Source organism: Salvia splendens, chromosome 18 (assembly GCF_004379255.2).
Source record: "Salvia splendens isolate huo1 chromosome 18, SspV2, whole genome shotgun sequence".
NCBI lineage: Eukaryota > Viridiplantae > Streptophyta > Magnoliopsida > Lamiales > Lamiaceae > Salvia > Salvia splendens.
The window spans coordinates 4945425-5078074 of NC_056049.1; the positions used below are offsets into that span (position 1 = coordinate 4945425).

General features: G+C 38.1%; 12 protein-coding genes across 17 annotated transcripts; 7 read left to right on the forward strand and 5 right to left on the reverse strand.

Moving 5' to 3' along the window:
• Positions 1-3527: 3527 nt before the first annotated feature.
• Positions 3528-22022, forward strand: LOC121777384 (helicase protein MOM1-like). 5 transcript variants are annotated; one of them, XM_042174630.1, is made up of 23 exons: positions 3529-3642; positions 3918-3957; positions 4111-4627; positions 5004-5280; positions 6429-6510; positions 7525-7670; positions 7949-8142; positions 8286-8413; positions 8487-8744; positions 11124-11261; positions 12402-12653; positions 12876-13016; positions 13094-13405; positions 13721-13897; positions 14054-14975; positions 15111-15298; positions 17444-17548; positions 17821-19122; positions 19564-19908; positions 19984-20280; positions 20364-20586; positions 20930-21478; positions 21548-22022. In XM_042174630.1, exons 3-23 carry the CDS (start codon positions 4141-4143, stop codon positions 21616-21618), a joined length of 6594 nt encoding a protein of 2197 aa, XP_042030564.1. In that variant the 5' UTR covers positions 3529-3642; positions 3918-3957; positions 4111-4140; the 3' UTR covers positions 21619-22022. The 5 variants fall into 5 exon arrangements, with proteins under 5 accessions (XP_042030562.1, XP_042030564.1, XP_042030561.1 ...); XM_042174627.1 differs by having other exon boundaries at positions 19564-20280; XM_042174628.1 differs by lacking the exon at positions 3918-3957 and having other exon boundaries at positions 3528-3642; positions 19564-20280.
• A 1859-nt stretch (positions 22023-23881) lies between these two features.
• Positions 23882-26600, forward strand: LOC121777303 (peptidyl-prolyl cis-trans isomerase CYP38, chloroplastic-like). Its single transcript, XM_042174506.1, has 7 exons — positions 23882-24219; positions 24298-24594; positions 24684-24883; positions 25332-25567; positions 25708-25850; positions 25936-26007; positions 26104-26600. Exons 1-7 carry the CDS (start codon positions 24049-24051, stop codon positions 26329-26331), a joined length of 1347 nt encoding a protein of 448 aa, XP_042030440.1. The 5' UTR covers positions 23882-24048; the 3' UTR covers positions 26332-26600.
• Positions 26601-26658: 58 nt separating this feature from the next.
• LOC121777304 (serine/threonine-protein kinase STY13-like) lies at positions 26659-29240 on the reverse strand. Its single transcript, XM_042174507.1, has 6 exons — positions 28798-29240; positions 28048-28169; positions 27617-27813; positions 27343-27517; positions 27111-27245; positions 26659-27032 (listed from the first exon to the last, which is right to left on the reverse strand). The coding sequence occupies exons 1-6, from the start codon at positions 29084-29086 to the stop codon at positions 26826-26828; spliced, it is 1125 nt and encodes a 374-aa protein (XP_042030441.1). The 5' UTR covers positions 29087-29240; the 3' UTR covers positions 26659-26825.
• Positions 29241-37597: 8357 nt separating this feature from the next.
• LOC121776198 (protein NUCLEAR FUSION DEFECTIVE 6, mitochondrial-like) lies at positions 37598-39237 on the reverse strand. The gene is made up of 3 exons (XM_042173355.1): positions 39042-39237; positions 38844-38962; positions 37598-37916 (listed from the first exon to the last, which is right to left on the reverse strand). Exons 1-3 carry the CDS (start codon positions 39218-39220, stop codon positions 37897-37899), a joined length of 318 nt encoding a protein of 105 aa, XP_042029289.1. The 5' UTR covers positions 39221-39237; the 3' UTR covers positions 37598-37896.
• A 1712-nt stretch (positions 39238-40949) lies between these two features.
• LOC121776036 (formate dehydrogenase, mitochondrial-like) lies at positions 40950-44150 on the reverse strand. The gene is made up of 6 exons (XM_042173151.1): positions 43927-44150; positions 42441-42612; positions 41773-42313; positions 41580-41704; positions 41379-41491; positions 40950-41299 (listed from the first exon to the last, which is right to left on the reverse strand). The coding sequence occupies exons 1-6, from the start codon at positions 43996-43998 to the stop codon at positions 41186-41188; spliced, it is 1137 nt and encodes a 378-aa protein (XP_042029085.1). The 5' UTR covers positions 43999-44150; the 3' UTR covers positions 40950-41185.
• A 4592-nt stretch (positions 44151-48742) lies between these two features.
• LOC121776290 (protein farnesyltransferase subunit beta-like) lies at positions 48743-55329 on the forward strand. The gene is made up of 14 exons (XM_042173458.1): positions 48743-48901; positions 49035-49121; positions 49478-49583; positions 50169-50204; positions 50368-50450; positions 50532-50585; positions 50869-50920; positions 52464-52528; positions 53398-53454; positions 53575-53647; positions 53996-54082; positions 54197-54377; positions 54545-54669; positions 54978-55329. The coding sequence occupies exons 1-14, from the start codon at positions 48780-48782 to the stop codon at positions 55209-55211; spliced, it is 1362 nt and encodes a 453-aa protein (XP_042029392.1). The 5' UTR covers positions 48743-48779; the 3' UTR covers positions 55212-55329.
• Positions 55330-55577: 248 nt separating this feature from the next.
• On the reverse strand, positions 55578-57449 carry LOC121776319 (RNA exonuclease 4-like). Its single transcript, XM_042173494.1, has 7 exons — positions 57333-57449; positions 57082-57233; positions 56876-57006; positions 56572-56798; positions 56325-56531; positions 56158-56238; positions 55578-56084 (listed from the first exon to the last, which is right to left on the reverse strand). The coding sequence occupies exons 1-7, from the start codon at positions 57341-57343 to the stop codon at positions 55847-55849; spliced, it is 1047 nt and encodes a 348-aa protein (XP_042029428.1). The 5' UTR covers positions 57344-57449; the 3' UTR covers positions 55578-55846.
• Positions 57450-60380: 2931 nt separating this feature from the next.
• LOC121776627 lies at positions 60381-61104 on the forward strand. Its single transcript, XM_042173818.1, has 2 exons — positions 60381-60723; positions 60923-61104. The coding sequence occupies exons 1-2, from the start codon at positions 60381-60383 to the stop codon at positions 61102-61104; spliced, it is 525 nt and encodes a 174-aa protein (XP_042029752.1).
• A 7690-nt stretch (positions 61105-68794) lies between these two features.
• Positions 68795-72026, forward strand: LOC121777455 (protein KINESIN LIGHT CHAIN-RELATED 2-like). The gene is made up of 3 exons (XM_042174721.1): positions 68795-69078; positions 69370-71383; positions 71525-72026. The coding sequence occupies exons 2-3, from the start codon at positions 69417-69419 to the stop codon at positions 71736-71738; spliced, it is 2181 nt and encodes a 726-aa protein (XP_042030655.1). The 5' UTR covers positions 68795-69078; positions 69370-69416; the 3' UTR covers positions 71739-72026.
• A 1387-nt stretch (positions 72027-73413) lies between these two features.
• On the forward strand, positions 73414-75697 carry LOC121776459 (transcription termination factor MTERF4, chloroplastic-like). Of its 2 annotated transcripts, none has more exons than XM_042173631.1 (2): positions 73414-73567; positions 73954-75697. In XM_042173631.1, exon 2 carries the CDS (start codon positions 73981-73983, stop codon positions 75529-75531), a length of 1551 nt encoding a protein of 516 aa, XP_042029565.1. In that variant the 5' UTR covers positions 73414-73567; positions 73954-73980; the 3' UTR covers positions 75532-75697. The 2 variants fall into 2 exon arrangements, with proteins under 2 accessions (XP_042029565.1, XP_042029566.1); XM_042173632.1 differs by lacking the exon at positions 73414-73567 and adding an exon at positions 73622-73772.
• Positions 75698-76667: 970 nt separating this feature from the next.
• Positions 76668-80943, forward strand: LOC121776628. Its single transcript, XM_042173819.1, has 14 exons — positions 76668-76722; positions 76766-76851; positions 77319-77386; positions 77477-77530; positions 77622-77705; positions 77800-77885; positions 77969-78052; positions 78682-78812; positions 79540-79566; positions 79790-79866; positions 79981-80071; positions 80155-80236; positions 80567-80639; positions 80739-80943. Exons 1-14 carry the CDS (start codon positions 76668-76670, stop codon positions 80905-80907), a joined length of 1167 nt encoding a protein of 388 aa, XP_042029753.1. The 3' UTR covers positions 80908-80943.
• Positions 80944-81086: 143 nt separating this feature from the next.
• Positions 81087-84534, reverse strand: LOC121776460 (carbonic anhydrase 2-like). Its single transcript, XM_042173633.1, has 10 exons — positions 84053-84534; positions 82846-82907; positions 82587-82736; positions 82450-82498; positions 82246-82362; positions 82096-82149; positions 81926-82011; positions 81718-81826; positions 81451-81609; positions 81087-81227 (listed from the first exon to the last, which is right to left on the reverse strand). The coding sequence occupies exons 1-10, from the start codon at positions 84233-84235 to the stop codon at positions 81186-81188; spliced, it is 1011 nt and encodes a 336-aa protein (XP_042029567.1). The 5' UTR covers positions 84236-84534; the 3' UTR covers positions 81087-81185.
• Between the last annotated feature and the right edge of the window lie 48116 nt (positions 84535-132650).

Below are 132650 nucleotides of genomic sequence, written 5' to 3' on the forward strand. Positions count from 1 at the left end.
TAATTTTTTTAAATCAATGTAGTATTTGCCGTTTTTGGTTAATCGTTGTATTTTTTAATTAGTTTGCATTTATATATTTGAAAACATTTAAACTAATTAACAAAACAATAGTAAAACCTATAGGGCGTCCCACTGCAGGTGAAAGGGTAGGAGCATAAAATGCTGACGTGGTGGTGCATAGGGCGGGCTTTAGGGCGCGCCTTAGGGCGCGCCACTACTGATGCCCTTACAATAAGATAATAAAAATTAAGCTTAGATGCTAGCAAAATTTTATGATGTTTCCCGCACAAATGTGGGGGCCCAGTGACACTTCTTTAAAATTTCCAAACAAGTCTCCATTTATATGATGATAGATTTAGTTTGAAAGTATTTGGAATATAATTATATTATTGTTTAGTATTACTTTCATTTCTGGTTAACTGTTGCATTTTTTTCGGCATGGATATTAGAAATAGTATATTAAGTGGATGGTGTATAAAGTAATAGAGAATAAAATAAGATATATGACGAGATAATTAAGTAATAGAGATGGTTACTTTTTGCCAAAATAAGAATAATTTAATAAACTTGGAACTTCTCAGAATAATAAAATAACTTTATTAATATGAAAAGGAAGAAGTATTAATTTATGAGGCAATGATCTCCTGTAATAAAATGCCATCTATTTTTACTTTATATCAAGTCGTAATCGACAAGTTTAATGATTTGATGTCAAATTATTCCTTTCGTCCAAAAAAATAGTTTATCTTTTTATATACCTTTTCTTTTTTGAATGTGTTACTTTTTGGAAGCGTATATTTTACTTTTTAAGAAAATAAATAGATAATATATCTTTTATTTATTTTTTCTTATTGGAGATGTTTTAATTGTGGGACAGATGTGGTATTACTTAATGAGAGAAATGATATGCTAGATACCTTATGTGAGCACTATTCTTGTTTGACGTACGTTTAACATTGTTCGTTTCGATTTATATATTTAGTTTGATTCTAATACATTAAAAAATGTTATTGAAGTTTTTAATTTCACAAAATTTATAAAAATCAAATCTCGATTTGTTCATTTATTAATTTATTTGAAGTAATAGAGAAAACAAGCTAATCGAACTTTGATTTTTATGAACTTTGTGAAATTAAAAAATTCAATAACATTTTTTAATGTAGTAGAATCAAACTAAATATATAAATCGAAACGAACAACGTTAAACGTACTTCACACACGAGAGTGGTGCTCACATAAGGAGCTCATATAAGATATGTAGCATATCATTCATCTACTTAATAAAGAGGAAATTTTTCAAAATATAAAAATGACTCAATTATAAAGAAACAAGGGAATATATTTAATTAATTTTGTAATTAGAGCATCCACAACGGCGAGCAGGACGGTGTCCGTCCGTGCCAGCGGCATGGAGACCTAGTCCGCCTCTGCGCTCGCGCCGCTGGCACGGCGCTGCTCGATGCATCGAGTACGTCCGTGCCAGCGAGCAGGTGACGTGGCAGACGCTGATTGGCCCACGGCATAGCCGTTGGCAATTTGTTTTTTTAAATGGGGTTTTAATTAAAAAAACGATTAAAAAAAATATTTTCCCACTTCCCAAAAAAATTATATCCCTTTACTACCCACTTTTAATTTTTTTTCATTTTTTCTCCAAAAAATACACATTTTCATCTATAAATACCCCCACTTTCACACCTAAAAATTCACACCACACTACACAATTCTCATCTACATTCTCTCATTTCCATTCTCATCTACATTCTTTCATTTCCATTCTCATCTACATTCTTTCATTTCCATTCTCATCTACATTCTCTCATTTCCATTCTCAATCTTTATTCCACTCCTACAAGATAACAATGTCCGGCAACGGCGATCACCCCCCGGGCCCCACAGTTGGAACCCCGATTGGTTCGGTTCACAACCGTTTCCTAGTCCGGAAACGGAATATTCAGCCCCTCCTCAAACCCAAAGTTCGGGAGTTCCAGGTGGCTATCGGCCTTACCCGATCGACGACCAAGATGCCCCCGAAGGGCTATATGGGTGGACACCCGAGCCTAGAGCGAGGTCGAGCGGCCCCTCCCAAACTCCGACTTCTCCTACTCGCTGTGTCCGCACACCGTACACTCCGGCAGAGATGAAGCAATTGTTGAAGGCGTTCTTGTCAATCTCCGAAGATCCGGAGGTTGGCACGAACCAATCCGACGATCATTATTGGTGGCGCATATGTCGCCGGTATAATGAAAACCGGCCGCCGGGAACAATCGAACGCAACGAGAGTATGGTGCGCAACGCCATATACAGAGCTAACAAAGAAATCCAAAAATTCCAGGGGTATTACCTCCAGGAAGAGCGGTCGGCGGGGAGACGCGGTCGACATCATCAGTTCCGCCTTGTCGACCTACCAATCCATGAACTACAAGCCGTTCAAGTACCTCAACATTTGGCAGGAGACGCGGTCGCATCCGAAGTATAGGGGATGCGTAACATCCTCCTCTAGGGGCTCCTCCAAACGGTCAAGGTCGGTATCCCTATCTGACGCCGACTCCGAAGACGTGGCTAGCCAACTTGCTGGAGCTAACTTGGGTAGCCCCGACGCCGGCCTGAGCGGTTCCCAACGCCGACCGCAAGGAAGGAAGAAGGCGGCGGCCAACCGTCGTCGCGCCGCGACTCCATCCGGCGATGCTCCCGTTCCCGTTCCCTATGCGCCACCTCCACCGCCCACCAACTCGTTGTGGGCGATTTTGACCCAACTCAATATGGCCGATAGGTCAACTATGACCCCCGTGCAACTTCGATCGCATGAGGCCATGATATTGGGTCTCCAAAAACAATTGGGGGTAATGCCGCCGGATGAATAGCATTCCACGGGGGTATTTTTAGCCTTTAATTATGTAATTTTTAATTTTTAGGAGTTTAATTATGTAATTTTTAATTTGTAGGAGTTTAATTATGTAATTTTTAATTTTTAGTATTTTAATTATGTAAATTTTATTTTTTAGGATTTTAATTATGTAATTTTTATTTTATTTGTAATTTGTAATATTATTTTGATTTTTTTAATGAATTTTAATATTATGGAAATGTTTTTATTTAAATTGAATAATAGAATGGTGGGACCCTTGTGCTCGTCCTTGCGGAAGAGCACGACTGTGGGTGTTGTGCTCTTGCCTAAGAGCAGGCAGAAAAAGTGGGACAAGACCCACAACCGTGTTCGTTGACAAGAGCACGGTTGTGAATGCTCTTAGGCTCTTGCTTTGATTTGAGCTCCCAACGGAAACAAATCTCTAGCCTAAAGTAAAGACTCAACCAAGTTTTTTCGAGAAAATTACTCCATAAATACAAATAGTTTGACCAATCTTATAGTAGTTTAGCATAAAGAATTTTAACTTAACAAAAAATTTAATAAATATCTTATATTAATACTATATCCCATCTAAATTCTTTTAACTTTTCTTATTTTTTTCATCCTATTCACCGTTTCAATTTATATTTCAGAGAGAATAAAAAAATCAAACACGGTCAATTTTTAAGTATAGTTTGAATACACCAACTAAAAGTTGGTCGGAGCTCTCTCCCAAATTTCGAAATAAAACCCTTCCCCTCTCCAAGTCCGTCGCTGTGATGATATCTTCTTCGAAGGTCTGTGGAATTTTCACGAATTAACAATTTTCATGGCTACAAAGAGCTATTTAATTCTGTATTACTGGTGTGCCTGATTATATAAAGTCATGTCTGGATAGAGACGATCTCAGTTATCTCTCTTTCCCCGATGTCTCTATTTCAATCACACATTTGACTAGAATACATATTAACTGTATATGATTTTATTGGGGGTTCTTTCGTTGTTTTATTGAATAATTTGAGAAGTTGAGTGTATATGATGATAATGTTAAATTAGGTTTATTTCCTGGCAGGATGATTGCAATGCAGTTGCTGTGTTTTTTTAAGAGAAAGGTTATCACTTGCTTTGGTGCTTAATAACATGGATTGCTCAGATCATTAAGCTAAATCTATCCCAAAATAATTGCTGTTGTTGGATTTAGTTCATTATCCTTTTTAGCTAGTTCTCATTTTCTCATGCGTGTTGTTTGAATATTTAATTCGCAGGAACTGCAACAATAGTTGTTTCCGAGGGCAATGGTAAGTGATAGAAGTAGGGACGAGTTGGATGGACATGGTTCAAGGCAAAAAGTGAATATGGTCAAAGATACATCAGTGCAAAGCCCAGGAAAACTAGGCAGAGCATCAAATGCCCGACAGACAGCAGAAAGCCCTTCTGGTATTCGAAAATCCAAGCGTCTTGAGAAGGAGATGACACCGTCTCCTCCTATGAAGAGGACATCAGAAAGACTAGTGAAAAGTAATACACCAAATTCTCTGAGGAGGTCTGATAGGGGTAAGAAAGAACCGTCACCCGGTTCTGTTTCCAAAGAATCTGCTGAAGAACCTTTATCAAAGTTGAAGAGAAAGAAAGAGAAACCCGTGATTCAGGTGACTATGGAATCTGAAAAGGCTGAGCAGCCTGAGCTTGACCTGGAAGTAGTTGGCATGAAGAGAAAGAAAATGAATGCCCGGAAATTCAGGTCTCTTTTCAAAAGACAACAAATTCAAGAAATCATGCCAGGTGAAATAATCAGTCTCCACACCACAACACTCTCGCTCTTTTGTTGGATACGGAACAAGAAAATTGCTAGATATGAATCTTACACAAAAGGGATGACAATCCAAAAAGGGATAACATACTAGCTATAAACACCACTAAAATCTCTATGCAACTGCATATTCTTATTTATTCTTAGTGATCACATAACTAGATAAATTTGAATAAACATTTTCTTCTTGCCTTTTTTTTGTTCCGGTTTATGTTTTTGGGTTGATGAAGTTCTTGTGGTTTTAACTTTGAGAAATGGCTAAAAGGTATTTAGTTTGATGATAAAAACACTATTCTCAATATTTTGAATCATGCCCCTATTTGATCATTTTCATCTAAATATTTGTAGATTGTGGCGATGATCTGGAAATATCAGAGAAGTCAGTTGACGTTTGCAGTGATAATAGCAGCAAAAGTATTAGCTTTCAGCCAATGGAAGGTACCGAGGATGTTGGAGATGATGGAAGTACTAATGAAGTTTCTGAAGGAGCTCTTCCAGATTCAGCTTTAAGAGACTATGAAACAGATATTGAAAATGGCATCCTTGTGGATGCTGCATCAGCATCTCGAGTGTGTGGAAATTGCAATCTAGACGGAACCTGTCTTCTATGCTCTAAAAGCAAAAGGTGCAACTCAACTTCTTACTCATGTTTATGCCCGACAACCTAATTTTCTTTAAGATTTTACTGCTCACGGGTGGCACATTATGACCGTAGTAAAATATTTTCTGTTAACATTCTATAGAATGTTGCTGTAAATGGTCACCAGTTAAAGTGGTTGTCTTTCCAATCATTCATTATTACCATTGTTTATGTGATTTTCATAGGTTCATCATAGATGGATGGGAATGAGGTGTGAGGAAATGTTATTTAAAAAAAAATGACAATCTCATGATTGTAAATTAGGACTTATGATGTTCTACACAAGATTATGTGCTGGTGAGGGATGTGTGCCTATGTGAAAGAGGCTTTTACGCATAGTCTGGTAAAGAAGTATTCGCTTGGGTTTCTTCTAAATTCTAATATCCATGAGTTGTGAGAATCCATTATCATTGCACAATTACTGTATCCCTATCCTTCTATTGTTTGCCCTAGATTTGTGGTTGATGGCTTACTGGAATATTCCACCTAGATTTTCTGGAAAGTCTTAAGTTCAAACATAGCATGCAGTTTCTTCTCATATAGGAAATAATTTGGAACAATAATGCTAAAAATAATTATAAAACTAATTATTTCTTAAGTTAAAACATAGCATGCTGCTCATCATCTAGGTTGCATTTCCAATTTTGTGCGGACCTATTTGTGAAAGGTAAATGTCTTTTTAGCTAGTGCGAATGTGCTGGATTGGAAGCTCAAGGAGCACCAGTAATTGGCTCATCACACTCTATGCCTCATCAGTCACGTTATGTTTGACTTGGATTCTATAATTCTACCATTTTCAAGGTTAATGGTGTGGTCCTATGTTGGTTATAAAGGTCCATTGGTTTATAAATTGATGGTAGGAAAGACAAAAAAGGAAATGAAAATGTAAAGAAGAATGCTTATTAGAAGGTTGGTTTGACCATAGTTTCCAAGTCTTGTATAAGGAGTTATGCCTTTTAACTGAATTCAGGATTGTTATAGACTGGCACAACTTATGTACAAGTCTACCAGATGGATGAGAGGTGGTCTTTTTTGTGCAATTACCCTCTCCTCCAAACACAAAATGAGTGAAGATAAGAAGTTGACGTAAGATGTCCTTTACTGAGATAAAATATTCATGACTTCTTGTGTAGGGTGCGCTATGATTCTCCAGAACAGGAACTTTGCTCGTGCGGCCCCGGGGTTGATGATCTGGTGGGCATTTCTACTTGCAAGGTTAGTCCTTTGTGTAAAATGTGGGATACCACCCACCAAAAATTATAAGATCTTCTTGGGTTCACTAGTTGTTTTCTATCATGAGATTTCTTTAAATGTACTGTAACATTTTAACTGCATAGCCAGATCAAGAGTCTGCATACATTCTGGTTGTGCTAAAATAGCGTTCCTTTCATAGATCTTTACCGTTTGATGCAAGTGTACCAAGGCATGGAAATGTACTACACCACAATTACTGTATGCCACTGAAGTGTGTGATTGCGCTGAACTCAGTCGAGGTGTACTTGAAATATTGTATAACAGCTCTTAGAGTTTTTGAATGAATATTGACTCCGGTCATAGGAAAAGCTTTTCTTCAGTTCATGTAAACTAATGTCCTGTTGTAATTCCCAAATAATTTTGTTTGGTAAATTGAATATACATCAATGTTAGGAAGTCTTTATAACATATGTAATCTTGATGTTAAATGTCATCTGAGGAGTCTTAAATCTTTTGGGTACACTTTTTAATCAGGGGAATGTTAATTTAATTGTAGAAACTAGTCTGAATTATTGCCTTTTTGTTTTATGAGTAGGAATAAACTTGTTTCTTGATGTTGTTCTCTATGGATTCTATGCATGACGGTCAGGCTGTTGGCATTTTGTGAATGAGCTTTTGCATCCCATAAAAAAATAAATCCTACATCGATGAAGTAGATAAATAGCCTCTTTTAGTTGATAATTTACTAGAATTGGGGGTTTCTTGTCATGTTGAATTGTCTAATGCATCAAAAGGAAGTTTAATTTTCTTCACACTGGAACTAGCAACTATATATCTTTTGAATTTGTAAACGAAAAAAATTCGTAAAGAAGTCTGACTTGACTTCTGTAATTCGCCATGTTAGTTTCTCCATTTCTCAGCAGCTCAGTGGCTGCATTGTGCATTGAGAAAAGAAGGCATTGAGTTATCTCAGTTATGCATTGCTGATGTTAGTCATTCTGATATGGTATTTTCTTGAAATGCTATGGACATTAGGCCAGAAGTGATCGTGGAGCTGCTGCGAGCTTGGAATCTACAGTGGAATTTGCTTGTGGACATCCATTGACCAAGAGGCATGCAGATTCTCATACAGATGGTGCCGGAAAACTGTGTAGTTTGTGCAGCAAAGATGGAGATCTCCTGTGGGTAAAACATTGTTGTCTGGCTCTCTCATAATAGTATGCTTCTGATATTGAAATTGCATCCTTATACACTTAAGACTTCAGTTGTTTTCACTTTCCAAGGCACTAATTAGTTTGCAATTGACAGTAGCTTTCTGTCAACAGGACTTCTATTTGTATGGACATGAACTCATGGACCTTTTTGTTTGTTTTTGTGTTCTTTTTGTTTTGTTCATTTTTTAAAACCTTTTGTTAACATCCACCTGCTAATGTGGTTTGATAAATATGCATTTTTGCAGGTGTTGTGAGGGGAAAAGTTGCATGAATTGCTACCATCTTTATTGCCTAGATCCCCCTCTTACTGATGTTCCGCCTGGTGTTTGGCACTGTCCCCAGTGTGTAAAGAAAAAGCTTTTATTTGGTGTGCACTCCGTGTCGGATGGAATTGAGTCAGTTTGGGACGTCAGAGAACTGGAGGTTCCAAATGTTAAAGGTTTGGCATGTTCATCAATATATAACATTGAGAATATAACTATTAGACTCAATTAATATATGATATCACATGTTGTCAAGTCATCTAGTTACATTTCTAGCTATTTTATGGTTTTGACTTGTAATGCTTGATGCTGGATTTAGGAGTTCAGCAGAAACAGTTTCTTGTTAAATATCGCGGGCTTGCTCATGTTCACAACCACTGGGTTCCAGAGAAACAACTGCTTCTTGAAAACCCCTGTCTTGTATCCAACTTTCTTGAAAAGGATCAGGTAATTCACTTTTTGCTTAAAAGTCTAAGCAGAATGATAACATCTAATTCCATCTTTTGTATCATACCTGCAGGTTGTCCAATGGAATGCAGACTGGATGGTGCCACATCGTTTATTGGGGAAAAGACCTATACAAGATAATGTTTATGTAGCATCTACTTCTGATATTTGGGCGTGCGAATATGAGTGGCTTGTGAAATGGCGTGGCCTTAATTATGACCATGCTACATGGGAGTTGGATAATGCCAACTTCCTAGTCTCAACCCTAGGTCAGGACCTTCGGAGGAACTATGAGATTCGTCGAGGGAGGGCTAAGAAAGAAGCTAATAAGGTGTGAGAACAATCTCCGAATAATTTACAAGCATATACTGGGTCTTCTTTTAGGATACTATATATATATATATATATATATATATATATCTTGGTTTATAGTTTGGTTCATCATATTGGCTATTGATTAGTTCTTTCGAAATATATTAATGGAGTAATTGTTTGTAGAATGATAAAATGCGTCGCCCTAATTTATATGCAGTGTGTATCCCAAACACTGTAACTTACTCAGCCTTTAATTGCAAGGTAATTGATGAGCTGGCTGTCTTAGTATTGCTGAAGGTGTGGCAGTTTTTAAAAGTTGTGATTGTAGTTTGAGACACTTCCAGAGAATCTCAACTACTGGAACTTTTTGTGAACATCACGCACTCTTGCTGGGTGCATTGATGTGGTGACATTGTGAAGATGTAACATAACTAGTTGGATTGCTACTCAGTTGATAATTAACAGCTGAATTCCAGACCAGTGTTGTTAGGGTCGCGGGTCGCACCGGGGCGATTGAGTGAAATTTTGGGTCGCGGGGCGATGAGTCGACCGGGTCGTGCGCCCCACCAATCAAACGTGGTAATAGTGCAAAAATTGCATAACACGCTGAACTTTTATTTTTATTGACCTACCATTTCACCCTATTAATATAACTAAGTTGTAGATAGGTTTGTGCTCTTATTATAATATAGGTAATGTATTTATATAACAACAGCTTATAAAGAAAGAGAGATGCATAATTGCCTATGAAATATTAATTAAACATTTGTTAGAAATGGAGAGCCGAGTAAGACAGAGATGGAGAATGTGTTAAATATTACTCTGTCTATGAGTAATGAGAGAGAAAGAGAGACTGCCTATTAATTACTATAGGAAAACGTGCCAGCAACCCGCACCACTAAATCATTTATGTAATCTAGGAGAGTAAAAGTTGTATTTCATTTAGTATAGGAGTATTTAAATATTATAGGGACTGTTCATCTTCTATTTTCTTTCTTCTCCACTTGACTGCGACCCACAGTATTAGGGATGTCAATGTAGCCCGCAACTCGTGGGCTGGCCTGAATAGCCCGCCAAATTTATAGGGTTAGGGCTGGAAATTTCTAGCCCGATAAAATTAAAACCCGATTAGCCCGCACCCGATTAACCCGAGTCCCGTTAGGGCTAGACCCGAAAACCCGATGGGCTGGCCCGAAAACCCGATAAAATTTCTATTATTCTATTTTTTACTCCTAATTCGACACTTCATTGATTAATTTTTTAATATAGATAACTACAAAAATAACTTCCAATTTTATATTAAATATACAAATTATATATTGAATTTTTATTAATATAATAATTGATAAATAAATTAAAAACTTCAAATTCACTTAAAAAATATTTAAATTTCTAAAACATGCATTAAAATTTCACGAAATATCTCAAATATTAGTATTTGATCATGTTTATGATTGAGTTTGACCATATATCTCAAATTTATCTTAATTAAAAATTTTACATTTTATGAATATAACTAATTTTCATCATTATTTATTGGATTGATCGCATGTTAATCTTATCGGTAGCAAACCGATTAACCCGCTGGGCTAGCCCGAAACCCGAGCTTTTAGGGTTAGAGTTGAGCGTTTACAACCCGAAAGAATTCACAACCGATTAGCCCGCACCCGATTGACCCGCAACCCGAGTAGGACCGGCCCGCAACCCGATGGGCCGGCCCGATTGACATCCCTACACAGTATCGACTCCGGCTCGACCCAATCGCCCCCGTCGTCCCAGCCGCGACCCCGTATCTCGATCAACCCACCCAAGTTGGGGCGGTGCTGGCTGCGACCCTGGCTACCCGAGCGACCCAAACGACATTTTGACAACACTGTTCCAGACCCTATTGCAGTGCTTCAGAGCTAGGTGGCTAATCTTCTGATTTCAGGAGGCATTTTCTTTTCATGATTGATAAGATGCATGATTGGGATATGAATTGAACAAAATTAGCTCAAAGATAAAAATTATCTTGGGCTCGCAATATCTCAAAGTTCCAATACATCATAGAAACAATGGATTAGCCTATACTATTTTATGATCTATCTATGCCAATTCTGAAAAGTAAACGTCCCTTAGTCTTTTGTTGCGATCCTTCTTTATTTCTCTGACCTGACTTGAAACATGGGAATGTGATTTTCATTATGCACAGAAATTCGCATAACATAGTTATAGCTGAAAATAACATACATGAACCACAATTTGGTAAATGAGTTAGATATGAAATCTACAGTAATTTCTGGTTGGTGATCATTTATAACATATTGTGCAATGATAATATATGTGGTTTCTAGTCTGCTTATAGTGCATGATAAGTGATAAATGCCTAATGTTGTTTTCTTTGGTTCAAATGCAGCCTTACCCAGAATCAATTGTCAGATATTCTGAGTTTCCGGGTCACTTAAAAGAAACACACATATTGAAAAATGTGAATAAACTGCGTGAATACTTGTTCAAATGCCCAAATGCTGTTGTTTTTGATGATCAGATTCAGGTGAGTTTTTTCAGTGTCAACAATCAAGCCATTTCAATAATAGGCTTTTTCATTGACTAATTTATGTATGTTTGGTTGCCTCCATGTTATTACATTTGAGTGCTGTGCTGTTGGCCTTTTATGCCACAGATGGAAGCGTTATGCCTTTTTACCTTGTTTTATGATTTCAGACATAATAACTTGTATTCGGTCAGTTTCCTGTAATACTTAAAAATGTTCAAAACATACTCCCTCCGTCCCATAAAAATATGGTCAATTGATATGGCACGGGAATTAAGACAAAATTGGTAAAGTAAGAGAGAGGAGGAGAAGGTAGTTAAAGTAGTGTCAGTTGATAGTGGGACCCACATTATTATTAGTGTTTAATGGTGGTATAAGTTGTAAATAAGTTGATGTATAGGGGTAATAAATTGGGATAACTTTCCAAAAATGGAGTGTACATATTTTTGTGGGACGGACGGAAATGGAAAGTGCACATATTTTTATGGGACGGAGGGAGTATATGTTTATCAATTGTTGGTTTGCATGCATCTCTTCCTAATGAATTAGGACACTTGAAGCATAAAGTAGTAAGTGGAAATTCCATTGTTCTCCGTCTACATTGATTTCGATTTTGTTTTCTATATTTTTAAAAACGCTCAACACAGAGTATTTTTTTGTGAGACGTTCTCCGTAGAAAGTTAAACCTCAAAAATGCATCTTTATGCTCACACCACCAATCAGGTAAAAATCTTTTAGCAACAAACAGTTTGTCCAATTCTATGGTGCTTGTCAATTTGTTCCATCTTCTAGAAAAAAACACAGTGCCAAGTGAAAAATTGTGTCTATGATTTAAAGTTTTAAAGCTTTCATTGAGGGTTACACACCCAATTAGGCTATTGAGGGTTACACACCCAATTAGGCTATCTTTATGTGTTTGCATGTCAACCATTTCATTATCTACCTATAACGTTCAATTCTGACTGATGGTTACCTCCTTCCTTTCTATGGTTTATGTGAAATTTATTTTACCTTTTGCGCATCAATACCGTCCTTGCTGCCTGCTGTCGATGGCAGTGATACACTTATCCTCTTGCTGTTGGGAGGTGAAGCTTCAGTAATCAAGTGCAAAAGTTTACTTATTAAATTTATTGAATGCAGGAACAAACAACGACTGCTATTCTTTTAGTTCATTCAATGATCGGAACGTTTTGGCCAGTCCTCATTGTCACGTCCTGTGACTCACAGTCTCGATGGGAAGCTAATTTTGAACAACTGGTACCATCTGTTGACGTAGTTGTATACAGTGGAAGCAGTGATACAAGGAACAGGATTAGAGCATCAGAATTTTATGATGAAGGAGGTCAAACGATAGTCCAAGTACTCCTGTCATCTGTAGAAGCTCTTTTAGAGGTATGGATATCATTTCGCCAAAGTTCCCTTCTAGTTTTGAGTGTCTCTCCATCTGATTGGTAACCAGGTCTCCTAAAGAAAACAAAATAAAAATAATTCTGTAATCAGTAGAAGTCTAACTGTCCTTATTTGGTCAGTAGCATTTTTATCTGGTTTTCAATGTACTGGAAATGTATTAATTAAACATGCTGTAATTCAGTACATGTTTTGGCTATCATGCAGGATTTAGAGATTTTGAAAATCATAAAATGGAAAGCAATTATATTTGATGAGTACCAGCACTCACGGATTGCAGATGAACATGAACGAATTAAGATACTCTCAACAGACATGAGAATTCTCCTTGTTAGTGGTCCGCTAAAGGTATGTTCTTCTTTGTGGTCTTGATATTTTGGTTTATTGTACAACAATATTGTGTCTAATGTACTTCTACGCCTCAGGATGTAACATCTGACTACATTAAAATCCTATCCTTGGTTGAACCGGATAGTGATTTTGACAAACTGAGGACCCTGAAGCCTGAAACAAATGATAACCTTAGTAAATTGAAAGACAGATTGTCCCGTTTTATTGCGTATGGACGACCTTCTCAAGTATCTAAGTTCATTGAGTACTGGGTCCCGGTTCAGATGTCAAATCTCCAGCTTGAACATTATTGTGATACACTTCTTTCCCACTCTAATGTTCTTTGCTCTTATTTAAGAAAGGACCCTTTTGGCGTCCTCCCAAAAATTCTTCTAACGGTTCGAAAGGTTTGTTCTGTTGTATTTATCTGGTTTGATTACTACATATGTTCACCTTGTTCCTTTAAGAGACTCTTTACACACACGATGGAGAAAGTGTTCTGACATATCATGTGCTTTTCCTTATGCATGTTTTTGTGACCATTATTATTTTTCTCCCACAAAGGAAAATAGTTGTTTTCATTATTTTATGGTTGACAAAATCCTCTCATTGGGACTGCTAATAGTTCATACTGGACTTGTCTAGATGACTGCAATCAGCCAACCTATTTACGTCTTACCTTGCAAAAATTGTTTAGTCTGATATGTTTTAATTGCTTGTAGTGCTGCCACCACCCTTATCTTGTGGACACTTCTGTACAAGCGCGCTTGATTGCTGACAAGCTTCCTGCTAATGAGATTTTGGATATTGGGATAAAAGCAAGTGGCAAATTGCAACTTGTTGATGTGATGCTCAATGAGATTAAGAGGCGAGGTTTACGAGTACTAATACTTTTTCAGGTAATGTGCAGTAGTTTCCTTTCAGTGCTAGCTTCTTCTTCACCTATTTATACTTTTGGATATTTGTGCATTTTACAATACTGGTAGCAATAGGACTTCCCATTTGCTTTGTTATGAATCTTATGATAATAATTTATTTGTACTGTTATACTGCAGCCGATTGTCTTAGAACCGCTAACTTCTGGAAATATATTGAGTGATTCTGTAAACCGAAGATTCGGTTTAAATGCATATGAACGGGTTGATGCTGCAATGGCCCATTTTGATAAGCAAGCTGCCGTGAACCGGTTTAATAAGAAGGAAGCTGGACAGTTTGTTTTTCTGTTAGAAAACCGTGCTTGTTCTTCAACCATTAAACTTTCATCATTGGATGTCGTTGTCATATATGATAGTGACTGGAATCCGGCAAACGACTTGAAGGCGCTGAGAAAGATATCAATTGATTCAAAAGCTGAGCAGGTCAAAGTTTTTAGGTTATATTCTTCTTTCACTATTGAAGAAAGAGCCCTAGTGCTTGCAAAGCAGAACATAAATCTTGATCACAATCCACAAAATTTCAGCCGAAGCACTAGTAATAATCTGCTATCCTGGGGTGCTGAAAATCTGTTCAGAAAGTTAGACGAATATCATGCCAATAGCAACTCTAGTCTGGCATTAAACTTTTCGTCTGGGCAGTCACTTTTGGATGAAGTTACCAAGGAGTTTCATGTCATACTTTCTGAAAAATTTGAAAATATTGATTCAAATTTTGTCATCTCAGAAGCTAAATTAGATGGTGGAAGCTATAGCACAAATAATCTAATGTTTGGCGAGTCAAAAGTTCAGTTGGAAGATAGAGAAGTGCCTCATGTGTTTTGGAAAAACTTGTTTGATGGAAAAAATCCACTGTGGAAACATTTAAAAAGCCCTAGTCCACGGAATCGTAAGAGGGTCCATTACTGGGAAGGATCTCCTAGCAATCCAGAAGCTGAGAAAGATAACATGGCAAACAAACGTAGAAAGATGGTGAATGAAAGTTTGGGTCCAGCCTCTTCTCAAGTTGAATCAGTGACAGCTCAAGCCACCATATCTGACAATGGTAATGGTTAAGCCTGGACATCTTCACTTCACTAGTGAATGGCATTTGTGCCATTAAGAAGTTTGTAGTCCTTTGGACAAGCATTTTGTAGTTCAGACTCCCCCTAAGCACTAAGAATTTCTTGTGGTGATTCAGGGTCTTCTGCAACCAAATCCTGTAATCAATCTGAAAATTTCCATAGAGATGGTCAGAGCTCATTGGGTGCTGAGGTTGCTGTAAGTGCTGCTTCGAAGGAAGGAACCGAATCATGCGATGACCAGCAAAGCATCCATGGTGTTCTGCTGAGAGAGATGAAGACACTGTGCCAAAATCTTAAACTTCCGGTGCAACTCTTAACTTTAATCTTCAGTCTTTCAGGTGCACTATTTAACTATGGTTTTCTGCACGGCTGCAAGCCCCGGAAAGTGGGTACTAATTCCATTTCAATTTGCATATAATAGAGTCAAGGGCATATTACGACCTACTAGCCAGGAGAGAAACAACTGTGAGAAAGAAAATTATAAGCCTAACATTTCTGCTTGATGAAGCAAGAGTAAAAGCTGATCTGTTTCCTCAATCCTCAGGAATATCTCCTGTCCAGTCTTGGTCCAGAAACAACTTTCCTATCCCTCCTATTCGTAGTTAAGAAAATAAAACCTTAGGTCCTAAGCACCCACCCTGATGAAGTCTGATTCTATCTAGGCAACTAGAATCATTGAATAACTAACCAACCTATTAACTTACTGATTCATCCTCAATTCTCATCCCAATATCCATCTGCACCCAATGAACTTGAATTGGCTGATCTGTATCATATCACTGCTCACTTGGTGAATGCAGAATTATCTTTTGCAAGGCGAACAGTGTTGTTAGAGTCTGTATCGATTCCAATGCATTAGTTAGTGCAGTTATTTTATTACTCAATAATTCTTTTTTTACCCACTCTACAAGTTAGAAAAGTAAAAATTTTAGTTTTTTTTAATTAAAATATTCATTATATTGATTAAATAACTTTAAATATTACTACATAATTGATAAATAATCTAGAAAATGGTACTTTCACACCAAGAAGTCATTTTCACACAATGTATTTCATTAACCTGTATTAAAAGTATAGATATAGCTTAATTAGGCTAATAGTACGCCTTGATTCGTGGGTCCATATTCAGATGTGATATGGAGTAATGATGTATGTAGATTTATTTGATGTGATAAACATTCAAGCAACAAACTTATAAAAGAGACACAAATATAATCATCATTCGGCTATTCTGGCGCCCCGATTCGTGGGTCTCTCGCCCCGTCGCCCCTTCGCCCCGCGACCCTAACAGCACTGAAGGCGAAGCAAGAAGATGCAAGTTTTTTACTGCCATATACTTGAATGAACGAAACAAATCACCTTCTTATGAGTTCAAAGGATACAGAAGCAATCAACTAGACTCGTTTACATCGCTCCCTATAGCAGAGTCATAAACTTTCTATTTATACTCCCTTGCGAATGAGAAAAACTGTGTGATTCTAGATCCATGAGAAAAACTGTTTTTGTGGTAGAGTTGTCAACTGGCATGACAGATCTTGTTTCTTGCGAGTGGGAGCGAGAGTTGGTGCAGTAATAATGTATCATGCGAATGTTTGATTATTAGCTCTGCCATTTCTAGGGTAGTACTGGGACCTTCACGAACCAACTTGAAATCTATCCTCACTTATTACTACATAATTTATTACTCCCTCTGTTCCAACTAAGTTCAGTCGTGTTCCTTTTTGGGATGTCCCAACTAAGTTGAGTCATTTCCTTTTTTGACAAAAAAACAAAACATCCAATCATTCTTACTTTATCTCATCACCTACTTTACTCTTTCTTTATCTTTCCTACTTTCTCCTCTCTCCTCTCTCCTACTTTTCAACACAATTTCTTAATCTTCGTGCCCAAAAGTTTTGACTGAACTAAGTTGGGACGGAGGGAGTACCATTATAACATGGGATTGTGTTGGGGATTCTTAACAATTTTTCTTTATTGGTTTATTACACAATCCAAATAGTACTGTATCTTTACACCTTCAGAAGTGAATTGCTTCTTGCTACCTAAATCTGTACATTTTCTGTTGATCTCTACATTAAAGAATTTACCTCAGTAAGTGCGTATGCTCTTTTCTGTTATAAATTGAAGTCATTAGACCAGCAATGCATGCAGTCACTGGTTTGAGAGGCCTAATGCATTGGGATGAACGGATGCCTATATTATTAATGATAAAATGAAATAATATTAATAATGTAGAGAACAGCTGGCCAGAACTAGATATGTGAAGTTTCACATGTGATGTATCGAAGAACGTTAATAGACTGAAGTGTGAAAATGGAAACATAGATTCCATTATTTCGTTATCAAGTTTCATGATAATTGTTCTAGCTAGATCAAATAGTATATTTCAGATATATATCACCTTAGTTTATTTACTCCCTGTTATTTGTGCACATGCATGGAAATGCAGGACAATGTCAGTCAGGTGGCTGAATTATTTTTGGAATATGTGATCAAGAATCATCATGTCAGTAGCAGCCCAACATCAATCGTGCAGGCTTTTCAAATTTCTTTGGTAAGTTCCTTTCCTGGATATATTATTAACTATCGTGTAAAACAATCTAATACCATCCATCTTATGGCTAAACTGTTAGATTATGCAGCTGAAAATAATCTGGTTTTGCCAGTGATTGATACTTGAGGGAATAAGACTATAGCAGTACCTGGATTTTCATACCTAGTATAAAGTAAATAACATTTTGCAATAGTAAACGAATAAGAAAACTAGACTGTATTAGTTTATGACTTTGCTTACTCAATAGATTTGATTATATGTTGTTCTGTCAGTGTTGGGTTGCAGCATCTATCACAAAACAAAAGGTTGATAAGAAGGAAACACTCATGTTGGCAAAACAACTTCTGGACTATCAATGCACTGAAGAAGAAGCCAGCTCAGTTTATTCAAAGATGCGGTCTCTCAAGAGGTTGTATTTGCAGTGCTCAGACAACATTACACGCTTGAACAGATATTGCTTATTATCTGAAGAAGACTTCAGCAGGGGGGCATCAAATGCTAATGAGAGGGAGTTACACTGTTCATCATATCTAGAGGAAAGTGCGGAACAGGAGATGGGAGAAAAATCTGCCAATTCACAGCTGAAAGTGGGGCTGAAAAATAAAGCTGGTGCTAGTGAAACAGATAATGATGAGATCAAGAAAATAAAGAAAAAATGTGATAAGCGGATGAAGAAACTTATACAGGAACACCAACAGAAAATCCAGGAGTTGAAACAAACCTGGGAGGATAAAAGGGTAAAACTGGAGACAGACCACAAATTGGAGTGCGCCTTTATTCGGTCTATACATGGTCAAGCCTCTGCGGGAATGGATAAACTAAAGCTTTTGAATGATAAATTTAAGGATAAAATCAAAGAAAATAATATCCTAAAAGATTTACAGCTGAAAAATCTAGAGGCAAAGAATTTAGCTGCTATCAATGAGGAGAGACAAAAAGCAGCTTATTGGCTAGCCAAAGTAAAAGCTTGCTCTAGTGAACTAAGGGTTATTAATGGTCATCAGTCACTTGGTTCTCAATCAGATGATGATGCTGGTAACCCTAAGCCAAGTACATGCATCAAGGTTGGTGGTGATGGGGATAAGTCTGGGCAGCATCTGGAGAACAACAACCCAAATAAGAGTTTTTCAAGACAATGCAGTGATTTGATTCCTTCCATTTCATCCACAGGCGCACCAGTTGAAGCAATGTGCAGCGAAACTCCTGTTAAAGAATTGGTAACCATTGATCCAGAAGCAGAGCTTCTCGACCAGTCAAAGAATTCTGTAAATAATAGGCAGGCTAATCCCATGAAGCAACCTGCCCCTGTGGAGCAGGTTGCTGACGAGCATCCACTAGTGTCTGAGACTGTTCCTAATGAAACTGTGGGGCACAACCAGCCTGGTGAACTAAGTTGTCCATTAGAGGAGGCGTCCGATGAAGTAAGGAAAACTTCGTTGTCTGATAATTTGATGAGACAGAGAAGTGAACCAGGGGTGGTAGCCAGCCGGTGTCTGGAAAGTTCAGGACAGCCATCATTGTGCACGGAGCAAACCACAGTTTCACAAGAATGTCGTGACATGTTGCCACAGAATGTATGTGGTGTTTCTCTACCTATCTATCTAGTTATTCATATCTGCCTATGTCTATTTTTTCTTCCGTTCAGGTGAAATTTAAAGGTGATCAAATTTAGTCAGTTACAGCTACTTTAATGCATGTAGGTTTATAAATTGACCCCATGTAATCAGATAAAGGTTCCTTCAGTGTGAGATCTATTAGAAAATATTTAATTTTTAATCTAATTTCGCTTTCCATGACATGGTGAAAGATTCTAGAATGTACTGTACCCATATGCCTGATTCGTTAACTACCAAGTTCATATGGAAGTGGTTTATTCCCCAGTTCCCATTTCCCTTAATTTTCTATGTACTATATAACTCTATGTTTTTAAGGATGTGTTTAATACTACTGCAAGTAAATTGGTATTAATCCAACAAAATAAATCTGACTAATACTTGGTACCTGCTGAACTTCAGGACCCAGATACACTAGGTGAAGAAAATCGAAGTTCTCTGGAGACTGAAATAGCCGTTTCAGAACCCACCGACTCTGTAGCGCCTGTGCCGCCTTTCATGGAATCACCTATAACTGGCAATATTTTAACAACCAAGTCATCCAACAAAGCTCCAGTAGATGTGGTTTTTGGGCATTCTTTATCAGTTGATATCTCTCTTAGCCGTAACCAATCGCTTGCTACTGGACACAATGATCGAGAAAGTAGCTCATCGCAAACTGCAAGGCCTGAGGGAACTGAAGTTCTTTTGTCTGGATCTATTCCTCAGACTGAAGAGATTTTGGAATTGCATTCTGATCGCCTGAATGTAGGTCCTTCTAGTGTAGTTGCTAATGAACAAAATACCGAATTACCAGGAAGGCCTAATCACGCTGTTCCGCAGAATGATATGGCCGGTACTCAGGAGATGTTGAGTACATCACAACAGCAAAATCAGATTCTAAGGCAGAATGATGTGGCTATTCCACAAGAAGTTGTGAGCACATCAGGACGGCCAAATCAGGCTATTCCACAAGTGGACATAGATTCAGGCACTCTTCATGGACCTGGGTTCCTTCTGAATCCAACTCATTATCCTTCTTGGAACTCATCTCCATCTTCATTACCCGACCCACTTCAAATTGAGATAGAGAGGATCCATAGAGAAGCTGAACAATTGGAAAAACATCATGTGGAGACGGTCAGTCTGGAATTTCTTGTTGATCATTGTTTGTGTTTCACTATTTTCTCTTTTTTATTATTGGGTTGTTCAACTTTAAACAGATTGCACAGCTGAAATTTGACTGCGAGAAGGAGATAGAGGAGATGATTTCTCAAATACGTAATAAATATGAGGTGATATGTAAGGAGAACGAAGCTGAATTTAGATTGAAAAAGGATGAAATTGACAAGAATGAGAAGAAAGTTGCTCTCAGTAAAATGTTGGCCGCTGCTTTCAGATTGAAGTGTTCGGAAAAGCCTTCTGGGATGCCAAATATGCAGCAAGGTATAAAACCAGAAGTCCAGTTCTTTTCTTTTGTTAAGAGTACTATCACACTTATTTGTGTACACTGTGTCACCTGAGATGAAATTCATGTACTCAGAACTGCCTTTTGAATCAATTCTGGATGTTTATGAATGTTATTCATTGTGGGGTTTTATTTGTTGATATCTGGGTTTGTTGACTCGGGAACAAAACTTGGAATTCCCCAGTCAGTTCTGGAATTTGCTCTAGCCTGTCTGATCTGGATTTGGTTTAGTTAACTGTCCATTTTTAGTCATCTATCAATCTCTTATATGTAGTGGCATGTGTTTGTCAATGTTAGTAATGATCTTAGCTCTTGATGCAGGTACACCCAGCTCCATGCTGCCGCCTTCCATTAGACCTTCCCTTGGAATTTCAGCTTCCCAACCTGCCCGTACTCTACCGACCACAACTCCAGCTGTCCCACAGCTAGCACGGTCACATCCTGTGAGACCTTCCCCTGTGGGCATTCGTAATGTTACAACCCATCCAATACAACATGCAACAGCACGTGTTTCAGGCCATTCGCCCAGACCACCCCCAGTCATCAGTGCCATCACTCCTGCAAGCCTCCGTGCAGCAGGTGGGGTCCGTTCTGCAGCTCCTCATCTTCAACCATGCAGACCACCGACTGTAGGTGCACCCACTTCGGCTGACACCTGTTCACCAGCCCCTCAACTGCGGCTACCTCAATTATCACCCAAGCCTGTGCAGCTACCTTCACAACCAGGGCCACTACAAAATGTTTGGCGGATGCCTTCCCCAGGTTTGGTTGCTCAAAACAGTGATGAGTTCCGAGGCCTGCCTCATCCACCCCCCGGGTTTACACAACAAGTGTTAGTTGCAGATCGTCAACCTTATATACCTCAGAATGGTAACTACCCTGTACCTGATATCCCTTCTACTTTTCATCCCTTGGAGCAATCTGACTTGGAAATGTTAGGTAATAATGTACTCGGCAGCCAAACATCTGCTGCAGAACCAGATGTCGTTTGCTTATCTGACGACGAGTAACATATGAAATTGGAGGTTCAAATTCTGCCATCACTTGCTTTGATTGTGAAAGTTGTGGCTCAGTGACTTATTCTCAGTAAGCTGTAGTACATGCTCCTTGATCCTAATCACTTTTGCTTCACTGAAAATCATATTACTAGTATTAGATTTTTGTGAGAAATTACTAACCAGGTTAAAGAGTACAGAAATTGATTGAAGAATTGGTATGTAAGGATCCAAATTATGACTGGTTGCTGGAACTACACCACCTGCATGTGAGAAGAAGGGAAGGGTTTTGCAACTCTTTATTAGTAGTACAAGATTAGATCCTCATCTCTCTGTAATTACTAGTACATTTCATATTAGTTTGTTCACTAAATAGTAAGTTTTAAATCTAAATAATAACTAAAATCAGTTTTTTGACATGGCTCTTCCAATTAAATTTGTCAATATTTCCTAGTCCTAATATTGAATTCTTTATATATTCATATTAACTTTTGATTATTAGTTTTAACTGCACACACAAATATCTTATATGTATTGCGAATTGATTTTTGTTGCCTTCATAAATTCTTTAATGCTATCAAACAAGCTATACGTATTTGTTCAATTTAATTGACAAGTAACTTGTGAGAACTGACAATGTATAACCTTGCAATTTAAGTGCCATTTTTGTAATAGAGTAACGAGAGAATATTTTTTTTGCTCTGCGATTGTTAATGTATTAATTTTGGACTATAACGTTTGAAAATATTTTTTGAGATTTATTAACTTCAATATAATATCATTTGAGTTACTATTTCAATGTTTCAAAAAAAAATTGGACAAAAATACCCTCAAAACTTTAAATGGAATTTTAGTAGGAGGTCCTCAGATTAACATGAATTTGGATATTCACAAATCATGGGCCAAAAATTGAATTCACTTATATAATATTTTAGTCATCTACCTCAATTTGGGTTTAGGCTTTAGATTATTCTTGATATGTCTTTTATTTATTCGATTAATGTAACATAGTTGAGCATATGATAACCTCATTTTTTAATTTTATCAGTTCTTGTTGGAATCTAAAGTATTTTGATTATATCGTATAAGTGATATACCATTTTTAATTGCGAAATTCAATGATAATTGATCTGCGTTCCGAATAGATATTCTGTGTTATATTTATGTTTTTTAATTGGATTCCAAAATCAGTAGATTAAAGTTGGTGACAATAATAAAGAAGATTAATTAATGTACATGAATTACTTTCATATTGGTTTTAGCATCTTCATTAAACTTGTATTTGAGGCTAAATTATGTAATAGCTATTGTGCACAAAAATAGGTTGTAAAACCCACATGCGCACGTCGACTCCGAGGCCCCCTGTCAGGACCTTGGACTTGGATCTTGTCAATGGTCTTTTAGCTGTTTTTTGGGCCTGGTCGTTGGACTTGTACTTTATATAAGATTAGCTTAATCTCTTTGGACCACTAAAATAGACCAAATAAACAGGCTACTTCTGCTATGAACACATAACCACCAATATAACGTGGCGAATCATGCAAACATGGCCAGACACGAGGATGCCCACATGCGTGCACTACGTTCGGGTCATCCAGATACGTCCAGTCCAGGTTTAGCTTCAGCTTCAACAAGCGTCCCTAAATGACACTTGTAACGTTTGTAACCCCCGACGATTATACTCTAGCATTGATGACAAGCTTAACGTCTTTGTTTACTTCAGCAGCTTCGAATGCAGTGGATTGCGCCTATAAATAGGGTAGTCACTCAATGCATTCCACACACCAACAAACTCTCTGCATTCATAAGCATACAAGTTCTCTCTTTCTCCCTCTGTACATTATTCTTATGTCGATGTTATGCCCTCGCAGTCATCTAGTTTGTCGGAGCTCTTTTGATAGCAGTGTTGTTATCAGAGACGAAACCATTTTATCTACGTGGACAATATGCCAAATTTGAGAGCATAGTATCCCGTCTCGAAGAAAATGCACTATTTAAGTCGGCTAGTTTTCAATTCTATATCAATTTATTTTCATATAATCTTCCTCTTCTTGATTATTTGCCATTTCTTTTGAATTGTATCTAGTTATTATCTTGACCAACTTTTAACAGTTATAAAAGAAAGTCAGAAACGTAAACTCTTGTAATCGCATCGTTTTGATAAAAGAATATAGATTGCTTATTCTAATTAGATTTCGGGCCCCAAACCCGAAACCCACAATTCTAGTTAAAAACGGGTCGGGTCAGCAAAGCTAGAGTTGAAGATGAGCTTATCTCCCACATCATCACTCTCTCTGTGGATCGCATTTTCTCTCTCCTCTTCCAGATTTTCTTCCGCCACATAACCTTATCCTCTCTCTCCCAATCAATTTCCCTTTCCTACTCACCTAGCAATCCGCCAATGCTGCAATCGCTGTGCTGAAAATTTCGCGACCTTTCAATCCTATGGCGGCCATTGTTTCGTGCCACACTCATTCCTTTTCACGCTTCGAAGCACCTCACAAGCTTGCCAGCCCTACCTCTCGATCTAATTGCATCAAATCGTCCCCTTCCACTCATCAATTCAAGCCTCTGTGCTCACAAAAACCAAATGCATTTGAATCAATCTCTGAACAGGTGAGCTCCACGATTTTGCTACTACTTATTTTGTAATATGATTCTGTTTCTAATCGGTAGTATTCATGCTTTGAACAGAGGGATTGGTTTTCTTCAATTAAAAATGGCGCGATTTCGGTTGCGCTGGCAGTAGGTTTATTGGGTGGGTTTAGCGATTTGGGGAGCTTGGAATCGGCCAATGCTGCAGCGATTGCTCCGGCATTTCCGGATGTTTCAGTTCTGATTTCTGGGCCGCCAATTAAGGACCCTGGAGCTTTACTGAGATACGCATTGCCTATTGATAACAAAGCGATGAGGGAGGTGCAGAAGCCTCTGGAAGATATTACGGATAGTTTGAAGATTGCTGGTGTGAAAGCTCTTGATTCTGTGGAAAGAGTGAGGACTTTTGTGTGATTTGTTGTGTTTTGTCAAAATTGTTGTTTTTGCTCTGCTTTGGATAAATGTTTGTATTGCTTGAGGTGTAGAATGTGAGGCAAGCGTCGAGGGCGCTGAAGGAAGGTAGGACTATGATAGTTAAAGGTCTGGCAAAGTCGAAGGTTGATGATGGGATTGCACAGCTTAACAAACTGGAGGCGGGATTTGATGAGATGATGAAGATTGTGGAGGACAGGAACCGGGACGGTGTCGCACCTAAGCAGAAGGAGCTGCTCAATTATGTTGGAGGGTGAGTTGAGATGGTTGTTAAGTAATCTCAGTGTTTTAAGATATGATTTGCTGAGAGCCTGAGATTCTGGCATGTTTTCATATCTTGGTTTTTAGCAAGAGAGAAACACACTAGGATGAAAATGGTTTTAGCTATATTATATACGACTGCTTCAAATTCACTTAGTATGATGCGTGAATTTGAGTATTTTTTACGGAGTTTGAATACTTTTGATACTTTCCACGAGTTTATCATTAAGGAGATGTTACCAGCTAGATATTTTCAAACCTCAATAGCGGATTAGAACCACTCCAGGCCTTAGTCTTCGTAAATTTTGTAGTGGGATCCGATTTAGGTCTAGAGATTGGAGAAAAAAACGAAGAATTAGCCCTTCCCAAAATATGTTTATCTCATTTAGACCCTTGTCATTGACTGCAGCTGAGATTCCTGGGGCATTGGATTTCTGCAGAGTTGAAGAGGATATGGTCGATGGCTTTCCATATGAAGTACCAGAAGAGTACAAAAACATGCCATTGCTGAAGGGAAGAGCAACCGTGGATATGAAGGTCAAAGTCAAGGACAATCCTAACCTGGAGGAATGTGTATTTCGTATAGTTTTGGATGGTTACAATGCTCCTGTAACTTCTGGAAATTTTGTGGATTTGGTGGAACGACATTTCTACGACGGAATGGAGATCCAAAGAGGCAAGTATACTTAAGAAGGCTTATTTACTATACTTGAAAAAATATCCGAACTTGTCGGTTGTTAACACATTACCTAATTTTTATCTGGTGTTATCTATTTCAGTAACACTTATAGAACTGTAATTTTGTTTCTCTTCTAGCGGATGGCTTTGTAGTCCAAACAGGAGATCCTGATGGTCCTGCCGAGGGCTTTATCGACCCTAGTACAGAAAAAGTACGCACTATTCCTCTTGAAATTATGGTAGTTGGAGAAAAGGCACCCTTTTATGGAGAAACTCTAGAAGTAAGTATTCACAATACCTTGTGGAATCACTTACTGACATTTAAGTTTTCGTTTGTGAATTTATATAATGCACGTTGTTGTACAGGAGCTTGGCCTATACAAGGCTCAAACAAAGCTTCCATTCAATGCATTTGGAACCATGGCCATGGCTCGAGAGGTAAAAATTCTAAGCTTTCCTCAGCTCTACAATCTATTTGATATCAGTTCCTTCGAAGAGCAGAATTCTTGAAAGCCGTTGGTTTGTAATCCTCAGGAATTCGAGGACAATTCTGCCTCAAGTCAGGTCTTTTGGCTGTTGAAAGAAAGTGAACTGACTCCTAGCAATGCCAACATATTGGACGGTCGATATGCAGTGTTTGGCTATGTAACGCAAAATGAGGAGCTTTTAGCAGACCTCAAGGTTGGTGATGTTATAGAGTCGATCCAAGTGGTGGCAGGCTTAGATAATCTTGTTAACCCGAGCTACAAGATTGCTAGTTAGGTAAAGCTAGTTTCTGCTATCGGTTTTATCTATCGAATTTTCTGCCCGAGCGAACGAGAGAGGGAGATGTTCTCATTCTTTGTATCAGTTATGTTGTTATTATATCCTTTTGTTGAAAATCAAATAAGTTGTGGGATGCTCTCCATGTAACACAGCATATATGTTTTCTCGTATTTTAGCAAATAATTGTCTGTAAATTAACTTTCAAGAGTGCTTTCATTGTAATAATTTACGTTTCTGTAATTCCATAAATTTGTTTCCTCGTTGTACACTACATGTCTAAGCGATTCAATAAAACCACAGATTCATTTGGTCGTTACAAGTAACTGGCACATCAATTATTCCATGATATTATCTGCATCACACTGATACATTATTAATCTTCAAATTGCAGAGGTGGTTGTTGAATAACAATTAGTACATGATTACATCAACAATGTACAAACTTCAAATGGATGGGCAACATCGTCATCATCATAAATGGTTGAAATTTCTCAAGGCCCTCGACTCGTGCGAAAGCAGAAACAACCTTGAGATTTGTTGGGAGGAATCATGCCTCCTCCCTTTGATGTATCAATTGCTTCCACCATGGCACACACTTCATCCATCTCAGGCCTCTTGTCCGAGTTGGTGTCCCAGCATCTTTTCATCACATTCGCTATAGAACTCGGGCAACACCTAGGTATCTCGGGCCTCAAATTCTGTATATGATGACGATTTACAGTTGATTTAGGTCAAAACTGAAGAATTTGAAGAACACATAGATTAGGTTTATGTACCTGATGCACAACAGCTGAAGTCAATTCGGAGAAGCTGAGATTTGGAAATGGCATGTCACAGCAATATATCTCCCATAAGCAAATACCAAAACTATATACATCACATTTCCTATTGTAAGGGTGGCCATTGAGGACCTGCGATAGTGAAGAAAATAAGCCTCTCCGTATAATATAATCCTTAACGGCGTGTTTAGTAAGCTGTAAGCATCAGGGTGATAACATAGATATATACCTCTGGTGCCATGTAACCGAGGGTACCAGTCTCCCCAGTCATCTCGTTAGGATTTGAAGCCTCTACACGCGCAACACCAAAATCAGCGATTTTGATCGTTCTGTTCTTGTCAAGAAGCATGTTCTCTGTTTTCACATCCCTGTGCACAATCTTCTTAGAGTGAAGATAGCTTAACCTGTGAAAATTTGGCATGGATAGTTAAGTGATTTTAATAATCCCAGAATAAATAAAATCAATATATATATATCACATTTAGATGAAGGCGAAGCCTTACCCTCGTGCAAGATCCAAAGCTAGTTGAATAACAACTTTGAAAGCAAGTTTCGCCCTTGAATTTCTAATGAGGAAATTTTTAAGGGTACCTCCAGGTAGATATTCGACCACGACACAGCAGACATTACGTGGCATTCCCAGATGGCCACCGTCTTTTTGTATGTTCCACTCTGATGCACCCAACGAAGCTCCAACAAACTACAAATGTGCTTCAGCACCAAGGCATGAAGAAATCTTGGTATACTCGAAAAAGCATGATAAAGTGGATAGTTCTAAGTTGATGCTTAAGGTGCGAATCCCAAACAGCAAAAGGCATCTTGAGTTTGTTCTTACACAGAGGCCAACACCTCATCTTAATAGAGATACGAGCAATTTGTAATAGAAGATAAAAGGACAAGCAATGATCAAACATTTTAAGCTGCAAATAGTTACCTTTGTTACATTCGGATGATCAAGCTTGTGCCATACAGCAACTTCTTGCGCAAAAGCTGCTCGAAGAGAAGATACTTCAGCCTGTGTTCTGTGGCCTTCTTCACCCCAGTCAAGAAGTTTTACTGGAGATAGAAGAAATCAATTGTTACTGGTGCAAAGAAAATGAATCCAATGCTCTCACCCTCAAGCCTTAGAACTTCAAATGAGACGAGAAATTGGGGTACAGACTTGGAGTCAGTCAGGTCAACACTCAACAACTAAGATCAGTAATGGGACACGGGATAAAAACTCAGTAGCAGCTCGAAATTATTCTGAACTACGCAGTTCAACTATTGCATGATAAGTTATATCTTTACATTGATATCAAGTTTTTTCTATAAATGGTGGTGGATGAATAGCTGAGGGCCATAATTTATTTTTTTTCATAATTCTACTATTCATCAAAAGTTTTGACATGAACAGCACTGTAACTGTCTATGAAAAAAAACCAGAATTGCCACAAGATTTATGCCTACTGATATTGGGACAAATTAACAAACACATGGAATGCACAGTTAGCTAGATTTGTTGAACTCCAAGCAGTAGCTATCCAAAAATTATTTTCATCAACTTCAAAAAAAAGGGGGAAACTGAAATTGAAAACAACAACACAGAAATCAGCCTCAATTCTCATACAAAATCACGAACATCCAGCAGATTGAGATCTCATTCGCTTGAGTTCATAAAATTAAAAGTAATCAATGCATATACCTGCAACATCCTGTCCGTCGTAAACGCCGCGGTGAACGGTGCCGAAAGTGCCGCGCGCCAGCACCGATTTGATGACGAGCTTGGAGGCGTCGATCTCCCAGCCGTGCTTCACCGGAATCTCCCTCAATTCAGCCTGCTGATGATGCTGATTCCCTCCATTCTCCTGATTCTTCTTCTCCATGGTGAGAGCTTTGCTGAGATGGCGGTGGAGCTGCTCGTCGAGGCTCTTCAGATCTATCTGATCCGCCCTCACGAATCCGCCGCCACCGTGGACGTCTTCCTCCGCCATTTCTCCGGCAAGGGCAAATGCGACGTCGTTTGGCTATTTGTGTTGGATTAGTTAGTGAAAGCAACTGTTACTCTGTTAGCATTGTGTGGAAGTTTTATCAGTTGGGATTTGGGAAAATATTAATCTTACAGAGACTGTCAGTCTGATTAATTTTGTTGTGATTTGTGCTGCATTTTTTCGAATTATTGGATTTATATTAATTTTTTGTCCATTGTAAATGTGAAAAGATTGTAGAGAATATTTAAAGGTTAACTTAAACCCAAATTTTTTAGCCTAAATATTAATCACTTTATCATTGAATCAACACACGCATATTATGATAATACTCCTTTATTTCGTTTAATTTAAGTTGTGGAGACATGATATATAATTCAAACATCTGTTGTGGCCACTCTTTAATCTCACTTTACTGATTGAAAATTAAAAGCTGTGTAATTTAGATTTTTTAAAAAAAAGGATAAATCTAATTAGATTTTGTACGATACGGACTTTCAAAGTCCAAAGATATGGGCCAATTTTTTATAGTTAAATTGTGGTGGTGTTATTATTATAGAGAATTTATAATATCACATTCTAAACAATCTGCAAAAAGTTGGAATATCAAGTGGAGTAGTATATGATGGCAATGCAATCTCATTGCATTATCATTTATCATACTTATTTCCCAAAGCAAGATAGATTCTTCATTGATATCTCAAAATCTTTGATGTGTCCACTTAGAATCGGGATGTCTTGTTAAATACAAACCATCTTCACTAATATATCATAAAATCTGTAATTTGTCCACTTAGAATAGGGGAAGCCATTGAATACAAGAAATCATCAATTTAGGCCGAAACTAGCCCTATAGTTTTAATTTTAACTTAGGGCTCGTTTGATTAGATGAGTAGAGTAGGAAAAGGATGGAAAATGCTGACGTGGACCTTTCTAACCATCGTTTGTTTGCATTTGTTGTTTTTTATCAAGCCCGTTTGAAATTAATGTTAGCTACCCATATTCAATAGGTAACTTTAACCCCCAAAAAAAGAAGGTTTAGTGAGACAGAGTTTCATTGTTTGAAAAAGACTCCCCCTCTTCTTCCCCTTTTACCCTCTCTCTCCATCCTCATTGTTGCTCGAAGGCCACTGCAAAAACGCAGCAAATACGCCATAGCTGAAAAGAAAACTCCATACAGGTCAGTAAATCCAACCATTTTTGTTGTTGCGTAGACATTCGAGCTCGACGCTCTCCGTCGTGGGTAGATGGTTGTTATCTGCAACATCTATGAATGACCCCCAATTTGATTAGACATGCAAATGAGATTAGATTTGAATTATATGGTGTTTTATTTGGTGCAGGTTCTACAGTTCAATTGTAATTAGGATTGTTACTAAATTCTGTTATGTTATTCCCGTTTTTTATGTCTATTTGTGATTTGTACATAAAATGAATAATTTTTCCGTTTTCATTAGCAATTTTTTCCGATCTGGTTTGTATCTTGGTTGAATGGGAAAATTTGACTAGTAGGAAGATGTTTTGAAGGTTGATACTTTTGCCCGATAGAATGATACTTTTAGCCTATAGAATGATACTTTCAGCCGATAGAATGATAGGTATTTTTGGTGTATAAAATGACATTTTTGTTTAATAAAATGATACTTTTACCTTATAAAATGATAATCTAAGCGGATAAAATGACAGTTAGCTTATAAAAATGATAGTTTAGCTGAAGAAATTGCATATAAGCTGAAAAATGATACTTTAACGTGACAAAATGACATAAAACTGATAAAATGATACTTTTGCCCGATAGAATGATACTTTCAGCCTATAGAATAATACTTTCAGCCGATAGAATGATACTTTCAGCCGATAGAATGATAGGTATTTTTGGTGTATAAAATGACATTTTTGTTTAATAAAATGATACTTTTACCTTATAAAATGATAATCTAAGCGGATAAAATGACAGTTAGCTTATAAAAATGATAGTTTAGCTGGAGAAATTGCATATAAGCTGAAAAATGATACTTTAACGTGACAAAATGACATAAAACTGATAAAATGATACTTTTGCCCGATAGAATGATACTTTCAGCCTATAGAATGATACTTTCAGCCGATAGAATGATACTTTCAGCCGATAGAATGTTAGGTATTTTTGGTGTATAAAATGACATTTTTGTTTAATAAAATGATATTTTTACCTTATAAAATGATAATCTAAGCGGATAAATAGCTTTTTTCATCCTAAACTTCGATTAAAAATGATTTGACAAGTCATACATTACATACAATTAAGTTTCATACATTTCGCCAAAATATCAATGGACTTAGCCATCCAAATGTCCTAATTCAGATCATAGTCATACATTACCACAAAAGCAGCTAAAACATGGCAACCTGTTCCTCGATTCCTAAACATCTCCCGATGTGCTGGCCACCCCATTCGACTTTTGCCATCCAATTCCTGTCGGGCTTCAGTCCACCAGATTTACCACGAATAACACCACCTTCACAACAATAAAAGGTTCATCAATTACTAATCCTTAAAGTTCATGTTAATTGCAGTGCATAAACTAACCATTTGGGTTGTGGCTTTTTGATTCCGGCAGTATGTGAGAGTCAGACATCATTCACACAAGAATATTTGATCTAAGACTACAAAATCTCCAACAAAAAACAAAAATAATATGACAAAATTGAAGTAATAGCAGAGGGAGCACAAGGTAATCAGTAGTCGACAATGAATCATAAACGACTTTGGAAGGCGTGACGATTTATGAACATACGCCGGAGCCGACGATGACTGATTAAGGAATACAAAAATGCAACGAGAATTAGTAAGCAAATTTACCTTGGTCGTGTGCCCAGTCAAAGACGTGGGCTTGTGCTCGACGGTAATTATTTGCCGGCCAAGAGGTGTTGGGCGTCTCCTTTTGGCGGGACTGCTAAGCAGATTTTAGAGAAGGCGGTAGTGAAAAATTTGGGGTAGATCCAAATTATAAATGCTACTTTTGATAAAGGGCAAATTGGAAATTAATGTAATGTGTTAGGGATAAATATGTCATGCAAACCAATAAAACATGTTTCCAACTAATCCAACCAAACACTGATGTTGCCCACATGTTCCAACACAACTCAACGAACCAAACTCTATTATGCATAATATACACTACCACAAACATTAAGTTAGCAACACAACCCTTCAAAAATTTGTATTTGCTACTCATCTAATCAAACGAACCCTTAGAAAATTAGTTGTTGGTGAATATAGTTGAAAACCCAAGAACAAACCAGTACAAATTGGCTAAAAGCGATCGATTGTGAACTAGAACCTAAACTATCGGTTACCAGTTCAAACTGGAGCTTATATGCTGTCGGAACCTAGAACTTAGTGTGGATGTACGCACACAAGTTTTTGTTTAAAATATGTTACTAAAAACTACTCTAAATGATATACTCCTATAAGGGGTCGTTTGGTTGTACTGATGGGCCTTGATAGGGCCGCCTATCGGAGGTATATCAACCGTTTGGTTGTACTGATATACTATCTCGCGACCCGGTAAACCAATCAGGATCCGGATGAAATTTAAGATTGCTACCTGCATTTCACCTATACCACTGTCCAGGTCCTCCCCTTCGATATTGCTCAATCTCGCGAAGCCCGTTTGGTGAAATTCGGCCAAGTCACAATTATACCCCTTCACTCCACCGTTTCAAGCCCCAACTCCTCAAAGAGAGGTCGGCCATCGATTTTAGGGTTTGCATTCAATTTTGTATGAAATTTTGTTAGCCCGTTTGGTAATCATCGTTTTAGGTAATCTGTGAATGATTTGCAGATTCGTCGACCACATTTGGTGATATCGTAACCTGGGCTTGATTTTGAAGTTATTACCCATGGCTAATGAAGAGGAATCTCGCAAGGTACACAAAATTCCCAACTACACAACAATTACATGGATGCTTGAAAATTTAATTCGTCTTCATCGCCGATTTGGATTGTGTTTCAATTGTTTGTGCATGTGTGCTTGGGAATTACATACTTTTCTAGATTGATATGACTTTCTTCCAGATTTGCATTTCTCAATTTGTATGTAGGGCTTGCTAAAATATACTTCCTCCCAGATTTGCATTTCTCAATTTGCAATCTATATGCAGCTTGGCAAGATTTGTAGTTCTAATTGAAAATTCAGCTGAAATGGTTGTTAGATTAGTTAAGGGGATGCACATCTGAGTCAAATTAGTGATTGTGAGTACTAATATCTACTACTTGAATAAATTAATACGCTAATTACTTAATCAAAACAGAAACATCTAGTTAATGAAATATGTTCTGGGCCAGTTATAGTAACAGCATAAGTACTCATTTCTGGATTTGAAATATTAGAAAAAAGAGAGCAAGGTAATTTGCTTGTTCTACTTTTTCCATCAAAACATCTTGATTTAGGTGCTGATAATTTGTTCTTGAACATCTCCCTCTCTCTCTCATTCCCCTTATCTACATAATCAGTATGCTTGAACTGCATTTCGGAGATTGCATGTCTCTCTCATTCTTCGAAGTTGTATTATATGGTAAATCTTGATTAACCTATGACTGAATCATTAATGAGGCATGGTGGGTTATTATGCAAATGGATTATTGGGTCCAATTACTCATGAAAGCCTTCTCATTTTAACTAGTTATGAATCCTTTTTGAATACTTTGAGGGCTTAGTTATAATCAGTCTAGTTTATGATGCCAAGGAAAAGGGTGCTAGTGGAATATAAACATTACATTTGCATAATAAGCCACCTGAGATTGCATCGACTCTTTTGCTTTCTGTCTGTAAATAAGGCTGCATGTTAGTACCTTTTCACTTCACCAACTCTTATATATCTCAGCTCGATCTACAATACTAGCTGATGATTCGATTTCTCCTTGTTTGGCCTCATCATGTAGGTGTGTTCGTTGTCAGGTTGATGTACGAGAACGACAGTGAAGCGTGCACAAGCCATCAGTGCTGTTTTAGCAAGGCTCACATCCTAACCGAGTTGAACATAGCAAACTTAAATTTTAGCATGCTTTGTGTTTTTTAGAATATAAGCATGGTGGCTTATTATGCAAATGGATTATTGTTGTTATTTTCTATTATTTGTTATATGAAAGGTTTTACTAATCATTATTAAACAAAAGTATAATTATTAAATAAAAGTATCATTTTATGATGCAAAAGTATCATTTTATCATCCAAAAATCTAAAACTATCATTATTAAACAAAAGTATCATTTTATCATTTGAAACTATCATTTTATCCCGTCAAAGTATCATTTTATGATGCAAAAGTATCATTTTATCATCCAAAAATCTAAAACTATAATTATTAAACAAAAGTATCATTTGTATAATTTGAAACTATCATTTTATCCCCTCAAAGTATCATTTTATGATGCAAAAGTATCATTTTATCATCCAAAAATCTAAAACTATCATTATTAAACAATAGTATCATTTTATCGTTTGAAACTATCATTTTATCCCGTCAAAGTATCATTTTATGATGCAAAAGTATCATTTTATCATCCAAAAATCTAAAACTATCATTATTAAACAAAAGTATCATTTTATCATTTGAAACTATCATTTTATCCCCTCAAAGTATCATTTTATGATGCAAAAGTATCATTTCATCATCCAAAAATCTAAAACTATCATTATTAAACAAAAGTATCATTTTATCATTTGAAACTATCATTTTATCCCGTCAAATTATCATTTTATGATGCAAAAGTATCATTTTATCATCCAAAAATCTAAAACTATCATTATTAAACAAAAGTATCATTTGTATCATTTGAAACTATCATTTTATCCCCTCAAAGTATCATTTTATGATGCAAAAGTATCATTTTATCATCCAAAAATCTAAAACTATCATTATTAAACAAAAGTATCATTTTATCATTTGAAACTATCATTTTATCCCGTCAAAGTATCATTTTATGATGCAAAAGTATCATTTTATCATCCAAAAATCTAAAACTATCATTATTAAACAAAAGTATCATTTTATCATTTGAAACTATCATTTTATCCCGTCAAAGTATCATTTTATGATGCAAAAGTATCATTTTATCATCCAAAAATCTAAAACTATCATTATAAACAAAAGTATCATTTGTATCATTTGAAACTATCATTTTATCCCCTCAAAGTATCATTTTATGATGCAAAAGTATCATCTTATAAGCAAAATAAAAAAATATGAGAAATTTGAGTTAACAAAAGAAACTGTGAAATAAAAATTAACTTTACAAAAGAACAAAAAAGAAAAAAGAAAATTGGAGAAAAGAATAAAAACAGAAAAATTTAATAAATATGTATGCACTATATTTATTGCTTGCCTCCATCTTTATCAACTACCTCTCTATACCACAGTGAAAAAAAAACCAGGTTGGCGACCCCTAAACATTAGACTTGACGTTTATCTACCGGAGTAATTTCTCAACCAATCCAATTTAATGTCGACGGAGGAAGTAGTGACGGGGCGGTTGTTGTATATAAGGGGAAGAGTGCGACCATAGCTTCAACACCTTTATCTAAAAAAATGAAGTCTCAAATCCTACCCCAAGCAACGTTCTTCTATCGAGGCAAATGGAATCGAGGGATGGATACTTATTTGCTTTCGACATTGATCGGCATGAGGAACGGTCGGGATTGGGAGGATGCTAATCTGCCAACCGAAGTGCTGCGCAATGTTCAAGCACTCATTAACGCTCCCTTTGGAACGGATCTCACGAGCGAAGACATAGCTGTCCGTGTGATAGAGCTGAAGGGGCGATTCTGCTGTGCCAAAATTAGAAATAGGGTTTGCAAGGATAAAATTGTCACTACAATAATCTTAGAAGGACAAATTTGTCCATGTATTTTTGTATCAGCAGTTTCTGCAGTCCAAACCAAATACTCCCTCCGTCCCAGGCTACTCGCTCATTTCCTTTTCGGCTCGGAGATTAAGGAATGAGTGTATAGGAAAGTCAAAAATGACGGCTGTAGGTGAAATTTTTTACTAAAAATGGAAAGAGTGCAAGTAACTTGGGACGCCCAAAAAGGAAATAAGTGCGAGTAGTGCGGGACGGAGGGAGTATAATATAAGCTATCATGGGGTTGCTGTCGGTACAACCAAACATCAAAGTGAGATACATATCTTACCACACTATCATGTAAAATCAATGTGAGGAGGCTATCTCATATAACCCTGTCAGTGCAACCAAACGAGCCCTAATACTATTAGCATTCGATAAACACAAAGTACTTGATCTCATTAATTGCAGAACGAGTTTGTTGCACATGTCCTAATTCAGTTCGTTTAAAAAAACAATTTTAATCTCATATAGTATGATTATAAGGTTATATGAATAGAAAATAGATTATAAAAACTATGTAAAAAAAGAAAGTACAGGTCCATCTAAGGAAGGCCATTTCCCTGTAATAGTGCTGATGCAATGACTAAACTACCTCTTTAGAAATAAATACTAGTAGTACTACTACTAAGAAACAAAAACAATGGCACCTTTTGTCGTCGAAGGAACTTGATTTTTGAACTTAAAAATGAAAAATTAAACCCATTGTCAACATTTTATTAGGCAAATTGGTCTTAACCACACATTATTTTGTTCAATGTCTAACCATAGCCTATAGAACTACTAATCTTTAACTTTTTGAGAAAAGATGCTACGGATATTCTTAAATAAGCCAAACTACACCAAAAAATCAGCTGCATTATTATACATATTCAATAATTTCGTGTTTCACTAGCTAGAGATCATCGAATAGACACAAAATACTAATACTATAATTTAATTACTAATAGTAGCATTTTTTAGCCAGCTTTTAGAAGTTCATATCTAAATGAACGAATATGGGAACAAATGATGTTGTCCACTCTTTATGTATTACCTTATGTAGGGTAAATTCCCCAACTCTAGAACGAAAATCGACTATCTTTTTAATAAGCCAGAAACAAAAATAAGTTATTAAGGCACCAAAATGGTGGTGATAATTTTGCTTCATATACGGAATCTAAACATGAAATTCCAGAACAAAGCAAGAAAAAGTTGGGGAGAAAGTAATAAAACTAACACAAGCAATCATAGAAATAGAATGGATTTATAATCAACAAATGTAACAAGCATCAGTACTTAAAGATGTATACCTAACCATCCCATTTCATTTCAGGTATCTGTCAATGTGTGCGCAAATAGTAAAATAATGGATTGAATTTGAAGGAAAATATTTTTATTAGGTTAGATCAGGATGTTTTCGCTAATGTATATATCAAAGAAACGAGCCCAAGGAAACAAACGATGGCCAAAAACAAAACAACTCTACTTAGTCGATCTCACAAACTCATCACAAAACGAGAAGCTATATGACTTCATCAAGAAAAGCAAACGTAGAACTGCCACAGTCATCCTTCAATCCATACACAATTGATCCTTGAACAAAAGGAGACAGTAGAATGAAGAAAGAAAACACAAGAAAAAACTATTCCTGAATATATGGTGGCTTACACGCCCAGTTTCCCCTTCCAAAATGGCCACATAAGTATCAATTCACTTTGAATCTCAAAAGACAGGCCTACCAGTAAGCATGTCTAGGATAATGAGCACATCAAAATGACGAACAAAAATCACCTCCTACGGTGTAACATCAAAAAACCTCATTTTACAAATTTAAGGAGCAGGTATATTCTAGCAACAACACAACCATTTTGGTGATACATTTATTTTAAAGTTTAAAGATGATTGAATTAGCTGCAGTGGTCTTCCAAACTCTCCATTACAGGTCCTGTTATAGTGGAGTCGCGAAGCCTGATAGGAAGCAAAAAAGAAAGAATGATACCCTCGTGATTCAAATCTTGAATAAAGCTAACTGTGATAGCAAAAGCATCTATAGTGATCCATCAAAGAGAATATACTTTTCGTGAGTGCACTGATCTGATTGCATTTTGCTAGAGAAAGATCACATCCTAATAAGTCATGATCCAAATCTTGAATAAAGCTGAATATGATAACAAAGCATATCCCATGTCCATGATTCGTCAAAATGAATAGTACTTATCATGAGTGCACTGATGTAATTGCATCTTCCTAGACATTTCTTGACTGCTTTTACCATAAAGAGCTCGCTTTTCCACAAAATTAACAATCAAGGCAGAAGCTAATACTGGTAACCACTAACCAGTCAGACACAAAGGCCTTACTTAGATTAAACTCAGACTACAGAATGAATGATGAATCCAAAATACATGGAAATGAAGAATTGGAATCTGTATTCCTATTTGCTATTGCTTTTTCCATCAATTGGCAGTTACTAAACACTTGTATTTAGAACGTTCATAAGGTTGTATTCCTAAACCATAAAATGCTCACTATTGCTTATTCTCCAAAAAAACTAACAGTTACTCCACACTTCCAAACAAGAAAGTTTTCAAGGTTGGTTGCAAGCTTCTGTTCTCAGAGATTAGCAGTTTTAGTTCAGACACCAATTGCTAGCTTGAGGCAATAAATTTTTAAATCTCCTCAAGAGCAGAAAATAAACCTTCTACAACACTATCATCAATGCACAATCCAAACAATCTACCAATCAGTACATGTATAGCATTAAATGAATAATTCCACACTACATTTGTACATATATATCAGTAGGAAGCCAAAGAAATCAAGCACCAGAATAGTATAGAAATTAAATCCCAACAATTCAAAACTGAAAAAAACTAACAACGATCCAAACAATACCTTCTGAGAGATAACCCCAGCGCCCAACTTTGGAAGAGAGCATCGAGTTCAGCAATGCCGACGCCGTTGCAGAATGGAGGGGCATCAACGACTCTCCACACCCTAGCTCCACCGGCAGCCTAAGCATTCACCAAATTCCATGTTTACTCAGCACAATCGTCGCTTAATTATCAAATGAGATGAGAATTTTCAGCGAACCTGGAGGTGGAGGAGAAGAAGGGGCGGGAGGGGCGAGGTGACGGGCGCGGTAAGGTAGATGCGAATCCACTGAGCTTCGGTGCTCCGGCCGGAACGGAATGCGATGATTGGCTGCGGAACAGCAGCGTTTTCGCGGTGTTGGAAGATCGCTGCACCAGATTTCTAGCGCAGGAAGCCATGTTGAGAGTTGGGTTTCAAAAACCTCTGGATCTTAAACCCTAGAACCGTACAACCCCGAAGGTGATGAAATTCGGGTCGGGTCGGGTCGGGCGGGTCGGGTCGGGTCGGGCTGTATTTATGAATTTATCATTATTCTGTTTTTTGTTAAATGAAATTATACTAGAACGGCTTGGCAAATGACGAATAATTTGTTTGGTTAGGGCAACCACAGTGGGACGGATGTCCCGGCAGACATCCCGATGGACTTCCCAAAAATACCTCCTGTCAATTCATAAGGACATCCCACTACACAATGGCGGACATCCCCAAGGACATCCCGACGGTCATCCATAAAAAACAATAAAAAAATCAGGACGTCCGCCGGGACGTCCGTCGTGTCAATGCAATGGCGGACGTCCCGGAAAGCCGCGGAACTCCGGTGTCCGCAGCGGACGTCCGTATCCGTATGCATGCTGCCTAATGGTGGACGTCCCGTGCGAACGTCCGGCACGCCGGTCCGACGTCCGCCGAAGCATCTACAATGCCGGTCCGACGTCCGCCGTGACATCTGCCATTGTGGATGCTGTTAACATATTGTTATATGGTCGTTTAGTTTTATTCTACAATAATTCTTCTGACTATTCGTAACAACTTTTTAAATTGATATTTGTAAAAATAGATTTTATAGGTGCACAATGAGAATCAATCTATAATTTTTTTAAGAATGATTGATTTTATAGGTGCACACTGAATATCAATTTATAAAATTTAAGGATGATTCGAAAGGAACCATTTCATCAAAATGAGTAGATAACATATTCATTGTATACTCACAAAATTTTATGAGCGAAAAGTTCAATATCTTCAAATATGCCTTAAAATTTGTCACGACTAGCAAAACATCTAAGAAGTGTTGATTCATAAAGAATTTTGGCTAGAAGAGACTTTTTGAGAGAAGAAATCATCAATTTATTAGTATAGTTTTAAAAAAATTTTGTCATTTTTGGAATGCAGGTTTTGATTTTAAGAATTAATTGGGATTTAAGAGATAATGGTTTTTACTTTTTACTATCGTTATATTTTCACTTGATTCAATCATTGCCATAAGCCCATAAGACTTGGTCATCACATACTTTCTAGTCCACAAAAAATATGTAATATTTGATGGAACACATTTGAAGAAAATAGTGGATGTTAGTCAGATGTGTTTTTAATGGATGGAGATAAATGTATACAATCATGGATTTCACTATGGAAAAAATGTGTTTTTATTAATAAATAAAATTATTTGTAAACCTTTGTTTATAAAGTTAAACTAGATTGTGGAGTCTTGTCCTAGAAAGAAAAGCCGCCTATGGCATACAGATCGAACAATAGATTCAAAGTGAATTTTATTATTCGATGTGTTATGAGTACTACTCCCTACCGTCCCATAAAAGATGTCACACTTGTGGGACAACTTGAGATTTTAAGAAGTTTTGTTTTATGTATGAAGTGGAAAAAGAAAATATAATTTTTATATTAATGTGAAAGAAACTTATGTGATATTTTTAATTAGACAAATTAAAAAGGAAAGTGAAGCATATTTTATGGAACAAGGGGAGTATTAACTAACTGGTCAGGTTTGGTAGGAGATTACTATTAACAATAGGAATGGAATGAAATGACAACAAGGAGACTGTTCCAATCTAATAAGTTAGGTGATTGATGCATGCCATATAACTGAATTCAATTCTTATCCAAAACGACTTAAACGAAAATTTTGAGGACTTCATATTTTAATAATTTGAAAATATTGATAATAACTAATGAAGATTACAACATTGTAGGGAAAAAGGTTCAAAGGTAGAGACACACACAGATATGCGTTCTTCCACATATGAAGAATCTCTACTGCATATAGAGTTCATTCATTAATCCTCATCAAACAGGAACAGCAACGTTGCACAAACGAAGTCGTTTTATTTAGGCAGGCGGCCTCTCGTCTACCGGTACTGGCTCGCCAGTTCTCCGTCCTTGACGATGTAATTCTGTGCAGGAAAATCCTCACCCTTGAAGTACCTATCCAACATGTCCTTTGTCCCAGCAGCATAGCGTAGCTGCATTGCCACGACCCATTGTAGTTCACATCACAACATATATCTATGAATTTGTACAAGATCACGATTAATGTTTTACCTGTGCATCGATTGTAGTCCCGGATATATGAGGGGTCATGGCCTGGTTCGGCATGTACCTCCACGGATGATCCTTCGGAGCTGGCTGTGGGTACCAAACATCCCCGCTATAACCTGATACAAATTAACCGGTAAATTAACATACATCCAACATCAGTGTAAAGAGAGAACTGGAACCAATGTAAATGGCTACTTCTTGTACCTCCAATGTGGCCGCTCGAACAAGCATCGGCAACTGCTTGAGTGTCCATGATTGCACCTCTAGCGTTGTTCACAATTAGAACACCCTTCTTCAGCTTTGCTATCTTTTCTTTGTTAAACATCCCTCTACAAAAGACATGAGGAGATTCATCATGATGTTTTGTAATGAGATTTGGCACAACTAACTAACTCACTTTGTTTTCTCAGTAAGAGGAGTGTTAATGACAATGATGTCACACTTGGGCAGCATTGCATCGAGGTCCTCCTCGAACGTGGCTCCTATCTCACTCTCGAGCTTCGGATCCATCTGGAGGCGATCATGGTAGAGGAGATTGCAGTTGAAAGGCTTCAGCCTCTGGAGCAAAAGCCGGCCTATTCGCCCAGCTCCAACCGTTCCAACGGTCTTGCCTTCGAGGTCATAGGCTCGATGAGCAATGGCAGCGACGTCCCATTCGCCACTGATGACCTGATGGTATCCGGGCAGGTAGTTCCGGACGAGGATGAGGATCCTCATGAGTTCGTCTTCAGCAACAGAGACAGTGTTGCTCCCGGTGACCTCGGCCACTGTCAGCCCAGCCTCAGCAGCGGCCTTGAGATCAATGTGGTCCGAGCCAATGCCAGCGGTCAGGAGAAGCTGCAGGTTCTTCGCCTTCTTGATTCTCTCCGCGGTTACATATGCAGGGTGGAAGGGAGTGGAAATCAACACGTGCAGGTCGGGTATGTGCTTGTCGAGCTCTGCATTTTCGGACATTCAGAGACATTTCACAATAATATTTTATAAGTTGGCACTATATATATTTAAGAATAACCTATCAATGAACCAAGACATAATGTTTTCGACGAGTTTAAGGTTGTTGGTTACCGCAGTTAGGGCCATCTTTGTCCGGGGTAACAATGTACTGGTGACCCTGGGATTCGAGCCATCCGCGTATGCCCAGTGCATTCTCAGCACAGCCTAGGAAATTCGGATTCAACGAAGCATACTCGTTTGCCTTGTAGAAGACGCCCACTATCTTCTTGCTGCCAGGAGAAGCCTGTGCAGACATAACACACATGACATGATCAAGCTCAAAATTTCTCAAGACATTACTTTGTAAATTAATGTTAGTGACTTGTTAGTTTGTTTGGATTCTAGGATATCAATGGACATTTATCCATGTTGTCACCACCACATTGATTGTGAGTATATATAATATGATAAATACTTAAGATAAGTATACACCCTATATTTATGGAATAATTAATTAATAATTGAAATTTGAGGAGGCGTCATCAAGTGTCAGAATACAGGGATCCTCCGTCTCATGTATGTGCCTCGTTTGTACTATAATACAGCATAGTAATTATTTTAATAATTGTTATATAAAAAATTATAATAAGATCAACCCCAGCATTTGAGAATTAAAAGCTGGTAAGAGTATAACTAAAAAATTTATTGGATATCACCAATCATAATTAACAAAGTGAAATAAAACTCAAGAGTAATAAAGAAACAAAATTGGGAATGAAATTTGATGCGGCAAATAAGCGGGGCACAAATTAATTGGGTAGAATTTGACCAAATACCGGGGGATGAGAGGCATGAATAATGATGCATCCCAATAAATTTTAATCCCTTGAATTTATTTTATTTATTTTCTGTAATGTAATTCCCATCACCTAATTATAGGTAAAGCACCTGACCCACCAACATTCAATGCCGTGTTATTTTTTACTACTACTAAAAGGCTAAAGTATAATGATTGAGATTAAACATATTATTTGAAATAGAAATAGAAAGAGAAAGAGTAGTAATAAATATAATCACGCAACAATCAAATCCAATGGATCGAAATCGAAGAAATCACAATGAAACTTTCTTTTACTACAAAAGAACAATTGAATCTATTATATTGCTTATTTCAGTCCCAAAAAATAAATACTCCATAGAAAATAAACATATCACCTCAAAAAAACATTAAATTAGATAGAATGGGCCCGCCAAACTAAGGAGCAGACTTATAGTTATTGGCTGAAGTTGCCACGCCACAATATGACAAAATAATTATGATAAAAGAGGAAAATAGTGTGAAGTGTCAAAGTCCAATCTCCAAAGAGTCTTCGTTATACTCTATACAATTATCTTCCAAGCGAAAGGAAATTTGTTTAATTTTGCCACGATTAATTATGATAAAAGAGGAAAATTAAAATTCAAAAGAAATCGTTCACGAAGCGAGATCACGGCCAGCACAATCGTTCCATGGAATTATCGGAATAAAGTGGAAAAAACAATACTTCACCATACAATTGTAAGAAATTCTAATCAGAAACATCATAAAATGATCTTAAATTTGGAGAGATCAGCTTACGTGGAGGTGTCTGGTGAAAGCTGAAAAGGTAAGCGCGCGAACTGCAGAGGAACCGACGCGCTTCATCGCCATCTCAGATGTTCAGATCTGAAACTGAAAGAATCGGAGGAGACAAAGAGTGATGAGAGAGCACCGTATGGTGGTGAACGGGAGAGAAGTGAGTGAGAGTAGCTGCCTTTATATAGCGAGCTGGAAAGGTGGACAATAATGGACGTTTGCCTTAAAATGTCAGTCACAACTTACAACTCCCTTAAGAGCATCCCCAACGCTTGGGGCCGGGCCGCAATGAGCGAGTCCCGGCCCGGGCCTTGCATTAAACGTCGACGAGTTGTGGCCTGGGACCATCCCGAGGACGCAGTTGCGTCCCGGGGCCGCGCCCGCGGTCCGGCCCGACTCAGGGTTAACGACGCCTGTGCCGCAATGAGCGAGTCCCGGCCCGGCGTTAGATATCTTCAGGCCGGGCCGCAAGTCCCCTTGATTTTAATTTTTTTTTAATTTTGCTTGCCTATTTATACACTTGTTTGCACCATGAGATGATCGGATACCTTCGCGCACAAATGAAAAATAAGTAGCTTTTTAAAATTTTTAGGATTTGTAATTTTCTTTTTCTAGGATTTGTAATTTTCTTTTTTTCGACTAAACAATGAATTTTCCCGGTTTTAATTGTTCAATGTATTCTATTTTACGAGTAAAATAGGTTGGAGTTGTGAATAGTGCAATTTAATAGTTGTGACCCGGGCTGGAGCCTACATGGTTAGAGGAGTTGTGGTCTGTAACTCAAATTTAGAGTAATGATGACGTGGAGGGGATTTAGGGCCTGAATTTGTGATGGGGTTGGGATGCTCTAATCTCCCATTGCATTTCTTTGAGAATGATGAATAAATTATGCGAAATTAAAATAGAAAAAATAAAATAAGAATATTAATTATGTTGAATTTTGTAAAAAAAAAGTTACTGATGAGATACAAGAACTATTACAATTAATAATTCATAAAATTTATTTGAGAAAAGAATATCAGTTGTATATTTTTTTTGAACTTATCGGTATTGATAAATACTTATCTATTTTTTAGTTACAAGATTTAAGAAAATAATACTAATATTAGTAAGTTTAATTTAGATAAATTAAAGTAGACAGATAGAGATAAAATAAAGTACAATAGGATAAATTATTATTTTTGCTTAAAATGAAACAAATCAAGTTAGGTGGAGACTCCAAAAGGAAATACGTACTACTAATCGGTTTTAATTGAATGGAAAAGGGAGTAGTTATTATCCGTTGGTTTGTTTTGGACACAAAATTTAAAAAAATATTTGATTAATTAAATTGGAGAAAAATAAAGTAGATAAAGAATTAATTAATTATAATTAAGAAAATAAAATAAAGTAAATTGTGTATGTTGAATTTTGTTAAAAAGATAAATTATTCAACAATAATATGATGACCTAAAAAGAAATACTACAACGGATGAATACGAGTATAATTTTAAATTAATTCAAAAATATAATCGATCATATTATATGGTTGGAGCATAAATTTACTTGGGTTAAATCGGGAGTTTTCTGTTTTAGAAATCAAATTGAATCGCACAACCTTTTTGTTCAGTCAAAATTAGTCAAAACTCAAAAGCCATCTTAGATGTACATCATAAAAATAAAATAAAATAAAAAATTAAGAATTTATCCAACAAAGCTATGGCCGCCATTGATGAATTCACGATGAGCAATGGGCCAAGCGACAAGAGCGATAATCTGCACATTATTATGTCTATATATAAAAACATAAAAAATTATCTACTCATAATTATCTGTACATTATTACAATCTACTTGTATAGTAATAATTCAAATGTGTGTGTTTTAATCTACACTTATCTAGAATAATTTAAAATGATTTATTGCATCATTCTAAGAGCATCAACAGTGGCGCGAAATTCCTAGCGGAATTCCTAAAAACACCTCCTGCCACGTCATACGGACTTCCCACTGCACTACCACGTCATAAGGACTTCTCACTGCATAGTGGCGGACATCCCCAAGGACTTCCCACAATTAAAAAAACCACAAATTCACAAATTAAACAATTTCCGGAATTAAACAATTTATGGAATTAAAATTTCGACACAAATAGGAAAAAAATCCATTAAATAAAAAAGTCCGAAAATTACATTTCACCAAATTAAAAAAAATATTTCAATAATTAAAAAACTACATCAACGACGACCCCTCCGCTGCCATACTTCTTCAATAATATCGTTCTGGAGCCGAACATGGGCTTGTCTTTGGCGCATGTCGGCAAATGCACGGACTCAATCGACATCGTCATGGGGTATCCCCTTGCGTACATTGCTAGTGGTCACGCCGTGGCTTGGACCCGCAGCACCAACATCATCATTGGTCCAATCAGTCAGTGTTGGACCTTCATCTTCGACAATCATGTTGTGCATGATAATACATGCGTACATGATGTCGGCGATGCTGTCAACATAGCACAGCCGTGTTGGACCCTTTACTGTCGCCCATCGAGCCTGGAGCACACCAAATGTCCGCTCCACATCTTTGTGCGCTGACTCCTGGCGACCCGCAAAATATATCTTCTTTTCATCTGCTGGGCATCTGATCGTCTTCACAAAGACGAGCCACATAGGGTATATCCCATCCGTCAAATAATAGCCCATATTGTGCTGGTTGCCGTTGGCGACGAAGTTGACAGCCGGACCAACGCCCATGCACTGCGCGTTGAAAATGGGCGATGACTGGAGGACGTTGATGTCGTTGTTAGACCCGGTTACTCCAAAATAGGCATTCCAAATCCACAGTCGGTAGTTAGCTACCGCTTCAAGGATCATCGTGAGATTCTTGGCCTTGAAACCCGTAGTGTACATCCCTTCCCAAGCAGCGGGGCAATTCTTCCATTCCCAGTACATACAATCTATGCTGCCTAACATCCCCAGAAACCCGTGCTGATTCGCGTGCATATCTAGCAGAGCCTGACAATCTTCGAGGGTAGGTCTCCGAAGATACCTATCCCCGAATATCTCCTTAAGGCCCTGACAAAAATACTTCAGGCAATCGCGGACAGTCGTCTCGCCGATGTGGAGGTACTCGTCGAACATGTCGGTCACGCCTCCGTATGCCAGCTGCCTGATTGCGACAGTGCACTTCTGAATCGGCGTGTGGCCGGGTTTACCAGCCGCATCCTCCCGCATCCTGAAATACCTGTATCGACGCTCCAAAGCGCCCACGATACGTAGAAAGAGCGGACGATGCATCCTAAACCGTCGCCGGAACAGGTTCTCCCCAAACTGTGGCTTCGGCGCAAAGTAATCCTCATACAACCGAGCGTGGGCAGCGAGGTGGTCCCTGGGTATTATAGTTCGACGATGGATGGGTCGAGGTACCGCTGGGCCCAAGGCCGCTTGTTCCTCCCTCTCCGCTGATTCCCGCACACGTGCATGAATCAGACGCATCATGTGTTCATAATGCCCACCACTACCACTACCACTACCACTACCACTACCACTACCAGCCATTCCGGATATATAAAAGAAATGTAGAGAGAGATACTCGTTAATACAAGTGGTGCGAATGAAATGAAGTTCAACGGGACGTATTTATAGAAATTTTTTAAAAAAACATTTAATGCAATAAACGGGAATTCCGCGCGGATGTCCGTGGGAGTCAACGCAATGGCGGACTTCCGCGCGGCGTCGCGACGGAATTCCGCATAAACGCCGTGAAATTCCAGCACGCGGGTCGAAATTCCGCCGAGACTGGCGCCATTGCTGATGCTCTAAGGCTATTTCACGTGCTATTAAAAAACCAACTAAAAGACATTGCAAATTTATCATCATTCATGTGTTTGTCTGTTTATTATGTAAATTAAAGTATAATCATATTGATGCCAAAGCGATAAAATCAAAGTCGTGGCAAAATTGACAACTTTTAATTTGAATGCAATGTTTTGCTTTAAGAGTTAAGATACCAATCACAATCGTCTCAATTTCTACTCAGATTGCTTTCGCGATCGAATTATTTCATATTGAATTTATGGTAAATTGGGAATGTATCAAATTGGTCATAACTCGCAAGAGTATCATTCATGTATGCTATAATTATAGCAACACCATGAATAGTTCTAGTTCTAGCGTCGTCAATTTCCTTAAGTTGTGTTGTATACAATGTCAAGGTCAATCTATAGCTTGTATTGAACTATATTTTAAAATATTTATTTTTAGTTATTGATAATTGATGTTGTATGTTATTTTCTTCAGATTTAAAGTCATGAATATTCAAAGATTTAGTTGCAACCATATATTCGTGAACAAAGAAAATATTTATGATATAGTTTACCGATTTTAAAATTTTATGTGTATAGTTTCATAACATGTTAGTTTCAAACAAATAAATTCAACTACTTGCATTTTGCACTATTCTACCATCCTTAAACCTAAATATTGATAAACTTCCCTCTTTAAAATCCGAGTTATATTAATTTATTATTATATTGCAAGTGTTAAATAATCTTAAATTTTTTGAATACTTTAATTTAAAATTTTAAATGATTATAAATATACCAGAAGCATACATATGGAAAGTATTTTTTAAAATTGTGAAATTAACTAAATTGAATAATTTTACTTCTTCAATTTATCTTACTTTAATATAAAACAATTGAGCGACCCATATAATTCACTACTTACCTTTCAAAGTTAAAAATTGATAAAATTGATAAAATTGCATACAATATTTTCCAATTTATACTTTTTTTTTTAATTTAAAATAATTTATTTAAAATGGCCAAAATCAAACATTGCAGCAACACCGCAACAGAGCACCGCCGCCACCACTGTGATGGCGAGGGAGAATTTGATGAAGGGAACTACATCACAGGAAGATCAATGGATGGTACAGAATCAATGTTTCCGACTTTACGATATTGTCTATCGCCTTCCTCCTCAGGCTCAATCCATCAAGTGAGTTCCCCACTATTCCTTACAGCTAGGGTTTCTGTATCGAAAATTCAAATTATTGATTGAAATCAATATCTGAAGTTCCTTACTGTGAATTTAATCTGATTTCGTGTGTATGTTGACACGTAATTTGTAGTTTCGAGGTTCTACGCGAGAATCACATTGAGTATCTTACTGATAGTCTGAAGCAGCTCGGCCGCAACTTTCAAGTTTTGGATGCTAAGTACGCTCTTTCTTCATCTTTCAGTGCAGTTATTTTCGAATTTTGTATTCCTGCCTTTTTAATTGTTTTAAGTGTTACGTTTGTGTTCGTTGTTCACTTGATTCAAATATAAAACTGCAGATGGCAACTATCATCATTGGTTTATTTAGGCTGTTCAAACGTCTTGTGGCAACAAATTGTGATTATGATTGTTTTATTGTAGATTGTGCAGTTAGTTATGCTATTTGATTAGTTTTGCTATGATGTTAATCGCGCCAAAAGTTATGATTTTCTGATACGTAGTCGACCTCGGGCTCCGCTAATTTTGTTATTTTGTGAAGAATAGTATGCTAAAGTTTTGATTTTTTGATGTGTAGCCGACCCTGGTTCTGCTATTGGATCATTCAATCTATTGCTTTGTTGGGGGATTGTGTTGACGACAAATTGGAAAATGGCTTTATTGATTTTCTTAGCAGGTGCCAGGTTAGGTTTGATTTGATTCAGTACTGTTTTCAGGATCGATTAGTAACTTTTTGTTGTATTGTGGAATGATAGTAAATAACTGATTTCTCACTTTCTAGTTATGGAAACCTCTTATATAATATGTAATAGAATAATGCTATTGAACTAATGAGACACAAAGTAGGGCATTTTGATTATATTTGAAATTTTTTGAAATAACATCATGATTTTTCTCTTGCCAGAATCTAAAAGCTCCCTATTAATTGAAATTTGAACTGCAGACAGAAATAAGAATCACAATTTGCATGCCATGCGTGACTTGGGCTTTTGGTATAATTGCCGTGAGGATGTAGGCTTTTTTCTTGACCCTGTCATGTTTCCCCCAGTCTATTCTAGTAGCTCAGAATTTCCTCTTTCTTTTACTGCATGTTTAAAGTCTTCTGATTGTTTTTTACTCTAGGTATTCAATTTGTGTTTAGACAGGAGCTGGTCGTTCCATGTTGTAAACTTTAACTTCTGTGATCAATTTTGTTTAGTACCATTAGTATTTTTCTAGATCTCCAGTCCAACCTTTTCTGATTCTGATTTGGCTAACATCTTGTACAGGACCAAGATGGTGGATATGGTGGTGGACCAGGTCAGGTACGATATCTTATGTATTGAGTGTTTTCCCTTTTAAGAATTAAGATAGGCTAGTATCTTCCAAAATCAGGTAGACTTGCAGCTCAGGTAAAGGATAGGATTATAATGAAACTTATTGCCATTCTTATCATGTTACTAATTGATTGTTTCCTACTACTGTCAGATGCCTCATCTTGCAACAACTTATGCTGCAGTTAATGCACTTATTACCGTGGGGGGTCAGAATTCTCTATCATCAATAAATAGGTGGTCAACCTCTCTTTTTTTGGACTCTTGATTGTATACCATGTCCATTGTTTTTACATTACAATCATTTTATATTTGCAGGGAAAAGCTGTATGATTTTCTGTTGCGAATGAAAGATGCAAGTGGTGGCTTCAGGTACTGCACAGTGATCCCCTGAGTGCTTTTTGATAGTAGTTTCTTTAAATGGAGAAGAGTGTATTTATATATTTAGTACTGTAGTTTCATATCCAAACATTACAATAGAGCTTCGGTATGTTACATTTGCTGACCAGTATCAGATGCATGGGCATCCTATTCGGCCACTGCATCATGTGTTATGTCTCTGTTTATGAGTAAAAAAGTTCATTCGTTTCGTAGCATTACATGTCATGTCTCTGTGTATCCAAAAAATAAGCTATCTAAAATTAATTCCTCTCAGGATGCATGATGGTGGGGAAGTAGATGTCCGTGCTTGCTACACTGCAATATCTGTAAGTTGAAAACTCGAAAGTACTCTCGATAATTACCGTTGAAATGCTTAGTCACTTATACATCTCTGAAGAATGCTATGGGACGTCCTCTATGTCCTTAGTGATTTGACTCATGCTGTTAGATGCAATGTTATCAAATAGCGGATATGGCGGCGCCATGGCGCTATGGCATGGCGTTCGGTGGTGGAAACGCCATAGCACCATGTCACTGTCAGTGTTGTTAGGGTCGCGGGGCGCACCGGGTCGATGAGGTGAAAATTCGGGTCGCGGGTCGACGAGTCGATGGGGTCGAGAGACCCACAAAGCTAGGTTAATTTTTTTGCCTTTTAATATTAAATAAAATAATATACTGCTCTAATGTTTATAATATATCTAATAATATAAATGTAGACGCAATTCATGTGAATAGAGATAAAATGGAAAATAGAAATGATCAAAATATCAAAACAATTCATAAGTCATAACACAATAAATAATTAAAACCATTGTCCGAAAATATCAAAACAAAGGAATATATGAAGGGTGGCAACAAAAGATCTTTGAATTGTTTATTTGTTTAGGAGTGAAGAGGCCGAATTCTAAAGTGTAGAAAGTAGGTTTGAAAAGTTTGATGTGGTGCATGCATATATATAGAGAATTGTGATTGAGAGAGTCAGAAAACATGTGAGAGATTTGAGAAAATCAGAGATAGCATGTGTTTAGGGCGACCCAGGCGACCCAGCGGCGACCCTGTATCTCGATCAACCCACCCATGTTGGGGCGGTGATGGTCTCGACCCAGGCGACCCGAGCGACATTTTGACAACACTGGTCACTGCCATAGCACCGCCATATCCGACATAAGACAACATTGCGTGTGTACTCCATTTAGGAATGGGGCATTATGCAAGAAACATGGAGGTTGGAGTTGTATTTTATGCTTTATTAATTGTTTAAAGTGTTTTAGATGTTATATATAATAATTTTTATTTTTTGAATTATAAATAAATATATATGTATTATTTTATTTATTTAATTATTGACCGCCATATCCGCCATGCTAATATGCCATATCCCTGGGCGGTTTTTAGGCAAACCGCCATAAGCCGCCATACGAGATTGATAACATTGGTTAGATGGCCTCGCTAGTGGTGACCCTTTCACTTTTCCACGGTCTGAGATGCAAATTTAACTTTGCATTTTACATTTTGTTCTGTATAGTATTAGTAACCAATATAGCAGAGATAGGAACTAATAATCTAATAGTAATATAATAAGTCTTTACTTTACAGTTCAATAGAAAACATTTCCGGCATAGTTTTGACAGTATCTCGGTCTTTGGTGCTTAGCTAGTTCACATAGGTCCTTTACTTCAATTATTCTGACCTTGTGGGGCTTAAATCCTAGTCAAACTATGCCTAGCTGATTGGCTAGTTGGGGTTCAATTTGTTGTCGCTGTTGCATAACATTATTGAATATCATTAAGCATTTTTCACCAAGGCTTGATTGCTTAATTCTTATCCGTTTTAGTTATTTTCTCATATTCTGTTTCTTGTTTTATTTAGGTGGCCAGTGTTCTTAACATTTTGGATGATAGGCTAATACAAAATGTAGGAGACTACATCGTAAGGTTCGTTTTACTTGTTTGTATACTTAATATATGTTCCGCCACCTTATGCATCATGCAGTGTTGTTGTGTGTACATTGGTTTATATATTTTCTGGAATGTAAGATTGCACACTGCACACTCACAAATCACAATGCACACATACACAGTTATGGAGTAAAGGCAGTTCAACACAAAAATAATGAGAACATAGGAAAACGAAATATGAAAACTTGAATTAAAACTCAAAGAACAATCCCCTGAAGAGACCTAATGATCCTCAAAAGAGGCCTGCAGTTGATACCGTCCTAAACACTTCATTTTCTGAGGTATCTAGCTCTTTCAAAGATAAGCTATTTATAGGACTCCTACAAACCTCTCAACAAGGAAAGAAATCAACTTAAAGATAAGCTAGTAAACAGATCAAAATCATATCAAATACTCCCTCCGTCCCACAAGAATATGCACTCTTTCCTTTTTAGTCCGTCCCATGCACTTTCCAATTTTGAAAACTCCTTTCACTCTAATGAGGTGGGGCCCATTCTCCACTAACAATACTTTAATTATTTTTTGTCTCTACCTCTCTCTTACTTTCCCAATTTTGCATTAAAACCCGTGCCGAACCCAAAGTGCATATTCTTTGGGGACGGAGGGAGTACTAACTACTCAAACTAATCTTGGAAAGCAAATTGAAAACAAAAATCAAAGCAAATCCTGATAATTAAATAAAAGATAATGATGGAGACAAGATCTGTAACATATCATGATGGATCTTTCCATTGATATCACACACAAGCACAGCAAACACAAACACACACATGCAATACACACTGCACCAAAGATTTGTTTATGCGAAGATTTACTGAAGATATACACGTTGCTACCTTTTATAGTTGCCAGACTTATGAAGGTGGTATAGCCGGCGAGCCTTGCTCAGAAGCTCATGGTGGGTAAGTGCCTTTCTCAAAAAATGATTCATACTCATCCAATTCTAGTTTTATATATGCAAGCTCTGTTTTTGGATGCTTGTTAATAAAGGAAGCTCTCTCGCTCTAATCATGCTCGTTCAGGTATACATTTTGTGGTTTGGCAGCAATGGTATTGATCAACGAGGCTGATCGTTTGAACTTGCCTGGATTGCTTGTGAGTTTCTTTATCTCATCTAGGATGGACATAGAAACCCTGTTTTTCCTGAATTTGTACACTTACTAAATTATCTAAATGCATCATCTTCAGCATGAAAGTCTGATCTACACTATATTCTTGTTTCCCCCCCTCCCCTTCTCGAGATATAAAAATAAATGTAAATATTTGAAAATAGAAAACATTTTGTGAAGAATTTTAAGCTAAACATTACAGGGAATGAACAAAGTAACTTAGTAAATTAGCCTTGAAAGAGAGGAAATCTCAGCATAGACAGAGAAAAAACTATCTTTGGTTAATTATTAACTATACGTGCAAGTAAGAGATTTTTTACCAATCATATTTCAGAACTGGGTGGTGTTCAGGCAAGGAATAGAAGGTGGATTTCAAGGCAGAACAAACAAGTTGGTTGATGGATGCTACTCTTTTTGGCAGGTAAGCTAAGATTCAGATTAATTAAACCATGCAAATAAATTTAAACATTATATTATAAACTATATGCAAGCAATGGTGTATACATTATACAGTAACTGATTGTAATCTAAACAGGGAGCTGTGGCTGCAATAATTCAAAGACTACATGTAATGGTAAATAAACAACTGGGCCTTCCAGATACCTTTGAGCTCGACTGCAGTACAGAAAGTGGCAATGAGTCTTCGGACAATGATGGAGAAGAAGTATCTGAGGGGTCTTCTTCGCCTGTAGACATCTCTGAACCCACAAAAGGAGGTACTCAGAAGCTTGGATTCTGGCTAATTCTGTGTTTCATTTCCATAAATTACTTGTTTTCGTAGTCCAGCAGGGCTTTCTTTCTCTGTATATATTTATATCGAGATTTTAACTGGCTAAATCCCTACTCTTTCCGTCTGTGACACTCTTCATTCCGATTGATACAGAAAGCCTCAGTACTTCTGCTGCAATGGGGTTGAATAATGGTTATGATTTTATCAGAAGGCCCACAGGCATGAAACCTCTTTTCAATAGCATGGCATTGCAGCAATACATTCTTCTCTGCACGCAGGTATTCTTCGATCCTGTACTATGTAGAGATAGTTGCCTTACTAGCAACACGCCTTGAAATACGAAAACAGTCTGTTAATAAAATATAGGCCTAGCTGAATACCAACCATCTTGTGGGAAAGCAACACACACCCAGTTTAAGGCCTCATGTTTAACCTATACCAGTATTAATTTTCATGTCCCCGCACTTCAACGAGAGGCTCCATTTCTGATCATATTTGCAACCTCATGTATGGCACCTGATAGAAGAAACAAGAAACAAACTACTCTGAAATGGGTCTTTTTATATGATGAGTATGTGTTGTGCAGGAGGAGGCAGGTTTCAGAGACAAGCCCGGGAAGCGGAGAGATCACTACCATACATGCTACGTTCTGAGCGGACTCTCCGTCTGCCAACACTGCAACAAAAGAGATGCAGATTCTCCACCTCTCTCTAGAGATGTAATGGGGCCTTATTCCAATCTGGTAGAACCTGTTCATCCGCTGCATAACATAGTTTTAGATAAATATTATGAAGCGTACAACTTCTTCGCGAGAGCCTAGGAATTTCTAGTTATTTTAGTTGTATCATGAAATGTTTTTTGTAACAATCTCTTTTCAAATAATTAAGCTATAATGAGGCTCACCCTTGAGTAATTGACATTTGGAATTTTCTTGTTTACCTTTTGTTGTCACTATGTTTTGTTCAATTATTGTGTTTAAATTTATATTTACAAATAATATCATGAGTCCTATACAAACATAGTTTGTAAGTTGTAACCATGCGTGTATAAATGAACGACATATTAGAAGGCAATAGAAGATAAAAAATGCTCAAACCAACCACATTATAACAAAATATGTCTCAAAACACTACAAGCTCTCAAATTTCCAGGAAAAATATTTTTATCACTGAAATAGAAACAATCTAAGTGCACATGGCAATGGCATTATTGTTTCTTCTGATACTATACATAAATCCACTACAAAAAAACAAAAGAAATTAATAGTGTAATCATATTACATAGTTTTTTTATTTAAAAAATTAACTCCAGAGGAAATTACAACTGATGTCAAGAGGACTCGAACTTGGCACCTCATGCAATAATATCTAAGCTTCTTGCCGCTAAGACAAAGGCTTTGGATTAATCATATTACATAGTTGAAGTTTCTTGTTGTGCACCAAATGAATGAGGACTTCATTTGGAGTCCAAGCACCAACAATAGTAATCTGATCTAGACATCTCCAACATCCGTTCCGGGCTCATTCTCTCTAGCTCGAGTTGTCTCCATGATGCAAAGTTATTCCGATTCTGTTGATCAGAAGCCAATGGATAACTCTCCACCCTATGATCTTGTGATCTCATTCTCTTGTAAAGCCTCATCGTTGCAACACTGTCCTCGTACGGATCTTGCACCCCATTCTGAATCTCATATCTGCACATTCAATAATAATACTTCAACAACATGTAGTAAACACCATACATGATTATATAGTAAATCCACTTACCCGAGATATGCTCTTGTCAAATACTTCAACGAGTTGCTCAACTTGCTCGTCTTCATCAATGGCGGATATCTTGCAGTATCCCTATATATGGTGCCAAAAACAATGTCACATATTAACAACTACTTGAGATCTCTCTAAATTGAAAAAAATGTTTTGAAGAGGCTTGCCTGATGAGCAATTCAGGATATTCAACCTCCAAGCATTTCAAATCGTGATCGAGGCCAAGGCCTACAAGAATCCGAGCTTTTCCACTTCTAGACCTTATCTGCCATATTGGCTCCCCATTGCATAAGTAGTCCTGAATCTTCCTCCCAACTTGCCTCACTGGGGTCGCGTCCCTCAAATATTCCGGCCTTATTCCGGTCATCTCGTACCTACAAACCATTTTTATGTTAGGGTTGACATAAGTGTGACAGGAAGGTTAGGGTTGACATAAGTGTGACAGGAAGGTTAGGGTTGACATAAGTGTGAAATATTAGGTTTTGATGTTCATCAATAAGGCAGACACGGGCGCAAAGGTCCAAGGAGCCGTCGCTTCCTCCTCCCACCATTTTGCAAGCCATGGACACCACTTTGCCTCTGGCGTTGTCCATTCTCAACTCGTCTTGAATTCCCAAGTTCGCCATTCTGTATAATATACCCTAATAACCGAACACGAAAAATTAGAGCAATGTAAGAACAATGTTAACCAAATCAACATAATAAAGTTAATAGTTACATTGCTTCCGCGGGAGAAGTGGCATTTGTCTCTGTGGTGATGAAGAGCGTGGCGGCTGCTGAAAATATTAAGACAAACGTCGCAACCCCGGTCCTTGAATATCCTCTCGCATTCTGCTTTAGGCAGAGGTCCTGCTCCATAAAAATCCATTTTATAACTTGGAAATGAATTAAAACACACTATAGTATAGTTAGTTTGAAACATACCTATGAGATGCTCTCGGAGAGACTCAAAGGAGAGGCAATGCTTGTGGCAGATTACGCATATTGGTTCGTGATTCGAGTGGAATGAAGTCCTCATGTGCTCAACAAGATGCTCCATCTTGGTGAACTGCTTGTAGCAGCCTGCACATTTGTTCCTGACAATAATTTAAATTGAGATTATATTATTATAAATATATTCAAATTTCAAACCATGCACGAAATCACAAGCATATACTTATATATAAGCATTGTACCTGTTGTCCATGAATGAGGTCTGGGGATGCTTGCATTTGAATGCAAACACTGCAGAGCTATTTATATTTGATGGCACGAAAAAGAACTAATGTTATACAGATTAGAGAAGTTAATTAAATGCAAGATCTTTATTAGGAGGAGTTTTGATATGGTGCAAATTTAAAGAAATTGTTTAATTTGTGAAACAGTGCATGTGAATGGAAAAAATTAGTGAAATATAGTTCTAGTTGGGTGTAATTATTAGTGGAGTAGTATGAGTTTAGTTACTAAAAATTCCAAAAGTAAATGAATCTTTAAATTGTGGATGTTTCAAAATGACTAAATAAGTTATTATTTCTTGAATAGGAGGAATACTATATTTGATATATTGATTGATTTTCAATTTACATGTTTGTTTTAAACTTCACATTTTGCTGTTTTTCTTTTCTTCAAAATTGCGTGATCAGAAAAGACAGGAAGTATTCAGAATAAGGAGTTTGTCAACTTGGATCTAACTTTTGACTGAAGTAGGACCAAATTTTATTCAGATACCATTCGAAAAAATATCATTGGAATATAGGATTTTTTCCGCTATTCTAGACCAAGAATATAGTACTACTCCTAGTAGATTTGTTTGGTAATATGCATAACAAAATTATCGTACATGATTTTGTTATTTGATGATATTTATGTATTGTGCGTTGTTAAACGAAATAATATACATCAACAAATTGAAGTACAAACCTTACGATGTTTGGCAAGTGCATTGTTAATCATGTAATTATAAGATGATAAATTTCTCACACGGGTGACTTAATAAGTGACAATCCTATCCAGGGATGCCAATCGCCTAAGTTCGGTGGTCCTATTTGGATTGCGGGCTAATCAAGTTAAAATTTTATCAAATTATAAATTTATAATCCTAATCCTAAACATTCGGATTTCGAGCTAGCACATTAGGTCAAAACTAAATATTAGTAGTAAAATTAATCTTTGTGGAGTATGCTTTTTTATTCCCAAAGATCATGTATTTATAAACATTTTTAAATTCGCAAGCGTTTGTGCTCGTAGATTGGAGAGCGGTGGTCACAAATCCGTGCACGTGAAATTGTTTATTTAGCGAACTACTATTAGCAAACTTAATCCCCTTGTTATAAAATTCCATAACAAATTAGTTTCAAAATGTGATGAATTGTCTCATAGAAATATATTATATTTCCTTTTGCCTACAGGGGCGATACTGTTGGTTATGGAAGGGCAGAGTTGAGTAAGTGGGCAAAGATCGATTTGAACTATTGTCATGTGGTTGCAACATCTCTCAGGCAAAGTGTGAAGCTTTGGGAGGTGGGCTTCTAACAAATAGTGGGTTACAACACTCCCCCTTAGCGGGCCACTACGTACCCTGATTGAACACCCTTCACAATACTGTCAGGCCGGGATGTGGGGGACATTGGGATTGGGGTTTCAACTTTTTGCATAAGGTCATTATTTATTTTTTGTCTGTCCACAAAAATAGTTCATATCTATTTATATCAATCTTTTTCTCATTTTTTACTTTATCATTTACATGTCCATGCTTAATTTCAAACACTTTTTCTCCTCTAATCACAACACAACTCAAAATCCACCTGATGTGTTTGTGAACACGTGTAGGCACATGGAAACATAGTCTAGCTTAGGTTACGAAAATCGCTATTAATTTCATTGTGAATATCCCCACAACAAATGGTAGGCTTTTAGTTCGCATCTTTTTTCCTCTACTTTCTAAAAGAAAAGTGTATAGTTTGTAGTATAAGATTCGATTCTTACACGGTCCAAGAATTGCAGTCACACGTGTAATCAATTCATAAATTGTAGGCACCTCATATCATTTTCATGGAATTTTTTGGGCCATTTTCTGTGGATATACATTATATGCTGGAATTGGATGATTTAATTAATATGATGGATATTTTGTTTTATTTCCGATCTCTATGAAACTAAAAAGTAAAAACTTGCATTCCATGTTACTAGTTTAAATTATACAAATGCAATTTTAGTTTAACTTGGGCTTTAACCTAAACTTGAACTTGTGTTTTCGGATAATTTCAGTATAAAATGTTGGGATGGATCCAACTCTTGAAGAATATAGTAAGGAAATTATTGTGGTCAAAGTTTGACTACCCTTCTTTTTAAATATTTTTTCCTTTTTTGAGCTGCAGTATTTTATTTATGTATACTTCCTTTTATATCCATCCATTGCATTTTAAAACCTCAGATAAAAAGTAGGGAGTAACGTGGGGAGATGCGCTACTGAAAACGATAAGAGAAATGAACCACTCTATCACAATTAAGGACCACACTTAAAAATTTATGAAGTATAAAAGTAATAGAATTATTTTTTTTATTACTAATAATTACTATTTTATTTAATTTAAAAATTAATGAATTCTATATATGTGAAGTTTGTGTTATTATCGCATCGTGTCAATCCAAATTATATATCATGTCGTTAACAAATTTCCATATGGTGCATATCGGGTCCATGTTCAAATTAAGTTTTCTTCACAAGTCAGATTAATGTTGGATTAAGTTGTTTTTATATTGACTCAACTAAGAGCATCCAAAATAGTGGACGAGCCGGCGGCCGAGCGATCGGCGAGTCGCTCGTCCGTCGCGCTCGTCCACTATTGCGATCGGCGAGCGACGGACGGACGACCCAGACGGACGAGAGGTCGTCCGTCATCTCGTCCGTCGGGTCGTCCGCTATTGTGGGCACGCGGCGGGCGAGCCGATGGACGAGAGCGTTTTTTTCTTATTATTACTCGCTCGTCCGTCGCGCTCGTCCACTATTGCGATCGACGAGCGACGGACGTACGACCCAGACGGACGAGAGGTCGTCCGTCGTCTCGCCCGTCGGGTCGTCCGCTATTGTGGGCACGCGGCGGACGAGCCGATGGCCGAGAGCGTTTTTTCTTATTATTTTTTTTAAAACTCTATATATACGGCTCGTTCCAGTTCATTTTCATTTGCACCACTTGTATTAACGAGATTCTCTTCTTTTTCTCTACATTTCTCGACATCCCGAGATGGCTAGTGATAGTGGTAGTGGTGCGGATGGTGATGACTTATCGCGGCGAATCCGCGAAGAGATACGGGCATATACGTCCACGGAGATAAACCGCCTGATGCGGGAGGCCTTGCAGCAGCAGCAGCCGGCGGTACCTCGCCCCATCCAGCATCGAGCTGTAGTACACCGGGACCACGTTGCTACAAACCAACAGTTGTTTGACGACTATTTTGCTGAGCAGCCGCGGTTTGGGGACAACTTCATCCGGTGGCGTTTTATGATGCACCGGGATCTATTTATGTGTATCGTGAATGCTTTAGAGCGTTGGTACAAGTACTTCCGATTCATGGTGGATGCGAGTGGTAGACCCGGTCACTCGCCTATACAGAAGTGCACTGTTGCAATTAGGCAGTCGGCCTACGGAGGCGCGACCGACATGCTCGACGAGTACCTCCACATCGGCGAGACGACGACCCGCGACTGTCTCAAGTATTTTTGTCAAGGCGTCATTCAAATATTCGGGAAGAAATATCTTCAGAAGCCTACCCCCAAGACTGCCAGGATCTAATGGATATGCACTAGTCGGTGCACGGGTTTCTCGGGATGTTGGGCAGTATAGATTGCATGCATTGGGAGTGGAGAACTGCCCCACCGCTTGGAAAGGGCACTACACGACCGGCTTTAGAGGCAAGAATCCCACGATGGTCCTCGAAGCCGTAGCTGACTACCGACTGTGGATTTGACATGCATATTTTGGGGTAGCCGGGTCGAACAACGACATCAACGTCCTCCAGTCGTCACCCCTTTTCAATGAGCAGTGCATGGGCGTCGGTCCGGCCATCAGTTTTGTCGCCAACGGCAACCAACATGATATGAGCTACTATTTGGCGGATGGGATATACCCTAGGTGGCCCGTCTTTGTGAAGACGATCAGATGTCCAATAGATAAAAAGAAGGTCTACTCTGCGAGCCGACATGAGGCAACGCGCACGGATGTGAAGCGGGCATTTGGTGTGCTCCGGGCTCGATGGGCGGCGGTGAAAGGTCCAACACATTTGTGGTACGATGACTGTATTGCTGATATCATGCACGCGTGTATTATCATGCACAACATGATCGTCGAACAAGAAGGTCCAAAAATCCAGAACTGACTGATTGAACCAATGAAGATGTTGTCTGGCCAAGCCACGACGTGGCCACCGCCAATGTACGAATGGGGATACCTCATGACGATGCCGGACGGCTCCGCGCATTTGCCGACATGCGCCAACAAGAAGCTATTAGAGTATGCAACTCCATGCACGTCGAAGATCAGCTCGCAAGTCGAAGATCAGCTCGCAACAGCTCGAAGCTTCCAGATCCTAGCTCAACCATTGATGCAGCTCCAATGCAACTCCATGCACGTCACCTACATGCTAGCTCAGCCGATGGAACAAGAGAAGAAGACGGTTATTGTAGTTAGTTAATGCCAGCTGTACTAGCCGTTGAGTTAGTTAGTTAGGATTCTAGTTAGTTTAGTTGCTATATATAGGCTCTTCATGCTTCATTGTAAACAATCTTGGCACAATGTAGTCCATAAATGAAGTTTGGTGTTCTCTGATTCTCTCCATCAATACAGCAACGCAGCTTCTTCTTCTTCCTTTTCTCTCTTGTTCTTCATATGTTTTCATCTCTGATTTTCACCATGATCAAACTTTGACATGGTATCAGAGCAAATTCTTCCGCATATCACTCTGATTCTCGATCTATATCTTTTTTTCTTCAATTTGAATCGGTTCGATTCTCCGCCGCATCGACGGAGTTCTTCAGTTTTTTTTTTGTTTCTCTGATTTCATCGATTCTGTTCTCTCAATCTCAATCTGAATTCTGATTTCATCGGTTTTCTCTCTCAATCTCTCTGAAATATCAATTCTGTTCTCTCTGTTCTCTCTCAATTCTCTGATTTCATCTCAAAATTTCTTCTCTGATTTCATCTCTGATTTGTTTTTTTTTTCTATTCTCAAGGATTGAAATAGGATGCGATGAATCTGAAATATCAATTGAAATAGGATTCTATGAATCTGAAATATCAATTGAAATAGGATTCTACAAATCTGAAATATCAATTCTGTTTCTGTTTTGTATTCACCGAGTTTCGGTTGAATTCATCTCTGTTGATTGTGAATCTCTGTGTTCACTGATCAGTTTCTGTGTTCTCCTCCTTTTCTTCATACCTTCAAATCTTCAAACCTTCATATCTTCAAATCTTCATATTTGCTTGATCAGTTGGATCGAAGATCAGCTTGAAGATGGAGCTGTTACTCGCTTGATCGAAATCAAGGATTAATCAAGGAAGGTTCTGCTACATGAGGAAGGTTCTGCTACATGAAGCTTCTGCTCGTTTGATCACTTACAAGCTGCTACTTGCTTGATTAATTGCTGGACGGTGGAATTTGGTTTGATGTTTGTTGTCAAGATGGTAGCAATTGCTTCCATCTTGAGGGGGGCTATTAGAGTATGCAACTCCATGCACGTCGAAGATCAGCTCGCAAGTCGAAGATCAGCTCGCAACAGCTCGAAGCTTCCAGATCCTAGCTCAACCATTGATGCAGCTCCAATGCAACTCCATGCACGTCACCTACATGCTAGCTCAGCCGATGGAACAAGAGAAGAAGACGGTTATTGTAGTTAGTTAATGCCAGCTGTACTAGCCGTTGAGTTAGTTAGTTAGGATTCTAGTTAGTTTAGTTGCTATATATAGGCTCTTCATGCTTCATTGTAAACAATCTTGGCACAATGTAGTCCATAAATGAAGTTTGGTGTTCTCTGATTCTCTCCATCAATACAGCAACGCAGCTTCTTCTTCTTCCTTTTCTCTCTTGTTCTTCATATGTTTTCATCTCTGATTTTCACCATGGTCAAAGTTTGACAGAAGCCCATATTCAACTCCAGCAGAATTTAATTGAAGAGTTGTGGGCGCGGAGGAGTGCATGTTGATATTTATAATGTAATTTGTGGAAATTATTGTTTTTTTGGAATTGTACTTTTTAATTATGTTAATTTAATGAAATTATGATTGCATTTCCCCCGGTATTCGTGTCAAAATTTTAATTCTGTATTTGTGAAATTGTGAATTTGTTTGTTGGGATGTCATAGTGCTTGTCCTAGTGCTTGTCCACTATTATGGAGTGAGATGTCCTAGTGATGTGGCAGTGGGGTGGGATGTCCTAGTGACGAGCCATAAAGTGTTTTTAGGATATTCCTATTGTGGATGCTCTAAAGATCTACTATTTGTTGGCATAAGTAATCATCTATTGGATTTTAATGCCCCGTGGAGACCATTTTTACTCGTGACATCATATTGTTATTAATTAGCTAGAAACTGGTAATTATGTCATTTTTTTTATAGTACTCCATTAGCTATGATTTAATCTAATTTTTTGCTAATTTATACACATAAGAAAATAGTGAGTGCGGCCAATACGAATCCTAATTCCAGAGTTAGTCTTTGTTACCGTGCTGCTTAATTATTAGTACCTCCGTCCCATGTTACTTGCATATTTTATTTTCAGAGTGTCCTAAATTATTTGCACTATTTCTATTTTAAATAAAAAAATATGGTATTTAATTAAAATATTAGAGTTAGTTAGTGTGTGTCCCCCTTAGGCTTTGCCTAAACTTATCTCAACTTCCCAATCCTCATATTTTTTTTTACTTTAACAACTCTTATTCAATCTCAAACTCAACCTCATTACCCAATCGAACACAAAATTTCCCTTTTCTTTCTTTCTTTCCAGTGTTGTTAGGGTCGCGGGGCGCACCGGGTCGATGAGGTGAAAATTTGGGTCGCGGGTCGACGAGTCGACGGGGTCGAGAGCCACAAATCTAGGCTAATTTTTTTGCCTTTTAATATTAAATAAAATAAATATATTGCTCTAATGTTTATAATATATCAAATAATATAAATGTAGACGCAATTCATGTGAATAGAGATAAAGTGGAAAATAGAAATGATCAAAATATCAAAACAGTTCATAAGTCATAACACAATAAATAATTGAAACCATTGTCTGATAATATCAAAACAAAGGAATACATAAAGGGTGGCAGCAAAAGATCTTTGAATTGTTTATTTGTTTAGGAGTGAAGAGGCCGAATTCTAAAGTGTAGAAAGTAGGTTTGAAAAGTTTGATGTGGTGCATGCATATATATAGAGAATCGTGATTGAGAGAGTCAGAAAACATGTGAGAGATTTGAGAAAATCAGAGATAGCATGTGTTTAGGGCGACCCAGGCGACCCAGGCGACCCAACGGCGACCCTGTATCTCGATCAACCCACCCATGTTGGGGCGGTGATGGTCTCGACCTAGGCGACCCGGGCGACCCGAGCGACCCGAACGACATTTTGACAACACTGTTTCTTTCTCTCTCTTTCTTTTATTTTTTAAATTTTGGCATGCATTGCATGTCATTTTTTTTTTCGAAACCTTCTTGCTACAACAATATCCTTTTCCAAAAATTTCTTTTCTTGTGACCCAACAGAGATCCAACCATAGTTTTGGCTATAAAAAAAGGCTTAAGCTCAAAATTGGCTAGCAAAGGATTATGATTCGCAATTTGGTTCAAGATTAAGATAAAGCTAGAATTGTGTTATTACACTTAAAATTCTAATTTAATTACACTAATTACTCATGTTTAAATTTACGCTGTCAAAATGAAAAATGCGAATAACATGAGACGAATGGAGTATTAAGGAGTAATATTATCAAAATTATAATGTATAAATGGTTCTAAGCTGAAAAAAAGGTGATTAGTATTGGACCTAGGGGTGGCACGGTACGGTATACCGCACCGAAAATGTCATACCGCATACCGTACCGCAAATTGCGGTATGAGAAAATGTCATACCTATACCTTACCGAATTTTTCGGTATACCGCAATGTCAATATTTGAAAACATTTACCTTACCGACATTGTGGTATACCGTACCGTATTGCGGTATACCGCGGTATACTGCAAATCATACTTGTTTGATTTATAAATAATAAATATATTAAATATTATAATTTTATAAATAATAAATATATTAAATATATATAATTATTAACTGTATATACCGTAAATTGCGGTATAATGCGGTATGATGCGGTATACCGCGGTATATGCAAAATTCATACCTTTGCCGTACCTTAATCTAACGGTAAGGTATCATACCGTACCGAAAAATGCGGTATTTTCGGTATTTTTTCGGTACGGTAAGTGCGGTATTTCGGTATATTTTGCCAGCCCTAATTGGACCCCCAATTTCACACGATAGCGCAAGTGAGAACTGCCATTAGGTTCGCCAACTATCGATTAAAATTATTTATGACTATGTTAAATTTTTTTTATTATTTATAATTATATTAATTTTGACTCAAGAAAGTGGCTAATTGCAATTCGCAACCTAATATTTAGCGACTCAATTACTAAGTTACGTCCAAAAAAATGATACAGGTCTTTTGTTTTATACACAAAATTATGAATGCTGGATTCTTGCATTCCAACTAACTAATATTTTATGAGATTAACACCAACCTGATTGATATATTAGGAACTATATCTGATAATGACGAATAAATTATTAAGTGGGAAGATTGTTGTGAAGAAAAAAATTGAATAAATTAGAATGAAAAGGGAAGATGACAAAAAAAAAAATCTGACGCGATAAATGTGTAGATGATGGCCTCGTATTTTTTAATTGACCATAGATTTTATGTTGAAAGACAATATTCTATTAAAAAGTGAATGATTTTAGTTTTTTAATTGCAGTGAATAGAGTATTAGCTTAATAAAACGATTTCTTTCTCATAATCATCATAGTTAGTTGTTAATGTGTTTGATAATTTGATTTATAAAATTGGAACGTCAGAATCTTTTAGTTTAGATGTATCATGAGGCGAGCCCAAGATGAAAGCTGTCCCAAAATATGATTACTATCATTAATAATGTTATTTATTTATTTTTTATAGAAAATTCAGTTTATATAAATTTGGTGACATGTAACTTTTTCCAACAAAATATTAACTCATTTCGCATTCTTCACCTTCAAATCAACCGCTCATTTAACAATGAAATAAAGAGTTGAGAATTATTCATCCTAATTTATGTGATGAAAATTTAATTATAATAAGATGAATGTCTTTAATTATCGAACAACTAAACATTAAATTAATCAACAGTTGGTCACTAAACTTTGCTTAAATTTAGAGGACGTTTGGATTTAGAGGAAATTTAGATGTGATATAAATAAAAGTTAATTATACTATGCATTATATATAGAGTGTATCGTATAGTGATCGACCACTTATGATTATTTGAAAATGCCCAAATATGTATATAATAAATTTGTAATTTAATTGATTAGGCATAGAACCCAACCACCGAGCAAGAGGTTGCACCCTCAGAATATAGTGTTGGTATGATATAAACTAAACAGTTATATACTTAACCTTAAGAGGTTGGTAACAACTAATGATTAATTTCAATTCGAATAATTGTTGTAAAACTTGCTACTTTGTTGCTTTCTGGGCTTGTCTTTCTCCTGATTTGTAACATTAATTATTAATAAAGAAAATTGATAGTTAGTACGTTACTTTAATATAGTTTAACTATGATGATGAGACTGACACTTGAGATATAATTTAGTTTAGAAATTAATTAAACAATGTCTATTGCTTTATTTTGATAGTGATATCTTTTTCATGAGTTAGGAAGTCGTATAAGGGGTTTATATGCAACCAAGTTATATGTATTCTTTGATAAGTATACTAATATTTGTTTAATATTTTGAGCTAATATTCATTTGGAATGGAGTTAAAGCCTCATAAATTTTCTAATATACTTTTTGGAATGGAGTAAGCCTTAGAAATTTTATAAGGCTCCGTTCGGTATAATGGAATTGAACATGGGGAATTGAATTATGGTCTTCAATTCCAAATCTAATATCTCATACCGCAAAATATTTGAATTTAGAATTAAATTACAGTTTTAGTTCCTCTCAATTCTACAATTTGAATTTCATCTTCACCACAACCCACACACACTAAATGTGCACAACATACAATGCGCGCACACACTACACTCACATTGTACACACGCTGCACACACATACACATACACACACTGTTCAGTTGATACACTTATCATCCATCTAATAGGTCGGGATTCGAAACAATAGTAAAATAAAATCATACATTTTGAAAAATAAATATATAGGAGTACCTTTTTAAAATTTATTCAGGTTGTTGTCATATAGAAATACAATGTAATTTTATTATTTTAACTATATAAGTTTTAATTTTTCATCAATCTAAATAGGTCGGAATTCGAATCATTAGTATTTTTCACAAGAAATGGGTAACGATGAGATTTTAATTCTATAATTCCTTATGCACCATTTTGTGTCCCTTATGTGGACTTATATGAATGATGTTCAACGCACAAAAATAAGAATACGTAATTGAATATCTATTGTACTTTCATAAATAAAAAACTCACATTCTTTTTTGTTGCTATTATACAATTGACCGACAGAGACTTTTACTTAATATCATGATTAAACATATACAAATAACTACTCCAAAAAGCGTCTTTTTATCATACCACAAAAGAAAATACAGTAATAACCCAGATTAGATATATGCAGCATCATCATCAATGATAGTTTTAAAATGGTCCCTAAAAGTCTCATGATTTTTCCATTTTCAATTGCACCTTAATGATACACTCCACACTTTTTTCATGATTAAAATTTAAAATATAGTTCCGATCATTTTTTAAAATTAAGTAGGTATATATGTTAGTAGGAAAATATAAAGTTTCTGGTAAAATATACTAATATTTTAAAATTTAGCCGTCAATATAGTTAATTTCAATTACTATATAATAGTATTACACTCATCAAAATGGTCTCGCTCATTAAAAACACCAAATATTTTATTCACATAAAATCATTTGCAAAATGATCACACCAAACAAGTTGTAATAAACAAGAATAATAAGATTGCATGATCATGTTGGTCCCCCTTTTCCCACACAAAAAGGACAAATCGCAAAACTAATGTCATAATTAAGGTGAATGATAAAATTAGCTTTTTCAATCATGTTTTATTCAATTACAGAATTGTAGTATGCCATAAAAAACGGCATTTCATCTACCCGCTGTTAAATAAGTATTTTATATTGTTATTTTGAAATGTTTATCATAAATATTTCCTTATAGTTTTATTATTTTAAATTAATAGAGTATATAAAAAAAACTCAACTGCTAAGAAAAAACAAAATCGGAAAATACAAAAACTGAATTGCGGCGGTTGGCAACGGCGGTGGGAGGTGGCTTGCAACATCTCAACTATGCATACACATCCTTCTATATACATGTATTCACACACTAAAATGTAAAAAAATTAGAAACTTGGAATCATCTACCTATATTTGTCTAATTTTGCAATCATTTATTTGATCTCAATCATCAGTATATTTTATAAAATCTGGATTCTCGATTATCCAATTCTGCCCCTCCCTTCCCTTCCCTTCGTCTTCAAAGTTCAAACCAACCACCATTTCCATTTCTCTTCATCTCCTCTGCCCATCAATTATATATACATGAACAACTAGCAATCAAGGGCAGAGACAGATATGCACGCGCATTGCCTATAACCAATCAATTTCTCTTCTCTCAACACTAATTATTAAGGTATCATCATCTTATCAATTTTCTTTTATTTAGTTTTCGTTTTTGTGTTGTGATTTTTGTTGTAGAATTTAAGAAAAATATATTTCCTAGATTTCTGGATGATCATATTTGTGTGGTGCAAAAGAGAAAAAAGAAGAAGGAATTATCTGATCTATAATGCATTAAAGATTGAATTTTTACATTTACATTCCATTTTTAATGCCTTTGATGAGTTGGGGTTATCATTAAGTACTGTAATTTCCTAATGAATTTTGGTCAAAACTAACTGCAACTTTTGAATTTCAATCAAAGAGGAAAGAAAAAAATCTAGTTGGAGTGGAATCTGGAATTGAGTGAGAATGCCTGAGTTGAAGGAGAGGCTTTCCAAGGAGAAAGATGAGCAGCATTATGTTCCTCGTAAGGAGAGTTTCGTGGAGAGGTCGCCTCGTAGCCCGTTGAGCACTCACAGCCCCCCCACGAGCTCAACGAGCCATGACAGCGACTCTCTCGACCTAGCCATGGATGGTGTGGTGGAGAACAACACCATTGAGGACCTCTACAACAATGTGTGTGATATGCAGAGCTCGGATCACTCTCAATCCAAACGCAGCTACCTCTCGTATGGTGAGGAGTCGCGCCTTGACTCTGAGCTGAATTTCCTCGCTGGAGGCGAGCATGGCGTGAGTGGGACTAATGGAGGAGGGCAGATGAAGAAAGTAGTAGTCAAGGAAGATAGTTTTGGGGAGAAGTTTAGAGTCAATCCAGCCGGTTTTAGCTGTGACTCGCCTACTTCAAAGTCGCAGGTTAGGCGCCACTCGTGTGTGGAGCTGCCCTCCGAGGCCTCCAAGAAGGCAACGATGAGGAGCAAGACACAAAATGGGAGGCCCTCCAATGGGAAACCGCCTAGCACGAAGGGTGTCAAGAAATGGGGGACGTCTTCTTCTGCAAAGATCGAGAGGGGGAGAGCGCAGAGTGTGGCAGAGGAGAATGGTGGCGAGGCGAAGTTTCTTGGTCCGTATCTGCTGAAGCAGGCGAGGGACATGATGGCAACGGGGGTGAATCCTCAGAAGGCTCTTGACTCGGCTCTGAGGGCTATGAAGTCGTTTGAGGCCTCTTCGGGTGGTGAGAAGGAACCCGATCTTGACTATGTGATGTGTTTGCACGTTGTGTCCGCGTTGTATTGCAGGCTGGGGAGGCACAACGAGGCCATCCCCCTTCTTGAGAAGTCGATCGAGATTCCTGCCATGGATTTAGGCCAGAACCATGCTCTTGCCAAGTTTTCAGGGTGTATGCAGTTGGGTGATACTTACGCGATGCTGGTGCAGATTGAGAACTCGATTCTGCTCTACACCGCGGGTTTGGAGATCCAACGACAGGTGTTGGGGGAGAACGATCCGAGGTTTGGGGAGACGTGTAGGTATTTGGCCGAGGCACATGTGCAAGCAATGCAGTTTGAGCAAGCGGAGCGACTCTGCTATATGGCGGTGGACATTCATAAGTTGAACGGATCGGTAGCCTCACCTGAGGAGGCAGCGGATAGGCGGCTCCTTGGGCTTATCTGTGACACCAAAGGCGACTACGAGGGTGCACTCGAGCATTATGTGATTGCAAGCATGGCAATGTCTGCCAATGGCCAGAATGCTGATGTTTCAGCCATTGATTGCAGCATTGGCGACGCGTATCTGTCTCTGCTTCGTTACGATGAGGCCATCTGCGCATATCAGAAGGCGCTCAGCACGTTCAGGGGCATCAAAGGCGACAGCCATCCATCCGTGGCGTCTGTCTATGTTCGTTTGGCTGATTTGTACAACAAGATTGGGAAATTCAGCGATTGCAAATCCTACTGCGAGAGCGCTCTCAAGATTTACGCCAAGCCAGCGCGGGGGAGCCCTCCTGAGGAGATCGCGAGTGGTTTGGTGGATATATCCGCGATCTATGAGTCGTTGGACGAGCCTCAGCAGGCACTCCAGCTGCTGCAGAGGGCTATAAGAGCGTATGGGAACACGCCTGGCCAGCAGAGCATCATTGCAGGAGTCGAAGCTCAAATGGGAGTGCTGTACTACATCTTGGGAAACTATGTCGAGTCGTACAATGCTTTGAAGAGTGCTGCAACGAAGTTTCGCTTGACAGGGGAGAAGAAGTCTGCAATTTTTGGTATTGCTCTCAATCAGATGGGGCTTGCTGCGGTGCAGCTCTTCTCGATCAACGAGGCTGCTGATCTGTTGGAAGAAGCTCGGGACATTCTCGAGTCCGAATGTGGGCCGTTCCATGCTGATACACTCGGAGTTTACAACAATCTTGCAGGAACTTATGATGCAATGGGAAGGTATAGTAATGAAAACTCTTTGAATAACTAATTTTTATATGTCACAAATATAATGTGTATATTCTCATCCATTTTGAGTATACTTTGCGATACTGAGTTAAGATTTTATATTTGAATTTTATTTTGGAAATGTGACTATAGAACAAGTGATGCAATTGAAATCTTGGAGTACATTGTGGAGCTGAGGGAGGAGAGGCTCGGGACAGTGAATCCCGACGTGGAGGATGAGAAGGCAAGGCTGGATACACTATTGAAAGAAGCAGGAAAGTCCAGGACCAGAAAATCGAGAAGATCACTGGAGACTTTGCTTGTCAAGAACGACGCAGTTCATGGCAGTATTATCGACGTTTCCTAAAAAAATGCGAACACTTGTTTTGGCGATAGTTTATATGGTTTCCGTTTCATCTAATGTACATGTTGATAACAAAAAGGTTTTAGTTGGTGTGTTTCGTTGCGCCTTGTGGTTACAGGATCGGCGTGTGGAATGAGAGTTTTGCTCGTTTTTTGGTACGAAAAGGTCGATATCAGCGTAGTAGATGTAGAGGGGCTTTTGAGATGTTGCTGTCGATTGTGTTATGTACCTTATAGCATTCTATGTAAGTTTGTGTTTTGATGAAGTAAAGATGGGAATTTCATTTTGTTATTGTTGGTGTAACCACTATTGATAATGATAATAGACCTTCAACAAATAATGTGCTTCACTTTTCTAGAAATTGGATTTGGATTAGATATTTCATCTTGTGAGTGTGACGTGGGGCTTGTATTAAATGAGGATTTGTTAAGGGACAAGAACTGCTTAATCATTAGTATTATTAGGGGAATTGGCTTGTTGCTTTGTTGGATTGATGTACAAACCTGCATTGAAGGAAATGGAAAAACAGGAGTGGGAAATGACAAAATATGGTGAAATTTGTCAATTTTGGAGTGTGTGTTTGTCATTAATCTCACTTGCTTTTTGGCCAATATACATAATTTTTTTAAAACAATGTCACTTTTTCTTATTAACAAATAAACATAAATTTTTTAAAAGCAGCGTCACTGCCTCATTTGATCGTGAGATTACTATTCATTTACCACCCTGGCCCTCATATGATCGTGAGATTAAGGATGCTAAATTAGTTCAACTAAAAATCGGAACCTCCTAAACTTGAATGGACTGACTCGTGTAAAATGACCCTTCTATCAATGCAATATACTACTTCCGTCCATAGAAAATCGACTACTTTTTATTATTTTGGGATGTCCACCAAAGTTAGATTAAGTCTAAATATGACAACTTTAAACAAATAGTACTAATCATACACATCATTCTAAATATGGACCAAACAATTCACTGAGAGCATCCACAATATTGGATGATCGCACGTCCTAGCCATTGGTGCGATAATTTATCTACTTATTTATTTTTAAATTACACAATAACCCACAACACTTTCAATAATTATTTAATTTATCTACTTATAGTATTAAATCATGTTGGTGCGATCCATTACTATTTTTTTAAAATTGCTAACTTGCTAACTCATCAACGCAATATATATATATATATATATATATATATATATATATATTAAGAATGTCAACATAACGAAATTAATATGTCAACACAAATTTAAGTGACATACTTATGTCTTTATGTTAATATTTAAATATTGACATCAACCCAAGAACAAACTGAATTTGTGTTGACATATTAATATCATCGTGTGACATTTTATTATATTACGTTGATAAGTTAGCAATTTAAAAAGAGCAAGTATTAAATCATGTTATACTAATATCGTAAATTATTAAAAATATATAATAAATACTTTATTTAAAACTTGTTGGAGTATGAATTTCAATTGATTATTTGTCAAATACGCGCCCATTTAATTATTTAGATTACTAGTTAAATATGCGTCCATTTTTATTAGTTAAATTATTTAAGAATATGCGTCAAGTTAAATAAAAACGCATACACAAGACTAGTTTAATAGTAGTATTAGTAGTATATGAAATCCTAATTTATTCTAACCTGCAATCTTCAATCTAAATACATAATATTTTGATTGATAAGAGTTATCAGCCCAAAGCCCATTTTACTTCCACATATAAATGTCGCCGGCTCATCTTCTTCTTCTTCTTCCCTCAACTTTTCTTTTTCGTTCTTTCTCTCCTCCAAGTTCTTCCACCATAAATCAGGTAAGTCTCCCTCTATTTGAAAATACAATACAAAAGGGTGTAGTTGCATTTTTCAGAAAGAAGTTGCGTTTGCTACAGTACTACCCCATTTTTGGGTAGTCACTGTTCACAAAACGACGCAAAAAAGAATGATTTGAGATGGGTTTTGGTGTATTGTTGGAGGTGTTTTCATCCCCAAAAATGGGTTTCCCTCTGTTGATTGTGGGTGTGTGACCAAGATCTGATTTTTATATCTGTGGATTCTGTTTATTGATTAATTGTGTTTCTTGAATTATGAATAATCGATTGCGTTTCTTTCTAGTGGTTATGTGAATTTTCAGCTTTACTGGAGGTGGGCTTGAATTCCAAGAAATGAAATTTGCTTATTTTGCTCCTTCATATTGCAGAGCTGATTGTCTACTTTGTTAGAGGGAATGAAGATTACTAGCCTCCCCAGACCTAGTCTTCTGCTTGTGCATTGCGACTTGCCTGCTTTTGCTTTCCATGGATCAAAATCATTATCTATCTTGTCTCCCTGCATTTGTGTGAAGAGATGTAGACTGGTGATGAACATTCATTCCTCTGTTTCTGGCCGAACCCGTCCATCCACCTCCAAAAATGTATCTTTGTCGAAGGGAGATAGATATAATAGGGAGCGGAATGAAGTTAATCCTTCTTCATTTTACACTCACCCTAGTTTATTAGAGCTGAAGAACGAAAGGATTGCTAATCGTGCCCGTGTTTATGACTTCTTAAAAGGTATTGGCATCGTTCCTGATGAGCTTGACGGATTAGAGCTTCCTGTCACTGTTGAGGTCATGAGAGAGCGCGTGGATTTCCTTCACAAGCTAGGGCTTACAGTCGAAGATATCAACAATTACCCTCTTGTTCTTGGCTGCAGTGTGAAGAAGAATATGGTTCCGGTGCTGGATTTCCTTGGCAAGCTCGGTGTCAGGAAATCTACTTTTACCGAGTTCTTGCGCAGGTACCCTCAAGTCCTCCATGCTAGTGTTGTGGTTGACCTTCAACCAGTTGTTAACTATCTTCAGGGTATGGATATCAAGCCTAGTGATATTCCTCGAGTTCTTGAGAGATACCCGGAGGTTTTGGGATTCAAGCTTGAGGGCACCATGAGTACTTCCGTTGCTTATTTGGTTGGGATTGGAGTAGCCAGGCGTGAGATTGGAGGAGTGTTAACTAGATACCCGGAGATATTGGGTATGCGAGTTGGTCGAGTGATTAAACCCTTTGTGGAGTATTTGGGAAGCTTGGGAATACCTTCCCTAGCTGTTGCTAGGTTGGTTGAGAAGCGGCCTCATATCCTCGGTTTTGGACTTAACGAGAGGGTGAAACCGAATATCAAACTGCTTTTAGAGTGTAATGTTAGACAGAAGTCACTTGCAAACGTGATTGCTCAATATCCCGAAATCATGGGCATCGACCTGGAATCGAAGCTTCTCAGTAAACGCGACTTTCTCAACTCCGTTGTAGAAACAAGTCCCGAAGAAATTGGGAGGATATTAGAAAAGATGCCTCAGAGTGTAGTTCTCAGCGACAAAGCAATTGTGAGGCATGTCGATTTCCTAAAGGAATGCGGATTCTCTGTAGAACAAGTGAGGAAGATGGTGGTCGGGTGTCCACAGCTGTTGGCCTTGAACGTTGACATCATGAAGCTAAGCTTTGATTTCTTCAAGTCTGCGATGGGTAGGCCATTGGATGATTTAGTGGCTTTTCCGGCTTACTTCACTTATGGCCTTGAGGCCACTGTTAAGCCAAGACATAGGATGATTGCGCAGAAGGGTATCAAGTGTTCTCTTGCTTGGCTCCTCAACTGTTCGGATGAGAAATTTGAAGACCGGATGAACTACGACTCAATTGACTTGGAAGAGATGGAGGAAGATTCATCATTTCACCTCGATAGCTTGATGAAGCCCAGGACTCAAGTCTCGGATTCTGAGAGCGATATCAATGATGAGTATGCTTGAGTATGTTTTGATTTGGACTTGTATTAGATGAAGATTTTGTAGGGGACGAGAACTGCTTAATCATTAGTGTTAGAAGGAATTTGCTTGTTGCTGTCTCACCTGTTGTGGAATTGATGTACAAACCTGTTTTGATGGAAATGGAAGAGCAGATGTGGGAAATGACAAATTATGGTGAAATTTGTCAACTTTGGGGTGTTTGTTTGTGATTAATCTCACTTACTTAAGTGTACTTAAACAAAAAAAGAATTACTATTGAATATATCATGTCTACAATAATTTGAAGTTGCTGGACATAATCCAGTCGTGCAACATGTTTCTGTAAAACAAAATGCAGGCCACCTGAAGTTTAGGTGGCGAAAAATCGACAAATTCGAGTTGTTTTTTCTACTAACTACATTCGGTTACCTGTGAAGTTGCCTTGAGCTCCATGGCTTTCAGGTGAAGATGGGAAGATGAAGTTGCTGATTTGCTCCGTGCAGGCCAGTGCAGGCGACTTCACCAGCTACATAGAGACCTCTGACGTTGGTTTCCCCTTGGAGTCCTGCACGAACTCCGCTACACATGTAATGAGCTGCAGGAACAACAGGGATTGGCTGTCGGGTTATGTCTAAGCCATGCTTGAGACACTCTGCTGCTATGTTGGGGAAGTGGGAGAGAATTTTTTCTCTGGGCTTGTGGCTTATGCCGAGAAGGACATATATCTCATTTCGCTTCTTGAGCTGATCGTCTATGGTTCTCGCTACAACATCTCTGGGGGGCAAGCTAGGCCCCCTCGTCATACATGGGCATGAACCTCTCCATGTCCATGTTGTATAGGATTCCTCCGTCCCCTCTCATGGCGTCAGTTATTAAAAAGGAATTTTGTTGGGCCTCTTTCGGCTTAACAGGAAGACCTTCATCAGCCAAAGCAGTCGGGTGGAACTGCACAAACGTGGTAGTAAAGTAATGCACCGTGAGTTAACCGATAAATTAACTTAGACAGTCCAGCCATAAAAGAAAACGAATTAATTTAGACTTTAAAGAAGAAAATATGCATTCATGAAGTGAAAGTTGGAATAGCTTTGATTAAGTTGAAAGCAACTGTCATACATAAACATTTCTCAATAGTTTTGCTTGTGTTTGAATACAATTTCCAAATGCCGTATCCAGCTGTTACGATAGTTCCTGAATTTTGGTATGCTCGTTGCGATAGTTCCCGATTTTTATCTTAGGATCATAGGACTGCAGGGATAAGGTGGGCATATTCTTTTTGTGTTGCTTTTTGAATTCTTATCTGATCCCAATTCTATCGATGATCCGCATGTCGATTTGATTGCCACTGTATCCGTGATGTGTTTGATTACGCGATTTAAGTTTTCCTTTGCTATTTTTTAAAAATTATAGTTTAGAGATTTCAGTGGGAGAATCAAAATAGGAAAAGGGGAAGGAGTGAAATTTGGATCCATGATAATTCCGTGATGCGACTAAGACGTGTGTTAGTTCTAGCGTTATTCGAGCTCATTAATTTCACAAGATATTTAGATGGTATGTGTAACTATCAATGCAATCAATCTATAGTGATTATTTGGTGAAATGTTAGCATTCTTAGTTGTTTCCTTATCAATAAACATTGTTTTTTTTATAGTAGTGGCTGCTTAGGTTTCTTTTCTTGTAGCTTGTCAAATTTTGCAAGACTAAAAATGGCAATAATCAGTTACTTTAGGTTTGGAGTTAAGTGGATAACTTTGCAGTTACTGAGCTACTTGACATAAAGGTTGTTATGCATTAGTGTTCCTTAGCATGTTCAGGTTGATGGTCCACTCAATCACAAGCCAGACGAGAAATTTGCAGGAAATGCACAGTTTCACTGGCAAAGGTTTTGGGAATCTACTTAGACACGCGATTTAACCATAATTTCAGTTCCTTCTTGATGACGTGCTGAAAAAGGTCCATTGTTTCTTTCTAGTGATGTTCTTGATCCTCACACGTTTGTCGATCTCTCTGTTTCAAACTCAGAACCGTAAGAACCAAGTCTTGCATGGAACTTTTTCATATCTACTTCTGTATTGGAAACAATTGATTTATATACTCTCCGTTTGTTGTATATGCAGAACTCTACTGATGAGATCCTGTGCATACTATCCCAAGTCTGGGTTTGGAGCATTTGGCATCTTCCCTATTCTTTCAAAACAAAGGTTACTTTTGGATTTTCAATTAAAAGAGTGATGTTGAGAAGTTGGAATATGCTTGTCTATTTGTCCAATGTTTATGACATCTTTGAGCAATCAGAAAATTTTCTGAAGAATATGGCTACATGGGTTTGAGATATGGCTCTTCTAATTTGTCAGTTGGAGCTACATTCGTCCCATTTCCTGGTAAAGTACTTAACAAATTATATATGCCTGTTAACACATGCGAACAACACGAATTCTCCCAACTAAGTTGTTTCTTACTGCAGCATCGGCTGATGAACTCCCGAAAAATGCATGGTTAGTAAGCAAGATGGGAAGGTTAACTGCTGGAGTGCAATACGAACCAATATGTATGTTATTTGTCAAACTAATACCTGTTTCCTTTCTCTCCTAGAACTTCCACAAGAATAGAAGTTTCAAATTTTGAAATTTGTGAACTACTGCAGTCATTTGTTTCAAAGCATATTATTCTGGTGCAGTACTGATATTTTCCTTACATTCCTCATGCCTCTGAATTATTAATAACAAAAATAAACACATACTATCTTATTTAGAGCTGAAGACGCTCTCTTTGTTGGTTGCAAGCTTGCAATGAATGGTTGAAATAGGTACTCTGTCCTGTGAAAATAAGTTGCTTCTTTTGAAGGTATATTACAGATTATCAGAATTACTGTCTAGCCATGTTTCTTAGATGAGCACATATTTCTTTTGGGATATACTTAATCATGCTTGTTGTGGATATTTAAAAACACAGTAGGGCTGGCTCTTTACACTATTTTGATTGCCATTTTGAATTCCATAGCTAGCATTCATATTGTATGTGTGGTTAACCGTAGTTTGGATGAATAAATGTTTTCTGAACCATCTTCATTGGAACGAAATGAATAGTACGGAAATTAAACTGCTAAACAATGCTATCTCTCAAAATTTATAATCGTGATTCTATTACTTGGAGTATATTTTTCTTGATGTACTGTAGTTGAAAGCAAAGATGGAGCTAGATACAAAAACTTAGCAAATTGGAGCTGTGCAATTGGTTATGGGCTTGGATCAGAGAGCCCATTGAGCCCATCATTTAACTTTGGGCTTGAACTTGCTAAAAACTCCCAGGTTTCCTTCTGTAGTTTTAGAGTTCCTGCTTAATTTTTCAGCCATTTTTGCCTTGGCAATCAGACTCTCTTCTAGTCAAGTTATTTAACTTTTACATTGGGATGCCATTAGTTAATGATTGACTACTATTAATAATTCACTGAGGAAGGTTTTTCTGTGGTTCTAGCATGTCAAATCAATATAATTTCTTAGATGAGAGCTCAAAACAGAAGCGTTGACTAGCTAGCTAAGATAAAGTAATATTAGGTGGTATGTCTTGATCAATACGAGTAAATTTTAACAAGGCTTTATCCATTACTATGACCATATATAACACAGGCAGCTTATCGCTTTCAGTCATAAGTTGTCAATTCTGTTCGTAACCAAATTTGAGAAGTCATATGTGAGGCTGATGCTAATTTAGTTTTCAATTGCCTACAACCATCTCATTTACTAGTAGGTTTTCGTTTATCTTTTCTTGTAGCATGGCAAGGATAACGAATGGTCGTGAAGATATTCAAACTCTTGCTTGTACATCCTCAGGGGAATATCTTGCACTTGCATTATCATGAATATGATGCATGATTTCGCAGTATAAATGTACTGCTCATGCATGTTAATAATATCCACAATTTGACCATATTAGACACCCGTATTAGGAAATCTCCCATTCCCATGTCTTGTCATGTCTTGTTGTATTCTTTCTATGCTTCCTACTCACAACTTTGTATTTGTTAATGATTTGCAGTTCATTGCTTCTTTCTACCAGCATGAGGTAGTCCAAAGACGGATCTCTCACTCACTCACTCACTCACTCACACACACACACACACACACAGTCTCTCCTTGCTCTCTTCATAAGCTATTGTGTCATTGTGTGTGTTTGTATTCACCTCATAGTCTATGAGATGGCTTTGCTGTGCAATATCTACGTTAGTCTATTTCCATGATGCATAACGTTTGAATTGGGGTGGTAATAAAAAAATGATTTTATGCAGGTTAAAAATCCATTGGAGCCAAAAGAAGTAGTTGGAATCACAAACTACATTGACTTTGGTTTTGAGTTGCAGACAAGGTATTTCCACCAATTAGCTGTGTGCAATTTTAATTTGGCTTCAGGCCTTGTTCATAGTCCATGTTATACTGAAACATGCGGGTAAATAGAGCTCTTCCAATACTTTCTTTGAAGGGTCGATGATGCCCAACAAGCGAACAATATTCACGATTCTAGTTTCCAAATTGGTGCATCGTGGCAAGCTAATAAGAACTTTTTAATAAAGGTAACACTTAGATATGTGTGCTGTGCTGTATTCGCTTTGTTAAATAACACCATATTTATGAAACCATTACTCGGTTTTCTCAGGGTAAGTTGGGACCTTTAAGCTCCTCAATAGCCTTGGCTTTTAAGTCATGGTGGAAACCTTCTTTCACATTAAGCATCTCAGGTACTGCTCTCATTTCTTCATGGTATTTGTAATTGGATTTTTCCTGCTCGTGCAATGATTCTATAATATTCCCTCCTATCTATCGCGATTGCACTACATGCACACACAAACATGTTAGCATTAGACATCGTTTCACCTTCTGCCCCATAGTGAGGTGAAATCAATGATTGTAGTGTGTTAGCTGAAGGTGATACCTATAAACGGCCATAAGCGTATACCGATATGCATCCTCCGTATCTGTAGTCTCTTTGAATCATCGTATGCTGTGACATCTACATAATTCATGTAATAGTCTCCATGTCTTTGACCATAACAAACATTTGCATACAGCTATCAGAGACCGTGCAAAAAGGGAGACATCATATGGTCTCGGTATCCAAGTCGAAAATATTCGGGAAGGAATGTAAGTTCATCCCCTGTTACTCCCTCTCTGCATTCTCTATTAGCACCTCATATGTTGAGTTAGTTCTCATTAAATTTCATTTCACAACTCGACACGCAGTTATCAGAGGGCTGATCCCAATTACGTGATGCTGACGCCAAGCAAGGAGCATCTTGCTGAAGGCATTCAGTGGATAATTGGGGAGAGACCATTGTTTGAATCAGATGTTACTTCTGGCAATTTCAGTGGGGTGCCCAAGGAATTGAGACCCTTAAACAAAATGTTGTGAGTCTCTCTCCCTCTTTGAAATACACTAGAATTTTTTATCTATTAGAATGGAGATTATGTTTGTTGTTCAAAATGTGGTTAAGATTTTGGTAAGTTAACATGTTTACCACCTATTGTAGTAATTGATACATCATAGAATCACCTGTAGCAATCAATTATGTAGCACTAGCACTCATTTTCTTTACACAAAAAGTAGTATTTTATTTGTATTAATCCCAGATGATAGATACAGATAAACCCCATCACTCTGCAGATTGGGCTGCCTCACACCCAATTTTCCTAATAGAGCTTCCAGTGCAGAATTGTGGCCACATCTTTTACCTATCCAAAAATGAACCAAAAGAAATGCCCACAATAAATACATAACCCCAAATCTCAACTCTTATTTCACAAACAAAAAAACAGTTATATTAACATTGACATACAACAAAAAAAGTAGTCTCCCTCCCTCTTTATGCTTTTTCTTTTACTTACTGAGAAATAAAAATACAAAGGCAAGATTGCTGAGAGAGAAATAGGGAAGAAGTGCGACTCAAGTTCATACAGAGAGAGATGGCGATAGGCTGAAGTCAAGCCCCCACAGCTCGAAACTCCCATTCACAAAGTCATAGTATCCACCCTTCAACGCTAGCGTCTTCTTCACCAACCCTTCCCGAACAAACGGGTATGAGAGCAGGTTTCCTAGCGACACGTTCACAGCTTCCTGTTTTACAAGATCAAGAATCAGTTTGTGCATATGAGCTCGAATAAAATTTACTACTACAATTATAAAATTTCCAGAAGGGTCATGACCCTGATCCGCAAGTTATACCTTTTCGCAAGTGGTGCATTGCTCGCCGAATGGTGTGTCTTTTGAGCACTCGGCCAATGTCTTGTTCTTGGCAGGTAATGCAATCTTCACCCAATCCTCAATGAAGTCACTGAAATCACAACCAACACATGAAAAATGACATCATACTGTTTGGCTTAGTAAATAGGCAGTTTTGAAACGACACGAGTAAATATGAAAGCGTGCTTACGTGGATGAGGAGCCATCATATGGGAAGGACATGACTCCCTTGATCCCTCCGCATGCACTGTGCCCTATCACAACAATCTCCTTCACCTGCAACAACAACTTACTATATAAATTATGATCATTCATAATTCACCAATATTTTCAAAAATAAAAATTAATTAATTACTTCACCTTCAGATGGAGAACAGCATACTCAACAGCAGCTCCTACTCCCGAGTATTTAGTCTGAAATTTTTTTAAAAAAATGAATAGTAATAATATGACCCATAATATTGAACATCAAATCGTACTATTAATTAATTTTCAATGAAAAAAATTCACCTTGTCAAATGGGGGCACCAAGTTGGCGACGTTGCGGACGACGAAAGCTTCACCCGGTTGAAGGTCCAGCACGTGCGAGGGGCACACACGCGAGTCCGAACATGCAAAGACCATGTACTACACATACATGACGTACGCAAAAAATTAATTTCCACAGTATATTAAATTTTATCATAGGGAAAAAAATAAACAAAAAATATGAACCGTAGGGCTCTGGCCTTTGGCTAGTTCACCGTAAAGAGCTGGATTTTTCCTGAATTAAATTTTCGGATCAATATGAAGTTAGTAAGTTTAGTGTTTTTTTAAGGACAAAGAAAAGTTAAATGGATGCGTTGGCATACTCGTATTTCTCTCTTTTGAAGGTGATGAAGCCAGTTTTCAGCCTCTCAACTGACTCGGATGAGATGGTGGCGCCGCCGCCAGCTGTTGTAAGCTCTGCCGTGATTTCATTGACTTTCGCCGCCGCCACTGGTTCTATCACTCCATTCTCACTACATATCCATATGTGCACAATTTTATTTTGCAAGTAGTATACTACTATAACTTAATGTTGCAGTAGTTGGTGTGTGTATGTGAGAGAGAGAGAGAGAGAGAGCCAACGTAAGAAGCTTCTCGAGTGCAGCCATGGCTTGTTCGTAGGAGTCCTTTCCCATGTCTTCTTTCTGCATTTTTTAAATCGTGTTGGAGAAATTATATAGGAGCATATGAATAAGAATTTTAGAGAAGCAGTATTCGGATTTCGAATTAAATATTTGCCCAAATTGATCCGATCCAAAAATCTTAAATTTTATGAAAAATGTTTCTGATAGCTCAAAGTAGTATGAATTATGATATGATACGTTCAAAAAATCGAAATTGTATAAAAATGTAAAAAAATCGAAAGTTAAAAATCTAATACTACCAAATATCATTAGAATTATTCAGCGCAAATGTTTTATATTCCATTCGCCCCATAAAAAGAGCACATCTTCCGATGTAACGAGTTATAATGCACAATTGGTAAAATAAGAGTGAAATAAAAAGAAAAAAGTGATTAAAGTATTGATGGTAGAGAAAGAGTCTCATATCATTAGAGAGAAAATACACAAAAAAATAAAATGTCTATTTTTGTAGGACAGAAAATGGAGTAATTGTTAAGTTTATTATTACAATATATATTTATTATATAGATAATATATATAAATATTTCAGATTTTTTATTACTTCGGATTTAAAAAAACACTAATCCGATCCGAACCGAAAATTGACAAATTGGAACCGAATTTTAAATTTTGATTTAGTTTGAATAAGATTTCGAATATTTTGATCACCTATGAAGAAAAGTGAGCATTACTTAGAAGATTTTCAAACCTGCATAAAAAAATGGGAGTGTAATTTGGTAGCTAGTGAAAGTGTGAAACTCGATAATGCGACAATACATATCCTGGTAGTTATAAATATACTACATATAGCAAATTTACGGTTAATCTTAATTCAACCGACGACGACACGAATAGTGCATGTACTAAATGTAACATTCATGTCAACCAATCACCTAACTTATGCAAGTGGCATAATTCTTGACCTTTGACTTACAAATTTTTACTCAATTATTGTCTTTTTGTGTCACACATAAATAAATAATATCAAATGCATTAATATTCGCATGTATTAGTAAAATTGCAATAAAGTAGTAACATTAGTGAAATTGAAATGTACGAGTGAGAAATTAATGTCAAAGCGTAACTCAGTTGGTGAAAATAACTCGAATTTCAACGCGTAACTCAGTTGGTGAGAAGAAAAAAAGCATCATTCTAAAAAAGAGTACCAAGAGTGGGTGGATGATGGGAGCGGGAGCCGCGAAGACGGGCTCATTGCGGATGAGGCTGGGAGGAGTGGAGCCGGAGTTGTTGAGGCGAGCGGTGGCCGCGGGGCGGAGGGAAACTCTAGCGCGGGCGGAGGTGGCGGCGGTGAAGATTTGAGAGGCGAGGCAGCCGTTAACGGTCGACATTGCTCAATTGGGGACAAAATTTGAACGCCTTAATTTGTATGTATAATTGAGAAAGTGTTTTGAAGAGAGAATGCATGCATGTAAATAGTAAATTCAATGGATAATGAAAGGGAAATGTGAGTGAACCACAGCTTCTATTACTCGAAGATTGGGATTGGATGTTGCCTTTCAATTTTTGACCTCAAATTTCATCTTGCATTGTGTTTGAGAGATCAAGAAAGATAGAATAGTGGAGAGAAATTTGAAAACAATTAAATGCTTTCGATGCACAACGGTATTTTTTGTTTTTTGTTTTTTTGAACAACTAATTTGCGAGGTATTCCAATATAATGTCCATTTGTAAGATTTATATCTGTCTTTTAAATTTGTGCTTAAATATATTAGCATGTTGTCGAATATGAAAATATTTATTTGCCTGTGGTAATTTACTAGTAATTTATCATGCATGGCGTACAATATAAGAACCCTTCTTCCAAATATTAATTAATTGTACGATTTATACTATAATACAGTCACATAGTTGATACATGCATATTAACTAATTGCATTTTCGGCATCTTGGAAATAATATTCAAATATTAATGTAGGAGGTTTGGAGTTTGGAGTTTGCAAATAATCATTAATTCGTGTATGATTTGACAAGGAAATAATATCTTAGTGCAATATTTTCCACAAAACCAACCTTGAGGCGACACGTATTAAGAGATATGTGGTGCAATTTTTTTTACAAAAGTGTGGAAAATCTCGGAAATTAATGTGGGAAAATAAATATACTATAAGAAAGATGAAAGAAAAAATACAAAGAAAGAGTGAGTGAATGATGTGGTGAAATGGTGATGAAGGGATAAGACCCTATCTCTAAAACGTGGTTGTGGTCTTGCTCCACATCTCCACTTTATCTTTTGAATTTCTCTCTAAAATCTTATTCGTTTCGATTCCACTAGATTTAATATTTATATTTATTGTTGAATTTATATAATGTGATTCATAAGACGTAATTTGTAGAATAGATGGAATTTGAATTTATAAATTTGGACGACATAAGGCATTTGGAGCATTTATGAACGCCAATACAATTATGTAAATCTATTAAGTACATTATATGGAACGAGGAGAGTACTTAATATCCCTTTGCTTATATAAACTACTACTGAGTGAATAAAATAAATGAAATGAAATTGAGATTGAATCAAGAGATAGAATAGTTACCCATTGAATAAAATTTTGAGCACATTCTGCATGACTAGAATAATTACCAAATGGGGTTTGGGGATAAAGTACAAACCAATCTGCATAACAATATTTCATGTCATATAAGTTACAAGAGAAATTGAATAGAAGAAGGAGAAGAAGAAAAAAAAGGGTTTAAGATGGTGAAGTTGTAGGTGGGATTTAATAGCATATATGTTGCTTAATTTGTATTTCAAAGTTTTGGAGTGGTTTAAGTTATGTCAACATTCTTACAACCTCCTTTCCACATTCTTATGGTACACTCCATATTAGTACTATTATTTTAACTTACTATTTATTATCTGTAAAGTACTCGTATAATTATTTATGAACAATAATTGATTTATACTTCTAAGGCAATAATTAGGAGATAAGTAAGGGTTAATTATAATTTATTAAACACTTGAATTCCTAATTTGGATTTCAATGGTCGGGTGAAGTTTTAGAGTGTAGACCTGAATCTTTGATTCCAAATCTACTAGTTGGTGTCTCGAAAATGAGCAAGTTGACCTAGTCAGAAAATTTCTAAGAGTCTAAGATAAAACAAAACCAATGAAAAATATAGGAGTTAGAGTATATGTTTAAGTTTGGCCCAAAAAATAAAAATAGTCGTACAAAACAAGATTTTCATGATACCATTATGCGTGAAACAGATCGTAATAGTGTCAACATCTTAGAGTGCAAATTGATTATTATTAGAGAGACATAAATCACAAGAGCTATCTATCAATGTATGATAATGGTAATCCCCTTATCAAGATTCCGAAGCAGCGCAGCGAAGATGTGTTGGGGTCGTGGAAAGGAAATAGGCAAAAAACTTGTTATTTCAATGATAGTATGTGAGCTAGGAAAGTAAATCAAATCATATGTTAATATGTAACTAAAAGATTGGAAAATCAAAAGATAACTAAACTAAGTAAATGATAGGGATACGACTTCCCCATGGATGAAATCCATTCTATCCTCAAGTTAGGAACCACGATGCAACGAAGAAGAAAGTTGGTGAACAGAATCCTCTCCTGGATCAAATGCAATCACCATTGGAAGGAGATCCGGAGCACCTACAAAATCAAGGAGAATATTACGCATTGAATGAGAAGATTACGGAGTATCTCTACCGCTAATTAGGAAGATTTAATTAGGGCAATATCTTACCTTGTATAGACATATTCTAGCCTATATATCTTGTACTATACCATTGTGAATAATTAAGAAATACAATTACCGATTTTTAACATGGCATCCGAGCAGGTTTGGCTCAGAAAAATATCATCATAGCCCCAGAAAATATACACAATTCTCGACCGAAACGGCGAGAAACTAACCAACACCCAACATGACCGATGAAAATAAGGATGGAATTGAACCAATTGCCGAGAAGATCAGATCGAACAAGAGCGTTACCGTCGCTTTCAAGTTAAATGGATCGAATTACTCACTATGGGCACGCCTAATGAAGGTGGCCATTGGCGGTAGGGGAGTCTACCGCCACATCACAGGAATCCCGACTCCACCGAGACCGGGAGAGAAGGGATACACCGATTGGGAGGAGATAGACTTGGTAGTCTTCTCATGGATCATCGACAACATGGAGACACATATCATCGCCGACTTCGCGCATCACCAGACGGCGAAGTCCCTATGGGATACGCTCATGACAAACACGGATTTTGCATGTTTTTAAGGACTAGATTTGACTTGTTTTAAATGTCAATCATGCAAATTATGTTCTTAAATTACATATGTTATACATTTGCTATTTTTGACGTGTTTGTTGGTAAATGATAGAAAAAGATAGAAAAAGGTGAAAAAAGGGCAAAGTGCAGCAGCCTCTGTTCGAGCCCATTCTGCCAGCGATTTTGAAGTCCAGTCAGTGCTTACTACATGCCATTCTCTTCGTCTTCGAAAGAGCTTCGCGTGGATATCTTGCATGTCTCAATCGGAGTTCTGTGGAGAAAGTTATGACAATTCTACGAACATTGCGCAGTGCAGTCAAAGCTGGCGGAAATTAGGCGAAAATTCAAGGAATTAAGAAATTATTGCCCAAATCCCTCCTTTTAATTGCAGATTCGAAAATATTATATTTTCAATTAATTGGAGGATACTTTTTACCATTCTAAATCTTTTTCTAGCTTATTGCCCAAATCCCTCCAATCCTTCTCACTCTCTACACTTCTTCCATTCCATATTCCAGCATTTAATTCATCCATCTTCCATTGGAGCGGAGCTCTGCAGATCCAGGCAAGAAAAGACTGAAGATTGAAGATTCAACCTTGGGTTTTATCAATTTCTTTCATGTCTTATACTTTAATTTTTGTTTTTACTACTTATCTATGAGTAGTTAAACATCATTTGTAGTTTTTTTGGTGAAAACTATTATGAATATGTTTTGATTTATTGAATTGAACCTTTTTCTAGCTCTTGTGATTATTTTGCTTGTTCTTGTGCTTTTATTGTTCTTTTGTCTGGCCAACTTTAGAACTATGTCCGTCTAATTAGATTAATCGAGAGATAGCTAGTTTTACGTGGTAAAAGGAACGAGTACAACACATAGGTTTATCTGCACTCGAGAGAGGGGACCCTTTGTGAGGGGCTTGAGTCTTAGGAACTTAAGGAGTTAGAATCTAATCTATTGGAATGAGACTTTGATAGTTAGAGTCTAATCTACTAGATAAGTGCACTCGAGAGAGGGCTTATCTGAAAATCGCGACTTTCCTAATAATCCTGGAGACACATAAAGGTAAAGGTTCTGTGAGATTAATCATCACTAGGTCGTAGTAGTTGGATCCTAAAACTCTTCTTTCTTTAGCCTGCTTTGTATTATTTTGTTTCTATACATTTTTTATATATTTTTTCTCTAGTTTAATCTTACTAAAACCCAAAACTCCATGTGTCTAGATAGTATATGACGCTTAGTATATGATAGCCAGTTGCAATCTTATTCCCTGTGTTCGATATTCCGGTACTGACCTTTAGCTATACTAGTTCTACCATGTATGCTTGCAGGTATTTTTAGTGCTAATAAACAGTGCATCAGCTCGCCGTGACGTTCGCGAGTTCAGCCGACTCGTATCTCATCTATGACCTGCGAGAGAAAGCAAGTAGAATCGTTCATGGAGATACAAGCTTAGAAGCATATTGGAGTAAACTCCATGGATTATGGATGGACATCGACCGATGCCCACACAAAACCGTCGATTGCTGCGATAAAGGGGTTTCTCAATACCGAAGCATCAAATCCGAATTGAGATTATTCAAATTTCTCACCGGATTAAACGAGAAGTACGATTGGGTCAGGCGTGAAATCCTCAAGGAAGATCCGTATCCCTCAGTCGATGAGGCGTACGGATGGGTGAAGCGGGAGGCAGCTCGATTGAAAATCATGTCACCGGCGTCCGAATCACCCACTGCCGCCGCTGGAAACGATTCATCATCGGGAATAGGATTCGGCTTTGGAGCCAGAGAACACCGCCAGCTACAACAGCAACACCGCGGCCAACCACCGCCACAACGTCAGAACCCAACCCGTCGGGGAAACTCCAAACCAGACAAATCGAAGCTTTGGTGCTCCCACTGTGGAATGCACAAGCACACGAAGGATACCTGCTTCCAATTAATCGGATATCCCGATTGGTGGGAGGAGGAGAAGGCAGCAAAGGCAAAAATGGCGATCGGGACAGATGGGGGGCGAAATCGCGACGGAGCAAGGGTGGAAGAAAGCCGAGAAACGGCGCAACCCCAGGAGCGAAAGCCTGAAGCCGGTGGTCTCCAGACCGGCGGAGGGCGACGATACGACGGTGGCGGAGGGAGAATTGCTGAGGCGATGGTGGCCTCGTTGAGAATGGACAACAACGGCGCTGATGAAGGAGGTAAAGGGTTGGGGAAATTAACCCTAACCCTAATTCTGAACCCTTGCAATTAAGTCCTCAATTTTCCCCGAACTTGCAATTAAGTCCTCAATGTTTTCCGAAATTGCAATTAAGTTCCCCAAGTATGCCTGTCCATAAAATTAATCCCCAGACTAGGAAAATCCTCGATTTTGACCCCATTATATGTAAAAATTCATTTGCTCCCCTAGAAAAGTTGTCATATGCCTTTGAGACCCGAGATTGTGATGAATTTGATGATACCGGGTGGATTTTTGATTGCGGTGCCACTGATACCATGACCTTTGATAAAAGAGATTTTGTGAAATTTTATGAAACCCATAAATCACACATCCAGACAGCCAATGGGGGGTTGACTCCAGTTGAGGGGGCAGGGACTATAGAAATATTCCCGAATGTGCAGATTACGAACTGTCTCTATGTGCCGAACTTATCTCAAAAATTGATGTCCATTAGTCACGTGACTAAGGAACTAAACTGTACCCTACTGATGCAACCGAACTTTTGTCTCTTACAGGATATCCGGACGGGGAAGATTATTGGACGTGGCACTGAACGCCGTGGACTCTATTTTGTAGATGAGATCGCTCGACACGATGGTACGGCGATGCTTGCTCACGGACCTACCCATCAGGAGACTTGGCTCTGGCACCGAAGAATGGGTCATACATCTCCGGGTTATTTGAAATCTTTATTTCCCAAACTTTTTGTTTCAAAAGATTTTTCTTGTGAATCGTGTGTTTTGGCCAAGAGCCACCGTAACTCTTTTAAACCCAATGATACACGTGTTGAGACTGTCTTCTCTTTAATACATTCGGATGTGTGGGGTCCGGCACCTACTGGTACTAGCTCCGGATTTAAATACTTTGTGATATTTGTTGATGATTGCAGTAGGGCTACATGGGTATATTTTATGAAACATAAGTCAGAAGTTGTTGAAAAATTTATTGTGTTTTATAAAATGGTCCAAATCCAATTTCAAACAAACATTAGGATCCTACGGTCAGACAACGGGGGGAATTTGTGAACAATTCTATGTCTCAGTTTTTTAGGGATAACGGGTTGATTCACCAAACTTCATGTCCTCACACACCGGAACAAAATGGGGTAGCAGAGAGGAAAAATAGGATTATCCTTGAAATGACTAGAGCTCTCCTTTTTGATTCCAAAGTTCCACCGACTTTTTGGCCTGAAGCAGTAGCTACTTCTGTTTACCTTCTCAACCGCCTTGTCACGACCACATCTCCCTAGTCAAAGAAAGTGTAGCTTTACCGCGACTAAAACATACTGAAACTGTCTCAACTCATCATAAGATGCTTAAATCAAAAGAAACATTGTCTGAAGTGTGTTGAGGGTACAAATCATGCTGAATCAGAGTAGTTATGAGAAATTGTCTTTGTTAAATGAATGTTCTGAATTTGCGCAACGGAAGAGTACCAAGACAGATGTAATATGTATGAAGACATACTACACCCACTACCTTCCTACTTATTTGGTCTTCTGTCCCAACACCTCCTCGGCTTCGACAACAATCAACCTGCACATTAAGGAAAACAAAATGCAGGGCTGAGTACTTGATGCACTCAGTGGGCTCATGCCGAAAATATTTTCTTTTAGTTGTCAGCCAAGCTGAGTGAACGCGGGGTTTTACTGAAAATCTATCCCGGTCACTAAAATCTGTTATTTCTTTCTGAAAATAGACTGCAGTCATTTAAACTTCTGATGATATGCCATATCAGCTGCGTGAGTCGGGAATGTGGCCACATTCCACGACCACTGGGCCGGCCAACCTGGCGCTAGCTCACGACCCACGAACCGGCCAACCTAGCGCTAGCTCACGGTCCCTATGTGTACACTAGTCCGAGTAGGATTTACTGACCTACTGGGACCCGAATTCGATTTAACTGGGTTGGCATAGCCAACAGATAGGCAATCACAAAACAAAACATGGCATGACAACTCATTCAAATAATCATGTTTTCACACAAAACACGCTTTAAAAGAAAGAAGAGAAAGAAAGCCCACCTCAGTTGCTTATACTCTTGCAAAACGGGTGTTTTCCTGTCCTGAGATTACTCGTCGAGCGACGACGTTCCTTTACAAAATTTAATATACTCAAATTAGGCTTTTAAAGAAATGCTTATCTTGCATGAATGCATGCCTAAGCGTGTGCTCTTTTATTTTATCCCTTTCTTTCAAAATTTAGAAATCTTAGTTCTGTAATTAAATCGGGGATTTAATTTATTCGGAAACTGGCCGAACTGTGTGGGTATGCTACACTTCCCAAATTAGTTTCTTAAGTATTTTGAAATACTTACTGTGACTAACGGAATTTATCAACTGTTTATTTACTGGAAACTATTCCATCACGGCTAAATAAATCCCCTTTTCTTCCGTGGCTTAGGGAATAAATTCCGTTACACTTTAGAATTATTCTAAGGTAAAGGCTCCAATTAAAATAATGGCCAAGAAATAAATTCCCAGGCCCAGTTTAGGAATCAAATATTCCTGCCCAGAATGTATACTTTTTCTTTAAAGCAAAAAGGCCCAGCTTTTCTTCTTCTCTCTTTTTTTTATATGGCCCAAGTGAATTAAATTTGAATGGCCCAACTCACTTATAATTCAATGGGTAAAGCCCAAATGCTACTTGCTCCATCGGTTCCTCCCCTCTCTTTCAATTCCTCAAATCCATTTGCAAAGGGAGGCGGAATCCTAGCCGCTCCCCCTCCTCTTCTCTCGGTGAGACCACCGTTTTGCCGTCACCTCCTGACCGCGGTCGATCGGGGCTGCCGTAGTCACTCCCGGCGCGTCTTCCTCCAACCATCGCGCTCCCTCCGTCGCTTCACGGCTCGCGGTGCCTCTCGCGATGACATCGGTATACGACATCACCGCCACCGCCCGCCGTCGAGGATGAACAGCCGTCTCGCTGCAGCCGTCGCCGATCTCTTGGCGGATCTGTAGAGCTGCCGCCTTGTCTCCGGCTTCTCGATGAGCAGGACCGTCGTCTGCGACGATGCTCAGCCCGACTCTCTCCGTCGTCGCACCGGAGATCTCCTCGCCGGACAACCCCTTGGTCAAGCTAAGTCTTTTTCTTCCATCCCCTTTACTCATTTCCTTGTGTTGTGGCAGTTGCCACATGTTTATCTAGGTTTCTGAATTTTGGAAGTCTAAGATATAGATGATGTTCGTATTTGATCCTGTGGGGACTTGTTATTGTAGCTATTTGTTGGTTTTGAAGCCAAACTCCATGTGTGATTCTACTAACAGGATTGTCGAGCCTAAGTTTGTGTCATGTCTGTTCAAGTGATTATTTCATACACTTGAATACCAACAGTGGGTGTTGAAATGTTCGAAAATAATTCTTGAGCATCTATGCTCCTAGGTTCTCATGTTCTAGCTATATGCTTGCTCTAAATGATGCATTTATAGTGTTATGAGGATTACCTCTTGGGAATGTGTTGGTTTGAAGCTGTCGGTCTCTGGCTGTGCTTAGAACCGAGCTCTCTGTTCACAAAGTGATCCTCTTCACTTCTTACTTGTTATCTATCTGAGTGGAAGGTGTTGTGGTGTGGTATAGTGTAACCGAGGGGTTTACATGTGTATATATACATATATCTTGTAACTGAAAACTGCAAAAGCTGAGTGTTGGCTGGAAAAAGGAATCCACAGGCTGTACTCTGAGCCCCTGATTTCTCTCTAACTGATTTTGGTGGCTTATGGGGGTGTACTCGTGAAATGAATGGGCTTACACCTTTGTTTGTTAACCTTATTGTAGAGTCCTTCAGGCCTTATCTGCTACTGTGCATTCACTGCATTTTTGTGCCTCTTTTTGCAGGTACAACCGTGAGTGGCAGCCATTGCATCTGGGGTGACTGACCCCTGCAGCTGCTGGACTGAAGTGCAAGGCCCAACGTCTGTTCCCTCTTTTCTTTGGCTGCAGTGTACAATAGAGTACAGCCGACTGTGAGCAGCCTTGCAGCTGGTCTGCAGCGGCTGAGTTGCAGTTTCCTTATTGCATTTGTTTCTTTCTCGTTTTGGTAGGGTTCTCCGTCCCCTCTAAGTAAGGTGATGTTGTCCCCTTTCTCGTTTGATTGCAGCCTGTTTTAATTGCTCTGGGTAGCGTCTCACGGCTAGCTGCGGAGGGGTGCTCCCTCGTGGTCTAGCACTCTCGAGCTTTCTGAAATGTTGGGGCCGAGACGGCCCAGTTATAAAGGCGGACATAGTTGCTAGGGATCTCAAGTTGTAATAGCGTAGTTCGACTATTATTTTTTTTCAGTTTCGTTCTACCTGTAGGCAAGTCTCTTTAATATGAATTCATTTCAAGCATTTGTAATTAATTAGCTTGAAATTCTTTCTTTTACTCAAGAAAACAAATACTCTTTCTTTCCCATTCTTTAAAGTTCTAGTATTTTATTTCATAACTCCCGAAAATCTAAGTCTCGGCTATTACATTCTACCCCCCTTAACGAAAATTTCGTCCCGAAATTTTGTCTCGGTTAGGCAAAAAGCTGTGGGTACTTCTCTTTCATCTGGTCCTTGAGTTCCCATGTCGCCTCCTCGCGGCCGTGATGCTTCCCTAGGACTTTCACCGTTGCAATATTCTTATTTCTTAACTCTTTAACTTTTCTGTCCAGAATTGCTTCTGTTTTTTTCTTCATAGCTCAAATCTGGTTCTAACAACATCTCTTCTTGGTGCACTATGTGCTTAGGGTCAAACACGTACTTCCTCAACTGTGATACATGAAACACATTGTGAACATTCCCGAAGCTTGGCGGGAGTGCTAATCCGTACGCCACAGGGCCGACTGTTTCTAGGATCTCGTAAGGTCCGATAAAACGCGGTTTTAGCTTGCCCTTGACCCCAAATCTGGTTATCTCTTTCTATGGGGATACTTTCAGAAAGACCTTGTCTCCTGCCTTGAACTGTAAATCCGTCCTGCGAGCATCTGCATAGGACTTCTGTCTATCTTGAGCTTCCTTGATTCTCCCTCGGATCTGTCGGACAATTTCTATCATTTCCTCAACCGAGTCTGGTCCGAGAATCCTTCTCTCACCAACTTCATCCCAGTAAAGTGGTGATCTACACTTTTTCCCATAGAGTGCCTCATATGGGGCCATGTTAATAGTAGCCCGGTAACTATTGTTGTAGGCGAACTCTATAAGTGGAAGTACTGGCTCCCAGCTTACTCCACGGTCGAGCACTACGACACTCAACATATCCTCTAATGTCTGAATCGTCCTTTCGGACTGTCCGTCCGTCCGTGGATGGAAAGCTGTGCTGAATTTCAGCTGAGTGCCTAACTCTCACTGTAGGCGTATCCAAAATCTGGAAGTAAATTTTGAATCTCGATCTGAGGTGATTGTTACTGGTATGCCATGTAGACACACAATCTCTTGCACGTAAATCTATGCCAATTTGTCTGATCCGTATGTGATACGAATTGGTGTGAAGTGAGCACTTTTGGTGAGGCGGTCTATAATCACCCAGATGGCAGTGTTTCCTCTCTGTGATTTCGGCAATACTGTCACAAAATCCATTGCTATATGCTCCCATTTCCATTCCGGAATCTCTAGAGGCTGCAACTTCCCATAGGGCCGTTGATGTAAAGCCTTCACTTGCTAGCAAGCCAGGCATCTTTCTACAAACGATGCTATGCTTCTCTTCATGCCGTCCTACCAAAATTGCTTCTTCAAGTCCTGATACATCTTCATACTTCCAGGATGGGCAGTGTAGGGCGTCTCATGAGCTTCATTCATGATCTCGTTCCTAAGTACCTCATCGTTGGGTATGCATAGTCTTCCTTCGAAAGTGAGAGCGTTTTCCGCCTATCCGTGGTAACTATCTCCTTTGCCGGTCCTCACTTTGAGACGGACCTTTTCTAGGGCCTCATCGCGTCTCTGGGCTTCGATGATTCTGGCTCTTAAATCTGGTTCCTTGACTAAGGTGGAAATCTTGTTGTCCACTGTCTCCGGGGCTCTTACTATCTCCAGTCGCATCTTGGCGAATTCCCGGATAAGCTCTTCCTCTTGTGTGAGGAAAGTAGCCACTTGAAGCGCAGTCTTTCTGCTCAAGGCATCTGCTACAACATTTGCTTTGCCTGGGTGGTAATTTATACCATAGTCGTAGTCTTTGACTAGTTCTAGCCATCTGCGCTGTCTCATATTCAGGTCCTTCTGCTCAAAGAAGTATTTGAGACTCTCATAATCTGTAAAGATCTCACACCGGACTCCATAGAGGTGATGTCTCCAAATCTTCATAGCATGTACCACTACTGTTGATTCCAAGTCGTGCGTCGGGTAGTTCAACTCGTGCGGCCTCAAGTGGCGTGACGCATATGCTATCACCTTGCCCTTCTGTATAAGCACGCACCCGAGTCCGACCTTCGATGCATCTGTATACCCCACATAGTCGACTCCCGCTTCTGGCACGGCTAGAATTGGTGCTGTAGTTAACTTTTCCTTAGGCAACTGGAAGCTTGCTTCGCATTCGGGGGTCCAATTGACTTTAACTTCTTTCTTGAGCTACTGAGTCATCGACCTTGCTATTTTAGAAAATCCCTCAATGAATCTTTGGTAGTATCCCGCCAGTCCTAGGAAACTTTGAATTTCATTAGGCGTTGCTGGTGACTGCCAACATTGCACGGCTTCAACTTTAGCAGGGTCCACTTAGATCCCTTCCGTTGTCACTATGTGTCCAAGGAAATTCACTTCGTTAAGCCAGAACTCGCACTTGCTAAACTTAGCATAGAGTTTCTCGGCTCTTAACGTCTCTAAGGTGGTCCTCAAGTGTATCCTCGAGAATACACCACCTCCTCGCAGCTGGTCGAAGAGGTCGTCGATTCTTGGTAAAGGTACTCCTTCTTGAGGGTAAACTTGTTCAGCTCTCGTTAGTCGACACACATTCGCAAAGTTACATCCTTCTTCTTCATGAAGAGTACTGGTGCGCCCAAAAGCGATACATTGGGTCGGATGAACCCATGTTTACTTATTCTTGTAACTGGGTCTTAAGTTCTGTTTGTTTCCTTAAGCGCCATTCTATCTGGTGACTGAGATAATATGACTGATTCAAGTCGTCCATTAGACGTTTCATTTCGTCTGGCTGATGAAGCCATTCCTCGTTTTAGATTTCATCGTCAGATACTAAGTTCTCAAATGCTTGTAGCGATCGTAATCGTAGTCATTGAGCTGGCCTAATGACCTGGTAACCTCTCGCTTAGTTGAGGTAGTCTACTTTCATCGTTTTCAAGATGCTTTTGTGTTTACCGCGATTCTTTGTCATGATTTAGCACAGACTTTATTCTACTCGCGTTAAACCTTGAATACTGGATCTGTGCATGTGGAGGTGTTGGCTTCTTTCTCCCAACGCTACTGTCTCCATGTTCTTTTGGTTCGACTGAGCTATTCATGGTGAAATAATCTAGCATGACTTTCCAAAGTGATCTAGATCTCGTGTCTAGATTAACACAAAACTCTATCGACAGCTCCTCTCTGGCCGCTTACTTGGGGCGTGGCATATCGTAGAATACTTATTCACATTTTAATGCTAACGTTTGCCCTTGCTCTATATTATGGGGCTCTAAATCAGTTTCTCTTGCGATAACTCTTTAAAGAAGAATTTCGATTCTTTCTTTCATAGTGGGGATGATGAGGGTAGCGATGCTATCACGCGTTCCTCTCCCCGAATGTCTCTCCAGCTTTAGCTTTTCCTGGCCACCTCTCAGGCGAATCCCTCTTGCTGATGGGATTTGCTTCGTCAAACATAAGCTACGGAAGTGCTTGCATTTTCTCCATGGCTTTCATTACATACTCATGGTTGAGTCTTTGTTCTGGTGGCTTACTTATCCTACTCGGGATAAGCATTTCGATCGATCAACAGTTATACACATATGTATAGGTCTTTTACGTCATCGAACGTCATTTAAACCTTGTATATTCCTTGACGTCTCTCCTCTCAAGGCTAGTTACTTCTCCACATAATATAATATTCGATCTTCTACCAGCTTGTTACAAGCGGTACGTAAACGTGAAATATTTAATGCTTTGTGCCGTCGGTTATGCGACGCTTCTGGTTGGTGCATCCTTTTTTGCACGCGTCTCCATGGAGACGTGTTTGTCATGCGTATCTGAAAGAAACTAAGACTATGCCTTTCCTGATAGTTTCGTATTAATAACTCGATGATTAATCTAATAGTCTTAACTTGGATATGAACTGATATCACACAGAAGAAGTATGACTGAAAATCTGAAGGGCTCCCGAATACCCAATTGGACAAGAACAACATCTCTTGTTCAACTCATATGAATTTTCATCGATATTCGCCCTTGAAGGCAAGTACTGAGTTCAATGGAGCTTATCTTGTCCATTCAAAGAACTACGGGCTCAACTGGTTTCAAATGAACTCATAGAAGTTGAGGCTCACCCCTGGTGGGAGCTAGAAATAATCATGAGAGAGGTCATGAAAACTGGATGGAAATGGACTAACTGTAATTTCCACAGTAAGATGGCAAATAGGATAGTACAATTGTCCAATCAAATGGAAAGAATCTGAGCATCAAGGATAGTGGTTCAAACATGTCACCGCCTAAAATGATCAACCGCGAAAAATTTAGAAACGTAGGCGATTGCAATGAAGGAACATTGGTCATGCTTGAAAGGCATCTTGATATGGAATAACAAAATCACATCAATGATTTCATAGGTTCATTAAGGCAATACACTGAAATGAACTATTCAAAAAAACAGCTAGGCCAAACTCGTTAGGGAAAGGTACAATATGCTTGCCTTAACTTCAAACTGCAGAAAAATTCTGAGACTAGGAATAATGCATGTATTGGAACTGAGATGGAATAATTTCACCTCTGTAGGAAAAATATTGCTACAACACAGTTTCAAAATAGGGAGGTGAACAAAAGTTCCAACACAATATGAAATGAGCTGAGAAAATATTTAAAAGGCGCGACCATTCTGGGGGTCTGAACTGTAAGCATCATAAGAATGAAATTTCATTGCACGAGTCCAAGAAATCGGGATATGGATCCCCTATATTGTGGCTCAAATGAGACAACAACAAATAACGATGCTTGAAACATAAGAGTATCCCAAATTTGGGTACTGAAGCTGAGTCACCGCTTTCGTGAAAGAATGAAAGTGGCGTACTACTTGCAAAACGTGGGTCAATCAGAAGTCTCAATAGACGACGTCTGAAGAATAAGCTTATTCTGAAGGTCATAGATATGAACAACTGTAGAATTTAAGGTATGTGACCGGAGCTTACACAGTCAAAAGTTTACCCTTTATGAACGGTGAGTCAAGGGACTGCAGTCCATAAACTGGAAGTGAGTCAAACTAAGTTCTGAATAGACGGGGGTACCGTCCTTTGAAAGGACTCTTAGAAGGGACCTCATTGGGAATCCAAGTAAGTACTATTGATTATAATCATCGGTTCTAGTTATGTGACACTTCTTTGTTTGTTCTTGTGGAGCTCTGAATTGAATAACGCGTTCTAGGAAACCATACATTCCAAGATGGGGTTGCTCATGCTGTTTAACTGATAACCGCAACTGGTGGTCATACTTTCCTATCGTTCTTGATAACTTAGAACGCTGATTCTTGTAAGACATTACATTCTCCATCGTGCTTCACAACATGCTGGGGCCTGTTACGTCAGATTAGATCACTTTACTAGATCTTGGGTACGATCTCTTTCCGTGTAGGGATGCATCTCCTGAACATGCTTGAAAGTACACTATTTTCGTTATGACTTGGTCTTTGTAAAGACACTAGGAACTTCTTGGTTTATCATCTAGTATACATATATTTATGTATACTATCTGTGTGCTTAAAGGAATGGACTTCCTTTAATTGTTGTCTATAAGTAGTACCATAGTACCTTCTGGTTCGTCTTTTCTTTCTCATAATTCCTTGGAATTAGAAGCTTGCCCAAACTGATGGGTTTTAGTTGGTCTCGTCGCCCTGGGAGGCGGTAACAAATTCTCGTTCTGCTAGTACTTGATTCTGCATGTCTCACCTAAGGTACTTTTCTAAAGCACTCTAGGTTCACATACATAGTCCCCATGACATCTATACATTCATGTCAAGCTCTTTAAACATAAATCACAGATACATTAAGCATATCTCATGCAAAGTATCAGCTAGCACGTTGCGTCTTGCAAACTTTTCAAATAAACATTTTCGTTCCCATTTAGGGCTATGAAATTTTTTTTTTTTTTTTTTTGAAAACTTAGAAAATTTCATTTTCCTTCTCAAAATGGAAAAATATTTTCTTTCTTTAAAATTCTCTTTTCTGGACGAGCAGGCGTCGACCCCTGTTTCTGGTGCAGTTGATCGTGTCGAGCTGAGGTGTTGGGATCTTGTACTGATCATTCTGTTCACTTTCTAGCCTAGTGCTACTGTTCTGGACTGAGGCTTAGAAAGAAGGTTCTTGGGTCAGAGCGAAAGAAAAGTGCTCTGATACCACTCTGTCACGACCACATCTCCCTAGTCAAAGAAAGTGTAGCTTTACCGCGACTAAAACATACTGAAACTGTCTCAACTCATCATAAGATGCTTAAATCAAAAGAAACATTGTCTGAAGTGTGTTGAGGGTACAAATCATGCTGAATCAGAGTAGTTATGAGAAATTGTCTTTGTTAAATGAATGTTCTGAATTTGCGCAACGGAAGAGTACCAAGACAGATGTAATATGTATGAAGACATACTACACCCACTACCTTCCTACTTATTTGGTCTTCTGTCCCAACACCTCCTCGGCTTCGACAACAATCAACCTGCACATTAAGGAAAACAAAATGCAGGGCTGAGTACTTGATGCACTCAGTGGGCTCATGCCGAAAATATTTTCTTTTAGTTGTCAGCCAAGCTGAGTGAACGCGGGGTTTTACTGAAAATCTATCCCGGTCACTAAAATCTGTTATTTCTTTCTGAAAATAGACTGCAGTCATTTAAACTTCTGATGATATGCCATATCAGCTGCGTGAGTCGGGAATGTGGCCACATTCCACGACCACTGGGCCGGCCAACCTGGCGCTAGCTCACGACCCACGAACCGGCCAACCTAGCGCTAGCTCACGGTCCCTATGTGTACACTAGTCCGAGTAGGATTTACTGACCTACTGGGACCCGAATTCGATTTAACTGGGTTGGCATAGCCAACAGATAGGCAATCACAAAACAAAACATGGCATGACAACTCATTCAAATAATCATGTTTTCACACAAAACACGCTTTAAAAGAAAGAAGAGAAAGAAAGCCCACCTCAGTTGCTTATACTCTTGCAAAATGGGTGTTTTCCTGTCCTGAGATTACTCGTCGAGCGACGACGTTCCTTTACAAAATTTAATATACTCAAATTAGGCTTTTAAAGAAATGCTTATCTTGCATGAATGCATGCCTAAGCGTGTGCTCTTTTATTTTATCCCTTTCTTTCAAAATTTAGAAATCTTAGTTCTGTAATTAAATCGGGGATTTAATTTATTCGGAAACTGGCCGAACTGTGTGGGTATGCTACACTTCCCAAATTAGTTTCTTAAGTATTTTGAAATACTTACTGTGACTAACGGAATTTATCAACTGTTTATTTACTGGAAACTATTCCATCACGGCTAAATAAATCCCCTTTTCTTCCGTGGCTTAGGGAATAAATTCCGTTACACTTTAGAATTATTCTAAGGTAAAGGCTCCAATTAAAATAATGGCCAAGAAATAAATTCCCAGGCCCAGTTTAGGAATCAAATATTCCTGCCCAGAATGTATACTTTTTCTTTAAAGCAAAAAGGCCCAGCTTTTCTTCTTCTCTCTTTTTTTTATATGGCCCAAGTGAATTAAATTTGAATGGCCCAACTCACTTATAATTCAATGGGTAAAGCCCAAATGCTACTTGCTCCATCGGTTCCTCCCCTCTCTTTCAATTCCTCAAATCCATTTGCAAAGGGAGGCGGAATCCTAGCCGCTCCCCCTCCTCTTCTCTCGGTGAGACCACCGTTTTGCCGTCACCTCCTGACCGCGGTCGATCGGGGCTGCCGTAGTCACTCCCGGCGCGTCTTCCTCCAACCATCGCGCTCCCTCCGTCGCTTCACGGCTCGCGGTGCCTCTCGCGATGACATCGGTATACGACATCACCGCCACCGCCCGCCGTCGAGGATGAACAGCCGTCTCGCTGCAGCCGTCGCCGATCTCTTGGCGGATCTGTAGAGCTGCCGCCTTGTCTCCGGCTTCTCGATGAGCAGGACCGTCGTCTGCGACGATGCTCAGCCCGACTCTCTCCGTCGTCGCACCGGAGATCTCCTCGCCGGACAACCCCTTGGTCAAGCTAAGTCTTTTTCTTCCATCCCCTTTACTCATTTCCTTGTGTTGTGGCAGTTGCCACATGTTTATCTAGGTTTCTGAATTTTGGAAGTCTAAGATATAGATGATGTTCGTATTTGATCCTGTGGGGACTTGTTATTGTAGCTATTTGTTGGTTTTGAAGCCAAACTCCATGTGTGATTCTACTAACAGGATTGTCGAGCCTAAGTTTGTGTCATGTCTGTTCAAGTGATTATTTCATACACTTGAATACCAACAGTGGGTGTTGAAATGTTCGAAAATAATTCTTGAGCATCTATGCTCCTAGGTTCTCATGTTCTAGCTATATGCTTGCTCTAAATGATGCATTTATAGTGTTATGAGGATTACCTCTTGGGAATGTGTTGGTTTGAAGCTGTCGGTCTCTGGCTGTGCTTAGAACCGAGCTCTCTGTTCACAAAGTGATCCTCTTCACTTCTTACTTGTTATCTATCTGAGTGGAAGGTGTTGTGGTGTGGTATAGTGTAACCGAGGGGTTTACATGTGTATATATACATATATCTTGTAACTGAAAACTGCAAAAGCTGAGTGTTGGCTGGAAAAAGGAATCCACAGGCTGTACTCTGAGCCCCTGATTTCTCTCTAACTGATTTTGGTGGCTTATGGGGGTGTACTCGTGAAATGAATGGGCTTACACCTTTGTTTGTTAACCTTATTGTAGAGTCCTTCAGGCCTTATCTGCTACTGTGCATTCACTGCATTTTTGTGCCTCTTTTTGCAGGTACAACCGTGAGTGGCAGCCATTGCATCTGGGGTGACTGACCCCTGCAGCTGCTGGACTGAAGTGCAAGGCCCAACGTCTGTTCCCTCTTTTCTTTGGCTGCAGTGTACAATAGAGTATAGCCGACTGTGAGCAGCCTTGCAGCTGGTCTGCAGCGGCTGAGTTGCAGTTTCCTTATTGCATTTGTTTCTTTCTCGTTTTGGTAGGGTTCTCGGTCCCCTCTAAGTAAGGTGATGTTGTCCCCTTTCTCGTTTGATTGCAGCCTGTTTTAATTGCTCTGGGTAGCGTCTCATGGCTAGCTGCGGAGGGGTGCTCCCTCGTGGTCTAGCACTCTCGAGCTTTCTGAAATGTTGGGGCCGAGACGGCCCAGTTATAAAGGCGGACATAGTTGCTAGGGATCTCAAGTTGTAATAGCGTAGTTCGACTATTATTTTTTTTCAGTTTCGTTCTACCTGTAGGCAAGTCTCTTTAATATGAATTCATTTCAAGCATTTGTAATTAATTAGCTTGAAATTCTTTCTTTTACTCAAGAAAACAAATACTCTTTCTTTCCCATTCTTTAAAGTTCTAGTATTTTATTTCATAACTCCCGAAAATCTAAGTCTCGGCTATTACACGCCTCCCCACAAAAACACTACATCGAAAAACACCCTTGGATCATCTGGCTACCTTGATACAAATCCCCGCAGCCTTATCCCTTCCACCCAAAATTTTTGGTTGCACCGTCTACGTACACATTCCAAAACAAGAAAGAACCAAATTTTCTCCGTGTGCGATTAAGTGTGTATTTATGGGGTATGGGATCACTCAGAAGGGCTATCGATGCTATGACCCTAAAACCAAGAAAATTATCGTTACTATGAATTGCAACTTCCTCGAAATAGAATTCTTTTACCACCTTGGGACTCAGGGGGAGAGTGAGAGACAGGGGGAGACCCAAGAGAGCGACTCCCTTCGGTGGCATGTGCCAAGTCACTTTGATATGGGCCCACCAGAGCAAGTTGGTACCATCCATGAGACGAATTTGTCTACAGAAACAAGCCCTTCAGCGCTTCCGCCGCGTTCCTCTAATCCAACCGTACCAGAATCCGAGGCAATCTCTGACACACCTTCTGAAGATACGACTGTTATTTCTAATCCCCCTGATACAGAGGAAGATACCACTATTGATCAAGACACATGACAGTATGTACTTCCGCCGCGCAGTACAAGGGGAATTCCTCCCAAGAGATATTAACCAGAGAGGATAGGAAGGAGAAATAGATACTCAATAGCAAGCTTTGCTGAAGCTAATATCTCCAAAATGGCGAGGGCATTCCAGACTGCACTATACGAGGGGGAGATACCTCAAACGTTTGAAGAAGCCATAAAAATCAAGCACTGGAAGGAAGCAATGCTGGTTGAGATGAAAGCCTTGCAGAGAAATCACACATGGGAGATCAGCCCACTACCCGAAGGGAAGCATACCGTAGGGTGCAGATGGGTCTTCACCATCAAGAGGAGACCAGATGGAAGTATTGAACGGTATAAAGCTCGATTGGTGGCGAAAGGGTACACTCAAACTCAAGGTATTGACTATTCTGAGACTTTCTCTCCAGTTGCCAAAATGAACATTGTAAGAGTACTTCTATCTATAGCGGCAAATAAAGACTGGCTTCTCCATCAGTATGATGTCACTAATGCTTTCCTTCATGGAGAATTGAAAGACCCAATTTACATGGAGGCCCCACCAGGTTTTTCAGAGGAGTTCGGGCGAGAGAAGGTATGTAAGTTGAAGAAAACCCTATACGGGTTAAAACAATCCCCAAGAGCATGGTTCGGCAGATTCACGGAAGTAATGAAGAAGTATGGGTATCAACAAAGTAGCTCTGACCACACACTCTTCATCAAACGAGAAGGTGAGAAAATCACTTGCTTGAAAATTTATGTGGATGATATGATTATCACAGGGGATAATGAAGCCGAGATAGAACGACTAAAGGGACATCTGGCAGCGGAATTTGAAATGAAGAATCTGGGTGACCTCAAGTACTTTCTCGGGATTGAAGTACTTAGGTCTGGAAAAGGGATCTTTATTAGCCAACGCAAGTACATACTGGACCTCTTGGCAGAGATAGGAATGTTGGACTGTAGGCCCGCAGACACTCCTATAGTTCAGAATCATGGGCTCCAAATCACAAAAGGTGCGAACTCTACGGATCGAGGAAGATACCAGAGACTCGTTGGGAAACTCATCTACTTATCCCATACGAAACCTGACATTGCCTATGTTGTAGGAGTCCTCAGTCAATTTATGCACAGTCCTCAAGAAGAGCATTGGGATGCAGCGCTTAGGGTGGTACGATACTTGAAAGGAACTGCCGGACATGGAGTGCTATTTCGGAAAAATGGGCACCTAGACATCCACGGATATACTGATGCAGACTGTGCAGGGAACTTAATGGACAGACGATCCACTGGAGGATACTTCACATTTGTTGGTGGAAACTTGGTAACGTGGAGAAGTAAAAAGCAAAAGGTAGTGGCACTCTCAAGCGCCGAAGCTGAATTTCGAGGTATTCGAAGTGGCTTAACCGAAATACTGTGGCTTAGAAGATTGATGAGAGAGTTGGACTTGGAGTCACAGAAGACTTGCAAGCTGCTATGCGATAATAAAGCTGCAATCAGCATTTCAGAGAATCCAGTGCAGCATGACAGAACAAAACACGTCGAAATTGATCGACATTTCATAAAGGAAAATCTTGAAGAGAAGATAGTGGAGATCCCGTACGTGAAATCTGAAGACCAGCTAGCCGACATCTTGACTAAGGCCGTCTCCGCAAAGAATTTCCAAGAAGTACTGGGCAAGTTAAGTTTTGGAGATCCCGTCACTTAACTTGAGGGGGAGTGTTGGAAGGAGATCCGGAGCACCTACAAAATCAAGGAGAATATTACGCATTGAATGAGAAGATTACGGAGTATCTCTACCGCTAATTAGGAAGATTTAATTAGGGCAATATCTTACCTTGTATAGACATATTCTAGCCTATATATCTTGTACTATACCATTGTGAATAATTAAGAAATACAATTACCGATTTTTAACAATCACAAATAAGAATTTTAAGAAAAAGCTGCTTTCATGAAGTCCTTTGCATATGTCAAAGACATCTATATCCAGCTCTTCCCCTCTTCATCGTCTAACAAAGCGTCTTCACTGATATTGTTGGCCTTCGGGGCTGCCGTCTCTACTTTCCCAAGTGCCATGAGTATCACTAAGCAAGCCAATGGCTGCTGCGCTTGATGAATCTCCAATATCTAAATTAGCAACTTCACGAACTATGTCTTCTGGTTCATCACAGCAGCAGTCAAAATCTCCAGCTCTATCATATGTGTTAGAATTGAAGTGATATCATGTGCCATGTTTTGCTCAATGCTAAAACAGCAGAGGATGTTTGAGACCAGGCTTGTAGGAGAGACACGGAAAGCAACGCATCGAGCTGCTTTTGCCAACGCGAAACACTCGTGCTCAGTCAATAGCCTCTCTATCACCTTCACAATGTTTGTATCCTGACACTTTGTATGATCAGATCAAAGAAGGATGAGAAAGTGGACCAGCAATCAACTATTTGCAATCTTTAGTTGTGATTTTTGAGTTCACCATACCTTCTTTTCCGGTTGATTAGTAACTGGCCTACAATCACATTCTTGACATTCACCCTCAGCCAGTTTCAAGCAGCCATTTCAGATCCTAAGCTAGATATATACTTGGATATTACAAGTGAAATGCTCACTAACAATCAGTTAGGATTTACACACACACAAAAAAAAGCTGAAGTCTAACTTCAACTTCTAATCTTAGGGTTGGAATCTCCCACCAGATATAATTTTTCTCCTTTCTATATTACAAAAGATTTCTATATATATACTAATATACAGAGAGAGTTTTGGGACTATTTGTAGAAATACTATTGAGCTATGTTGCGAGGGGAACATCATACAATTCTTAAAAGAGTTTGGTTATTATATTTGAAGTATATTACAAAAATTTGTTTTAAAGTTAAAACATAGATTTATCAAAGTAGAGTTAGACATAAATTTATCAAAAATAGAGTCCAATATATTCATTCATTGTTTAGAAAAAAACTATTGTGATTGTGAAGAATCACTGCAGAAAACTTTAGGGCGGGATAATTGTCTGATACATATAATGGAGAGATAATGGCAACCCAAAAAAGTTTAAAATCTCTAAAAATATCATGAATTTGGCGTTGAATGGAAACAAAATCAGCAGAATCTCTAAAGTTTACATGCTAGAGAATTAATGACTAGTGTCATAATCAACCAACCTACTAAATGACACTCTAGACTAAAACATCTCCCATTTGATATTTTACATACTCCATCAGGTTGGAATTCGGACCCCCGATTCGACTTGTTTGATAAAAAAAAAGATTGTATTTTTAGTTTTGGACGTAATTATATCTTCCAATTCCAAATCAATGAAGCAAATAATATACTATAATGAATTTAAATTTGATCTCATTTACTACTCCACATAATGAAAAATTCTAACCATCTATTTATAATATATTTTCATATTTTACAATTAAATAATGTATATTTCTTTGAGAATACATAATCCGGATTGTAACCCTTCTTAAAGTGATAACATACAACCAATCTTGTGCTGCCACGTGGCACATTATCCAAAAATATTAGAGGCGAATCTAGCAATATTCATATAGTAGGCGTAGGGATGTCAATGTAGCTCGTAACCCGTGGGCTGACCCGAATAGCCCGCCAAATTTATAGGATTAGGGCTGGAAATTTCTAGCCCGATAAAATCAAAACCCGATTAGCTCGCAACCGATTAACCCGCAACCTGTTAGGGCCAGACCCGAAAACCCGATGGACTGGCCCGAAAGCCCGATAAAATTTCTATTATTCTATTTTGTACTCCTAATTCGACACTTCATTGATTAATTTTAACTAAAAAATAACTTTCAATTTTATATTAAATATACAAATTATATATTGAATTTTTATTAATATAATAATTGATAAATAAATTAAAAACTTCAAAAAAATATTTAAATTTCTAAAACATGCATTAAAATTTCATGAAATATCCCAAATATTAGTATTTGATCATGTTTATGATTGAGTTTAAGCATATATCTCAAACCTATCATAATTAAATGTTTTACATTGTATGAATATTAGTAAGTTTAATCATTATTTATTGGATTGATCGCATGTTAATATTATCGGTAACAACCCGATTAACCCGTTGGGCTAGCCCGAAACCCAAGCTTTTAGGGTTATGGTTGAACTTTTATAACCCGAAAGAAATCACAACCCGATTAGCCCGCACTCGATTGACCCGTAACCCGAGTAGGGTTGGCCCGAAACTCGACGGGCCGGCCCGATTGTCATCCCTAAGTAGGCGTTTACAGATTGCATGATAATAATAAGTGGATTGTAGTGTAGATTGTTGAGTATTGCAGTATAGACATAGAATGTTTCAGTTGCCGTATATATATAGACAAATTGCTTTTATACGGTTATTTTGCATTATAGACAATAATGCAATACTTAACAATCTACACTGCAATCCACGCAGTATTATCATGCAATCTGTAGAAATCCATCTAAAATGCGTACTATGATATTGCTCAGAGACGGAACCACGTAGAGACAAGCCCCCGCGCCAGCGGGGGCTTTGCCAGTACCAGACCCTGAGAGCATCACAATAGCGCCTAGCGCACCGCCTAGCCGAGCGCCGGCGCTAGGCGGTGCGCTAGGCGATCTATTGCAGCCGCCTAGCAGATTTCGTGAAAAAAAACCGCGTAGCGCTCGGCGGTTCCGCGGCGCTAGGCGGTGCGCTAGGTGATCCGCTAGGCGCTATTGTAGCGTCCGGATCGCCTAGCGCACCGCCTAGCGCGAATTTTTAATTTTTTTTTTCCGAAACACTATATATACGCGACTTGCCTGTCATTTTCATTCGCACCAGTTGTATTAACGAGTACTCTCTCTATCTAAATTTCTGTACAAGATCAATAACAGTAAATGGATCTCAACAACGCGCCTACTTCAGGGAGTAGCGGATCTCAAACTCCCCCGATCCCCGTGGGAGGTGGATGGAGTCAGATGCACCCATACTACAACATGTACCCGTGGCAGCAGATGATGCCCGGGATACCAGCCGGGGGGAGTCCGCCGGGGGCGTTTCCGGCGATGTCGGGGTGGGCACTCGGGGTGCAGATGATGCCCGGGGGGGTACCGGCGACGCAGGGGACGCCCGCGACACAGGGGACGCCGGGGGACGTCTATCGCCCCAGTTTTGATTTTTCGACTGGTTCGTCGCACACATCGACGCCAACGGAGGCTGCTCCTCCGGCCCAGTTTGACACTTTCTCCTTCGATGACTTGGGGTTAGATCTTTCCGGTGTTCCGGATGCTCCCGTTCAAACGGGGGGCGCATGGCGGGGTCGGGGCGCAGGGCGGGGTCGGGGCGCCCCAAAGAAGAAAGGCAAGGGGAAAAGGGTCGGCGAGTCCTCGCAGTCGGGTGAGGACGACAACTCGGTACGGAGGAGGTGGACGGACGCGGAGAACGTCGCGCTGTCCAAGGCGTGGGTGAGTGTTTGCGACGATCCTCTCGTTTCGAACAACCAGAGGATCGTCAACTTGTGGGGCAAGATAGCAGCAGCCTACCAGAGGTTTTGCCCGGAGGGGAGGCCACGCAATGGGGAGGATTACCGGAAGGGGTGGGACCGAATCAGGGTTGCGGTCTCCCGATTTTCGGGCTTGTACACCAACGCCCTCAGCATGATGAGCAGTGGGCAAACGGAGGACGACTGCAGGAGGATAGCGGAGAAAGCCTTCCCCCTGAAGGGGGTGTACAAGGAATTCACCTACTGGAACTGCTATCTTGTGCTGAACGACTCCGAGAAGTTCCGAGTAGGTGTCGACTCTGGCTGGCCGAAGAAGCAACGGTTGAACTATTTCGGTGATTTCAGCGGCAGTAGCGGTGGTTCCCACGACCTCCCTGAGACGGCCCAGGAGGTCCCGACCCCTCGTTCGTTTGCTCGCCGTACTCGCCCGGTTGGGCACAGGCGGGCTCAACGGGAGGCGAGGGGGGTCGCCGGGGGTTCACAGGAGGTCCAGTCGGCATCCCCCCTTGGCCAATCCACAGCGGATCTCAAATTCTTCGCGCGTCAACAAACGCGCGCTCAGATGGTCAAGACGATGGCCGAATGGCGGGCGGCGGTGGACTCCGTGGAGAAGAGTTTGCTTCAAACATTGCTCCTGAGCATGCAGGAGGATTTGGAGGCGGCACGGAGGGAAGCCGCCGGGAGTAGAGGCGGCGGCGACGGAGGCGGAGGCGATGGTGACGACAGCGACGGAGGAGACGACGACGGCGACGAGGAGTGAATTATTGTACTTTTTAAAAAATTATTGTAATTTTTTTTTAATTATTGTACTTTTTTCAATTATTGTACTTTTTAAAATTTTAATAGTATTATTAATGTTTCCCGTATATGTCTCGTAAATTAAATTTCGTATATTGTGTGATTGTTAATTATTTCATTTTGTATATATTTGTTAATAGTGATGTGGATATTATGTGGCTAGGCTATGGCTAGGCTATTGCTGGGCTATTTGCTTGTTTTGATGATGTGGCAGGAGGATTTTTAGTGCTGATGATGTGGCAGTGGCTAGGCTATGGCTCGGCTATTGCTGGGCTATTCCTATTGTGGATGGCCTGATACCCCTTATACAGCCCAACTCCGACCAGTCTCCGCCCCAGACCAAGCCAGCACTGCAAGTCTCCAACTCCAGCCATGCCGCCGCACCACTGTTCTCTGGAATTGAAATTTGACGAAGACTAGGGCTTACTAGTTTTGGGCTATTAATTTTATTATTGGGCTGCTTTTTAATTTTGGCCTTTTGATATAATTAGCTCAATTCCCAAATCATTAATCATGGCTGGAGTTACTAAATTGCTCCTCACAAGTTCACGCCTGGTCAGGAGAGCACGGCCTGCCGCCGGATCTTTAAAGTTGTGCTCCGTCGCCGATTAAGGTAATTATTTTGATGGATAGCAGGGTATGTACATGTTCACTATTTTATAAAATTAATTTTATCATATAAAATAATCTTATTTTTGGCAGTAGTTCATCTCTATCTCAAGTTTCTTAATTTTATTTTCCTCAATTCGTCTTAATTTGTTTGGTACTTGGATTTGGCCGACTTGGTAGTTTGGTAAACTAGAATTAGTATAAAATTATTTGTATTGTGAAAGTTGTAGTTAGTAAATTTAGTAGTACATGTATATATGTATATATATTATCTAAGAAATCTTGTTGTTGTTGGTTATAGTTATGTACTTGTATTTTTTCAAAAAACTAAGGTATGATTAAATTGCAAGTGCTTCAAATAATAGTACTGGTATTCTTATTAGGAAAGATAGATCTTGGATAGAATGGATGAATGATATCTTAGTTATATACACTGAGAGAGAAATTTTCATAAAAGAATTGGAAATGAGACTATTCTTCGGCATTTCAATGTATGATAACTTGTCGAAAATAGTAGTTTGTCGTAAAAGTTGTACAGACAATGCATGTAAAATTAAATAATACTATTATTTATTTTATTTTTAAATTTCAGCCCCGGCTTATTTGATTTTCTAGTTCCGTCACTGATATTGCTGAATACGCCACTAATATTGCAGGATAGCGTGCCACGTGGCAGCACGATGTTGGTGGTACGTTGTCACTCTAACTATGGTGACACCCCAATACTCCCCTACATAATCCTGTAATATATAATTTATTGATTGTGGTATCTGATGAATTTATAAAAAAAATTATTATAGAATAATTGAACAAATCCAAACTTCATGATTTTTTACGATATGTTTGTATGGGATTGGGCACGCGAAAATTGAAACTGCGGCCTTAATTCCAAATAGTACAATATTTGGTACCGCAAAATATTTGATTGTGGAATTAAACTAAAATTCTAATTCCTTATAATTTCACAATTTGAATTTCATATCTAATATAGATAATTTGAATTCCAAATTGTTAAAAAATTGGATACCTTCACATACTGCACACACACACAATATAATGCACGCATTTTGCACATATTCCACATACACATTGCACATATATACACACACACTATACATACTACACACTATATAGGCACATACACACATGCACTGCACACATATTGCACACACATGCACACACATACACACTACTGCATAGACACACACATTGCACACACATGCATGCACTGCACACATATTCCACACACACATACACACACATTGCACACACAGTCACACACATTGCACATATTCCACACACACATTGCACATACATACACACACATTGCCCATACTGCACACACATACACAAACACACTGCACATACTGCGCACACACACACGTTGCACACGCAATGCACATACACACACGCATTGCACATATATACTAACACTGTACACATACACACACGCACTGCACACACAATGCGCGCGTACACACTTCATATTAATTAAATCAATTCACCGAACAAAAGATTTTAAATTAAATTATTCCTTCAAATTCAGTTTTCGTAGAATTTTAATTTCATGTACCATTTAAACGAACCAATATTGATTTCTCAAAATTAAACAAAACTTCATAATTTTTAAACAAATTTCCACTCAATAATTGAATTGGATACGGTATCATTAATATGTAGGGATGTCAATCGGGCTGGCCCATCGGGTTGCGGGTCAATCGGGTGCGGACTAATCGGGTTGTGAATTCTTTCGGGTTGTAAAAGTTCAACCATAACCCTAAAAGCTCGGGTTTCAGGCTAGCCCAGTGGGTTAATCGGGTTGCTACCGATAAGATTAACATGCGATCAATCCAATAAATAATAATAAAAATTAGTTATATTCATAAAATGTAAAATATTTAATTATGATAAATTTGAGATATATGGTCAAACTCAATCATAAACATGATCAAATACTAATATTTGAGATATTTCGTGAAATTTTAATGCATGTTTTAAAAATTTGAATATTTTTTAAGTGAATTTGAAGTTTTTAATTTATTTATCAATTATTATATTAATAAAAAATTAATATATAATTTGTATATTTAATATAAAATTGAAAGTTATTTTTTTTAGTTATCTATATTATAAAATTAATCAATTAAGTGTCAAATTAAGAGTAAAAATAGAATAATAGAAATTTTATCGGGTTTTCGGGTCTAGCCCTAACGGGTCACGGGTTAATCGAGTGCGGGCTAATCGGATTTTAATTTTATCGTGCTAGAAATTTCCAGCTCTAACCCTATAAATTTGGCTGGATATTCGGGCCAGCCCACGGGTTGCGGGCTACATTGGCATCCCTAATGATATGTATAGATGTCCAACAGTGTAAGTTCCAAAATATGTGACACGTATAATTTCACTGATCGCAAACTTGCATAATAAAAGAACTAAAATTAAGTGACCACTAACGTTAATTTTTTGCCAAACACGGTGAAGTATCATTTTTAACATCTACTTTCATCCATTAATACATAAAAGTAGTAAAAACGATAAATTAAAACATTATTAATCCAAGGTAGATTAATATGATAGATAAAATAGAAGGAAAAAAAAGAATGACAAGACTTTAATTTTTATGAACATAATAAAATGAAAAAATATATTCCCTCTATCTCAAGGTAGTTGGGATTTTTTTTAGACAGCACATGTAAGAAACTGATGTGTTAAATGTTAAGGTGGAGAGAATAAAGTAAGTGAGAAAATAAAGTAAAATGAATGAAGAGAGAGTAAAATATTAGAGGGTATAATGTTTTTATAAAAACTATATTGGGATAACTTAAAAAGAAATACTTACTCTACAACTTAACTACCTTATAACAGATGAAGCATTTATTATAAATGGAAGGTGTAATAATAATTTTGTAATTGGACACATACCAAACCTAATCCATGATGCTCTTCACCAAAAATCACAACTACTATCAATTTCGCGGCTATTTCAGTTTAAAAGTTAGAATAATTTGAGTGAATAACATATCCCGCTTTCCTTTACACGAGTATAGTAGTGTTGGTAACAGAAAATATAAATCAATAGTCCAGTATAAATAATTATATGAAAAAACTTGTAATGTTAATGTCAGATAGAGACGAAAAAACAAAAACTGCACGTTTGATTTTGCAGAAAAAAATATTGAGATAACTGAAAAATTCGAAAATTTGTAATTTGTGTTTCAAATTGTGAAGAGTATGAAATGAATCATCCAAACTTGAATTATGTCTTATGATTTAATTACCACGACTATTCTACGTTAGTGGGCACTATTTCACCAAATCCCTTTTTTTTGGTAGAACTATTTCACCAAATTCTTGATGGCGCTAAACATATTAATGCGAAAGTTTAAATATGGATTGTCAGCATTTACACAAAGTCATTAACACCTCCACCCCCTACATAAATTTAAATGGTCTCAAAAATTAGTTGTACAGCTTTAAAAGCTTGATTTATAGTATTCCATTCCAAACAATAAATATTTGATATAGAGCTGTGGTGCTATTTGGCGCTTCTGATTAAACAGATGTATAAAACCTAAAAATATAAAATAGGTAATACTAACTCCGTCTCAATAAATATGAAACGTTTACTTTTTGACACAAGATTTTATGTAGGGTTGTTTAAAAGTTAATGAGAGAGTAAAATAAGAGAGAAGAAAAAGTAGAGATAATATTATTTTTATTTTAAGAAACGTTTCATTTTTAATGGGACAATCTAAAAAAGAAAATGTTTTATTTCTATTGGGACGGAGGGAATATACACTTGATATAGTACTAGTAATTAATAAACATTAGAAAAGATTTAAAAATAAAAATAAAAATCTCCGGAACATGTCGCAGAAATGTATCACAGCTAATCAAAGTGTGATCGATTATCATAATCGAAGTAATTAATTTGAATGAAAAAAAGGTTAAAAAATACTCCCTCCGCCCCGGGCTACTCGCCCATTTCCTTTTCGGCACGGAGATTAAGGAATGAGTGTATAGGAAAGTAAAAAATGACGGCTGTAGGTGAAAATTTTTACTAAAAATGGGAACAGTGCAAGTAACTTGGGACGCCCAAAAAGGAAATAACTGCGAGTAGTGCGGGACGGAGGGAGTATCTAGAGCGTTGGCGTTTATGAAGAATCCCACGAGATCTCGCCGGTAAGGCAGATACGATTTCTTCCTATCGACTTCATTCACCGCTCTGTTCCTCACATACAGCGCTTCGTGAGCCGAACGCGCCGCCGCACCGGATCCAGAGCTATTGCCGCCTTTTCCTTTCAATTTCTTCGGATTTTCCGCTAGCGATTTCTCGTCTCTGTTTTTTGGCGTCAGAAATACCAAACTCTCCTTGCCGTCGCTCTTGCTCCGCCGCATCAGATCTCGAAACTTCCACCGCGTCGACGCGGATCCGGTGGACCTGCTCTTCTTACACCGCATCGGCGACGGCAGATCGGGCGGATTCGGCCGCCAGACGCAGTACGTGCCGGCGGGGACGCTCTCCAGCTCGTCGGCTTCCGACGACGAGCACGACGGAGGATTGTTTTCGTTTCCGCCGCGGCGATCTTCAAGGAGGAGCTGACTCAGCGGAACTTTAATACTCGATTCGCACTGATCGTCTCCGCCTCCGTCTCCGCCGCCGTCACGGAGAAGGAGATCGCGGTTGAAGACCGGATAGATCGGGCCGTCGTAGACGAAATCCTCAGCGGAGAACTCCCGATCCTCGCGCACCAGAGAGAATTCGAAATCGTCGTCGTCTTCGTTGTCGTCTCCGCTCTTCTCGGCGACGATCTGTACGGCGATTTCGGCTAATCTGTCAGTTGAATAGCTGTTAAAGCTAGGGCTCGTATATGCATCTTCTCTAATGCTTAGCCTATCCATTGCAGAAATAAGTGATTTCTGTGTAATTTGTTTGAGAGAGAATGGGAGAGGGAGAGAGTGATGGCGGAGACGAGTCTGGTTATATATGTGGCGGAGTAGGGCGTTGCAGAAGGAATCTCAAATTAATAAATGATGTTTGTAGTTACCAATAAGCAAGCTGACTTTCCTGTGGAAACTTCCTATATTAAAATAAGAGCGAAACTAATCACCTTTTTTTAAATATAAATCAATTCATTCATACTGTATAAAAAAATTAAGAGAATATATCGAATTAAGTGATTCTTTAATGTCTTTAAAATCCAAGGACTATTATTTATATTTTAGATTTTTTGAAAGTTTTTCTTTCACATTATACACTTTAATCACTTGAATAATTAACTTAAATTAATGATATTTTCTGAATTCAAATCTAACATTTAAAGTTTATATATAAACTATTTATAGAAAATTATTACTTGCATATCGTTATACTATATTTTTAGAAGTACATTATACTAATACTAATAATAATAATAATAATAATAATAATATACCAATTATTATTATTATTATTTTATAAATAACAAGTAAAAGATGGAGTAGTATTATTCTAAATGCAATGGGGTATTTTGTTTTTTAACTTATTATCTATATATATGCACATTATATTATGATATAAACTAAAAGTAATAAAATAGTATACATAAACTTTAAATATTAAAGAAAATATTAAAGAATTTAGATTATTTATACCTTCAAGAGGTTTAAGGGCAAAATGAAAAAGAAAAAATTGAAAATAACCTAAAATATGATTAGTAATTTTCCAAATATATGTAGTAGGAGTATAATATTTTTTTTCAATTACAATAATCTAAATGATGCAATCCTAATATCTAGGAATCTAATTTGTTCACTAGGTGAATATTGTATACTCCATATAGCTACATTTGTTCGTCTTTTCCATACCGAATTTTTAAAAAATGTCAAACTAAAATCGACAGAGTTTGATGGTCACGGTTACTATATTTGTACTATATTCTTATTAAATTTTAATAGTTGTTAGTTACTTATTTTAATAAGTAGCTATGCTTGTTAAGTTTTATTAATTAGTATAGTGGACAACTGATATGGTATGTCATACCAATAAGATTTTAACAACTAGACGTATACATGGAACACACCACCACTTATGGAACACACATGGCTACACATATATAGAAATTTTGCATGTCTATATACAAGCATTAATTACCCTATATTCAATGCATTTAAACCATTCATATCAAAATAAGATTATTGTGGTGTAAAATTTATTCAAGTATATATACATCATCAATTTACATGGCGGGAAGTACTTTTTACTGCTAACATAATATAATTTCACAAATAAAATAATAAATAAATAAATAAATACTAATTCAAATTTAGAGCATCCACAGTGGGGCGGACGATAGTTCGCCCTATGTATCAGGCATTGTAGCCATGCGGACGATGGCACATCCATCGTCCGCGCCCTATGCTTCGTCCGCGGACGATAGGCCTTCGACCAGGCATCGTCCGCGGTATCGTCCGCCCCACTGCGCGCGGCGCATCTCCCTCGGCGCGTCCTCGCACTCTTCTCGACGGAGGGCCTTCCGCCCCAAAAATTGCGTCCGCCTCAGGGCGGACGCTACCCGCACTATTGTTAGGTGGGGCAAAGGCTGCATGGGGGCAGCCGGCGCGCCGCCCCTATAGGGGATGCCCTAAGGCGGTGGGTTTGCATTTGCACGTGGCCTTCTGCACAAGTGATTAGAGATATTAATTCGGCACTTTGGAGTTTGGATAATAATCTTTTCAAGGCCAGTTGGATTAGATGACATATTTATGACTTTTGTAAAATTAAAAGTACAAATAATTTTTTTTAATATATTAAAATTAAACGCATCAAATGCGAATGATATTCGTATAAGTCGAAAGGGGTTACAATTATTACTTATTATAAGTGTATTATACTCTTATCTAATTATAAATGTCAGATAAACGTGTTAATTATTCTTACTAGTTTTTATGTAAAATTGATATATTGAAGAGAAAGTATAAATAATATTACTGAAATAATTATCAAAAATAACAATGTTGTAAAGGAGGGACTTATTACTTAACTAGTTCTTTCTAAGGTCATCCTATACCGTTCCTATACCGTTCCTATACCGTTCCTTAAACCACTATTTGAGGGCCCCACTGTACTTTTTTACTCCATTCCTTAACTAAGGAACGGAACCTGCAACCCTCCGTTCCTTAACCGTTCTTTAACCGTTCCTTAAATTACTATTCATTCTATTTCAATTTTTATTTTTATTTCCAACTAAATTAAATTAAATAAACACACTTTATTAAAAAACAAACATACTTTATTAAAAAACAAACATACTTTATTAAAAAACACACAATATTAAAAAAAATTACAACTTAAACTTAAAAAAATTAAAAAAAACACACAATTCAAATCCTAAAAAAATAAAAAACACACAATAAAAAACACACAATTAAACGTGGGAAAATAAAAAAACTACTCCGCCGGCGAATCATCCTCCGGAGGCGGTCGAGGTTTAGGGGGAGGGGGAAGACCAAGTAGTCCTGCCATATGCACAATTCCGTTCCACCAGGCCGTGTATTGGGCGTACGAGAAGCGGGAAGTGTCCGCCATTGTGGCGGTTATGTACGCCACCATAAGTGTGTTCGAGCCTCCTTGTGAGCCCGATCCCGAGGCCGACTGGCTTGATTCTCCTCGGCCCTTCCTCGCTCTAGCCGCTTTCGCCGCCTTCGTCCCTTGCGGACGACGGCGCCCACGGCTAGATCCCTCGTACTCGGCGGCCGTAACCCCAACCTCCTGCGTGCCACGATCACTGGGCGCATCGGTGTCACCAGACGAGTACTGGCCGCTCGTCGTGTGCTTCGTCCGCTTTGAGGTTGATCCCGAGCTGGAGCGGACACCACCGGCCCACCTTTCCTCGTCCTTGACGAGCTGCCAAATATCAACATATTTGAACTGTACACCGGTGTCCTGGTGGAAGGCGCGCAAAGCCGCCCTCAGTATGTCGGCGCCCGAAGCTCCGCTTTGGTAGTGCGCCGCTTCGGTGGAGTAGATCCCGCAGAATTTTTTGACCTGTAAATCGACTCGGCCAAAGTGAGCACGAAGCATTGTATATTTGCGCTTCCGGGCCCCTTTCGGCTTAGTCTCGTGGTAGACATCACGGACCTTTTCCCAGAAGCACTTGGCGGCTTGTTGGTTGCCGACGATGGGATCATATGAGACGGTGAGCCAGGCGGTGTACACCGCCTTTGTTTCTTCGTTGGTGTAGGGATGCCGGCCCAGATCCTCCGGCTCCTCCTCCTCATCCTCCTCGGGTGCCTCAGACGCAGCCCTGTAGCTTCCACCGCCTCGGCCTCCTCCCTGAGTGGGTTCAACGGGGATATCCTCCCGAATCTGGGACAAACCCTGGGAAAGCTGCGAGCCTCGAGCGTAGGCATCCACATCGAAAGTGGGTGGTTGGTACCCACCCGGCGTCGCCGACCCCTGCGTGCCCGGCGTCGATGACCCAGAACCACCAAGTGTGTTGTACATGGTCTCCCAATCGCCGAACGCGTTGAGATCCCACCCTCCGGCGCCGCCACCACCGTAATTGCCGTCGCCGGACATTTTTTGAAGAGATAGAATATGAAAATTGGAGAGAAATTGATGTTGATGTAGGAAGAATAGATGTGTAGTTGTGTATAAAATGAATGAATTAGGTGTATTTATAGAATAAGAAAATAAAAATAAAATTAAAAAAATTAAGAAAAAGTTAAAAAAAACGGTAATGTTACCGTTTAAATTTTTTTTTTTTTTTAAAAATTCGATTTTTATATAAAAAAAAATAATTATTGCGTCATTGCTGACGTGTCCCACTCGCGGGCCGGCGAGTGGGAAGCACGCACGCACGGGGATCGGCCACGTCGCCCAGGCGCGTGGCGGCTTGTTCCGTGCCGCGTTACGTGCCGTCGGCACCCGGCACGGAATGGGAACGGGACGGGAGCGGAATGCAGCGCCGCAACGCGTTCCGCGGCGAAACCGTTCCGGCGGAACGGCACGCGGAACGCCGGCGGCACGCGTTGCGGGTGCTCTAAATACTCCCTCCGTCCCGGCTAAGATGACACATTCCTTGGCCGGCGCGGGATTGAACTCTGCAGCTGCTGCATCTCCGCACAAATTCAGCGGGCCGCTGACTTCTTTAGCAACTCTCGGCACTCTTCTCGGCGACCGCTGGATTTCCTTTGGCGGCTGCTCGTCAAGCGGACCGCAGGATGGTGCAGTTTCTTTAGTTTCTAGAAATTCGACATTTTTTCTGTTGTTTTTCAGCTCTATTATGCACATTTCTAACAAAATTAGTCAAAATACCAAAAGGTGTTATAAAATATGCAATAAACATACAAGAGCAAGTTTAATATACAAAACAGACTAAATATAGGATTTAAACAGTGAAAAATCCAAGCGTATCTGTTTGTCCCTGAAAAGTGTGAACTTTCTAATTTATGAGGTTAAATAATATTTTTTATTCTTTGATATATGTATGATTGAAAATTTTGAAATAAAAGAGAATAGATATAATAATACTTGTATAAGGGAAATAGGGGGAGATACCACTCTAACAATTGTGGAACCGACTCCAAAGTATCTTGATGTCCATCTACCGGAAAAAACCCAATCCGAAGAAGTGTGCGGAGGATATCGCAACACACAATAGAGAGACTCAAGAAACACAGTTGTAATAATTTTTGATGGCGCTCAATGATAACCACGAATCCACCAGGAGGGAGATTCTCAAAAGGGACCCTCTACCTACGGCAATGTTTTAAAAACCGGACCGGACCGGTCGGTTCGACCGATCAGACCGCGAACCGACAGGTAATCCGGTCCGGTTCGCCCCTTTAAACCAGCAACACATTGGACCGCTGTGAACCGGTGGAACCGGCCGGTCGGACCTCGAACTGGAAATCGATTTTTTATTTTTTTGTCAAAATTTTTTAAAATTGGTTGTTGGTATGGCTTGAACACATAACCTCTCTTCTAATCAACAAGCTCTTTACCACTCCACCACAAGGGTCTCATTGAACAAATTAAACATTAAATATTCTTATATATTAAACATTAAATTTTTTATCTACATAAACTATTAATTCTTTTTAATTTTATATTCTTTAATATAATTGTTAATTATAATATATAATTATCATTCTCTAAATTTTAATAATACTTTACTTGTCACTAATATTATTATTTCCATATAAGGTTCATTATTTACTATGAATAAATATTTTATAGCATATATTTAATTTATATATCCTATTGGTATTAGTGAATATTCTTATCTAAACTAAGTAATGAGATGATTCGTATTTAATTATAATATTCTTTTACCATATAAATGTTTTTGAATTAATATGAACTTTATCTATTTTAATACATGAAATATTAGATTCTTATCTACACTAACTAATAATTTATATATTTGATTATAATTACTAAATTTTAATTTATATCTATATAAAACTACTTATCAATATGGTTTAATGTTTTGTGATATATTATTAATTGTGTTTTATCATTTACTAAATTTAATATATTTTTATATTATATATTTAATAATATATATTTGTAACAGTAAAATAGTTCAACCAGTAATTTAATCGGTCCGACCGGTTGAACCATGAACCAGTAGTTTCCCCGGTTCGCTTGCTGGTCCAGTTTTTAAAACATTGACCTACAATCAGCGGCGGATCCAGGTGGGGTCGAGCGGGGTCGGCCGACCCCACCACCGACCACGGAGTGCTGCCGGAAAGTTCATTTCATCAGCCTCCGACCCTACGGCGTTCGCGTCTCTGCCCCCGCCTCACGCAGTGTGAGTGTGAGATGATACTGAACAGAGAGAAAAGAAGGAATTGAGGAAGGGATCCGGAATCTCCCGGCGGATCACGGCAGGACAGGGCAGTTGAGAATGAAGAAGGCAAGAAGCCTTTCAATTTTTTTGCCGGAGAGAGAGATGAAAATGGATTAGGCGAAGACTGAGGAGAGAGAATGGATATGTCATCATTATTTTTCTTCCCAATATTCACCTTTACAATGCGTCTAAAAAGATACTCATGTCTGCACAACTTGACTAAACTTTTTCTTATCTACACTAACTAATAATTTATATATTTGATTATATTTACTAAATTTTAATTTATATCTATATAAAACTACTTATCAATATGGTTTAATGTTTTGTGATATATTATTAATTGTGTTTTATCATTTACTAAATTTAATATATTTTTTATATTATATATTTAATAATATATATTTGTAACAGTAAAATAGTTCAACCAGTAATTTAATCGGTCCGGGCGGTTGAACCATGAACCAATAGTTTCCCCGGTTCGCTTGCTGGTCCAGTTTTTAAAACATTGACCTACAATTAGGGAGATTCTCAAAATCCAATAAAGTATGCACAGTTTTTTTTTTAATTTCTTATTCAGAAAATTTATGTTTCGGCAGACTTTCCTTTGGTGCCAATCAAAAGTCTCCACCCAAGCAATAATAAGCTATTATGTTGCGATTTTTCAACCCAAGGGAAATTCTTAGATACTGCTGGGCATGAGAAGAAGGTTGTGCAGTTTTAGCTCAATCTGAAATTCTATTTTGACGAGTACAAATTCGTGTATGATTGAAGTTATTGTATTCCCATATGTTTGCAGCTTCCTCCTTTGATAAAATTGTGAAGATATGAAATGCAGCCAATATAATAACTCTTCCCTTGTAGTAACTCTTATGGGCCTTTTCAATTCTATTCTTGTGCTTGGTAAGTGCAAGGAATACGAAGAGAATGAAATTTTTATTTCTTGATTAATTTCATTCATATGATTGGTAAGTACAAATAATACAGAAAACGAATAAAATATAAACAATTATACATATTACACACAGTGCACAAACTATACACATTGTACACACACTGCACACGCTACACACACGGCAACATTGCACACACCACACACACCATGCACACACACTATGCACGCACATAGCACAAGACACTTTGGAGTTTTGGAATCTCATTCTGAAACTAATATCGTACTGTTCCATTACATAATTTCCATGCCACACGACTCACAACTCATAATATCAAGCTTTACAAGAGCTACATAAAACGTACAAGTCATCTATTACCTCAATTAGCCAAAATCTTGAATTTGTCTTCAAAGGGGAAAAACTTTGAGGAAGAAATTATAACAATAACGAGGTGGGATTTAAGAGGGGGAAACGCGGCATCCAGTTTTTCGGACTACTGAGTAAAATTTTAACGGGTGAAAATGTTGATTCTATATAATCCTATGGGATTGTACTCAAAATAAACCCAATTTTTAAATAATTACTAGTACAAATTAGTTCTCATCGTGTCAATTTTGTGAATTACATATCCCGCCGGAAAAAATTATGGTAATTGGGATATTGACATGACAACTGAAGTTACGAATCACTTATCTTGGTACTCGCTCGGTCCCGCTACAAGTGAGGCACTCCAAATCGGACGTTGTTTTGCAAAAATGATAATAAATAGTAAGAGCATAGATAAAGTAAAGTAAGTAAGCTAATAATGTATATACGACTCTCTTCTGTATTATTCTCTCTCTTACTTTATTTTCTCTCCACTTTAACTATTTATTATCATTTTCGCAAAACAACGGCCAGAAAGAAAAACGCCTCACTTGTAGTGGAACATAGGGAGTATATGGCAATAAACATCTAAAGTGTAATTTACACTACAAAAAAACCGCTAGATAGTGACAGAAAGTAGTGACGACGGTTGCTAGCTCAACAACTAGTGACGGAAAAAGCATCAGTCACGAAATAGTGACAGATTATTCCGTCACTAAAGCGAAGCAGCAATCTATATTTTCGGTCATTTGGTGGGATTAATAGCTTTAGTGACGGACAAAATCCGTTACTAATATTTTTTATTGACAAGTTTTTTAGTGACATAGTAAGTTTGGCGAATCCGTCATTAAAAAACTTGTCAATAAAAAATATTAGTGACAGATTTGTCCGTCGCTATATCTATTAATCCCACCAAATGAACGAAAATATAGACGACTGCTTCGCTTTAGTGACGGAATATTCTGTCACTATTTAGCGACTGACGCTTTTCAGTCATTTTCCGTCATTAATTGTTGAGCTAGCAGCCGCCGTCACTATCTAGCGCTTTTTTTGGTGGTACAAGTGTTAGAGATATAAAGCAACGTATGCAGTGGCGAAGCCAAAATTTTTACGATGAGGGACTCAAGTCACTGTTAACAGTTATACAGTTCATTCAATGTTGGTAAGTCTGAAGTTCGAAATGGAGTAATTAATATTTATTATTTTCAATTTTTATGTAAATATAATATAGATGGAAACAACTTTCAATGATGAAGTGATAAATATTTAAAATCATTCTCCAATGGAGAGGTATTTGAGAAGGTATTATACCTTTTTTCCATTTTGAAGAGTATCTTTACCTCATCATCAATGGAGATGTAAAATCTTATAATTATCATATTTGGCTTCTTTTCATGAAAAACCCTTCTCCAAAGGGAAATGTATTTGAGAAGGTATTACACTTTATGTTTTTATTGCATTTTGTACTATTATTTTATTTTTAAAAAATAATTTATCTTTCTATATACATTTTCCCTTTGGAATGAGTTACTTTTTAAAAGTGTATATTTCTCTTTTTAAGAAGGTAAATACATAATATATATTTTCTATATACCTTCTTCCCTTGGAGATGCTCTAAGATCTCGGTTCTTAGCTCGTGAGGTCTTGTCACACACATCCTGACATAAACAAAATTTTAATAAACAAAATTGTAATATTGAAGCACTAGTTTTTATTTATATGCACAAATTTAAACTATATCAATTTTTATGATAAAATTGAGTAAATTGCTTAAACAATGTGATAAATCGAGTAAATGCTCAAATAATGAGACAAAATCGAGTAAGCTAACACTTCTACATGCTGCACACTAGATGTCCTTTGCCACATAGACAAGTGATGTGTAACTTTGAATGCCACATCGATATCCTAATCGCTGAATTTTTTTTGCGTGACATTTTATTCCTTTTAAATAAAGGCACTAAATAATATTTCCTCCGTTCTACAAGAAAATGAACTTTAGGTTGAGAATGAGTTTTAATGCATAATTGAAAAATTAACAGAGAGGGTAGAAACAAAAAGTAAAATAGGAAAGAGATATAAAAAAAAGTAAATAAAGTTTATTAGTGGAGAAGAAGTCGAATCCCATTAGAGAGAAAGAATTTCTAAATTGTAAAATACATATTATTGTGAGACGGACTAAAAATGAAATAATATATATTTTTGAGGGACGGAGGGGAGGGAGTAACTAAGACATTTTCTAGAAAACAACCTAAATATTGGGACAAAATTGACTATTACCCCAAGTCCCTAATATTAATCAATATTGGACCAAACTAGCAGCCCAACGTGACCTCAATTTGGGCCTGAGACGGGGGACCATTTTTGCACAACTAAAGGACCGATTTATTTGGAAGTCAATTTATTCCCAAGTAACGCCTAAATTTTGACAAAATAAATAAAATTAAAATTGAATTAGCACATAAGACAAACAAGTGAAAGAGAATTAGAATGACGAGAAAGAGAATGAGAAAGATTGAGTATGCAAATAATGATAGTATTAACACATCAAACCATCTCCAAAGTATATTCTAAAATTTAACATGGATTAGACAAATAGATTCAATGGTACTCCAAAATTCATCCTAGTTTAAGTTTTTGAATAAAATATATTTATTTTTGTGTTTATACTAAAAAAATCAAAATCACTTTTCAATTTTTGTGAGTAAACAATGTAAGTAAATGGAAAATATTCTTTTAAGTTTGAGTTGAGTGTAAATGTTTGGAATAAAATTAATTTGATTTGCTCTACATTAAAATAAATTTGAGTTTAGTATAAATAGCTGGAGATGCTCTTAGGATCGAAATCGATTGGCCCCCACCGAGAATAGAGTGAAGCAACTTCCTTTATGACTATTAAATTTGATAGAACGAATTCGACCTTGATAGTAATAAACTTGTCAAATCAAACTTGAGCTCCATCGTTTACACCTCTAATTTGTTCTCATTTAACACTAAACTCAAATACTATATATGCTCAAATCTGTTACAGTCGTCATTAAAACTCGAAACATTCTTACTTGTGCAGATTTTGAGTTGTTTTAGATTGAACAATGGGCCATTTTTCTTTTGTAGGTAAGTAGAGTAGATGGCTATAATTTTTCACACATGTCCATGAAATGCGTGGCACATGGGTTTAGGGTATCCACGATAGTGGAGCCAAGGGCATGCCCAAGCCACCAAAACTTGGTCAAGGCCAAGAAATTTGGCCACTCCAAAAAAAACCTTTGCCACTACAGTAGTGGACAAGCCCAAGCTACAAATAAATGATTTTTTTTCATTTTTTTCATATATTTTAATTTAACTAGAATAAAAAATTTTAGACTATAATAATTAAAAAAAATTGCATAATTTAATAAAAAAAATTCAAACCAAATCTTCGTTGTATTATAGATAGGGGAAAATTATACAACGAAAATTATCGACATCACAAAAACAACACCGCGAACCCATATCACGCTGCGCCCCCTCCTCTACGATTCCAGACTTCCTCAACCAAATCAGCATGCAGTGGCGTGTGTGATGTTCCCCTCCGCATATCGGTGAACCGCTAAATCAAGTATGCATTACTACGTGGTACACCCATCTGCAGGGGGCGGTGGCAATACCGTGACTTGTACTAGCACCCTCTTCCGGTGCCCAGCGCTCTGCAGCAAATCCTTCATCATCTATTATCATATTGTGCAATATGATACATGCATGATGTCAGCGACATCATTTTCGTGCCAAACTCATACTGAGCACCGTAGAATGGCCCATCGCGATTGGAGGACACCAAAAGCTCGCTCAACATCCTTCCTAGCACCCTCTTGTTTTAGCGCGAAATAGGATTGCCTCGGCCCAACTGGTTGCCGGATCGTCTTGACAAACACGGGCCACCGAGGGTATATCCCATTGGCCAAATAGTATGCCCTGTTGTACTGCGTGCCGTTGGCCACGAATCTGACTTGCGGACCCTCACCCCGGCACTCGTCATTGAAGAGATGCGACGATTGTAGAACGTTGATGTCGTTGTTCGACCCAACTACACCAAAATACGCATGCCAGATTCGCAAAGGTAGTCAGCAACGGCTTCAAGGATCATCGTGGGGTGTCTCACTTTGAATCCAGAAGTGAATTGCCCCTTCCAAGCCACCGGGCAGTTCCTCCACTCCCACTGCATGCAATCGATGCTGCCCAACATCCCTGAAAAATGGTGCACAGTCCCGTGCATATGTATCAATCTCTGGCATTCATCGGCCGTTGGCTTCCGTAAATACTCCGGACCGAATATATCCTTGACGCCCCTAAAAAACTGTCTCAGCGTCTCTAGGGCAGTCGTTTCGCCCATCTGTAGATATTCGTCGAACATGTCAGCGGGCCGGCATAGGCAAGCTGCCGAATTCCCACGGTACACTTCTGATATGTCGACAAACCGACTCGGTCGCTGGCATCACGTCGCATGGTGAAGCACCTGAACCGCTGCGCCAAACAGGTCGGTATATGGATGAAGAGTTGTTGCGACATTCTGAATCGGCGATGGAAAATCTCCGGCGGGTAAGTAGTCTTCCATCAACCGCTGGTCGACCCCGACATGGTCACGGCCGATTGTCCGCCGATGATGGATCGGCCGATGGGCTGCCGCCGCCGCCTCGTCAGCTTCACGTTGCACCGCTGCAACTAGTTCATCGAACTCCAGATCGATCGCGTGTTGATACTATTCATCGCCGGAATCCATATTTTGAAAGTTGAATTGAGATAAATTGAAAAGAGTGAAGTTTGGAATGTGGTAAAAAAAATGGAGAAAAAATGGTGTATTTATAAAAAATATGAAAAAAAAATCGAAAATGGCCAAGGGCCGCGACCGGGCCGGCTATGCGGCTCTCCCTTGGGTTACCCCCTTGGGCCACGCCTCTCTGTGGCCCTAGCAATAGGGGGCCGCACCATAGCCACCTCCAGGGACGGATCTAATGTGCAAGCAGGAGGGGCAAATGCCCTCCCTCAAAATTTCATATCTATTTATAAAATCTATTGTAGAAAAAAATAATATTAGTTTCTTCTTTAAATGCCCCTCCTCAAATACTTCAAATATCCTCACGTGTATTTTTGCCCCTTCAATGATTATTTTCTGGATCCGTCCCTGGCCACCTCCGGTCAGGAGCTGCGTCTCCCAATTGTGGATGCTCTTAATTATGCAGTGGCTGAGTTTGATGAGTCACGGATTTTGAGTTGTTTTAGATTGAACAATGGGCCATTCAATAATCATGTTTGTAATTATAACGCACATACCTGATAGAAGTAAAAAATTTTTGAAACGATAATTGTGGCCTAGAACAAATAAAGAATTTTCTGAACATGTTTGTGGAAAGCCTCTTGCGTCTTGCCCCGTACTTCTACGTTGAATTTTACTAATATTTTGAGAAATTTAAAATAAAAGAAAAAAGATTTCCTCTTTTATTATTTAAAAATGATATTTATTTATTAAAATACACGATATTAATACTTTCTCGTGCTTCTACGTTGGATTTTAATATTTTGAGAAATTTTATATGAAAGAAAAAATTATTTCCTTTATTTAAAAACACGATATTAATACTCTGACAACGCAATGTTTGTGATGATATCTTTGATCTATACCCTTTATTTTTTGATCTGATGACTTATAATAGGTTTATTTTAATATTTTGAGAAATTTAATTTATACTCTTACAACCAGAATACATAATGTTTGTGTAATGTCTGTACTACTTGATCTAGACCCTTTTGTTTTTTTATCCGATGAGTACTTATGATAGGTCTTAATTTTGCAGTAGGTACTAAGATACAACCCCATAGATATTAATGCTAATAGTTTTATTATGAATTTATAGGCAACCGACAAAGTAATACTACTAAAATATACTCCTAAGAAGGATAACTAGGGAAATTTTACCAAGTGCACTTTTTAAAAAGAAAAATAAAAACAGCTAGTGTGGGTGAGGGGTTTAGGCAGACTCTAACTTGTGAATAAAATCAAAATATATCATTTCAAAACATGATCCATGTCCAAAAGTGACTTGGACTTAATAACAGAATAAGAACTAATAAACTAGAAGCCCCACAAGTCGGATACAAGTGCAATGTGATATTAACTTGAGTGTACAATTTTATTTTATTCTTTTATACTATAAACGATCTTGTGTAAGGATTTATGTGGATATTGAAACCAAAATTTTGGATACTCTGCGCTAAAAATGCACCAACATCCCATCTAAATTTGACTCAATTTTGCATGGGATATTTCGAATACCTGAGGCGAGTGCCCACAAACTCAATTTTCAATATTTTTATAAATCTTTCAATTTATAGTGGGACTACGAAATGCAATCGATCCCTAAATGAAAAGATTTAAATGTTATGAACTAATGAGATCTATCCTTGCAATAGTCCTAATGAAAATGCGTAACTGCACTGCCTAGTAAAAAGACCACCCCATATATCTTGTTTTCCCACAAAACAAAGTTGGTCTATGGAAAAAAGAATAGCTAAGGAGTAAGGATATTTTTTATTCAATCAATAGCACTAGTTTATGTTTCTCTAAATATCCCACCTACGCTTTAAAAAACGTCTTTATTCTTAGCATCTCAACTAAAATTAAATGACGCAAATGAAAGAGTTAAAAATTGCAAAAAATTAAGGATGTAATGGACAATTGTGTCATTAACTTAAGAATGCTTTTGTTTGTGCCCTAAATTTTAATCATTTTACCAACTATGTATTAAAATTTATGTCGTTTCAAATATTTTTATTTTTAAAGGACGAAGGTAATACTTAGATGCTATCATTAATATTTTCAATGTTAGTTGTCATCTAGTTTAATACCGACAATTAATTCAAAAGTTCATACTTCTACATATCACGTCTAAATCTAATACTACATGCTATGTAAATTATAATCCATTGCTTACTTGGGTGGATTGCAAAATTTTAAGGTATTTACTATTTACTAAGTACTCATATCGATTTTATTGATTCCTAAGTATCTCATTGTATGGGTAGGATTATTAATGAGAAGAAAAACATTCAGTCATTTATCTTATCATTTATAAGACAATACAAAACTTCTAAGTTATCACACTAGAGTTCTACAAAGTGTGACGTTAATCGTACAAAAAATATGCTGCGAAAGTGTAATTAAAATGGCAAATACAAATTTGTTCAATATAAGTTATTGCCAGCTATCTCAGTTAAGTAAAAAATGTCTTAAAATTGAAATGCCAAACTTTTTAAAGAATAGACAAATGATGTGAAATGTTAACCGACAATAATTTTGTAGTAATATTTAAAGTTGAAGATACAAATTTTTGTGATATGAACTATTGAAACGAAATGTAAAAGTAGAAACACCTGAAGTTGTGTTTTGCCTACATTTTTTTCATCACGTTGTGAGACACTCGTCCAATAATTAATTATTTAAAATAACATAACGTGCATATATGGACGACAATGACAAAATCAATATATAACACAAAATCCTGTAAATATGCCGCGTGCATAGAATGTCCAATTGGTATAGAACAAGCACCATAAAAAAATTAAAGTGGGTTTTCTTGAATTAAAATTAAACAATTTCTTAAAATTCGTATCAGGTCAAAATGAGACAATAAATGATGGACGAGGGAGTAATAGAATTGAAATTGTTCTGTAATTACTAATGGTGTGAAACTCACTCTCCACTAACACTATCTAAATTTTTTATCTTTCTCTTTTACTTTATCAATTATACATTAAAATTTATGCAAATTAAATATTTATACTGTTTAAGAATGGGAAATTATAATTTTATGGAGATGAATTCGATGATTAAATTTTAACACTCAATTTTGAAACTTATTGATAATAGGAAGAAAAATGTGGAAGACTAATATGATGATTTCAACTCTTTTTCATAAATAAAATAATATTTATTTATTTTTATTTGTCAATATCCTTCTGAATTTTGGACTCGTCGGAATATTTACCGCATTATTTTAGTATATTATTTGAATGATTTTATGTTATGTGAATGATTTTATATTATTTTATTATATGTTTTAAATTATATATTCAAATGTATTGTTTTATTGAAACAATTTGGAAATGAACTTTAATCCAAATTCAAAGATTGTTATTATCAAGTAATAAATGTAAAATTGAAGACCATAATTTCAAATTCAAACTCTGAATTTCATGATACAGTACTCACTTACATTCCCAAGATGGTAATCCAAAATAATAAGGTCAATCGTGGATTATTAATTTACAAAACATTATATGGAAGGAAATGTAAAAAAAATACTAAATATATTCAATTTAGTTCCATCTACCACCACGAGTACCATGATTTTGTATCACCATCCATCACCTGCCCTTCAACGCTTCGCCTGCGCTGTACAAAAGCCGAGCCGCTTAAATTGTCAAAGCCGAGCCTACCCGATTTCATATTTAGTGTGTCATATCATAAATATTTTTGCATAGAGGTAGTTAGGGTGTCCATAGCGGTTGAAATCCGCACTCCGTGACAGCAGCGCGGCAACCGCTACTCGCCCCTGCTCGATTCATCGAGCACGTCCGTGCCAGCGAGCAGCCCACGTGTCAGCCTGTGATTGGCCAACGGCAATGCCGTTGGCAATATGTTTTTTTTAAAAAAATCAAATTTTAATTAAAAAATCTGATTAAAAATAAAAAAAAATCCCACTTCCCAAAAAATTATATTAATTTTCTATTCACTTTTAATTTATTTTTCAATTTTTTCCCCAAAAATACACATTTTCATATATAAATACCCTCACTTCCACACCAAAAAATTCACACCACACTACACAATTCTCATCTAAATTCTCTCATTTCTATTCTTACAATTCTCAATCTTTCTTTCATTCACAACAAAAAAATGTCCGGCTCCGGCGATCACCCTTCCGGCTCCCACGGTTGGAACCCCGATTGGTTCGGTTCACAACCATTTCCTAGTCCGGAAACGGAATAGGTCAACTCGTTGTGGGAGATTTTGCCCAACTCAATTTGGCCGATAGATCAACTATGACCCCCGAGCAACTTCGATCGCATGTAGCAATGATACGGGGTCTCCAAAGAACATTTGGAATAGAGTAGGATGAATAGTCTTCCACAGAGATATTTTTAGCCTTAATTATGTTATTTTTTTAGGAGTTTAATTATGTAAATTTGTATTTTTTAGGAGTTTAATTATGTAATTTTTAATTTTTAGGATTTTAATTATGTAATTTTTAGTTTTTATGATTTTAATTATGTAATTTTTTATTTTTTTTATAATTTGTAATATTATTTCGGGTAATTTTAATGCATTTTAATTTTGTGAAATTTTTTTTATTTAAATTGAATAATAGAATGGTGGGACCCTTGAGCTTGCCCTTGCGGAAGAGCACGAATGTGAGTGTTGTGCTCTTGCCTAATAGCAGGGAGTAAAAGTGGGACCGGGCCCACATCCGTGCTCGTTGGCAAGAGCACAGATGTGGATGCTCTTAGTATCCAATAATGCGACGATTCTAGAAGAGTAAAATAATAACAAAATTAGGTCGTTTTCTCATTTACCAAAATACACCAAACATCAAATTAGAAACAAATGAATCTTGTTGAATACTCCATTCATTCCAAGTTCTTGAGTCGTATTCTATTTTAGATTGTCCTAAATTATTTGAGTCATTTTATTTTGCTAAAAACAATCATACCCACTTTATTTAATCTTTTGCTTTACTCTCTCTTCTTTTTCTTACTTTATTTTCTCCTCAGTTTATTTAACTCACTAAATACAACTTTCTTAAATCTCGTGTCGAAAAGAAATGTCTCAAGTAACTTGGGACGGAGGGAGTTTAAGTGTAGAATTTCTTCCATGGAATATTTTCTCCTTGATTAGTAGTGTTAACTTAAGTGTAGAATTTCTTCCATCCCACTGAAAATTACACATTTTCCTTTTTTTGTTTGTTTCAATTAAAATGAATCATTACCAAAAATGAAAACACATTTATCTCTATTTTATT

Excerpts from the sequence above, each read along its gene's own strand:
- LOC121777384 (XM_042174628.1), top strand. The coding sequence starts at position 4,141 with ATGGTAAGTGATAGAAGTAGGGACGAGTTGGATGGACATGGTTCAAGG. Across the intron at positions 8,414-8,486 it reads ACTTTCTTGAAAAGGATCAG|GTTGTCCAATGGAATGCAGA; the intron begins GTAATTCACTTT and ends TCATACCTGCAG. Across the intron at positions 14,976-15,110 it reads AGCCACCATATCTGACAATG|GGTCTTCTGCAACCAAATCC; the intron begins GTAATGGTTAAG and ends GTGGTGATTCAG.
- LOC121777303 (XM_042174506.1), top strand. The coding sequence starts at position 24,049 with ATGGCGGCCATTGTTTCGTGCCACACTCATTCCTTTTCACGCTTCGAA. Across the intron at positions 24,595-24,683 it reads CTCTTGATTCTGTGGAAAGA|AATGTGAGGCAAGCGTCGAG; the intron begins GTGAGGACTTTT and ends CTTGAGGTGTAG. Across the intron at positions 26,008-26,103 it reads CCATGGCCATGGCTCGAGAG|GAATTCGAGGACAATTCTGC; the intron begins GTAAAAATTCTA and ends TGTAATCCTCAG.
- LOC121777304 (XM_042174507.1), bottom strand. The coding sequence starts at position 29,086 with ATGGCGGAGGAAGACGTCCACGGTGGCGGCGGATTCGTGAGGGCGGAT. Across the intron at positions 27,814-28,047 it reads ATCATCCGAATGTAACAAAG|TTTGTTGGAGCTTCGTTGGG; the intron begins GTAACTATTTGC and ends GCACATTTGTAG. Across the intron at positions 27,033-27,110 it reads CTTCAGCTGTTGTGCATCAG|AATTTGAGGCCCGAGATACC; the intron begins GTACATAAACCT and ends CATCATATACAG.
- LOC121776198 (XM_042173355.1), bottom strand. The coding sequence starts at position 39,220 with ATGGCTTCCTGCGCTAGAAATCTGGTGCAGCGATCTTCCAACACCGCG. Across the intron at positions 38,963-39,041 it reads TTCTTCTCCTCCACCTCCAG|GCTGCCGGTGGAGCTAGGGT; the intron begins GTTCGCTGAAAA and ends GTGAATGCTTAG. Across the intron at positions 37,917-38,843 it reads CTGGGGTTATCTCTCAGAAG|GCTTCGCGACTCCACTATAA; the intron begins GTATTGTTTGGA and ends GCTTCCTATCAG.
- LOC121776036 (XM_042173151.1), bottom strand. The coding sequence starts at position 43,998 with ATGGCGATGAAGCGCGTCGGTTCCTCTGCAGTTCGCGCGCTTACCTTT. Across the intron at positions 42,314-42,440 it reads CAAAGATGGCCCTAACTGCG|AGCTCGACAAGCACATACCC; the intron begins GTAACCAACAAC and ends CCGAAAATGCAG. Across the intron at positions 41,492-41,579 it reads TTCGAGCGGCCACATTGGAG|GTTATAGCGGGGATGTTTGG; the intron begins GTACAAGAAGTA and ends AATTTGTATCAG.
- LOC121776290 (XM_042173458.1), top strand. The coding sequence starts at position 48,780 with ATGGCGAGGGAGAATTTGATGAAGGGAACTACATCACAGGAAGATCAA. Across the intron at positions 50,921-52,463 it reads CTTGCTACACTGCAATATCT|GTGGCCAGTGTTCTTAACAT; the intron begins GTAAGTTGAAAA and ends TGTTTTATTTAG. Across the intron at positions 54,083-54,196 it reads GATGCTACTCTTTTTGGCAG|GGAGCTGTGGCTGCAATAAT; the intron begins GTAAGCTAAGAT and ends TAATCTAAACAG.
- LOC121776319 (XM_042173494.1), bottom strand. Across the intron at positions 56,799-56,875 it reads ACTTCTCCCGCGGAAGCAAT|GGTATATTATACAGAATGGC; the intron begins GTAACTATTAAC and ends TTCGGTTATTAG. Across the intron at positions 56,532-56,571 it reads ATGTCAACCCTAACCTTCCT|GTACGAGATGACCGGAATAA; the intron begins GTCACACTTATG and ends AATGGTTTGTAG.
- LOC121776627 (XM_042173818.1), top strand. The coding sequence starts at position 60,381 with ATGGCTAGTGATAGTGGTAGTGGTGCGGATGGTGATGACTTATCGCGG. Across the intron at positions 60,724-60,922 it reads ATTCATGGTGGATGCGAGTG|GATCTAATGGATATGCACTA; the intron begins GTAGACCCGGTC and ends CAAGACTGCCAG.
- LOC121777455 (XM_042174721.1), top strand. The coding sequence starts at position 69,417 with ATGCCTGAGTTGAAGGAGAGGCTTTCCAAGGAGAAAGATGAGCAGCAT. Across the intron at positions 71,384-71,524 it reads ACTTATGATGCAATGGGAAG|AACAAGTGATGCAATTGAAA; the intron begins GTATAGTAATGA and ends ATGTGACTATAG.
- LOC121776459 (XM_042173631.1), top strand. The coding sequence starts at position 73,981 with ATGAAGATTACTAGCCTCCCCAGACCTAGTCTTCTGCTTGTGCATTGC.
- LOC121776628 (XM_042173819.1), top strand. The coding sequence starts at position 76,668 with ATGCCGTATCCAGCTGTTACGATAGTTCCTGAATTTTGGTATGCTCGT. Across the intron at positions 76,723-76,765 it reads TTGGTATGCTCGTTGCGATA|GTGGGCATATTCTTTTTGTG; the intron begins GTTCCCGATTTT and ends TGCAGGGATAAG. Across the intron at positions 79,867-79,980 it reads GGTTTTGAGTTGCAGACAAG|GGTCGATGATGCCCAACAAG; the intron begins GTATTTCCACCA and ends CTTTCTTTGAAG.
- LOC121776460 (XM_042173633.1), bottom strand. The coding sequence starts at position 84,235 with ATGTCGACCGTTAACGGCTGCCTCGCCTCTCAAATCTTCACCGCCGCC. Across the intron at positions 82,363-82,449 it reads CCAAAGGCCAGAGCCCTACG|TACATGGTCTTTGCATGTTC; the intron begins GTTCATATTTTT and ends ATGTATGTGTAG. Across the intron at positions 81,228-81,450 it reads GCCTATCGCCATCTCTCTCT|GTAAAAGATGTGGCCACAAT; the intron begins GTATGAACTTGA and ends ATTTTTGGATAG.